General features: G+C 44.1%; 2 protein-coding genes across 4 annotated transcripts in view; one reads left to right on the top strand and one right to left on the bottom strand.

Annotated features, from left to right (window-relative positions):
• LOC308283817 (GTP-binding protein Di-Ras1-like) overlaps positions 1 to 7,048 on the top strand; it is a gene marked incomplete at both ends in the record, with an annotated part of 7,938 nt that extends 890 nt beyond the window's left edge. The window contains 3 exons of the mRNA XM_080724313.1: positions 3,791 to 3,961; positions 4,649 to 4,756; positions 6,863 to 7,048. Coding sequence (XP_080580439.1) covers positions 3,791 to 3,961; positions 4,649 to 4,756; positions 6,863 to 7,048 — 465 coding nt within the window. The remainder of the gene's footprint in view (positions 1 to 3,790; positions 3,962 to 4,648; positions 4,757 to 6,862) is intronic.
• A 25,627-nt stretch (positions 7,049 to 32,675) lies between these two features.
• Positions 32,676 to 92,654, bottom strand: stat1a (signal transducer and activator of transcription 1a). Of its 3 annotated transcripts, none has more exons than XM_080734355.1 (25): positions 92,512 to 92,654; positions 90,069 to 90,199; positions 77,339 to 77,483; positions 76,134 to 76,229; positions 74,899 to 74,985; positions 74,101 to 74,179; positions 72,879 to 72,970; positions 62,323 to 62,474; positions 59,887 to 60,045; positions 58,975 to 59,067; positions 58,242 to 58,301; positions 55,528 to 55,548; positions 55,077 to 55,167; positions 54,864 to 54,905; positions 54,625 to 54,714; positions 52,944 to 53,042; positions 52,612 to 52,747; positions 49,285 to 49,340; positions 48,074 to 48,165; positions 47,019 to 47,158; positions 45,672 to 45,757; positions 43,652 to 43,754; positions 39,049 to 39,124; positions 38,764 to 38,860; positions 32,676 to 35,488 (listed from the first exon to the last, which is right to left on the bottom strand). In XM_080734355.1, the coding sequence occupies exons 2-25, from the start codon at positions 90,194 to 90,196 to the stop codon at positions 35,465 to 35,467; spliced, it is 2,244 nt and encodes a 747-aa protein (XP_080590481.1). In that variant the 5' UTR covers positions 90,197 to 90,199; positions 92,512 to 92,654; the 3' UTR covers positions 32,676 to 35,464. The 3 variants fall into 3 exon arrangements, with proteins under 3 accessions (XP_080590481.1, XP_080590480.1, XP_080590482.1); XM_080734354.1 differs by having other exon boundaries at positions 90,069 to 90,196; XM_080734356.1 differs by lacking the exons at positions 32,676 to 35,488; positions 38,764 to 38,860; positions 39,049 to 39,124 and adding an exon at positions 43,397 to 43,468 and having other exon boundaries at positions 43,632 to 43,754; positions 90,069 to 90,196.
• Between the last annotated feature and the right edge of the window lie 9,846 nt (positions 92,655 to 102,500).

Below are 102,500 nucleotides of genomic sequence, written 5' to 3'. Positions count from 1 at the left end.
ATCAGAACAGCAGTGTGTTTACTGTTGTGTCAGTGATAGCTTTATTAATGTTAGTGATACAGATGGCATGTTGTTGGAGAGACGGCTGATAAGGTCTGGGCGCTGTGTTGTTAATAATACTAGAAGCTGGGCCGCCCGAGCGTCTAGTCGGCGACCTGGCCAACTCGGAACAATGTAAATAGGGAATGAATGCCCCGCCCTTTAATGCAAACCCCATTATACCTGTTTTCATAGGACCCGTTTTGACCATCTGTCTGCCTGTGTCCATTTATGCCCATATATGGAGATATCTGTATCTGTCTGTCTGTCGGCGTCCATTTTATGTCCATATATGGAGATCACTGCAGTTATAGTTCTGGGTCCATTTTATGCCCATATATGCCCATATATGGAGATATCTGTCTATCTGCGTCCATTTTATGCCCATATATGGAGATCTCTGTATCTGTCTGTCTGTGTCCCTTTTATGCCTGTATATGGAGATCTTTGTGATTCTGCGTCCATTGTATGCCCATATATGCCATATATGGAGATATCTGTTTATCTGCGTCCATTCTATGCCCATATATGAGATCTCTGTCGCTTTTTCAAACAGATGGTCAAAACGGGTCCTATGACAACAGGTATAATGGGGTTTGCATTAAAGGGGGAACCGGCACTGTGTCTGCAACACAGTCGGAGGCACAGACAGATACAGAGATCTCCATAATGGGCATAAAGGGACACAGACAAACAGATGGAGGAGGAGACAAACTTAATGCAAACCCCATTATACCTGTTGTCATAGGACCCGTTTTGACCATCTGTTTGCCTGTGTCCATTTATGCCCATATATGGAGATATCTGTATCTGTCTGTCTGCGTCCACTTTATGCCCATATATGGAGATCTTTGACCATCTGTTTGCCTGTGTCCATTTATGTCCATATATGGAGATATCTGTATCTGTCTGTCTGCATCCATTTTATGCCCATATATGCAGACACAGTGCCAGTTCCGAAAAATCCTGATGTCAGACATCAGAATCCGAACCTTTCGTGCTGGTTCCAGAAAATCGTGTGTCGGGTTGGGTCGAGGCCGAGCACTGCACTACCTGCTGCGGTGGGGAACGCGCGTGCCGAATTTGAAATAGGGAATGAATGCCCCACCCTTTAATGCAAACCCCATGAATGCCCCACCCTTTAATGCAAACCCCAATATACCTGTTGTCATAGGACCCGTTTTGACCATCTGTTTGCCTTTGTCCACTTATGCCCATATATGGAGATCTCTGCACACACAGTACCGGTTGTGGAAAACTCTGATGTCAGACATCAGCTCCGCACACGGGCATTCATTTTATGCCCATATATGGAGAACGCGTGTGCCGGTGGGACGAACGGTTCTCGAGATACGCGGATTACATACAGACATACACACTAACAGAGATTTTTTGTTGACTCATGTGGCGTACGTGATGTCAGAGCCTTTTATGAAGTGATGTCACAATGAGTCAGCGCTTGCGCCGATTTCCTCCGGAACAGCCTGATGTCAACAATCAGCCCGCATAAGGAGATTCCGAACGTTTCGCGCCGGTTAGGGAAAACCGCGCGTCGGGTCGGGTCGAGGCCCGGCACTGCATTCCGCGCCGCGGCGGGGAACGCGCGTGCCGAATCTGAAGCCGGTGGGACGAACGGTTCTCGAGATACGCGGATTACAGACACACAGACAGACAGAGACTTCTCGCATTTATAGATAGATTATTAATTATTAATTCATGTTAATAACGCACTCCATGAGCCTATAGTGAGAAGTGCTGAGTGGACGTTGTTTACATTCAATCAGCCTTCATCATGATCACAGGGTTAAAAACACAGGTTCCATTAAAAACAGTTAATTATTCTGCTGATTACTATAACCTTGACCCTGCAAGACCCGAATTAATTTCTACTGGCCAAAAAAATAAAATAAAAATCAGATGGTGTTGTAGCAGTCCTAATGACAGGAAAATGTAATGTAAAACAATTAATAATGTTTTTGTAAGGTTTTATAGCCATAAATCATAAATCATAAATCATGCTCTAATTTGCATTTTGGGGATATTTTTCACAATATTAACATATGCATGTGTTTTAGACATTCTAATGATCACGAAAAAAAATATCACAGACATTTTACTTGATATGTTTTAGTGAGGAATAGCTTCAGTTAAAAAGTGAGATGTTGTTCGTCTAGACGCTGGAATTTCAACTTCTCTGGGAGGTGTGAATGTCAGTCTCTGTGGGGGGTATTTATATGCAAATATCGTGGCCAATGGCATTGTAATACTAAACAATAGGATTTAATGGTGATGTTAATGTGAAAAAAGAACAGGAAAACTAATTATAACATTTAAAAAAAAAAATGATTTAAAAAATGTTGCCAAAAAGCAACGCTGGGCCTTGCAGGGTTAAAGTGGCCTTTTTCTTTTTGGGTGAACACACAAGTGGTTGAAGCCAAAAGAAATCCCAAGACATTTTCAGAACATGGTCTGAAAATGTCACATACACCAAATATATCACCAAAATGTGATTTTTCTATGCTAGTCTGGACAATTCAAATACTCCTCTAATCTTGAAATTATAACTGCTTTTTAGTTTGGAGATCACGTAGCATTTTGACGACTTTGTCATTCACGCCGTGGCCATCGCAACAACACTTCCCCCTTATGTGTGTGGATCTGCACTGATCTCAGAAATATCCCCCTATGGAATCCTCAAGACTGAAATCAGTCCCCAGTAATTGTGTAGGATGTTGCACATCCTACACCAGGGTTCCCCAATTAGTTTTCCCCAAGGGCCGAGGGTCACGACATTGCAGGGGGCGACGGTGGCGTTCCCGCTACTCCAGTGACAGTTCAGATATCGTCGTTGTCGGGTGAAAATCTTGCATGTCCAAAACCGTTTGTTTTGTATTTATCATTAAAAAAAATTATTTAAACTAGTGAAAACAGCAGATAGTGCTTGTACATCTGCTGTTTTCACTACTTTTGTGCAACGTCCTTGTTTGATGAAGCAGAGCTTTACTTTGCGAAAGAACGTACACATTTTGAGATACGGGTTTTCCACCCGACAACGACGACATACTAGTGTTGTTGCTGCTCTTATACCACCATTATTACTGGGGTTGGTGGGGGCCAGACAGTAGCACCCCGGGCCGCCTATCGGGGAACCTTGTCCTACACAATACAATATTATAACTTAATGGGCCCTGTTCTTCTATTGAGACACTTAGATCATGACAAAGGTCAAAGGTCATGTCTCAAGCCAAGACTAGACCATTTAGACCTGGAATTATTATGCAGATCTACAAGCTCTGTGAGCTTCTAGATCTGCAATTGTTTTCAATAGTTAAAGCATACAATAATGCGGTGAAAGTGACACAGATGAGTTCCAGGTCCACACACTCGCATGGCATGGCATGGAAATGATAGAATGGCGAGCCATGAAGTCAGTGAACTTGGACTAAAACTCTTTGCTGGCAAAGTCAAGACCAGGCATAGAGAGACTGTAAAAGGAATGGCCAGAGTCATGTCATTGGTTCCTACACACCGCAAATGAAGCCTAATTTTTAATCTTATAATCTGTCTATATTGTATGTGGCCCAGAAATTAACACGGAAATGAGTGAAATGAATGCTATTGGCTGCAACCGCAGCAGGGGAGGGTCTTCACTCTGTAGAACCAGTAGAAAACCTGTTTGTGTGTGTGTGTGCGTGCGTGCGTGCGTGCGTGCGTGCGTGCGTGCGTGTGTGTGTGTGCGCGCACCCTGCAGGTGATCAGCTGTGACAACAGCGTGTGCACGTTGCAGATCACCGACACCACAGGAAGTCACCAGTTTCCCGCCATGCAGCAGCTGTCAATCACCAGAGGCCACGCCTTCGTGCTGGTCTACTCCGTCACCAGCAGCCAATCGCTGGAGGAGCTGAAAGCCATCTACCAACAGGTCTGTCTGAAATCCAGGGACGTGCTGGCCATTGGGAAAAGCGGGACAACTACCTAACCGTCCATTCGTGGCCGGTCCAGGCCGGCCATTAAAAAAGAAAAAGGTCAATATTTGAGTAGCAGCAGCGCTAAAGAGGGATCTCTCTCTATAGTGCTGAGTAGCAGCAGCCCACAGAGCCATCACATTGGCCCCACTGGCTTGTCTATCATCTGAATACGGGCCCACTACTCCCTAGCTTCCTTGACTACTCCTAGTGGCCCAATCACAGGCTCCAGTGGGATGGCCCAGGAGTTCCACCCAATCATATTACAGTTAGTATTCATCGGTTAGTATTTGGGGCCTCGCGGCGTGTTCGCAAGGCAAAAATATGTGGCACGCGGACGATGGCCGCACGCAATGAGGGCTTCTCCAACATTTGAATAGTTTTTGTAACCGCCCCCTGAATACTTTTTTGGATGAGCACCAGACTATATCCACGCAGTGTGATGTTGTCTGGCTATGCCAGGCTAATAACCTCAAGCGACGCGGATATGGAAATGCTTGGCCGATAAGGATACCGATGTACAAATATCTGTATCAGTATCGGCTATCGGCTGTATTGATATATACAGCCGATGGCCGATACTGATACACATATCTGTTCATATATTCATAATGAACACATGCTTTTCTCCTTTCTGCCTGTAGGTGGCGACCATCAAAGGCGGCGTAGACAACATTCCCATCATGCTCGTGGGCAACAAGAGCGACGAGTCGTCTCACCGACAGGTCTCACTGAAGCAGGGAGAGACACAGGTACAACCGACAGGTCTCACTGAGGCAGGGAGAGACACAGGTACAACTGACAGGTCTCACTGAAACGGGGAGAGACACAGGTACAACTGACAGGTCTCACTGAAACGGGGAGAGACACAGGTACAACCGACAGGTCTCACTGGGGAGAGACACAGGTACAACTGACAGGTCTCACTGAAGCAGGGAGAGACACAGGTACAACCGACAGGTCTCACTGGGGAGAGACACAGGTACAACCGACAGGTCTCACTGAAACGGGGAGAGACACAGGTACAACCGACAGGTCTCACTGAAACGGGGAGAGACACAGGTACAACCGACAGGTCTCACTGAAGCAGGGAGAGACACAGGTACAACTGACAGGTCTCACTGAAACGGGGAGAGACACAGGTACAACTGACAGGTCTCACTGAAACGGGGAGAGACACAGGTACAACCGACAGGTCTCACTGGGGAGAGACACAGGTACAACTGACATGTCTCACTGAAGCAGGGAGAGACACAGGTACAACCGACAGGTCTCACTGAAGCAGGGAGAGACACAGGTACAACCGACATGTCTCACTGAAGCAGGGAGAGACACAGGTACAACCGACAGGTCTCACTGAAGCAGGGAGAGACACAGGTACAACTGACAGGTCTCACTGAAGCAGGGAGAGACACAGGTACAACTGACAGGTCTCACTGAAGCAGGGAGAGACACAGGTACAACCGACAGGTCTCACTGAAACAGGGAGAGACACAGGTACAACCGACAGGTCTCACTGAAACAGAGAGAGACACAGGTACAACCGACAGGTCTCACTGAAGCAGGGAGAGACACAGGTACAACCGACAGGTCTCTCTGAAGCAGGGAGAGACACATGTACAACCGACAGGTCTCATTGAAGCAGGGAGAGACACAGGTACAACCGACAGGTCTCGTTGAAGCAGAGAGAGACACAGGTACAACTGGCTGTCAAATACCTTGACTTCAACGCTATTAACTATAGTGACTTGAGACTTTAAGATCTTTTGATTCTCTCGTCAATCTCCTTTCAACAAGCTTATAGGACTTGTTTGGGACTCAAAACTAAAAGTTTAGGACTTGGACTTGACTTGGGACTTGCCTGTCTTTTTTTTAATTATTATTCTGCTCACCAATTTAGAGATTAAAGGTAGGGTAAGTCAGTTTCAGTTGTCATGTCGTGACAGGTGGGGGCCTTCCTCCAATCATGATCAAGCAGGGGCGGGCCTTGGTGCGTGTAAGGCCCACCCCCACTCGACCATGATTGGATGAAGGCCCCACTCTATCCTGATTGGAGGAAAACCCTGTCACCCAAAAGTTTGGGTGGATAAGGCTGAAGTCCAAATATGGACCTCGTAACTATTACTATCATTGCGCCCGTCAGGTCGCAGTTACTATCAAAACCTCCACCAGCTGTCAGTCAGTCAGTCCGTCCGTCCGTCCGTCCGTCCGTCCGTCCGTCCGTCCGTCAGTCAGTCTGTCAGTCACACGTCACACTTCTGCCCTTCTCATATCTCCGCAACCGTTGCCCCGATCCATGCCAAATTTTTCACACACACTCCTTGCCTGCCAAACCACAACCCATCAATTCTCACATGGCCCCCCTAGCGCCACCATGAGGCAGATTCTTGCAAAACACATTTTTGGACACTGCTCCTACAAATCTTGCCCTAAAATCATGCAAATCGGTGCACACTTGGTCTACACTCATGTCTTCAACATGGATCTGTCGCATATAGCGCCATCATCAGGACGATTTTTTCAAACACATTTTTGGACACTGCTGCTACACATTTTGCTCTAAAATCACTCTGCAAACCTGACGGTCACATATCTCCCAATTAGGGAGTCTTACTGGTAACAGACTCATTGTGTTGTTATTTGAATTAAATGAAAAACCCTACCTTTCATTTATTCCTGTCACTGCTGTTGTTTCCTCCTGGCTTCCTGCTCCCTAGGCGTCAGTGTGGCGCTGTCCCTTCATGGAGACCTCTGCTAAGAACAACACCAACCCTAACCCTAACCCTAACCCTAACCCAAACCCTAACCCTAACCCTAACACCAACCCTAACCCTGTCACTGCTGTTGTTTCCTCCTAGGCGTCGGTGTGGCGCTGTCCCTTCATGGAGACCTCGGCTAAGAACAACTCCAACGTGAAGGAGGTTTTCCAGCAGCTTCTGGCCCTGGACAAGAAGAGACACATGAGTCTGAACGTCGACGCCAAGCGCCAAGGGAAGCAGAAGAAACCAACGCACAAACTGAAGGGCAAATGTAGCCTCATGTAGGGGAGACTTCTGAAAGGTGGATTCAAAGGGACATTTCGCTCATAATCCTTCTGCATTGTGTTCTGTCAATTTAACACATTCACTGTCCGGTATTAATTACTTAATTCAGTAGCCTCTGACAGGGGTTTCCAGTGTTTTTACCATATGTGTGCCGGGAACCTGAACACACCATGTGTCAATTTATGTAAACAGCATCTCCCGTTCACAGCAGACTGTCATCATTTCTGTCACCCGGAAGTTATTAGTAGAAAAAAGGCTGGTTTTGACCAAAAACAAGATTTTTTTAGGAGAATCTGAGATATACTGTATTTTTTTTTCTGAATTTCAACAACATTGGTCTGGGCGTAATGACGGTATTTCCCGGTGCATCATGGGAATTGGAGTCGTTGCCTCGCTCCCAGGTGCAGGAGATTGCAGTCTAGGGTAAACCACTGAAAAGACCAATTGATGCATTTTGGCGTTAATGGCGGCCAATGTGTTGAAGGTACAATTCTTCTGCATTGTGTTCTGTCTATTTAAAGGCGAGTTTTTTTGTACAAAACGGCTATTTTACCACTAGAAGTATTTATTTTGTCCCCAAAATGATGGCCCAGGACAGGTGCCATTTCTTTCAAAAGATTCAATTTTATGTAGATTTTTTAAGACAGGAGCGAGTGGATGAATTGTTAATCACAGTATTTATCTCCCTCGAAAGTCCATTTTTCGCTTCATGCCTGTGGCAGATCATGCCTAGAGTCTTGTTTTCATCCAGCTCCGCCATTATTTCCGTAAAGCCGTGATTTTGAACTCCCGGTTCAAAATCCCGGTAGGCCTAACAGATGTTATTTCAATGGGCTGAACGGGGCTATAGTTACACGTAGGCCTAACAGATGTTATTTCAGTGCAGTAGTTTAGTAAAACAAATTGTGTTGTTGAGAACTCACTATTGTGGCCATCACTGCTGCTGAGTAAACTGTTTTCAGTTTAATGTTCCTTTCTATTCACATTGAAACAGTTGTTTGTACTTATGTTAATAAAGCATATTTTAATATTCATAAGAGGTATAGTATGTTTTTCATTAGAGCAATAACAAAGCAACATTAGTAATAGCTCCAGCCTTAAGCCTCTATCTATTCTTTTCTTAACGATCAACTAAGAAGTGTGTTTTTATTTAACGTGTACAAGCTCACAACAAATCGTGATGCATTGTTTTGCCTTTATTTTACAGTAGCCTATTTATAACTTAATTGGCCATATACACTTCTGTACTGTACTGTAAGAATTTTTAAATCTTTCAATCTTTTTAAGCCTCTGGATCTGCTATTTTAGCTGTAACATGTTTGGACCAACAAAGGATCAAACTCGTTTTTCTGCTATACCACCAAAATGTGGAAAGCCTTACCGAAGGCCATAAAGGAGTGTGGATCACTAGCATCCTTTAAAATTGCCCTGAAAAACCACTTACAGACAGCAGCCGTTCGCAACTGGTAAAACAAACTAACCTAGCCCAACCCTCCCCTCCCCTGCCCCTTTGTATATACTTACTGTTTGTTTAGACTTACTGTTTTCTTTTTCTTTTTTCTATCATTTTTTTTTTCTTTACATATCTACTGCATAGTACTGTCTTCTATTTGTCTGTCATTCAATGTTATATGAGATACTTCCAGTGGAAATAAGCTTAGTCTTTTCATGGATCTCCTTTTAGTAGACCTTGTACCAGTGAACTGTACCGTCATGAAACTGTACCTTTTCCTGTGCAAACTTCTAATAAAGTCTTCAATCAATCAATCAAAGACTTAGCTGAAAATCTTCACCTGACACATTTTCAAGGAAGGAAGGTCCCCATATTTTTTGGGGGGTCCCCAGATGACAGTGAAGTGATAATGTCCATCCATCCATCCATCCATCTTCAACCGCTTATCCGGAATCGGGTCGCGGGTGTAACAGTTCCAACTGAGAGTACTCCCAGGCCAGTCTGGAGATATAATCCTTCCATCTGGTCTTTGGTCTGCCACGGGGTCTCCTCCCAGTGGGACGTGCATCGAGGAACTTCCTAGGAAGGCGCTCGGGGGACATTCGTACTTGTATGCCCGAACCACCTAAGCTGACTCCTTTCCAAGTGAAGGAGCAGTGGTTCTACTCCAAGTCTCTCTCTAATTTAAGGACTTTAAATACCTTTTGAATACCAAAAAATAAAGATAATAATGAACCTACTGTAGGAGTAAGAATCATAGCACCTCAGATACTAGGGACAACAGCAAAACCGATCCTCTTGATCATTTATTTCGCTTTATTTCTCCTCATTGTATACAGTAGGTGTAGCAGAGTGACTCACTGCCTCAGCTGATGGCCTCACAAGTCTAGTATCTCCCAATTGGTCCAAAGGGATATCCCTTTGGACCAATGGTTAAAGGCCCACTTCACCTCTGGGACACCCCTATCTTATTTTATTCTTGTTTGGGACACGATCAACACAATCCTGAGTAATTTTTTGTGTTCAATCTGTGTTTTTAGATATTTTAGTATTTCAGCATGTACTAGTGATGCATTTTGCATCATCAGTGATGCGTTTTGCATCATATGATGATCACCACTGAAAAGACCAATTGATGCATTTTGGCGTTAATGGCGGCCAATGTGTTGAAGGTACAATTCTTCTGCATTGTGTTCTGTCTATTTAAAGGCGAATTTTAGCGAAAATAACTCAGGATTGTGTTGATCGTGTCCCAAACAACAATAAAATAAGATAGGGTTGTCCCAGAGGTGAAGTGGCCCTTTAAGATATTGGACTTCACCCGGGAGAGCCGGGTTCGAATCCTGGGTGTTACATTTTATTATTACTACTGATGCAGCAACAATGACGTGAGGAACATTAACTCTTACGTATACCTGTAGTGTACACAAGACGTCGCGATACAGATCACCACACCTTGAACTTTGAACCTTGAAATAAAACTTTGTATTAATTATTTATTGCATTACACTGAATTCAAAGGTTCACTCACTCAGGGACTCTCAGGAGAGCAGCCCTACAGTGGTTCTAGTGCTGCATTATGTACAAGTTCTACATACAGTAACTGAGGTAGCTTCTGTTTGAGTCATTTACCACTAGTCAACATTTACCATACATGCTCTGTGTATCAGCTGTTAGTGATTGGATTATGTGGGTCCGCTGAACATTATGAGCAGCTGATGCAGTGGCGTAGACAGAATCGAACCGGCGACTGGGCCTGAGCCCAACTGGGTGGGCCTGGGTGCGCGCGAAAAAAAATCCATGTTTTTCGGGTCGGATCGGGTCTTCTGGTGCGATTTGGGTCGGGTTTGCATGATTAAATAATCAATTCATGCGTGGTGTCCACTAGTGATGCGCGGGTCATTCCAGCCGTGCAAAAACAGAATGGCATATTAGAGAAGAAGCCGGTAACATGACGGCATGAGATGCTTATTTTAATTGACAACACTCCTGTTAGTATAAGACTATACACACGGAGCACAACGCTAATGTATCACAGAGAGATATTGCAGACTGACCCAGTAGCCTAGTCACTGGTGCAAGACAAAATAAACAACTATGAAGAGAAAAGACCGAAATGTTTAATTGCACCGTCAACTTTTTATCACGCTTCTCCCTCTCCCACAACAAAAACAGCCAAGCCAGCAGAACGTAATTAACCAGTCTCACTCACCTATTGCTGCTTTCAAACGCTGTGTATTGTTTTAAGTCCCAGGAGCATGGTTTCATATCATGAATATGAACTTTAGATTAGTCAAAAAGCTTGAGTCAGTATAATCCACGTGAATCCTGTATACATTGTGCAGGCTGCAACAACTCTTGACAAGTAGCCCAACACGCTTAAGCATTTCCTGTAACGGTGGATTTCAAAATAAGACCCTGCCGTAATATGATGATATATAAGCAATTGGTTTTATTTTTAAGTCGACTACTTACAGGAAGTAAATGGACTAAATTAGAATTACATGACACACTAGTCTAGACATGCTTGGCTGCGAGCAGGGAAGGACGCTTGTTGCACATTATAGCGTCCACATGATGATGTTATGTTATTTTAGTTGTTGTAAGGATGCGACTATCATCAAAATGACTATAAAAAATATAATATATGTAATAAAATAAAAAAAATAAAAAAAATATATAATTTTTTATTTTTTATTTTATTTTTTTGGGTGGGCACAAAAACGAAATGGGTGGGCCTAGGCCTAGTCAGGCCCACCCATGGCTACGCCTCTGAGCTGATGTCTTCTGACCTCAAGGTTACAGAAGGTGGAAATCAACCGTAACGTGGAAACGGTCCAGGTAGGTCTACTTTTTTTTGTTCTCTACAATTTAACACAGTTGGCTCTCAACCTGGTATTTGCTTCCTCAGTCTAGTGTTCTGCTGCTTCCATGTTTCAGAGATATTCTCACAGCAAAACCAAAGTGTAAACAAGAGTGGCATTGTTATGAATCAAACAGGCTGGAGAGCAGACGGGTGAACTTATAAAAAGATCATGATGCTATAAATCCATCCATCCATCCATCCATCTTCAACCGCTTATCCGGAATCGGGTCGCGGGGGTAACAGTTCCAACTGAGACCTCCAGATTTCCTTATCCCGAGCAACTTCCTCCACTCCCTCAGGGAGTATACCGAGGCGTTCCCAAGCCAGTTTGGAGATATAATCCTTCCATCTGGTCTTTGGTCTGCCACGGGGTCTCCTCCCAGTGGGACGTGCATCGAGGACCTTCCTAGGAAGGTGCTCTGGGGGCATCCGTACTAGATGCCCCAACCACCTAAGCTGACTCCTTTCCAAGTGAAGGAGCAGTGGTTCTACTCCAAGTCTCTCTCGGGTGATTGAACTTCTCACCCTATCTCTAAGGGAGATACCAGCCACCCTTCTGAGAAAACTCATTTCGGCCGCTTGTTTCATTAGAGCGTCAGTGGTGGCCAATGTGTTAAAACAAGATTGTGACTTACTAACTTGTAAAAAGTGAAATGATTTTAGAATGGAAGTGCATGCAATCAGAATCACCCTGTACTATAGCATTACACGCAATATGTTTTTATTTGAACATTTTCCCTTTGATATTTCCAGTACTTGTTGACACTGTAAAAAACACATCTGCTACCTGGGTTGCATCCTGGAGGCTAACCTATCCAGTGAAAAAATGACTACCAAGGTAATCAAAAAAGTCAACCAACAAATTTGTTTCTTGCAAAGGGTTGCCCCGCTGATCAATATTAAACCTCGAAAGACACTAGGAGGTGCTCTTATTGGGCCCCTCATTGATTACGGAGTCCTTGTCTGGTATCGCGACGCCCCAGCTGCCTTAAAGTTAAAGCTCCAAACAGCCCAGAACAAACTAATTAGGGTCGTGCTTGGTCTTCCATCTCAGACCCACCTTACCGATCATCACCACGAAAGCGTGGGGTGGCTCAATGTAGCTGACAGAGTACAGCATCTTGCAATGGGCCTGGTGTACAAGATTCACTACACCTCCAAGATACCCATGTACCTGGCAAACTACTTCTTAAAGGTCAAGGATGTTCACGATCACAACACCAGAGGCAGCTCCACTAATCATCATCAACGTAGATTTAACACTAAACAAGGCTCTAACTCGTTCTCCTGCTATACCATCAACATGTGGAACGCCCTTCCTCAAGCCCTAAAGGAGAGCAAATCCCTAGCCTCCTTCAAAATTGGTATGAAAAGTCACCTTCAGACAGCTGCTACCCGTGACTTGTAAATAGACTAAGCCCCCATGCTCCCCCCCCCCCCCCCCCCCACCTTTTTTTTTTCTTTTTTTCTGCCTTTGTATTTGATGTTATGCTTTTGAAACTGATATTATCCTAGATAAAGTACGGTATGTTCTATCCATCTGTCTTTCAATGTTATATGAGATACTTAAAGTGTGGTTCCTGTGGAAATAAGCCTCAGCTTTCAAGGATCTCCTTTTAGTTGACCTTGTACCAGTGATTTGTACTGTCACGAAACTCTACTTTTTTCTATTGCAAACTTCTAATAAATTCTTCAATCAATCAATCAATCAATTAGAATTAAGGAGAACATTTCCAAGACATTTTAAGTGTGCCTGCAGCTCGCTAAGTGTGTGCAGCCTTGTGTAGCGGTTGGTGTTAGCATTAGCGTTTGTTAGCATTATCCCTAACCCTACCCCTATCCCTATCCCTACCCCTAACTCTACCCCTACCCCTACCCCTACCCCTACCCCTGCCCCTACCCCTACCCCTAACCCTACCCCTACCCCTACCCCTATCCCTATCCCTATCCCTACCCCTAACCCTAACCCTAACCCTAGCCCTCAGGTCCAGTTACATGGTATTAGTAGTTATTAACCCTATCCCTATCCCTAGCCCTCAGGTCCAGTTACATGGTATTAGTAGTTATTAACCCTAGCCCTAACCCTAGCCCTATCCCTAGCCCTAGCCCTATCCCTAGCCCTCAGGTCCAGTTCCATGGTATTAGTAGTTATTAACCCTATCCCTAGCCCTAGCCCTCAGGTCCAGTTACATGGTATTAGTAGTTATTAACCCTAGCCCTAACCCTAGCCCTATCCCTAGCCCTAGCCCTAACCCTAGCCCTATCCCTAGCCCTCAGGTCCAGTTCCATGGTATTAGTAGTTATTAACCCTATCCCTAGCCCTAGCCCTCAGTTCCAGTTACATGGTATTAGTAGTTATTAACCCTAGCCCTAACCCTAGCCCTATCCCTAGCCCTAGCCCTATCCCTAGCCCTATCCCTAGCCCTCAGGTCCAGTTCCATGGTATTAGTAGTTATTAACCCTATCCCTAGCCCTAGTCCTCAGGTCCAGTTACATGGTATACCCTTGCCCTAACCCTAGCCCTATCCCTAGCCCTAGCCCTATCCCTAGCCCTATCCCTAGCCCTCAGGTCCAGTTCCATGGTATTAGTAGTTATTAACCCTATCCCTAGCCCTAGCCCTCAGGTCCAGTTACATGGTATTAGTAGTTATTAACCCTTGCCCTAACCCTAGCCCTATCCCTAGCCCTAGCCCTATCCCTAGCCCTAACCCTAGCCCTCAGGTCCAGTTCCATGGTATTAGTAGTTATTAACCCTATCCCTAGCCCTAGCCCTCAGGTCCAGTTACATGGTATTAGTAGTTATTATCCCTAGCCCTAACCCTAGCCCTATCCCTAGCCCTAGCCCTATCCCTATCCCTATCCCTAGCCCTCAGGTCCAGTTCCATGGTATTAGTAGTTATTAACCCTATCCCTAGCCCTCAGGTCCAGTTACATGGTATTAGTAGTTATTAACCCTAGCCCTAACCAAAGCCCTATCCCTAGCCCTAGCCCTATCCCTAGCCCTATCCCTAGCCCTCAGGTCCAGTTCCATGGTTTTAGTAGTTATTAACCCTATCCCTAGCCCTAGCCCTCAGGTCCAGTTACATGGTATTAGTAGTTATTAACCCTAGCCCTAACCCTAGCCCTATCCCTAGCCCTAGCCCTATCCCTAGCCCTATCCCTAGCCCTCAGGTCCAGTTACATGGTATTAGTAGTTATTAACCCTAGCCCTAACCCTAGCCCTATCCCTAGCCCTAGCCCTATCCCTAGCCCTATCCCTAGCCCTCAGGTCCAGTTCCATGGTATTAGTAGTTATTAACCCTATCCCTAGCCCTAGCCCTCAGGTCCAGTTACATGGTATTAGTAGTTATTAACCCTTGCCCTAACCCTAGCCCTATCCCTATCCCTAGCCCTATCCCTAGCCCTCAGGTCCAGTCCCATGGTATTAGTATTTATTAACCCTAGCCCTAACCCTAGCCCTATCCCTATCCCTAGCCCTCAGGTCCAGTTCCATGGTATTAGTAGTTATTAACCCTATCCCTAGCCCTAACCCTCAGGTCCAGTTACATGGTATTAGTAGTTATTAACCCTAGCCCTAACCCTAGCCCTATCCCTAGCCCTAGCCCTATCCCTAGCCCTATCCCTAGCCCTCAGGTCCAGTTCCATGGTATTAGTAGTTATTAACCCTATCCCTAGCCCTAGCCCTCAGTTCCAGTTACATGGTATTAGTAGTTATTAACCCTAGCCCTAACCCTAGCCCTATCCCTAGCCCTAGCCCTATCCCTAGCCCTATCCCTAGCCCTCAGGTCCAGTTCCATGGTATTAGTAGGTATTAACCCTATCCCTAGCCCTAGCCCTCAGGTCCAGTTACATGGTATTAGTAGTTATTAACCCTAGCCCTATCCCTAGCCCTAGCCCTATCCCTAGCCCTAGCCCTATCCCTAGCCCTAACCCTAGCCCTCAGGTCCAGTTCCATGGTATTAGTAGTTATTAACCCTATCCCTAGCCCTAGCCCTCAGGTCCAGTTACATGGTATTAGTAGTTATTATCCCTAGCCCTAACCCTAGCCCTATCCCTAGCCCTAGCCCTATCCCTATCCCTAGCCCTCAGGTCCAGTTCCATGGTATTAGTAGTTATTAACCCTATCCCTAGCCCTCAGGTCCAGTTACATGGTATTAGTAGTTATTAACCCTAGCCCTAACCCTAGCCCTATCCCTAGCCCTAGCCCTATCCCTAGCCCTATCCCTAGCCCTCAGGTCCAGTTCCATGGTTTTAGTAGTTATTAACCCTATCCCTAGCCCTAGCCCTCAGGTCCAGTTACATGGTATTAGTAGTTATTAACCCTAGCCCTAACCCTAGCCCTATCCCTAGCCCTAGCCCTATCCCTAGCCCTATCCCTAGCCCTCAGGTCCAGTTACATGGTATTAGTAGTTATTAACCCTAGCCCTAACCCTAGCCCTATCCCTAGCCCTAGCCCTATCCCTAGCCCTATCCCTAGCCCTCAGGTCCAGTTCCATGGTATTAGTAGTTATTAACCCTATCCCTAGCCCTAGCCCTCAGGTCCAGTTACATGGTATTAGTAGTTATTAACCCTAGCCCTAACCCTAGCCCTATCCCTAGCCCTAGCCCTATCCCTATCCCTATCCCTAGCCCTCAGGTCCAGTTCCATGGTATTAGTAGTTATTATCCCTAGCCCTAACCCTCAGGTCCAGTTACATGGTATTAGTAGTTATTAACCCTAGCCCTAACCCTAGCCCTATCCCTAGCCCTAGCCCTCAGGTCCAGTTCCATGGTATTAGTAGTTATTAACCCTATCCCTAGCCCTAGCCCTCAGTTCCAGTTACATGGTATTAGTAGTTATTAACCCTAGCCCTAACCCTAGCCCTATCCCTAGCCCTAGCCCTATCCCTAGCCCTATCCCTAGCCCTCAGGTCCAGTTCCATGGTATTAGTAGGTATTAACCCTATCCCTAGCCCTAGCCCTCAGGTCCAGTTACATGGTATTAGTAGTTATTAACCCTAGCCCTAACCCTAGCCCTATCCCTAGCCCTAGCCCTATCCCTAGCCCTATCCCTAGCCCTCAGGTCCAGTTCCATGGTATTAGTAGGTATTAACCCTATCCCTAGCCCTAGCCCTCAGGTCCAGTTACATGGTATTAGTAGTTATTAACCCTAGCCCTATCCCTAGCCCTAGCCCTATCCCTAGCCCTAGCCCTATCCCTAGCCCTAACCCTAGCCCTCAGGTCCAGTTCCATGGTATTAGTAGTTATTAACCCTATCCCTAGCCCTAGCCCTCAGGTCCAGTTACATGGTATTAGTAGTTATTATCCCTAGCCCTAACCCTAGCCCTATCCCTAGCCCTAGCCCTATCCCTATCCCTAGCCCTCAGGTCCAGTTCCATGGTATTAGTAGTTATTAACCCTATCCCTAGCCCTCAGGTCCAGTTACATGGTATTAGTAGTTATTAACCCTAGCCCTAACCCTAGCCCTATCCCTAGCCCTAGCCCTATCCCTAGCCCTATCCCTAGCCCTCAGGTCCAGTTCCATGGTTTTAGTAGTTATTAACCCTATCCCTAGCCCTAGCCCTCAGGTCCAGTTACATGGTATTAGTAGTTATTAACCCTAGCCCTAACCCTAGCCCTATCCCTAGCCCTAGCCCTATCCCTAGCCCTATCCCTAGCCCTCAGGTCCAGTTACATGGTATTAGTAGTTATTAACCCTAGCCCTAACCCTAGCCCTATCCCTAGCCCTAGCCCTATCCCTAGCCCTATCCCTAGCCCTCAGGTCCAGTTCCATGGTATTAGTAGTTATTAACCCTATCCCTAGCCCTAGCCCTCAGGTCCAGTTACATGGTATTAGTAGTTATTAACCCTTGCCCTAACCCTAGCCCTATCCCTATCCCTAGCCCTATCCCTAGCCCTCAGGTCCAGTCCCATGGTATTAGTATTTATTAACCCTAGCCCTAACCCTAGCCCTATCCCTATCCCTAGCCCTCAGGTCCAGTTCCATGGTATTAGTAGTTATTAACCCTATCCCTAGCCCTAGCCCTCAGGTCCAGTTACATGGTATTAGTAGTTATTAACCCTAGCCCTAACCCTAGCCCTATCCCTAGCCCTAGCCCTATCCCTATCCCTATCCCTAGCCCTCAGGTCCAGTTCCATGGTATTAGTAGTTATTAACCCTATCCCTAGCCCTAACCCTCAGGTCCAGTTACATGGTATTAGTAGTTATTAACCCTAGCCCTAACCCTAGCCCTATCCCTAGCCCTAGCCCTCAGGTCCAGTTCCATGGTATTAGTAGTTATTAACCCTATCCCTAGCCCTAGCCCTCAGTTCCAGTTACATGGTATTAGTAGTTATTAACCCTAGCCCTAACCCTAGCCCTATCCCTAGCCCTAGCCCTATCCCTAGCCCTATCCCTAGCCCTCAGGTCCAGTTCCATGGTATTAGTAGGTATTAACCCTATCCCTAGCCCTAGCCCTCAGGTCCAGTTACATGGTATTAGTAGTTATTAACCCTAGCCCTATCCCTAGCCCTAGCCCTATCCCTAGCCCTAGCCCTATCCCTAGCCCTAACCCTAGCCCTCAGGTCCAGTTCCATGGTATTAGTAGTTATTAACCCTATCCCTAGCCCTAGCCCTCAGGTCCAGTTACATGGTATTAGTAGTTATTATCCCTAGCCCTAACCCTAGCCCTATCCCTAGCCCTAGCCCTATCCCTATCCCTAGCCCTCAGGTCCAGTTCCATGGTATTAGTAGTTATTAACCCTATCCCTAGCCCTCAGGTCCAGTTACATGGTATTAGTAGTTATTAACCCTAGCCCTAACCCTAGCCCTATCCCTAGCCCTAGCCCTATCCCTAGCCCTATCCCTAGCCCTCAGGTCCAGTTCCATGGTTTTAGTAGTTATTAACCCTATCCCTAGCCCTAGCCCTCAGGTCCAGTTACATGGTATTAGTAGTTATTAACCCTAGCCCTAACCCTAGCCCTATCCCTAGCCCTAGCCCTATCCCTAGCCCTATCCCTAGCCCTCAGGTCCAGTTACATGGTATTAGTAGTTATTAACCCTAGCCCTAACCCTAGCCCTATCCCTAGCCCTAGCCCTATCCCTAGCCCTATCCCTAGCCCTCAGGTCCAGTTCCATGGTATTAGTAGTTATTAACCCTATCCCTAGCCCTAGCCCTCAGGTCCAGTTACATGGTATTAGTAGTTATTAACCCTTGCCCTAACCCTAGCCCTATCCCTATCCCTAGCCCTATCCCTAGCCCTCAGGTCCAGTCCCATGGTATTAGTATTTATTAACCCTAGCCCTAACCCTAGCCCTATCCCTATCCCTAGCCCTCAGGTCCAGTTCCATGGTATTAGTAGTTATTAACCCTATCCCTAGCCCTAGCCCTCAGGTCCAGTTACATGGTATTAGTAGTTATTAACCCTAGCCCTAACCCTAGCCCTATCCCTATCCCTAGCCCTCAGGTCCAGTTCCATGGTATTAGTAGTTATTAACCCTATCCCTAGCCCTAGCCCTCAGGTCCAGTTACATGGTATTAGTAGTTATTAACCCTAGCCCTAACCCTAGCCCTATCCCTAGCCCTAGCCCTATCCCTAGCCCTATCCCTAGCCCTCAGGTCCAGTTCCATGGTATTAGTAGTTATTAACCCTATCCCTAGCCCTAGCCCTCAGTTCCAGTTACATGGTATTAGTAGTTATTAACCCTAGCCCTAACCTTAGCCCTATCCCTAGCCCTATCCCTATCCCTAGCCCTATCCCTAGCCCTCAGGTCCAGTTCCATGGTATTAGTAGGTATTAACCCTATCCCTAGCCCTAGCCCTCAGGTCCAGTTACATGGTATTAGTAGTTATTAACCCTTGCCCTAACCCTAGCCCTATCCCTAGCCCTAGCCCTATCCCTAGCCCTATCCCTAGCCCTCAGGTCCAGTTCCATGGTATTAGTAGTTATTAACCCTATCCCTAGCCCTAGCCCTCAGGTCCAGTTACATGGTATTAGTAGTTATTAACCCTAGCCCTAACCCTAGCCCTATCCCTAGCCCTAGCCCTATCCCCAGCCCTATCCCTAGCCCTCAGGTCCAGTTCCATGGTATTAGTAGTTATTAACCCTATCCCTAGCCCTAGCCCTCAGGTCCAGTTACATGGTATTAGTAGTTATTAACCCTAGCCCTAACCCTAGCCCTATCCCTAGCCCTAGCCCTATCCCTAGCCCTCAGGTCCAGTTCCATGGTATTAGTATTTACCAGTAAGACTCCCTAATCGGGAGATAAGCGACCGTTGGTCGCTTATCTCCACAAATATCACAGCCTCCACCTCTCACGTCATACGGGCAGCCATAGTTACACCTGGAATGTTGAATCTCCATATATGGAGATAACCTACCCATCACACAAAGTCTGACCTCACCAGCCCATACCTGGGCATGGACGACTTATATCTCCATATACGGAGATGGCCATATATGGAGATACGATGACATCACAGAGTCCACAGCTGATGATGTGGCGTGATGTCATACAATACACAAACAAGCCCTATATAAAGGGGCAATTCTCACCAGGGAAGAGAGCATTCCCCACTAGCTGAGTATCTTAAGATGTTTGGATGTGATGATAAGCCACAAATAGGCCAAAAGTTTGTTTTACCAATTATCAAGACATACGGGCAGTTGACAGTTTGCCATTGTTACTCATTGAAGTTGAATCTCCATCTGAATCCCTTTTATGCCCATATATGGAGATCCCTGCTCTGAGTATCTGACATCACTAATCCCTTTTATGCCCATATATGGAGATCCCTGCTCTGAGTATCTGACATCACTAATCCCTTTTATGCCCATATACAGTAAGGAGATCCCTAACAGAATCCATTTTATGCCCATATATGGAGATACCTGCTCTGAGTATCTGACATCACTGTGATGTCACCTGTTTATGCCTAAATATGGAGATCCCTGCTCTGAGTATCTGACATCACTGCGATCTCACCTGTGATGTCACAGTGACACATCACCTCAGTATCTGTGATGTCACAGTGACACATCACCTCAGTATCAGGCGTTACACGTATACATTGAGCAGGGCAAAGGTGTGACGTGTGTGACGGACGGACGGACGGACGGACGGACGGACGGACGGACGGACGGACGGACAGCCGGTGGAGGTTTTCATACTAAACTGCGACCTTACGGTCGCAATTAACCCTATCCCTAGCCCTAGCCCTCAGGTCCAGTTACATGGTATTAGTAGTTATTAACCCTAGCCCTATCCCTAGCCCTAGCCCTATCCCTATCCCTAGCCCTCAGGTCCAGTTCCATGGTATTAGTAGTTATTAACCCTATCCCTAGCCCTCAGGTCCAGTTACATGGTATTAGTAGTTATTAACCCTAGCCCTAACCCTAGCCCTATCCCTAGCCCTAGCCCTATCCCTAGCCCTATCCCTAGCCCTCAGGTCCAGTTCCATGGTTTTAGTAGTTATTAACCCTAGCCCTATCCCTAGCCCTCAGGTCCCTAGCCCTAGCCCTAACCCTAACCCTAGCCCTATCCCTAGCCCTAGCCCTATCCCTAGCCCTATCCCTAGCCCTCAGGGTCAGTTCCATGGTATTAGTAGTTATTAACCCTATCCCTAGCCCTAGCCCTCAGGTCCAGTTACATGGTATTAGTAGTTATTAACCCTAGCCCTAACCCTAGCCCTATCCCTAGCCCTAGCCCTATCCCTAGCCCTATCCCTAGCCCTCAGGTCCAGTTCCATGGTATTAGTAGTTATTATCCCTATCCCTAGCCCTCAGGTCCAGTTCCATGGTATTAGTAGTTATTAACCCTATCCCTAGCCCTAGCCCTCAGGTCCAGTTACATGGTATTAGTAGTTATAAACCCTAGCCCTATCCCTATCCCTAGCCCTATCCCTAGCCCTATCCCTAGCCCTCAGGTCCAGTTCCATGGTATTAGTAGTTATTAACCCTATCCCTATCCCTAGCCCTCAGGTCCAGTTACATGGTATTAGTAGTTATTAACCCTAGCCCTAACCCTAGCCCTATCCCTAGCCCTAGCCCTAACCCTAGCCCTATCCCTAGCCCTCAGGTCCAGTTCCATGGTATTAGTAGTTATTAACCCTATCCCTAGCCCTAGCCCTCAGGTCCAGTTACATGGTATTAGTAGTTATTAACCCTAGCCCTAACCCTAGCCCTATCCCTAGCCCTATCCCTAGCCCTAGCCCTATCCCTAGCCCTCAGGTCCAGTTCCATGGTATTAGTAGTTATTAACCCTATCCCTAGCCCTAGCCCTCAGGTCCAGTTACATGGTATTAGTAGTTATTAACCCTAGCCCTAACCCTAGCCCTATCCCTAGCCCTAGCCCTATCCCTAGCCCTCAGGTCCAGTTCCATGGTATTAGTATTTACCAGTAAGACTCCCTAATCGGGAGATAAGCGACCGTTGATCGCTTATCTCCACAAATATCACAGCCTCCACCTCTCACGTCATACGGGCAGCCATAGTTACACCTGGAATGTTGAATCTCCATATATGGAGATAACCTACCCATCACACAAAGTCTGACCTCACCAGCCCATACCTGGGCATGGACGACTTATATCTCCATATACGGAGATGGCCATATATGGAGATACGATGACATCACAGAGTCCACAGCTGATGATGTGGCGTGATGTCATACAATACACAAACAAGCCCTATATAAAGGGGCAATTCTCACCAGGGAAGAGAGCATTCCCCACTAGCTGAGTATCTTAAGATGTTTGGATGTGATGATAAGCCACAAATAGGCCAAAAGTTTGTTTTACCAATTATCAAGACATACGGGCAGTTGACAGTTTGCCATTGTTACTCATTGAAGTTGAATCTCCATCTGAATCCCTTTTATGCCCATATATGGAGATCCCTGCTCTGAGTATTTGACATCACTAATCCCTTTTATGCCCATATATGGAGATCCCTGCTCTGAGTATCTGACATCACTAATCCCTTTTATGCCCATATACAGTATGGAGATCCCTAACAGAATCCATTTTATGCCCATATATGGAGATACCTGCTCTGAGTATCTGACATCACTGTGATGTCACCTGTTTATGCCTAAATATGGAGATCCCTGCTCTGAGTATCTGACATCACTGCGATCTCACCTGTGATGTCACAGTGACACATCACCTCAGTATCTGTGATGTCACAGTGACACATCACCTCAGTATCAGGCGTTACACGTATACATTGAGCAGGGCAAAGGTGTGACGTGTGTGACGGACGGACGGACGGACGGACGGACGGACGGACGGACGGACGGACGGACGGACGGACAGCCGGTGGAGGTTTTCATACTAAACTGCGACCTTACGGTCGCAATTAACCCTATCCCTAGCCCTAGCCCTCAGGTCCAGTTACATGGTATTAGTAGTTATTAACCCTAGCCCTAACCCTAGCCCTATCCCTAGCCCTAGCCCTATCCCTAACCCTAGCCCTCAGGTCCAGTTCCATGGTATTAGTAGTTATTAACCCTATCCCTAGCCCTCAGGTCCAGTTACATGGTATTAGTAGTTATTAACCCTAGCCCTAACCCTAGCCCTATCCCTAGCCCTAGCCCTATCCCTAGCCCTATCCCTAGCCCTCAGGTCCAGTTCCATGGTTTTAGTAGTTATTAACCCTAGCCCTATCCCTAGCCCTCAGGTCCCTAGCCCTAGCCCTAACCCTAACCCTAGCCCTATCCCTAGCCCTAGCCCTATCCCTAGCCCTATCCCTAGCCCTCAGGGTCAGTTCCATGGTATTAGTAGTTATTAACCCTATCCCTAGCCCTAGCCCTCAGGTCCAGTTACATGGTATTAGTAGTTATTAACCCTAGCCCTAACCCTAGCCCTATCCCTAGCCCTAGCCCTATCCCTAGCCCTATCCCTAGCCCTCAGGTCCAGTTCCATGGTATTAGTAGTTATTATCCCTATCCCTAGCCCTAGCCCTCAGGTCCAGTTCCATGGTATTAGTAGTTATTAACCCTATCCCTAGCCCTAGCCCTCAGGTCCAGTTACATGGTATTAGTAGTTATAAACCCTAGCCCTATCCCTAGCCCTAGCCCTATCCCTAGCCCTATCCCTAGCCCTCAGGTCCAGTTCCATGGTATTAGTAGTTATTAACCCTATCCCTAGCCCTAGCCCTCAGGTCCAGTTACATGGTATTAGTAGTTATTAACCCTAGCCCTAACCCTAGCCCTATCCCTAGCCCTAGCCCTAACCCTAGCCCTATCCCTAGCCCTCAGGTCCAGTTCCATGGTATTAGTAGTTATTAACCCTATCCCTAGCCCTAGCCCTCAGGTCCAGTTACATGGTATTAGTAGTTATTAACCCTAGCCCTAACCCTAGCCCTATCCCTAGCCCTATCCCTAGCCCTAGCCCTATCCCTAGCCCTCAGGTCCAGTTCCATGGTATTAGTAGTTATTAACCCTATCCCTAGCCCTAGCCCTCAGGTCCAGTTACATGGTATTAGTAGTTATTAACCCTAGCCCTAACCCTAGCCATATCCCTAGCCCTAGCCCTATCCCTAGCCCTCAGGTCCAGTTCCATGGTATTAGTATTTACCAGTAAGACTCCCTAATCGGGAGATAAGCGACCAACGAAATATCACAGCCTCCACCTCTCACGTCATACGGGCAGCCATAGTTACACCTGGAATGTTGAATCTCCATATATGGAGATAACCTACCCATCACACAAAGTCTGACCTCACCAGCCCATACCTGGGCATGGACGACTTATATCTCCATATACGGAGATGGCCATATATGGAGATACGATGACATCACAGAGTCCACAGCTGATGATGTGGCGTGATGTCATACAATACACAAACAAGCCCTATATAAAGGGGCAATTCTCACCAGGGAAGAGAGCATTCCCCACTAGCTGAGTATCTTAAGATGTTTGGATGTGATGATAAGCCACAAATAGGCCAAAAGTTTGTTTTACCAATTATCAAGACATACGGGCAGTTGACAGTTTGCCATTGTTACTCATTGAAGTTGAATCTCCATCTGAATCCCTTTTATGCCCATATATGGAGATCCCTGCTCTGAGTATTTGACATCACTAATCCCTTTTATGCCCATATATGGAGATCCCTGCTCTGAGTATCTGACATCACTAATCCCTTTTATGCCCATATACAGTATGGAGATCCCTAACAGAATCCATTTTATGCCCATATATGGAGATACCTGCTCTGAGTATCTGACATCACTGTGATGTCACCTGTTTATGCCTAAATATGGAGATCCCTGCTCTGAGTATCTGACATCACTGCGATCTCACCTGTGATGTCACAGTGACACATCACCTCAGTATCTGTGATGTCACAGTGACACATCACCTCAGTATCAGGCGTTACACGTATACATTGAGCAGGGCAAAGGTGTGACGTGTGTGACGGACGGACGGACAGCCGGTGGAGGTTTTCATACTAAACTGCGACCTTACGGTCGCAATTAACCCTATCCCTAGCCCTAGCCCTCAGGTCCAGTTACATGGTATTAGTAGTTATTAACCCTAGCCCTAACCCTAGCCCTATCCCTAGCCCTAGCCCTATCCCTAACCCTAGCCCTCAGGTCCAGTTCCATGGTATTAGTAGTTATTAACCCTATCCCTAGCCCTCAGGTCCAGTTACATGGTATTAGTAGTTATTAACCCTAGCCCTAACCCTAGCCCTATCCCTATCCCTAGCCCTATCCCTAGCCCTATCCCTAGCCCTCAGGTCCAGTTCCATGGTTTTAGTAGTTATTAACCCTAGCCCTATCCCTAGCCCTCAGGTCCCTAGCCCTAGCCCTAACCCTAACCCTAGCCCTATCCCTAGCCCTAGCCCTATCCCTAGCCCTATCCCTAGCCCTCAGGGTCAGTTCCATGGTATTAGTAGTTATTAACCCTATCCCTAGCCCTAGCCCTCAGGTCCAGTTACATGGTATTAGTAGTTATTAACCCTAGCCCTAACCCTAGCCCTATCCCTAGCCCTAGCCCTATCCCTAGCCCTATCCCTAGCCCTCAGGTCCAGTTCCATGGTATTAGTAGTTATTATCCCTATCCCTAGCCCTAGCCCTCAGGTCCAGTTACATGGTATTAGTAGTTATTAACCCTAGCCCTAACCCTAGCCCTATCCCTAGCCCTAGCCCTATCCCTAGCCCTATCCCTAGCCCTCAGGTCCAGTTCCATGGTATTAGTAGTTATTATCCCTATCCCTAGCCCTAGCCCTCAGGTCCAGTTCCATGGTATTAGTAGTTATTAACCCTATCCCTAGCCCTAGCCCTCAGGTCCAGTTACATGGTATTAGTAGTTATAAACCCTAGCCCTATCCCTAGCCCTAGCCCTATCCCTAGCCCTATCCCTAGCCCTCAGGTCCAGTTCCATGGTATTAGTAGTTATTAACCCTATCCCTAGCCCTAGCCCTCAGGTCCAGTTACATGGTATTAGTAGTTATTAACCCTAGCCCTAACCCTAGCCCTATCCCTAGCCCTAGCCCTAACCCTAGCCCTATCCCTAGCCCTCAGGTCCAGTTCCATGGTATTAGTAGTTATTAACCCTATCCCTAGCCCTAGCCCTCAGGTCCAGTTACATGGTATTAGTAGTTATTAACCCTAGCCCTAACCCTAGCCCTATCCCTAGCCCTATCCCTAGCCCTAGCCCTATCCCTAGCCCTCAGGTCCAGTTCCATGGTATTAGTAGTTATTAACCCTATCCCTAGCCCTAGCCCTCAGGTCCAGTTACATGGTATTAGTAGTTATTAACCCTAGCCCTAACCCTAGCCATATCCCTAGCCCTAGCCCTATCCCTAGCCCTCAGGTCCAGTTCCATGGTATTAGTATTTACCAGTAAGACTCCCTAATCGGGAGATAAGCGACCGTTGGTCGCTTATCTCCACAAATATCACAGCCTCCACCTCTCACGTCATACGGGCAGCCATAGTTACACCTGGAATGTTGAATCTCCATATATGGAGATAACCTACCCATCACACAAAGTCTGACCTCACCAGCCCATACCTGGGCATGGACGACTTATATCTCCATATACGGAGATGGCCATATATGGAGATACGATGACATCACAGAGTCCACAGCTGATGATGTGGCGTGATGTCATACAATACACAAACAAGCCCTATATAAAGGGGCAATTCTCACCAGGGAAGAGAGCATTCCCCACTAGCTGAGTATCTTAAGATGTTTGGATGTGATGATAAGCCACAAATAGGCCAAAAGTTTGTTTTACCAATTATCAAGACATACGGGCAGTTGACAGTTTGCCATTGTTACTCATTGAAGTTGAATCTCCATCTGAATCCCTTTTATGCCCATATATGGAGATCCCTGCTCTGAGTATTTGACATCACTAATCCCTTTTATGCCCATATATGGAGATCCCTGCTCTGAGTATCTGACATCACTAATCCCTTTTATGCCCATATACAGTATGGAGATCCCTAACAGAATCCATTTTATGCCCATATATGGAGATACCTGCTCTGAGTATCTGACATCACTGTGATGTCACCTGTTTATGCCTAAATATGGAGATCCCTGCTCTGAGTATCTGACATCACTGCGATCTCACCTGTGATGTCACAGTGACACATCACCTCAGTATCTGTGATGTCACAGTGACACATCACCTCAGTATCAGGCGTTACACGTATACATTGAGCAGGGCAAAGGTGTGACGTGTGTGACGGACGGACGGACAGCCGGTGGAGGTTTTCATACTAAACTGCGACCTTACGGTCGCAATTAACCCTATCCCTAGCCCTAGCCCTCAGGTCCAGTTACATGGTATTAGTAGTTATTAACCCTAGCCCTAACCCTAGCCCTATCCCTAGCCCTAGCCCTATCCCTAACCCTAGCCCTCAGGTCCAGTTCCATGGTATTAGTAGTTATTAACCCTATCCCTAGCCCTCAGGTCCAGTTACATGGTATTAGTAGTTATTAACCCTAGCCCTAACCCTAGCCCTATCCCTATCCCTAGCCCTATCCCTAGCCCTATCCCTAGCCCTCAGGTCCAGTTCCATGGTTTTAGTAGTTATTAACCCTAGCCCTATCCCTAGCCCTCAGGTCCCTAGCCCTAGCCCTAACCCTAACCCTAGCCCTATCCCTAGCCCTAGCCCTATCCCTAGCCCTATCCCTAGCCCTCAGGGTCAGTTCCATGGTATTAGTAGTTATTAACCCTATCCCTAGCCCTAGCCCTCAGGTCCAGTTACATGGTATTAGTAGTTATTAACCCTAGCCCTAACCCTATCCCTATCCCTAGCCCTAGCCCTATCCCTAGCCCTATCCCTAGCCCTCAGGTCCAGTTCCATGGTATTAGTAGTTATTATCCCTATCCCTATCCCTAGCCCTAGCCCTCAGGTCCAGTTCCATGGTATTAGTAGTTATTAACCCTATCCCTAGCCCTAGCCCTCAGGTCCAGTTACATGGTATTAGTAGTTATAAACCCTAGCCCTATCCCTAGCCCTAGCCCTATCCCTAGCCCTATCCCTAGCCCTCAGGTCCAGTTCCATGGTATTAGTAGTTATTAACCCTATCCCTAGCCCTAGCCCTCAGGTCCAGTTACATGGTATTAGTAGTTATTAACCCTAGCCCTAACCCTAGCCCTATCCCTAGCCCTAGCCCTAACCCTAGCCCTATCCCTAGCCCTCAGGTCCAGTTCCATGGTATTAGTAGTTATTAACCCTATCCCTAGCCCTAGCCCTCAGGTCCAGTTACATGGTATTAGTAGTTATTAACCCTAGCCCTAACCCTAGCCCTAACCCTAGCCCTATCCCTAGCCCTATCCCTAGCCCTAGCCCTATCCCTAGCCCTCAGGTCCAGTTCCATGGTATTAGTAGTTATTAACCCTATCCCTAGCCCTAGCCCTCAGGTCCAGTTACATGGTATTAGTAGTTATTAACCCTAGCCCTAACCCTAGCCCTATCCCTAGCCCTAGCCCTATCCCTAGCCCTCAGGTCCAGTTCCATGGTATTAGTATTTACCAGTAAGACTCCCTAATCGGGAGATAAGCGACCGTTGGTCGCTTATCTCCACAAATATCACAGCCTCCACCTCTCACGTCATACGGGCAGCCATAGTTACACCTGGAATGTTGAATCTCCATATATGGAGATAACCTACCCATCACACAAAGTCTGACCTCACCAGCCCATACCTGGGCATGGACGACTTATATCTCCATATACGGAGATGGCCATATATGGAGATACGATGACATCACAGAGTCCACAGCTGATGATGTGGCGTGATGTCATACAATACACAAACAAGCCCTATATAAAGGGGCAATTCTCACCAGGGAAGAGAGCATTCCCCACTAGCTGAGTATCTTAAGATGTTTGGATGTGATGATAAGCCACAAATAGGCCAAAAGTTTGTTTTACCAATTATCAAGACATACGGGCAGTTGACAGTTTGCCATTGTTACTCATTGAAGTTGAATCTCCATCTGAATCCCTTTTATGCCCATATATGGAGATCCCTGCTCTGAGTATTTGACATAACTAATCCCTTTTATGCCCATATATGGAGATCCCTGCTCTGAGTATCTGACATCACTAATCCCTTTTATGCCCATATACAGTATGGAGATCCCTAACAGAATCCATTTTATGCCCATATATGGAGATACCTGCTCTGAGTATCTGACATCACTGTGATGTCACCTGTTTATGCCTAAATATGGAGATCCCTGCTCTGAGTATCTGACATCACTGCGATCTCACCTGTGATGTCACAGTGACACATCACCTCAGTATCAGGCGTTACACGTATACATTGAGCAGGGCAAAGGTGTGACGTGTGTGACGGACGGACGGACGGACGGACGGACGGACGGACGGACGGACGGTGGAGGTTTTCATACTAAACTGCGACCTTACGGTCGCAATTAACCCTATCCCTAGCCCTCAGGTCCAGTTACATGGTATTAGTAGTTATTAACCCTAGCCCTAACCCTAGCCCTATCCCTAGCCCTAGCCCTATCCCTATCCCTAGCCCTCAGGTCCAGTTCCATGGTATTAGTAGTTATTAACCCTATCCCTAGCCCTCAGGTCCAGTTACATGGTATTAGTAGTTATTAACCCTAGCCCTAACCCTAGCCCTAACCCTAGCCCTAACCCTAACCCTAACCTACCCCTACCCCTAACCCTACCCCTATCCCTATCCATATTCCGACAAATATATAAACTACAATGATTCACACATTACATATTGCAATTATTTAAACATAAAACATATCACATTATCACATCATACACTAGAAATGACTTTACCTGTTATCTGTCATGTTACAGATCAGCCATTCTGTGCGACAAACTGGCGAAAGAGGAAATGCACGGGGGATTGGGAGGGGTTGGTATAGGTGAGGGGTGGGGCTGACAGTGGGGATGACAGGGGTTCCATCACAGCATATTTGACACATTTTACTTCAAAACAAAATATAAAGTTAAAGCCTGAATATAATAACACTAGCTCGGTAATTACTCATATTTAGAATTAAAACGTTTGTGAGATCGAAGCAGTTTCTTCACAATACATCTCAAATCTAAATGTGGCATCAGATTGCCCATGTAGAAAAAACATACAAAAGCATATTTGATCCAAGTTTGTACCTGTTGTTTACACATAGTTATACTTATAAATTGAGTTCAGCCTGGCGCCCTGGTGGCCATGTTGGATTTCTCAATTTTGAGGCATTTAGGGACATTTTTGAGCTTCATATACAGCAAATTTGGATTCAGCACCCCTTAACACATTCCCCGCCATTTTAACATACCTTCGTACTCTACGGTGCCTCTGGTCTCCATAGACTTCCATGTAATTCATAGTGCACGGATCATGCACACCCATGCCTAGATAATGCACCACGTGTGTCCACATTGCTCACAGCTTTCAAACAAAAAAATCCGAATGGAAATCCGTTCAGGCATTCATGAGATAGAAGCCATTATGTTTTCCTAAAATGTAAACAAAGATGGCTGCCATGCATGTTTGATAGATGGGGTTGCTATGGGGGTTAAACATGCAATTTCGCGATTTCTATCATGCCTACTACATTTTTTTTTTCAAAATGGCGGAAATTCTCGGGACTATCGGGCCAGGCAGGGAAAGACATTGAAATAATCTCGGGACTATCGGGCCTGGCATGCAATGAGTTAATACTCCCAGAACTGTTGTGTATAATAAATATTCTCAAAATGCCTTCGGGGTTCTGATTTTTTGAAAACTGATCCTGTCTATTGCTAGTCTTATGTGATTTTGGGGGTTTTGAAGACAATCTGAAAACAATGAATTAATTTCATATCCACGCGTTCGTCTCGAAGAGCTATACAACATACTAAGATACAGGCGCATGAAACCTATTGGTTTCCGAGTTATCGCACTTAGAAAAATCTAGGATTAGATTTAGAATTAAGGAGAACATTTCTAAGACATTTTAAGTGTGCCTGCAGCTCGCTAAGTGTGTGCAGCCTTGTGTAGCGGTTGGTGTTAGCATTAGCGTTTGTTAGCATTATCCCTAACCCTACCCCTATCCCTACCCCTACCCCTACCCCTAACCCTACCCCTAACCCTAAAGAGACATTCATAGATTTATATTTAAAAGTAACTTTTATTTCCCCCCTGGACCCAGGGTATGGCAGCTGCATACCCCTGTCATACCCAATAGACGCCTGCCTTATTGTCTGGCTTAAGTTTAACATGTCTGTCATGTATTTTGGTCCCCATTCATAGCAGTGGTTCTCACCTTTTCAGGCCGCAACCCCCAAAATAATCACATTTTAACTTTTCTTTTACATTTTTTAACTATTTTAACACCTTGAGGAGCACTAAGAATTGAGGCATTTGTATAGCATTGTTCTATTGTGAAAATAGCAGATCTACATGCTCACAACGCCTCACATGTAGATCGGCCATTGTCACACTTTCTGCCAACAATATTTGACAATTTGGCCAATGTTTCATTCATCATTTTGTCAAACTGGAGTTACGTAGACAGCCACTGTAGTTTTAAATTAATCATAGTGGCTGTCCTTCATGGCATGAAATGTGCATTAAAACTAAATACACACATGATTAAAAACCAAGACAGACTACAAAAAAACTATCTTTCAACAGCTTTTACATACTGGAAGGAGAAGGGTCTGATAACCTTTGCAGATCTACTGTATATAGTCTATAAATAACACATTTTGCAACATGTTCTGAGCTGAAAGAAGCATTTTCTCTTCCACAAATTAAAAAAGTTATACATTGTGTTCAAAATACCGTAATTAGTATAACTTTGAAAGCATGCCTCAGGAGCACTGTTGTTATGCTTTAATGAAACAGCATAAACAACTTGTATGCACATTTGTCTCACTAAAGCAGGGGTATTCAACGTTTTCAGGCCAAGGACCCCTTAGTTGAGAGCGATATGAAGCAGGGACCCCCACAACCTGTTAATAGATTCCATATAGTTTCATTGTTTGACAGCACAATCATCAGTGTATTTTGGATTCATGTCAATTTGTTTTCAGATATTTAACCACTTGAACCGTCAATAGTTTAATACACTTGACTTTTCACTCTGTACTTGGTCTGCTCTTTTTCCTCTCTAGACCAAACCTCTTTACCAAAAATAGCCGATCTATTTTTGGTAAAGTTCTCAGAGGATTGTTTCAAGTGGTTAATATAAAAAAGGAGAAAAAAAGTGTATCACACAAAGATTTGGAGGAACCTCTGTAGTAACTCTGAGGACCCCCTAGGGGTCACGGACCCCCTGTTGAAGACCCTTGCACTAAATCATCTGTTCCATCAACATACCTCATCAAGTCCTCATGGGAGGCTGATGGAAGTGTCTGATGAGATCTGCAGCGATGGGTTGAACAGAATCCACCCAGGATCAGTCAGATTGCAACGTGTCCAGTTCAAAGTAATCAATACAATGTATCCAACAGTTTACATACAACAACACATCTGTTTAGCCAGCTCCTTTTAGAACTAATAAATAATACTCATAATAATAAGAATGTAAAAATGTCTATAAAATATAGCAGCAATCACTCTTGACCTTTTAAACCAAATGTTTTAAAAAGACAGGCGACAAAACCAGAGTAATATTATGTAATAGCCCTATATACTATTATATATGTTATGTATACTATAGTATATGTAATATATACTATTATAACATGTAATATATCTACATTTTTATCTATTGTTTGTGCTAAATTCAAATTGACTATCTCAACTTAATATAGCATCAAATTGATGGCCGAAATGTAAAGAATAGAGACAATAATTAACGTTTTTGGGCAATTTTTTTAATTTATTTTTGGCTAAATATAATCACATACAACATGCCACACCACAATAAGCACAGACCACAAGCATCCCAAACATCCCACACTCAAAAAGAAAAAAAGGGTTACAACAAAACAAATAAAGGGTGCGTTCTGGCCAATGCAAACTAATACGTGAGTGCTCTCCCGGTGCACATTTCCTAACGCACCCAAACAAACAAACCAGAAGAAATGAACACAGGTTGCTAAGCAACCAGGACAACGACCACTCCCTGTTGGACAGGATCTGAACTCTTAAAGGTGCATTACGTTGTTTATTTATTCACTTCTATCGATGAAACAAGCGTTTGTGGATTTCATCTTTAACTGGATGGGCGATTTATCGGCCATCGTATCGGTTTTGAACCAATCTTTTATTTTATAATATCCGTTTCAACGAGTATGTGGTGGAAAAAGCCTTTAGGCCCTACTGCTGATTTAAGGCCACAGATTGAACACGCAAATAATGGCTAATCGGACAACATTTCAACATCCACATCTAAAGGCCATCTGTGAAACGTTTTTTTCCGATTAAACAAAAGGTTTTATTTTTCTTTTTGGTACTGGACTGTAATCTCTGCTGCTGGGCTCATGAACACAGCATGTTTGGCTAGAGGATATAATTATTGCACGTTTCAGCTTCATTGCAAACAGGCCCGTCGTACAGATTTTTGGGAGGGGGGTCAAGATCAAAGACCTGGGCCCGCCCTCCACGTGGGCCCCCCTCGGTGTTGCGAAAAATGCAGTTTTTTCAAAGAAAAAACTGTTAAAACACTTCTACACGGCGGCAGAACCGTTTAGGCTTAATATAACAGGGTTTATATAAAGCATGATGTCTAAATCTTACCGTGGGAGAAGTAAGTCTTTCACAGTCACTCAAATCCTTTATATAAAGCATGATGTCTAAATCTTACCTTGGGAGAAGTAAGTCTTTCACAGTCACTCAAATCCTTCCTACACAAACTAGACTGTACCTGTGTCCCGTTCAACAGGCCCCCCCTTTACGGGAGGGGGGACACCAGTACCCTTTGCCCCCCTTATTGGCGGCCCTGTTGCAAAGCCAATTGTCACACAGTGGTTTTCCTACCCGAGCACAGGATGCAGACCGACTGCAACCAGCACAGTTATATTTGTTAAATTGCATCAGCATAACATTTGATGGTAGACGCATTTGTAAATAAAATAATAACAATAAGAATAAAAAAGATAATTGCAGTAATCATTGCTGTCGGGTGGAAACCTTAGATCTACAAGCTCACAACACTTTTTACTATAGTGTGGGAACATTTTGGGTCTCAATCTGAAAAGTTTGGGAATCCCTGGCTTGTATACACGGCTATTTTCACTACTTTTGAGAGACTTCGATGAAGAAGAGAATACATTTTTATGTTTTAATTTGTATACATAAAAAATAAAACATAAGAGTTGAAACGTGGAAATACCAGGTTTCTGCCCAACAACTATTAAACTTTATTGTCCAAAGAATACTGAACATAGCGTGTAGATCTCTATAATCTACTGAACATAACCCATCACCCATTAGGAGCTTGTAGATCGGCTATCGTCGCCGGTTTTGAAAACGCTTTTACATGTGTGAGAATGGTTCAAAGTTTTCACTTTAATAGTGAACGAGCTCTACGGAATATAATATTTCAATAACGTTATTAATAACATTACAGTAAGGAACAAGGCTTACAGAATAGTGAACTGAATACAGTTTTTTGTTTAAGGAAATGCATCAACTTTTTTTGCTTGAAAATTTAGCAAGTTGTTTTTATTTTTAATGTTTTTGTCCGGACACAGGAAGTGTGGACAGCTTTTTCAAATAAAAGTTTATCAAACAATGTCTTTCTTTTAAAGTGAAGGTCTGATTTGGAGTAAAATAAGTAAACAAACGGACAGACAGACAGACAGAAAGACAGAGAGGCATACTAAGGCATTATATGCATTTAAAACCCCCCTATGACATCTCACCGACGTCTATGACATCACACAAACAGTCTATGATGTCATCAAGTAGCACTCTTTTGTCACATTTTTGCACAGTTCACATCATTTTGTGTAAAAAAAAAAAAGAATATAAAAACCCAGGTGGAAAAAAAGTATTTTATACTTAAGTATATCTTAAAGAATAACTTTGGAAAGTAAAGTATTATTTTATAAACATACTATAGGTTTTAATGTACTTAAATTATACTACTTTTTCACCTGGGTTCTAAAAATAACACACACATAAAGAACTCTCTTAAAGGAAAGAATGTAAATAACACTTAAACAACAAACCAAAAGTCTGAGAAGTCAGCGCTTCTCCCAGCGGTCCCTGAGCGGGCTCCCAGGGGTCCCCAGCAAGCATGATGAACAGCTTTAACCATTATGTTATACTTTAACAATAAAAAAAAAGAAAGCAGATATACAAGCCCATAGCGCGGCACAGGCATTTGTTACTCTAATCTTTGCTTCTGGGTGGTCCCTGGAACAACACATTTTGAGATTGGGGGTCCGTGGCCAAATACATGTGATTTTGGGGGTCCTTGACATGAAAATGTTTGAGAACCACTGATTTAGAAACATCATTGTAGATCTGGCTTTTTAGGTCTTAATGAGTCAAACACTATGCAATAGAACATATCAGATCTACAAGCTGGACTTGTAGATCTGCTGTCCATCTGAACATTGTTGACAAAATGCTCTCTTTATGAGAATCACTGATCTCCAAACCCGTCCAAACTCCCCGGAGAATAGAAGTGTTGATCTGACAATGATGAGGAGATCAGTCTTCCAGGTCTGCTGTCATCTGGAAACACACAACACACACACACACACACACACACACACACACACACACACACACACACACACACACACACACACACACACACACACACACACACACACACACACACACAGTACACAATCACTAAGCATTCTTTCCAAGTAGAAAAAACAAAACAAAAACCTTCAGACTATTTAACTCTTAAGCCCACAGACAGAGCTAGACTCGCCTGCGAGCCGCGGTTCCATTCCAGTCCCAGTCTGACCCACGTGACTGAAGAGAGCGGCTAGCCGCTACCAGTTGCTAGCCGCTACCAGCTGCTAGCCGCTACCAGCTGCTAGCCGCTACCAGCTAACGTCAAGCAGGTGCATGTGTCAAGTAGGGCATTAACGAAAAAGTCAACAAGTCGACTTCATTACACAAGTCGACTCCCACCAGAGAAAGTCGAAGTTGAAAAAAATGTAAAAACTATCTATTGTGAAAATAGCAGATCTACATACTCACAACGCCTCGCGTTGCGAGGCGTTGTGAGCATGTAGATCTGCTATTTTCACAATTTCTGCCTCTATATTTGACAATTTGGACAATGTTTAATTTGTCATTTTAGAGGTATTAAAAAGTCCTTAAATTGTCACTTTAGTAATGTGCAGATACCCTCTATACACTTAAACTTTATGTTGGTTTGTTTACAGTTGAGAGAGAAAACAATGTTTCACATTATGTTAATCATCTGGGGACCCCCCTAAATAATTGGGGGGTCGTGTGTGATGTGATGACGTCATCAAACGATAAAGTCGACTTCAACTCAACTTTTTACTGAGTCGAGTCGACTTGCAAAAATCACAAGTCGTTAATGCCCTATAGGTAGGACAAACGTCAACCCTTGACGGACTTCAAAATAAGAGCATTTTCCCCCGGTCAGCAGACTTCAAAATATATAATATTTGTTTTCATGCTCTCTGGTATCGGATTGGTATCGCTATCGGTTGCTAAGCAGATGTTGGTATTGGATATCGTATTGGTAAGGAAAACATAACATCCCTAGAACGCGATAAGAATTGCGGCGGTGCGACGCCGCAATTGCTCAAATGCGGGTGAGCGAAAAAAACGTCATATCCTATGACGCAACTCTGCCCCATCATCAAGGTAAATAGGAGGTAGGGACATCACGTGACAACGGGGATGTGCCATGTCCAGCCATGAAGCTCACCATGGGTGCTAGAACTTCATGTCCAGCCATGAAGCTCACCATGGGTGCTAGAACTTCATGTCCAGCTATGAAGCTCACCATGGGTGCTAGAACTTCATGTCCAGCCATGAAGCTCACCATGGGTGCTAGAACTTCATGTCCAGCCATGAAGCTCACCATGGGTGCTAGAACTTCATGTCCAGCCATGAAGCTCACCATGGGTGCTAGAACTTCATGTCCAGCTATGAAGCTCACCATGGGTGCTAGAACTTCATGTCCAGCCATGAAGCTCACCATGGGTGCTAGAACTTCATGTCCAGCCATGAAGCTCACCATGGGTGCTAGAACTTCATGTCCAGCCATGAAGCTCACCATGGGTGCTAGAACTTCATGTCCAGCTATGAAGCTCACCATGGGTGCTAGAACTTCATGTCCAGCCATGAAGCTCACCATGGGTGCTAGAACTTCATGTCCAGCCATGAAGCTCACCATGGGTGCTAGAACTTCATGTCCAGCCATGAAGCTCACCATGGGTGCTAGAACTTCATGTCCAGCCATGAAGCTCACCATGGGTGTCAGAACTCGCACCGGAAGTGCGATAAAATACATGTCAGTGAAGCGACCGCAGTTTTCCCAATGTCCCTGAGCGCAACGGTGGGGGCCGATGGGCAATAGGCGGCCCCACCGTTGCGCTCAGGGTCGTTGGGAAAACCGCGGTCGCATCAGTGAATGGAGCCGGCTTGATCAGCTCATGAAGAAACCTGGAACCAAAACTATTTATGAACCACTGAGACCTTTGTCAGGAATATAAAAGAAGCCACATCAAAGGTATTTATACAATCACTTGCTTTTCGATGTGCACAGTAAATAATTAAATGATAATAATAACAGTAAATAATAATCGTTTCTGTCTCCGAAGTATCGTGAGATTTGGTTCCCAGACAGGAAACGGTGGATATTCTCGCGATACTTGGCACGTTTAGAAACATACTTTTTGCTCTTTAGATACTGCTATAAAATGACACAGTGCACACACCAAAAATCCACACAGCAGAAACAAAATTGTGACATGCCTTCTTTTATTTTCCTGAGCTGAGTATGTTCTAAAGGTCTCACTTTTTCATAAATAGTGTTTGTTCATGAACTTCATGAGCTGCTGGGAGGCTGCTCTACAGTCTTCCACCCAACTTCCGGCTGCAGTTTGGCACCCATGGTGCGACCAATCTGCAGTTTGGCACCCATGGTGCGACCAATCTGCAGTTTGGCACCCATGGTGCGACCAATCTGCAGTTTGGCACCCATGGTGCGACCAATCTGCAGTTTGGCACCCATGGTGCGACCAATCTGCAGTTTGGCACCCATGGTGCGACCAATCTGCAGTTTGGCACCCATGGTGCGACCAATCTGCAGTTTGGCACCCATGGTGCGACCAATCTGCAGTTTGGCACCCATGGTGCGACCAATCTGCCGGTTGGAATTGCGAGATAGCGAAAGGGGCGCGGATGTCTTTACCTCCTATTTACCTTGCCCATCATCAGGAAGCGTGTAATATTCATAGGCTCCTAACTAGGGATGTCCCGATACCACTTTTTACGAGTACTTCATTTTGAGTACTCGCCGATACAGAGTACCGATACGAGTACAATTAATGATACAAAATGTCTTTAAATTACGTTTTTTTAATTTTTTTTATCAGATGTTCCTCACTTTCTGGCAACACATTAAATTGCATTGCTTTCCCAGAACATGGCACAACTGCCACACATTTCACTTTTTTTTCAGGTTTAGCCCATGGAAATTCCTGTACTGTGCATGATCTTCTAGATCTGCTATGCTCAAACATTTTGTATTTTTACTTTTGATACTTTGAGAGAGAGAGAGAGAGAAAGGCGAAGTGGCGGAACACACAGGGTACTCGGGCGCTTTTTGAGCAGTATCGGACGAGTACCGATACCGCAAAATAGGCAGGTATCGGGGCGAGTACCGATACCACGAGTACCGATACCGCATCCCTACTCCTAACAAAAACCCCTTTTCCCCCCGAGTAAGTTCCTTGGGAAACGTGTGGTGTGGTGATGAGTGTTGATTGATAGTGATGAGTTGTTACCATGGATTCAATGTCTTTAGGGCTGACAGCCTGCTCCAGAGCTCTGTAGACGTCTGGAGACATGAGGCCCATAGAGTTCTCCAGTCTGGAAGGATGTCTACACACACACACACACACACACACACACACACACACACACACACACACACACACACACACACACACACACACACACACACACACACACACATACATACATTAATATAACATCCTGGGGTCTGGAAGGATGTCTGTGTATGGTTATGACTTGTTTATGGTTACAACTAGTTTGTGGATAAAACTTACACTTGAGACACAGAGATGAGTTCAGTCTTCATGTAGCCTGTTTTCTCTGGATCCTCCACGTCCATGGGTTCTGGAGCTGAGAGACAACATATTACACAACATATATTATCCTCCACATCCATGTGTTCTGGAGCTGTTAAACATTATATTACACAACATATATTATCCTCCACATCCATGTGTTCTGGAGCTGTTAAACATTATATTACACAACATATATTATCCTCTACATCCATGTGTTCTGGAGCTGTTAAACATTATATTACTAGCCGGGGAGCCACTGGGCCAAAATGAGAGAGGACCTGTGATGTCATGACATACTCCAAATTTTTGTTTGTCCTATTAATTTGGTCAATAAGGTACACAGAATGAGAGGCCTGCTCTGCCGGAAATCCTGCGAAAAAAAGTTTCCCATTGACTTCACTATACTGGAAAAAAACACACCAAAAAAAGTAGCATGTGAGGGGTCAAACTAAGGGTTCTTCATGATTCTGAATCCATTGCAAGCATTTGTTTTGCATGAAAAACATTCCTTGGGCTAGATTTCAGCCTCTCAAACCTGTGAAAAGTGATGAGTCATCACTTTTCACCGTTATTTTGGTCCGTTTTCTAGCCCAAGGAATGTTTTTCATGCAAAACAAATGCTTGCAATGGATTCAGAATCATCAAGAATCCCTAGTTTGACCCCTAACATGCTACTTAAAGCATATTTTTTTTGGTGTGTTTCTTTCCTTTATATTGAAGTCGATGGAGTGAATATACAAATGGCCATAACTTTTTTTCGCAGGATTACCGGCAGAGCAGGCCTCTCATTCTGTGGACCTTGATGACCAAATTAATAGAAAAAACAAAAATTAAAAGTATGTCATGACATCACAGGTAACATCCTATTCTTTGAGCTTTTGGGCCTGTGGCTCCCCGGCTATACACAACATATATTATCCTCCACATCCATGTGTTCTGGAGCTGTTAAACATTATATTACACAACATATTATCCTCCACATCCATGTGTTCTGGAGCTGTTAAACATTATATTATCCTACACATCCATGTGTTCTGGAGCTGTTAAACATTATATTACACAACATATTATCCTCCACATCCATGTGTTCTGGAGCTGTTAAACATTATATTATCCTACACATCCATGTGTTCTGGAGCTGTTAAACATTATATTACACAACATATTATCCTCCACATCCATGTGTTCTGGAGCTGTTAAACATTATATTACACAACATATTATCCTCTACATCAATGGGTTCTGGAGCTGTTAAACATTATATTACACAACATATATTATCCTCCACATCCATGTGTTCTGGAGCTGTTAAACATTATATTACACAACATATTATCCTCCACATCCATGTGTTCTGGAGCTGTTAAACATTATATTACACAACATATTATCCTCTACATCAATGGGTTCTGGAGCTGTTAAACATTATATTACACAACATATTATCCTCTACATCAATGGGTTCTGGAGCTGTTAAACATTATATTACACAACATATTATCCTCTACATCAATGGGTTCTGGAGCTGTTAAACATTATATTACACAACATATTATCCTCTACATCAATGGGTTCTGGAGCTGTTAAACATTATATTACACAACATATTATCCTCCACATCCATGTGTTCTGGAGCTGTTAAACATTATATTACACAACATATTATCCTCCACATCCATGCGTTCTGGAGCTGTTAAACATTATATTACACAACATATTATCCTCCACATCCATGTGTTCTGGAGCTGTTAAACATTATATTACACAACATATTATCCTCCACATCCATGCGTTCTGGAGCTGTTAAACATTATATTACACAACATATTATCCTCCACATCCATGTGTTCTGGAGCTGTTAAACATTATATTACACAACATATTATCCTCCACATCCATGTGTTCTGGAGCTGTTAAACATTATATTACACAATATTATCCTCCACATCCATGTGTTCTGGAGCTGTTAAACATTATATTACACAATATTATCCTCCACATCCATGTGTTCTGGAGCTGTTAAACATTATATTACACAACATATTATCCTCCACATCCATGCGTTCTGGAGCTGTTAAACATTATATTACACAATATTATCCTCCACATCCATGTGTTCTGGAGCTGTTAAACATTATATTACACAATATTATCCTCCACATCCATGTGTTCTGGAGCTGTTAAACATTATATTACACAACATATTATCCTCCACATCCATGCGTTCTGGAGCTGTTAAACATTATATTACACAATATTATCCTCCACATCCATGTGTTCTGGAGCTGTTAAACATTATATTACACAACATATTATCCTCCACATCCATGTGTTCTGGAGCTGAGAGACAACATATTAAACAATATATTACACAACATATTATTTTCCACATCTGTCGTAGATTAGAGGTTATCATGATTGATTATGTGTGACGTTATAGAGTAGATCAGGGGTCCTCAATAGGCGGACCGCGGTCCATGTCCGGACCGCGGCGCACCTCCGACCGGACCGCGTCACATTTCTGAGAAGTCTCTGCATAGTTGTGTCGGACTGGCTGTGTGTGATGTGTGTTTGTGTGTGTGTGCGTGGGTGTGTGTATGTGCTCATTCGCTCAAACACATACACAGGCTCACAAGACACACCCCTCCGCCAATTTGCAAGCCCACAAAGCGTTGCGGATGCAACGTGCTGTGGGCTTGTAGATCAAAGGTTTTCCTTCCCTCCGACGCAGTCTGCTCTCCATGCTGCCCCCCCCCCCCCCCCCCCTCCCCTCCCCTCTCCACTCATGCCGCTCGCTGCCTGAAAAAAGTAGCTAAAACCTCTTGGAAACCATTGCTCCCACTGGATTAATAACTTAGAGATCTTCTACCTTTGACTGTTCAATTGGAGAGGACAACAGCAACACATTAAAATCCACGATGTAAGGCTCCAACTGCTTGCATTAGACGAGAAATGGTCGCGATGCGTGATCATGCGTCTTTAACAATGTGATGTGTCGTCGCATATTATTGCCAGCTATCCTAGGCTGTGTTAGGTTAATAACTATGACTCGTTGACCCTGACCGGTCATTTGACATAGTCAATCAGCACAGTCTGGCTTGTGCAGTACGTGTGTCAACTGAATGTCAAGTAATCCTCTCCCCCTCAGGCTAAGTTCCACTTTATTTTCCATTCTGAACGACAAGCCTAATATGTGTGTGCCTAATATAGGCGGCATAGCTCAGGGGTAGAGAAACCGTTATTAGAGCACGAAGGGTTCCCGAAGGGATCCCAGTTCGAATCCGGGCTCCCCCTGAGTTAATGTCGAAGGGTCCTTGGGCAAGACTCTGAACCCCACATTGCTCCCGGTGAGCAGGTTGGTGCCTTGCATGGTTTCCTCCGCCACTGGTGTATGAATGTGTGCGTGAATGGGTGAATGTAATGCACAATCTCTGTAAAGCGCTTTGGATCAAAAGTGCTATATAAATGCACCATTTATTGCATTTAGGCTCTTTAGTTTTCAATAATTAAACTATACGCCATTGTTTTATTGCTACACAATAAGTGGTAAATAATGTAGCCTACTCTACATGCATAAATAATTATCCATCCATCCATCCATCCATCTTCAACCGCTTATCCGGCATCGGGTAGCAGGGGTAACAGTTCCAACTGAGATTTCCAAAGTTCCTTAATAATAATAATAATAATAATACTAATAATAATTAAAATAAACAATTCTAATGATTATAATAAACATACATACATACAGTACAAATGTATGCCCCTTATTTCGCCTTCGCCTTTTTTTTCGGACCCGGACCTGTTTCAAAAAAATATTTCTGGACCTTCAAGATTTGTATTTGAGGACCCCTGGAGTAGATCATGTATTCACTGATTATATTAATATCTAGGTCTTTATGATGATACTAATACTTGATAGTTAGGAGTAGAGAGGCCTTCAGTAGGCATCAGTAACTGTTGTTTTGGTAAAGCCTATCTTGTTATGGTACAGCTTGTTCCAGAGGCCTTGAAGCCACACAGTATAATTCTAGTGTTTGACCATTCTTCTTGGCAGAACTACTTTACCACTGCCCAGAGTGATAATTGTACTTCTGTCCATGATATCATGTTTACATAAACCTGACCACCACCACCACCTAATATAATGTCTTGTCTCCTCATTGTCTCATGATTATTGATTGATCTGAATTCCACCACAGTTCCATGGGTTCTGGAGCTGATAGACAACATATTAAACAATATAAAAATGTCTCCAACCAACAACTCAAAGGTATATTAATGACAAATGTGTGGTTCTCCCCTTACACTTATTCATGTAGCTGCCAGGGCAGGTGGGCAACCTGTGGTGTCAACACCTTATTAACTGTTACTGCATTAATACTCACCATCAGTACTTTAAGTATTAATACTTACCATCAGTAATCTTAGGGTAGTATTTAAGTATTAATACTTACCATCTGTAATCTTAGGGTAGTAAGTATTAATACTCACCATCAGTAATCTTAGGATAGTACTTTAAGTATTAATACTCACCATCAGTAATCTTAGGGTAGTACTTTAGAGTATTAATACTCACCATCAGTAATCTTAGGGTAGTACTTCCCGAAGGCCTTGTCTTTAGGAACATCAGGATAAAGAAACATCAGGGGGTTTTCTGGGATGTTCTCTGCTGCCATCACCTGGTGAGCAATGATAATGCAGCATGATTTACGGTTATGTCTGTGTGTGTGTGTGTGCATGTGTATGTGTGTGCGTGCGCGCGCGTGCATGCGTGCGTGCGTGTGTGTGTGTGTGTGTCAGAATGGCAGTAGGTCCCCACATCTAAACCACAACCAAATAATGTGACCCAAATAATTGCGATTTACAAATATTATCAGGATAATCACACTGTTGCCAACATCCATTATTCCTGGGACAACATTTGCCAAACATTGCAGATCTTCTTCAGTAGACGGAGATTTGGTAGAGTAAAAATAAACACTGTAACAAAGTATGGCATTTCCAGGTCCAATTATAAAGGATTTAAATGGTACCGGATATGCAGCTCTGCAAATAAAAGGTGAATTGTGATTATTGTGCAGTGACGTCATTACGTGCGCGTCACACGTCTCTGACGCATTCATTGGTGTCCACGTTAAAATAATTTACCACGTCGCGAAAAAAATAAATATTTTAAAAAGTCCACAGACGCCACCATTGTTCATGGGTGAAGGCATGCTACTTTACCCAACGTTAACACAAATGACATCCGCGTAGAAAGTCTTAAAACAGACGATAAAACTAACGACAGTCTGTGTTTTGAATCCACGACGCCATTTTGTGCGCCACTGCATGGTCACAGAATTCAATGGGTGCCTGAGTTTTAGCGTAGCACCGGGCCGCTCTCTGACCATAGTGGCACAGCGTGTTAGGTGATACACCAAAAATGGTTCCCCCACAGAACGTGTATGGCAGGGCACGGCGCAGAAAAGTGACGTCACGTCTCTACACTGCAGCTCACTGCTCACTGCTCAGACAGCGACCCGCCTCCTCTCCCCCTGTCCTCTTCATTCAATAACAACTGGATACACGCGCTATTGTTTATAGATGTGGTGGACATTGGACAACGTGTTAGAAGCCACACAGGTCTTCATTGCGTCTTTACAACAATAGCGACGATTAACGTCGTGGTGAACATGGTCAAATAACCTTTATTGGCTCAACTACAACACGGAGGAAGCAAGCTAGCCTAGCATGTATGCTATCTGAGACAGTATGTATGTAGCCTAGGCTGCCTAACTGTTTGATTGATTATAGTGTTTTTGTGGCGGCGCCGTCCATTTGGTGGTCCGCCGGGGCAGCGGACTACCGCGGCCGCCTGTGCCTTGCCCTCCCGCATCCATAGAGGGGCGGCACGTCCCTCTATGATCAACCGTTCAAAACAAAAGTAGCCGATCTACAAGCAACCCCAATCCACTGTTTTTGACCCAGTCCACTGGTTCTCTGTACAGCAGAGCAAACACAAGCACGGCAGAGCATTTCCCCCATTCCATAGAAGCAGTAACAGTACAAACAGGAGACATCATCTCACTGAGAAGATCCATATATTATCGATGTATATAAAATAACAGGTGGCTGTTCATTATGAAGACTCGGTAAAAGCTTCTATCTGCGCCCCCAAGTGGTCAACATCCGATATTACCGGTTCGGTATTAAAAAAATCAAACCGTCACATGACTATTTGGAAGTATTAAAATTGTAAGATTTGGAATTGTGGTTCATTTCTTTCAGACACATTTCTACGTAAGATGAACATAACCATATAATAACCAATTCAAGTTAAATGCTGCACTTTGTCAAAAATGACATGACGCGTTGAATTTTTGTGGGACCCATAAAATATCCCTGGGACTCATCCGAAAGACCCCTCTTGGGTCCCGGGACTCATTACATTAAAAACCTATTAACATCACTGATTGTGAGTGTTTTTTTTTCCCCCTGCGATAAACGATAATAACGATTATCGTCCCGTCTCTAGTGTGTGTGTGTGTGTGTGCGCGTGCGTGCGTGCGTGCGTGCGCGCGCGCGCGTGTGTGTGTGTGTGTGTGTGTTCATACCTTATATGTCCTGATGATGTCAGGCAGTGACACAGCCGTCAGCTCACGCTTTGTGTAGGGCTCTACGGAGTGATACACTGGTTTACCTACACACACACACACACACACACACACACACACACACACACACACACACACACACACACACACACACACACACACACACACACACACACACACACACAGCAGTGAACACATAGTGGTGGCGACCCACATAACGAAACGGAGGACACACAAATAACAGCTGGAATGTAAACTTCTTGCTGAAACCAGTGAAGAGATGGAAATGAGAGCTGTAAATGATATGTAGGATATTAATAATACCATATATGTGTTGCTCCACCCAGGTGAAGGTGTAATCATACCATATATGTGGTGCTCCACCCAGGTGAAGGTGTAATCATACCATATATGTGTTGCTCCACCCAGGTGAAGGTGTAATCATACCATATATGTGGTGCTCCACCCAGGTGAAGGTGTAATCATACCATATATGTGGTGCTCCACCCAGGTGAAGGTGGTGTAATATTACCATATATGTCATGCTCCACCCAGGTGAAGGTGGTGTAATCATACCATATATGTGGTGCTCCACCCAGGTGAAGGTGTAATCATACCATATATGTCATGCTCCACCCAGGTGAAGGTGGTGTTATTACCATATATGTCGTGCTCCACCCAGGTGAAGGTGATGTCATAATAATATTACCATATATGTCGTGCTCCACCCAGGTGAAGGTGGTGTTATTACCATATATGTCATGCTCCACCCAGGTGAAGGTGTTATATTACCATATATGTCGTGCTCCACCCAGGTGAAGGTGGTGTTATTACCATATATGTCATGCTCCACCCAGGTGAAGGTGGTGTAATATTACCATATATGTGGTGCTCCACCCAGGTGAAGGTGGTGTTATTACCATATATGTCATGCTCCACCCAGGTGAAGGTGTTATTACCATATATGTCATGCTCCACCCAGGTGAAGGTGTTATTACCATATATGTCGTGCTCCACCCAGGTGAAGGTGTTATATTACCATATATGTCGTGCTCCACCCAGGTGAAGGTGATGTTATATTACCATATATGTCGTGCTCCACCCAGGTGAAGGTGATGTTATATTACCATATATGTCGTGCTCCACCCAGGTGAAGGTGATGTTATATTACCATATATGTCGTGCTCCACCCAGGTGAAGGTGATGTTATATTACCATATATGTCGTGCTCCACCCAGGTGAAGGTGATGTTATATTACCATATATGTCGTGCTCCACCCAGGTGAAGGTGATGTTATATTACCATATATGTCGTGCTCCACCCAGGTGAAGGTGATGTTATATTACCATATATATCGTGCTCCACCCAGGTGAAGGTGATGGCCCCCTCCTTGCTGCTCTCACTGAAGCGCAGCAGGAAGGTTCCTGGACATTTATCACTGAGCAGAGACTTCTCTCTCTCCTTACTGAGGAAACCCATGATGGAGCTGGACGAGAGACATAGAGACACACAGAGAGAGAGAGAGAGAGAGAGAGAGAGAGAGAGAGAGAGAGACATAGAGACACAGAGAGAGAGAGAGAGAGAGAGAGAGAGAGAGAGAGAGAGAGAGAGAGACATAGAGACACACAGAGAGAGAGAGAGAGAGAGAGAGAGAGAGAGAGAGAGACATAGAGACACAGAGAGAGAGAGAGAGAGAGAGAGAGAGAGAGAGAGAGACATAGAGACACAGAGAGAGAGAGAGAGAGAGAGAGAGAGAGAGAGAGAGAGAGAGACATAGAGACACAGAGAGAGAGAGAGAGAGAGAGAGAGAGAGAGAGAGAGAGAGAGACATAGAGACACAGAGAGAGAGAGAGAGAGAGAGAGAGAGAGAGAGAGAGAGAGACATAGAGACACAGAGAGAGAGAGAGAGAGAGAGAGAGAGAGAGAGAGAGACATAGAGACACAGAGAGAGAGAGAAAGAGAGAGAGAGAGAGAGAGAGAGAGACAGAGAGAGAGAGAGAGATCAAATAAGCAGTCAAATAATCGATGGAGAAAAATATGAGGTTAATTCACCCTTTGTCAAGTCCCGCCCGTTGTCCCGCCTCTCTTCGCACCCATTGGTTGCTGTGTCTTGGTGTGACAAAAGTCCTTTCTCTCCATCCACTACCATTGACATTCAGTTGCTTCTTATTGTTATTCTGTGTTCAATTCTCATTTTAAACTTGGTTTCAGTCAAAAGGAGCCTCTCAGGTGCAGCAGAGTGACTGGACATGTTTATAAATGTTTTTATTTGTTTTAGCAAACTCAACATAAAAAAGGCAGAACCAGGGCGGGACAAATCAGTCAGGGACCAATCAGAAAGGCTGGCAAAGGGTGAATTGATTGGTTGATCAATGGGTTAATTGATTGATTGATGACTGACCCATCGTTCCAGATGTGCAGCAGGTGACGTTTGATCAAATCCAGAATGCCTTCGATCCACAACCAGAACGGAAAGCTCTTCTCGTTCACTGTCTGTTGTACACACGCACGCACGCACGCACGCACGCACACACGCACACACACACACACACACACACACACACACACACACACACACACACACACACACACACACACACACACACGGAAGAACAAGAACTTTAATCGGACCTGAGAAAAAGCAACAAAAGCCTAACAAGTTGGCGAGTGTGGAGTGGAGTTTGCATGTTCTCCCCGTGTCTCCTAGGGTAGATACCCTCACAAACCCATGCAGTAATCCTGGTCTCTATACTGCCTCCCCCTGGCCAGCCGGGGCGCCTGATGGAGGGGAAAGGAACTGGTTGGAATAATGTGTTCCTTCCACGCGCTACGTCCAACCGGGGAAACTCCCCCCTGTCAGGTGATAAGAAGCGGCCTGCTCACTCCTCACGCACTGAAGGAAGCATGAGCTCTGTTCAGGGCTCTCCCCAGGTTGGTAGAGAGCAGAGCCCAGGATTACAGCTTGCCTTAGGCAATTGGCACTGGGTGAAAAACAGTTACAAAATTGTGGGATAAAAAAACAAAAAAAAAACAAGATACTTCTGGAAACTCTTCCAACCAATAAGGAGTAGGGGTGAATGTGCTTTTCAACCAATAAGGAGTAGCTTTTCGGCCGCTGGTCCAAGGCTCTGGAACATCTCTACTCTAACTCTGTCCCTCTGCGTTAGATCAGCCCAGTCCATTGGGGTTTTAAATCCTTCCTTAAAACTACTTCGTTCTCTATTGCTTTTAGTTGTATATAGATTTATAACTCTGCACATTTTTGTTCTGTGTCAATGCATATTATTTGTTCAAGTTTCTTTATCGATGCTCTGAATTAGCCCTTCACTAAGCCCCTCACAAAAAAGGCAATCCTTGGCAATCAAGAAGTTATTCTAAGCAAGCATTGGGAGAGGCTTAGTGAAGGGCTAATTGCTTTGTGTTTACCATGTTCAGCACTCTGGTCATCTTTGGGCTGTTGTAAATGGGCTGTACAAATAAAGTTTGATTTGATCTCTAGATCTGCTATTTTCAGAGCACAACATGTATTTTAATTCTACTGGATCTCTTCTCTCTCGTCTAGTTTAAACATTTGGACAAAATTTGAATATATCTAGTCTTTGTGCGTTGTACCTTACAGAACTTGGTCCATGGAATCTGTCCTTCTGGATTCCTCTGGGCCTTGTGACCTGGACGCACACGCACACGCGCACGCGCACACACACACGCACACACACACACACACACACACGCGCACACACATCCAACAGACAGACAGAATAAACAACAGTAAGACTCCCTTAGGGCAAAATTATTTGGGTCTCTAAAGAAAAGTGAAAACGCTGAAAATGGCTGGCACAGCAACAACAAAACGTGATTAAAACATGGCACTAACACTTGGGATGCCATTATTCTTGTAATTATTTGGCTACAGAGTGAGGCCATTCACTTGCACTTTATTTTGAAGATCCACGGAAGCTAAATGTTGTATGTTCCAAACGGAAATAAAAAATTATAACTGCGGCCGACCGTCGCGGCCCAATGTCTCTGTGAGAAAAAAAGGGGTTCTCTGCGATCAAAGCGTTTTTGGAAGTAGATTCCGAGATAAAGCCGTTTCTTTGCAGCGCAATAGGAACATTAAAGATTAAACGCTTGGGATATGACGTTCTTTCGCTCACCAGTGGCTACAGCAGCACCTGTTTACCTGGTAACCATGGTAACCAGCCAACGCGTCCCTGGACGTGATAACGGGGCCATGGCGCTGTACCGCCGGAATTCCTATCACGTTCCTGGATGTAATTGGCATTGGAAGTGTTGAAAGAGTTAAGGCCCATTCCCACTGGGCCAGATAACAGATAAAAAAATATCTTTCTCCAGATATATTTCCATTCAAGTGGATGGTAGATACTAGGGATGGCCAACGGTTAACCGTTACCGTTAAACCGATAAGAAATTGGTTACCGGTAAGCACTAACGGTCAATTTTGACCGATAAAAAAGAAAAGAAAAAGGAAATCAACCCATGTGTCACACCAAAAGCCCCGTACACCAATATCTACGCAACATCAAGTCATCAACCATGCAACTATACGCGCTGTGGTCACACATTTCTGGGACACCAATGTCTGTGTAACATCCATGCATTCACGCAACTGCGAGTCTGCGACGCTGCTTGATTTTGGAGTCGTACACGCTGACTTGTTCAACAAATGCTCCGTCGTCGATTGGATTTTACAAAACAGACCCCCGTCACATTGAATCCTGTTTAACTCTTTGAGTGCCACCTTTTCACCACTAGAGGGCGCCCAGTGGCCATAGAAAATCCCATTTCCCATGCTGGTATATGCTGAAGCCCTGCAGCCATGACATGCCTGAACACTTTCCTTTGTGCATGTACAGGAAGAGGATGAAGTTAGCTTGAAGTTAGCTATTGGCTACCAAGCATTTTAGAAGATCTATTTTCGGCAATTTAGCCACGATTAAACCTTGCACACCTCATGCATGGGAAAAAAACAGAGAAGAATGAGCTCTAAAAAATCCAATGCAATCCTGGATTGCATTGGAGTGGATTTGTGCAGTTTGTTCACAGCTTTCAAACAAAAAAATCCGATTGGAAATCCGTTCAGGCATTCTTGAGATAATAGCCATTATGTTTTACATGTTATGTAAACAAACATGGCTGCCCTGTATGTTAGATGGGGTTGTATGGGGGTGGAACATGCAAAATCGCGATTGAAATCATGTTCACTAGATTTGATGGGGTCCAAAAAAAAAAATTCAAAAAAAAATGTTTCAATTTTTTTTTTTTTTTTTTTTTTTTAATATCCCGAACTAGTTCGGGATAGGCACTCTGGGATGCGATAATATATCCCGAACTAATTCGGGATAGGCACTCAATGAGTTAAGAAGAGCTTAAAACACAACTTTCTAATGTTACATGTTGATGACGTGAGGAACGCTAAAGTCGTCTTGGTTACAGAGTAGGATATGCGAAAATAACACAGCTCAGAGTCGCAAATTCAATGATCGCTGCATCAGCACACACAAAACACGGGCGAGAGAGAAGAAAATTAATGAAATGGACATCACGTTTAGCTGATTCAACCATTCCAAAAGTCATACGATTGAAAGTTATTGCTCTACATGCGAGCATCTCGCTGCGTCTGTTTTGTTAGGCGATAGCCAGGGAGTGCACAGAATGTTAGAGAGGCATGGGCTGAAGGGCCTTTTGGTGGACAATTCTGTTGATAAAAGTTAAGGGCTCCAGCCCCCTTTGCTGTATGTGCGCACGTGCCTGGCGAAAGCGCATCACATTACAGACTGATCATTTCAATCCCACCGTTTCTTTGCAAAAACACATTTCTTTTAGAAAACATTTGTATTCTTGTTTCTCCTAGTTTTATTGTTTGTAATGTGTAAATATGGCACTTTATTATGGGGAAAAAACTGGTGTATTTTCCTTTTTTAAATCGCTAAAATAGCGCATTTTGAACACATTTCCTTAACGGTTAACGGTTAATTAACTGATAAGGCCTTTCGGTTATCGGTTAAGAAAAAATCTCCATTTGGCCATCCCTAGTAGATACAGAAAAAAAATAATATCTGTGGCAGATATTTTTTAATTTTTTAACTCATGCACTGCTTATGACTAGTTTGACGAGTTATATTTATGTGTCCACTCTGCTTATGACGAGTATGACGAGTTTGGGAAAAAAAAGATTTTTTTTTTAATTATTTTTGGACCCCATTAAATCTAGTAAACATGATTTCAATCGCGATTTTGCATGTTCCACCCCCATACAACCCCATCTTTCATACAGGGCAGCCATCTTTGCTTATATCCCACAACCTTAATTAGAATCGCCCCAAAAAATAGTGTGTATGTTTGTCCGTCTGTAACTCCACGTTCAGCAGTTGTTCAATTGTCTAAAAAACATAATACAAAAATCAATAACGCATGTACCTTGCCCAACATCAACTTTATCACCTTCAAATGTGTCTCTACTTCTCATAATCCCCAAATGTTTAAAATATTTTCCCAAATTTTGGCCTGTAGGCGGCTTTGTCCTGTGATGCGATTTACATCACAAATGGGCGTCACCAAGCAGCGCACTCCCAGTCCGGGGGCAATTCCAGAGAGAGCAACATCACAGTCTGTCTGCTTCACACCAAGGGGGGCTAACAGGCACACACACAAAGGGGCCAGGCCCCCGCAGGGGGCTGTAGGCTAGTAACATGTAACACATAATGGCTATTATCTCAAGAATGCCTGAACGAATTTTAAATCGGATTTTTTTGTTTGAAAGCTGTGAACAAACTACACAAACATGGTGCATGATCTGTGCATGGGCGTGCATGATCTGTGCACTATAAATTACATGTAAGTCTATGGAGACCTATGGCGGGATATCAGTATAAAATGGCATTAAAAATGTCAGTAGATGAGTTAATCATGACTAACCCAGCAGTTTATCAGCCAGCATGTTGAGTTGTTCGTAGCTCAGTCCTCTCTTGGTGACGGAGCTGAACTGCCAGCTCAGAATGTCTGACAGCTGAGACCAGGAAGCTGTGGGGGGGTTGACGAAGAAACGCAGGTTCTACCACACACACACACACACACACACACACACACACACACACACACTTCCTTATTCATCTTTATTGTCACTTCACAGGTTTGCAGGTGTAAACACAGTGGGTGAATTGTGTGTGTGTGTGTGTGTGTGTGTGTGTGTGTGTGTGTGTGTGTGTGTGCGTGTGTGTGTGTGTGTGCGTGTGTGTTTGTGCATGTACCTTGGCCTCGGTACACAGCATGTTGTACCAGAGGATGGAGGCCCAGCCACTGGGCAGCTGACTGACATTAGAGATCACCACCACTGGTAGGGACAAGGTCTGGAAGATACATAACATACTGTTATTATAACATACTGTTACTGTTATATACAGTAATATAGACGTTAGAGATCACCACCACTGGTAGGGACAAGGTCTGGAACATACAGTAACATACTGTTATTATATACGGTAACATACTGTTACTGACGTTAGAGATCACCACCACTGGTAGAGACAAGGTCTGGAAGATACAGTAACATACTGTTACTGTTATATACAGTAATATAGACATTAGAGATCACCACCACTGGTAGAGACAAGGTCTGGAAGATACAGTAACATACAGTTACTGTTATATACAGTAACATACAGTTACTGTTATATACAGTAACATACAGTAATATAGACGTTAGAGATCACCACCACTGGTAGAGACAAGGTCTGGAACATACAGTAACATACAGTTACAGTTAGTTTGGGTTCCCAAACTCAGGGCACCCATAAATATTGTTTTAATCCGAGGCACCCCTACATTATAATTTTCACTCCCAGCACCTTATATTTATGGCATATCGTCGTTGTCGGGTGGAAACCTTGTATGTCCAAAACCGTTTGTTTTGTATTTATCATCTATGAAATGTACTAAACTAGTGAAAACAGCGTTGTGTGCTTGTAGATCGGCTGTTTTCACTAGTTTTGTGCGACAGTCTTGTATGATGAAGCAGGGATTTGCTTTGCCAAAAGACGTACACATTTGAAACTTGGAGATACAAGGTTTCTGCCCGACAGTGACGATATTTTAGTGTATATGTTGCGAGCAAAACGTTGAGATAATAGCCATTTTGGTTAGAACTGACTGACAATAACTTTGTACTTTTAAAATTATACTAAATATTTTTTCAAGTGTCCAAATAAATTCCAAATATTATCAAATTACCTCGCGGCACCACAGGGTGCCCCGTCACCCACTTTGAAAACCCCTGATGTACAGTAACATACAGTTAAGGCCCATTCCCACTGGGCAAGATACAGATACAAAATACAGTATGTCTCTGTTGGATGAGATTGGACTATCATCCACTTCAATGGACACAGATATGTTGTATCTGTTGCAGATACAACATATGTGTGTCCAGTGAAGTGGATGGTAGTCCAGTCTCATTCACTTCAATGGAGACATGTATTTTATATCTGTTTCTGGCCCAGTGGGAATGGGCCTTAACTATTATATACTAGATTTATATCTGTTTCTGGCCCAGTGGGAATGGGCCTTAACTATTATATACTAGATTTATATCTGTTTCTGGCCCAGTGGGAATGGGCCTTAACTATTATATACTAGATTTATATCTGTATCTGGCCCCAGTGGGAATGGGCCTTAACTATTATATACTAGATTTATATCTGTTTCTGGCCCAGTGGGAATGGGCCTTAACTATTATATACTAGATTTATATCTGTATCTGGCCCCAGTGGGAATGGGCCTTAACTATTATATACTAGATTTTCAGCCTTCAAACATAGTTCTAAATTTATGTTGCGCTTATAAGATGTCACCAAAGTATGGCCATATCGAGTCTTAAACACTGCTATAACAATGATGTATGTCCATGTGAAGTGTTAGTAGCAGAGGCCACACCTCCAGCTTGATGTCGATCCCTGATTGGCTGAGCTGCAGCTGTGACTCAAAGCAGATGGAATGGAGTTCCTCTGTGACAATGAGAGGACCCTGAAATAGACACAGTCACACACACACGACGTGAAAAACATAGAACTACAAAAAAAACATAGAACTATAACACAACAATAGAACTACAACACAAAAATGGAACTACAACACAACAACATAACTACAACTCAGCTCCAGTAAAAGCTCACCTCATTGGTCCGGTTCCCCGTCACTTTCTGCTCCTTCAGTTGCTGTTATGATGAGAGGAAAAGTGGTCAGTGTTGTTACCAGGTGTTATTTTAACACACCGAGCCATTAAACAATTATTTAATCGCAGAGTGCCGTGCTATTTGTCCTTATTTCGGAAGCTCGGGTAAAAGTAAGCTGAGTAAAAGTAATCAGAGTATTTCCAGTGTTGTTACCAGGTGTCTGAACTCTGCTGCAAGGCTGCCATTGGATTCCTCCATGTTCATCACCTTGGTGTTGGTCCCCAGGATGTTGAACTTACGGAAACTACAATACAAAAGAAAAAAAAGTATATATATATAACGTTACGTAGCATAACATTAATATAACAACAATACTATAACCAACTAGGGAACCGCTCATGTTCTCAACTGCCTTCCCTGTGAATGTGTGTGTGTGTGTGTGTGTGTGTGTGTGTGTGTGTGTGTGTGTGTGTGTGTGTGTGTCAATCCTAGCTCTGGTCCAGATCGTCAGGGCGTTCTCACTGACGCTCTAACAGGCGGCTGACTAACTGACTAGGTGCTAATCGAAAAGAACATCACACAGAACAATACAGTAACTGTTAACTGACCACAATAAAACAACAAGACCATTGACACATTTAACAGGAACAAAAGAGGAACTTACCCTTTCTTTTCAGTGACATCCCTACAAACACACACACACACACACACACACACACACACACACACACACACACACACACACACACACACACACACACACACACACACACACACACACGTTTAGAATAAACATAACGAAAGCTAGCCTGGCGTTGCTCATACTAATTCCTCACTGCGTGTTCCGCCAGGGGGTGGTGTTGTGCAGTCTGGTTTATTAACCAGGCTAAACAAAAGCATGCTTATCAAACACATATTATACTAATAATTGCGACCGTACTATGAGAAACGTCACAGCTTGTCCACGTGTAGACGTGTACACATTTTTACGGTCTATGGTTTTGCCATGCTCTGATGTCACTGTGATGCCATGCCAGTAGGCCTGTCCTCTAAAAATCGACGAATCGACGCGTCGTTTTAAGCCCCCGGAATCGACGCCAATTGTTTGAGTCGAGCCGTCAAAAATATATAATTTTTTTTATCACACCAGTTACTGTGGTGCGGTATGAGAGCGCTGGACTGTGACTGTCATGTAATTCTTATTGAGTCCATACTTCCTACTACTAGACTTAAAAATAAAATCAGTTCACGTGACTTGAAAGTTGCCTTGATCATATGACAGGGAGCTCTTATTTTGAAGTTAACCGCTTGGAGAGGAAATGCGTCAACGTGTTGTTATTCTACTTGAGAGCTGGCCAAAGAAGCAGCAGAGCCAGCGCGATGCGCTTTCACTTTCACTGCCGTGGGTGTGTAGTGGTCTCAGACTCAGGCTGAGGAATAGCGACGGGCGAACTGTTTTCTTTTTATTATCTCGCACCAGATCGGCAACATAGCTCTTTTGATACAGCAGCGGTGCTCTGAGAAAATACAACTTGTGGAAATAATACACGACATGCTGTCAAAGAGATGCATTATTCTCTCCTCCGTTGTTCTACTCTGCTCCACAATTCACAATTACACACGGCTGGACGCAATCTTATCGTCATTAATGTCCAGTGTCCACCGCTATCATGTCTCAATATGCACGGTAGTTCATGGATCTAATTCACTTTAAAGGCTTAAAACATATTGCTGTTTTATTGTATTACGTTGATGTGGTTTAAAAGCTTAAAGCACCACTTTTTTTTCCTTTTTTTTCCCTTTTTTTTACATAAACGATTCGTCGACGCGTCGGATTAACCCCCGCGACTCGAATCGACTTGATAAATCCTGCGTCGAGGACAGCCCTAGATGCCAGGCGAACCACTCTAACAGAATGGGTTTTCCCCTCTGACATCACGCTCTGGCTTCACTGTGATGTCAGACTAATAGAATCCCTTTTATGCCCATATATGGGGTTTGCATTAGGGGGGAACCGGCACTGTGTCTGCAACACAGTCGGAGGCACAGACAGATACAGAAATCTCCATAATGGGCATAAAGGGATACAGACAAACAGGCAAACAGATGGTCAAAACGGGTCCTACACCGGCACTGTGTATGCAGACATTCAGATATCTCCATATATGGGCATGATATATCCATATATCAGCATAAAATGGACGCAGATAAACAGATATCTCCATATATGGGCATAAAATGGATGCAGAATCACAAAGATCTCCATATACAGGCATAAAAGGGACACAGACAGACAAATACAGAGATCTCCATATATGGGCATAACATGGACGCAGATAGACAGATATCTCCATATATGGGCATATATGGGCCTAAAATGGACCCAGAACTGTATCTGCAGTGATCTCCATATATGGACATAAAATGGACACAGACTGACAGACAGATCCAGATATCTCCATATATGGGCATAAATGGACACAGGCAAACAGATGGCAGTGATGTCATTCGTGCGCATCCTGCATCAAAAACTCATTCAAGTCGCCCAGGGACTCATTCATGTCATGGTCCTGGGGTCCCGGGGATGCGCCTCCATTGGAGTCCATGTTAAAATAATTTACCGGGTCGCGGTAAAAGAAAAACATTTTAAAATTCCACAGACACCACCATTGTTCATGGGTGAAAGCATCCTACTTTACCCTACGTTAACTCAAATAAAATCCACGTAGAAAGTCTTAAACAGGCGATAGAAACGTCAATGTTTTGATTCCACCGACGTCCGACGCCATTTTGCGCGCCCAAATTCATTAGGGGCACATGTTTTAGTAGTTTTAGTAGTTCTAAGTTCAAACATTAGCCAAATTGTAAAATAAATATAAGAAATAGGCAAACATTTTGAAAATAGCCGATCTACAAGCTCACAGCGCTCGAAAACATTGTATTGAGGACTCATAAAACTTTTCTGGGACCCATTTGAATGACCACCTGTGGGTCCCGGGACCCATTACATTGAAAACCTAGTAACATCACTGAGATGGTCAAAACGGGTCCTATGACAACAGGTATAATGGGGTTTGCATTAAAGGGCGGGGCATTCATTCCCTATTTACATTGTTCCCGAGTTGGCCAGGTCGCCGACTAGACGCTCAGCGTCTAGTATTAATAATGCCCTGTGATGCCAGGGGGAACAAATCTCTTTCATGCCCATAAATGGAGATCCCTGATGTCCACATCACTGTGGTGTGACCTCACCCTTTAGGGTGAGGTCGCTTGTCGCCCTGAGGTGTCTTATACTAGTAATAATAACAACAATACATTATTAGCATATTTTAACATATATTAGCATATATTAACATATATTAGCATATATTAACGTACTTGTCAAAAGAAACCTTCACTTTGAGTTGGTAGTTGAACTCCTGCAGCTTCACCAGAAACCTGGAGCAAAGAGAAATGAAGCACAGCGTTAGTTTATGAAGGACACATGAGTCCCAGCAGTCAGTCAGATCCTTTCCTATTCCTCCTAATCATTAAATCACACTGTCTAATCCAACCAGAGCTCTCGCTTAGTAAGGGAGGCTCCTTTAAATACTTGTGCTTGTATACTAATACTTGTATTCACTATAGCTCTGCTGGTCTTTGATCCAAAGCTTCGGATCTGCTGCTGCTGCTGCTTTGCTGCCTCCTCCTCCACCCCAGCCTCCACCTTTTGATCAGAGTACTTGGGATTTATGTCTGCTGATTCAAGCTAAAATATCAATGTACTTTTTTTTTGTGCATTCCCTGATTTAGCCTATCAGGCCGCTTGGACAAAATTCTGGGATCATCTCAGAACATGGAGCCCTTTAACAACCATTTGTTGCAATAAATGGTTCAATCTACTCTGACGTGAGGGTTCCTGACCTAACTGTCTTTATAAAAAACACTGTAGCTGTGTGCGTGCAAATGTGTGTGTATGTATGTGTGTGTGTGTGTGTGTGTGTGTGCATGTGTGCGTATGCGTGCGTGTGCGTGCGTGCGTGTGTGTGTGTGCATATGTGTGAGTGTGTGTGTGTGTGTGTGTGTGTGTGTGTGTATGTATGTGTGCATGTGTGTGTGCGTGCACACTGACCTCAGCTTCACAGTGAACTGCACTCCCGTCTTCAACACCAGAGGGCGCTGTGGGTGAGTTGGCATGCAGGGCTGTCTCTCTACCACCATGGAACTACACACACACACACAGGCACGCACGCACACACACACACACACACACACACACACACACACACACACACAGACACACACACACACACACACACACACACACACACACACACAAACATACACACACCAGTGGGGGAAGTTGCGCAGAATTAAGAATGTTCTTACCTTAATAAACATTGTCATACATACTGTATGGTTCCTGTCGCTAGTTTAAAGTCTTGTTTCAATGACCATGATATGCATTTTGTGAACATAATATGGTCCCATTTATTTTAGAATTGATGATAAAGCTGGGTATGCTGTAGGAGGTGTAATACCGTACTTAGCCAGTAGGGTGATATAGAGGTGTAATACTGTACTTGGCCAGTAGGGTGTTGTTAAATAAGTGTAATACCATACTTGGCCAGCAGGCTGTTGAACAGGGTGTTATAGAGGTGTAATACCGTACTTGGTCAGTAGGGTGGTATAGAGGTGTAATACTGTACTTGGCCAGCAGGGTGGTATAGAGGTGTAATACTGTACTTGGCCAGCAGGGTGGTATAGAGGTGTAATACCGTACTTGGCCAGCTGGGTGGAGTAGAGGTGTAATACCGTACTTGGCCAGCAGGGTGGTATAGAGGTGTAATACCGTACTTGGCCAGCAGGGTGGTATAGAGGTGTAATACCGTACTTGGCCAGCAGGGTGGTATAGAGGTGTAATACCGTACTTGGCCAGCAGGGTGGTATAGAGGTGTAATACCGTACTTGGCCAGTAGGGTGGTATATAGAGGTGTAATACCGTACTTGGCCAGCTGGGTGGTGTAGAGGTGTAATACCGTACTTGGCCAGCAGGCTGTTGAACAGCTCCAGGGCCTTGTCCTCAAGGAAGCTCTTCTGCAGGACGATGGGGTCCTGGTCGTACGTGAACTTCTGCTGCAGCTCCTGGAGCTTCTTGAGCTGCTGGCGGACCTGAGAGACGCTCTCTGCTACCTCGGTGAACCTGATGGACACATAGAAGAAACACCTGAGGAGATATAGAGGACAACATGTCTCTCTGCTACCTCTGTGTGGACCTGAGGAGATATAGAGGACAACCTGTCTCTCTGCTACCTCTGTGTGGACCTGAGGAGATATAGAGGACAACCTGTCTCTCTGCTACCTCTGTGTGGACCTGAGGAGATATAGAGGACAACCTGTCTCTCTGCTACCTCTGTGTGAACCTGAGGAGATATAGAGGACAACCTGTCTCTCTGAGGAGACATAGAGGACAACCTGTCTCTCTGCTACCTCTGTGAACATGAGGAGATATAGAGGACAACCTGTCTCTCTGCTACCTCTGTGTGAACCTGAGGAGATATAGAGGACAACCTGTCTCTCTGAGGAGACATAGAGGACAACCTGTCTCTCTGCTACCTCTGTGAACATGAGGAGATATAGAGGACAACCTGACTCTCTGCTACCTCTGTGTGAACCTGAGGAGACATAGAGGACAACCTGTCTCTCTGCTACCTCTGTGTGAACCTGATGGACACATAGAGGACAACCTGTCTCTCTGCTACCTCTGTGTGAACCTGAGGAGATATAGAGGACAACCTGTCTCTCTGCTACCTCTGTGTGGACCTGAGGAGATATAGAGGACAACCTGTCTCTCTGCTACCTCTGTGTGAACCTGAGGAGATATAGAGGACAACCTGTCTCTCTGCTACCTCTGTGTGAACCTGAGGAGATATAGAGGACAACCTGTCTCTCTGCTACCTCTGTGTGGACCTGAGGAGATATAGAGGACAACCTGTCTCTCTGCTACCTCTGTGTGAACCTGAGGAGATATAGAGGACAACCTGTCTCTCTGCTACCTCTGTGTGGACCTGAGGAGATATAGAGGACAACCTGTCTCTCTGCTACCTCTGTGTGAACCTGAGGAGATATAGAGGACAACCTGTCTCTCTGCTACCTCTGTGGACCTGAGGAGATATAGAGGACAACCTGTCTCTCTGCTACCTCTGTGTGGACCTGAGGAGATATAGAGGACAACCTGTCTCTCTGCTACCTCTGTGGACCTGAGGAGATATAGAGGACAACCTGTCTCTCTGCTACCTCTGTGTGGACCTGAGGAGATATAGAGGACAACCTGTCTCTCTGCTACCTCTGTGGACCTGAGGAGATATAGAGGACAACCTGTCTCTCTGCTACCTCTGTGGACCTGAGGAGATATAGAGGACAACATGTCTCTCTGCTACCTCTGTGGACCTGAGGAGATATAGAGGACAACATGTCTCTCTGCTACCTCTGTGTGAACCTGAGGAGATATAGAGGACAACCTGTCTCTCTGCTACCTCTGTGGACCTGAGGAGATATAGAGGACAACCTGTCTCTCTGCTACCTCTGTGTGAACCTGAGGAGATATAGAGGACAACCTGTCTCTCTGCTACCTCTGTGTGGACCTGAGGAGATATAGAGGACAACCTGTCTCTCTGCTAGCTCTGTGGACCTGAGGAGATATAGAGGACAACCTGTCTCTCTGCTACCTCTGTGTGAACCTGAGGAGATATAGAGGACAACCTGTCTCTCTGCTACCTCTGTGTGGACCTGAGGAGATATAGAGGACAACCTGTCTCTCTGCTACCTCTGTGGACCTGAGGAGATATAGAGGACAACCTGTCTCTCTGCTACCTCTGTGTGGACCTGAGGAGATATAGAGGACAACCTGTCTCTCTGCTACCTCTGTGTGGACCTGATGGACACATAGAGGACAACCTGTCTCTCTGCTACCTCTGTGTGAACCTGAGGAGATATAGAGGACACACTGAGGCCATGGCTACACAGAGCTGGATATTTCATATATCCCGGTTTTTCAGATATCCACATAGAAAAATATCTAGGTCCACACGACAAAGATATCTAGGTCTAACAAGCACACACACAGTAAAGTCTTCAGAGATATCCGGGTACTGTGTCTACACAGATCCAGTGAATCGGATATTTTTCAATCTCTCCACTTATTCATCCGGTTTAAAAAATATCCAGCTTCGCGGCCAAATATCATTCAAAGGTACAGTACCATTGGGAGGTCCTATCATTTAAAGGTACAGTACCATTGGGAGGTCCTATCATTTAAAGGGACAGTAGCAGTTCATTGGGAGGTCCTATCATTTAAAGGAACAGTACGAGCTCATTGGGAGGGCCTATCATTTAAAGGAACAGTACAAGCTCATTGGGAGGTCCTATCATTTAAAGGTATAGTACCATTGGGAGGTCCTATCATTTAAAGGGACAGTACCAGTTCTGCAGCTGGTCCACACAGGCGTTGGGGGGTCCTCCGATGCAGGCGATCTGCTGTCTCTGTTTCCACTCAGGTAGTTCCTCGTCCAGGAGGTCACATGACACAGACTGGACCAATGAGAGCACCTCCCCGAGATGGCACACCACCTCCTGCAATTCGTTAAATACAAATTTAATTTAATTTCATTTAATCCAACATTAACAATGTTGTTTATCTGCTCAGAAAGTAGCACATTCTGTTATGAGCGGGAAACAGCTCAAACCTGAAATGAGAAAAAAACAATGTATTTCCTGGTTTTCCCCATGCGCAACAACCCCCATCTATGGACACTGAGATGTGGGCGTGGCCTTGCAAAAATGGGTCTGGAATTACATGGGAAAACAGAAAACAATCGGATAAAAAGGATTCTTATTAACTCTTTTAGGCCTAACCTATAGTTAGGCCCGAATCCGAAATTAGCCTACAACAACAAATATGTTGATACATACTGTACATGTACTGTAAGCCCCTCCCATACACTAAAATGTGTACCCGGCCTGAATGGGTTAACTCATACCCTGCCAAAAAAGAAGTTTCTATGATAAAAACGTCTTTAAAACGTCTTTTTCACTATGGACCTCCCTGCCAGACGTCTTCTGAACGTCTTTTAAAAAAAAAAAAAAAAAAAAAAAATTGAAAAAATATTTTTTGAAAAAAAAAAATTTGGACCTCCAACAGTGTACTAGGCATGATCGCGATCGCGAAATTGCATGTTTAACCCCCATACCAACCCCATCTTTCAAACATGGCAGCCATGTTTGTTTACATTTGAAGAAAACATAAGGGCTCCTTTCTCCTGAATGCCTGAACGGATTTCCAAGCGGATTTTTTTGTTTGAAAGCTGTGAAAAGCATGCACATGCATAGTGCATGATCTGTGCACGAATGTGTGCACCAGCGTGCACACTATTTTTTTAACCCTTTGTTGGCGAACCGGCAATATAAGAGGTCATCCCACTTTAAATATGGCACCGACTGAGTTAAAGAACACGGAGGATACAGGTAATTATAGAACGCTGTACCGTATTTAGACAGGAGTGAGACTTTATTAAGCACTTTGCTTGTGAAATCTGAATGTTGGTGTAGTTGTCGGGGGTTAAATAAGTCGCTCTGCCCGAACCCATGTATACCCAGGAACATGATAGTCAGGGTCTCTACGACCAAGCACCCAGGAACATGATAGTCAGGGTCTCTACCACCAAGCACCCAGGAACATGATAGTCAGGGTCTCTACCACCAAGCACCCAGGAACATGATAGTCAGGGTCTCTACGACTAAGCACCCAGGAACATGATAGTCAGGGTCTCTACGACTAAGCACCCAGGAACATGATAGTCAGGGTCTCTACCACCAAGCACCCAGGAACATGATAGTCAGGGTCTCTACCACCAAGCACCCAGGAACATGATAGTCAGGGTCTCTACGACTAAGCACCCAGGAACATGATAGTCAGGGTCTCTACGACTAAGCACCCAGGAACATGATAGTCAGGGTCTCTACGACTAAGCACCCAGGAACATGATAGTCAGGGTCTCTACCACCAAGCACCCAGGAACATGATAGTCAGGGTCTCTACCACCAAGCACCCAGGAACATGATAGTCAGGGTCTCTACCACCAAGCACCCAGGAACATGATAGTCAGGGTCTCTACGACTAAGCACCCAGGAACATGATAGTCAGGGTCTCTACGACTAAGCACCCAGGAACATGATGGTCAGGGTCTCTACGACTAAGCACCCAGGAACATGATAGTCAGGGTCTCTACCACCAAGCACCCAGGAACATGATAGTCAGGGTCTCTACCACCAAGCACCCAGGAACATGATAGTCAGGGTCTCTACCACCAAGCACCCAGGAACATGATGGTCAGGGTCTCTACGACCAAGCACCCAGGAACATGATAGTCAGGGTCTCTACGACTAAGCACCCAGGAACATGATGGTCAGGGTCTCTACCACCAAGCACCCAGGAACATGATGGTCAGGGTCTCTACCACCAAGCACCCAGGAACATGATAGTCAGGGTCTCTACCACCAAGCACCCAGGAACATGATGGTCAGGGTCTCTACCACCAAGCACCCAGGAACATGATAGTCAGGGTCTCTACGACTAAGCACCCAGGAACATGATGGTCAGGGTCTCTACGACTAAGCACCCAGGAACATGATGGTCAGGGTCTCTACGACTAAGCACCCAGGAACATGATGGTCAGGGTCTCTACGACTAAGCACCCAGGAACATGATAGTCAGGGTCTCTACGACTAAGCACCCAGGAACATGATGGTCAGGGTCTCTACGACTAAGCACCCAGGAACATGATAGTCAGGGTCTCTACGACTAAGCACCCAGGAACATGATGGTCAGGGTCTCTACGACTAAGCACCCAGGAACATGATAGTCAGGGTCTCTACGACTAAGCACCCAGGAACATGATGGTCAGGGTCTCTACCACCAAGCACCCAGGAACATGATAGTCAGGGTCTCTACCACCAAGCACCCAGGAACATGATAGTCAGGGTCTCTACCACCAAGCACCCAGGAACATGATGGTCAGGGTCTCTACCACCAAGCACCCAGGAACATGATAGTCAGGGTCTCTACCACCAAGCACCCAGGAACATGATAGTCAGGGTCTCTACGACTAAGCACCCAGGAACATGATAGTCAGGGTCTCTACGACTAAGCACCCAGGAACATGATGGTCAGGGTCTCTACGACCAAGCACCCAGGAACATGATGGTCAGGGTCTCTACGACTAAGCACCCAGGAACATGATAGTCAGGGTCTCTACGACCAAGCACCCAGGAACATGATAGTCAGGGTCTCTACGACTAAGCACCCAGGAACATGATGGTCAGGGTCTCTACGACTAAGCACCCAGGAACATGATAGTCAGGGTCTCTACGACTAAGCACCCAGGAACATGATAGTCAGGGTCTCTACGACTAAGCACCCAGGAACATGATAGTCAGGGTCTCTACGACTAAGCACCCAGGAACATGATAGTCAGGGTCTCTATGACTAAGCACCCAGGAACATGATAGTCAGGGTCTCTACGACTAAGCACCCAGGAACATGATAGTCAGGGTCTCTACGACTAAGCACCCAGGAACATGATAGTCAGGGTCTCTACGACCAAGCACCCAGGAACATGATAGTCAGGGTCTCTACCACCAAGCACCCAGGAACATGATAGTCAGGGTCTCTACGACTAAGCACCCAGGAACATGATAGTCAGGGTCTCTACGACCAAGCACCCAGGAACATGATGGTCAGGGTCTCTACCACCAAGCACCCAGGAACATGATGGTCAGGGTCTCTACGACCAAGCACCCAGGAACATGATGGTCAGGGTCTCTACCACCAAGCACCCAGGAACATGATAGTCAGGGTCTCTACCACCAAGCACCCAGGAACATGATAGTCAGGGTCTCTACCACCAAGCACCCAGGAACATGATGGTCAGGGTCTCTACCACCAAGCACCCAGGAACATGATAGTCAGGGTCTCTACCACCAAGCACCCAGGAACATGATGGTCAGGGTCTCTACCACCAAGCACCCAGGAACATGATGGTCAGGGTCTCTACCACCAAGCACCCAGGAACATGATAGTCAGGGTCTCTACCACCAAGCACCCAGGAACATGATAGTCAGGGTCTCTACCACCAAGCACCCAGGAACATGATAGTCAGGGTCTCTACCACCAAGCACCCAGGAACATGATAGTCAGGGTCTCTACCACCAAGCACCCAGGAACATGATAGTCAGGGTCTCTACGACTAAGCACCCAGGAACATGATAGTCAGGGTCTCTACGACTAAGCACCCAGGAACATGATAGTCAGGGTCTCTACCACCAAGCACCCAGGAACATGATAGTCAGGGTCTCTACGACTAAGCACCCAGGAACATGATAGTCAGGGTCTCTACGACTAAGCACCCAGGAACATGATAGTCAGGGTCTCTACCACCAAGCACCCAGGAACATGATAGTCAGGGTCTCTACGACTAAGCACCCAGGAACATGATAGTCAGGGTCTCTACGACTAAGCACCCAGGAACATGATAGTCAGGGTCTCTACGACTAAGCACCCAGGAACATGATAGTCAGGGTCTCTACGACTAAGCACCCAGGAACATGATGGTCAGGGTCTCTACGACTAAGCACCCAGGAACATGATAGTCAGGGTCTCTACGACTAAGCACCCAGGAACATGATGGTCAGGGTCTCTACGACTAAGCACCCAGGAACATGATAGTCAGGGTCTCTACGACTAAGCACCCAGGAACATGATAGTCAGGGTCTCTACGACTAAGCACCCAGGAACATGATGGTCAGGGTCTCTACCACCAAGCACCCAGGAACATGATAGTCAGGGTCTCTACCACTAAGCACCCAGGAACATGATAGTCAGGGTCTCTACGACTAAGCACCCAGGAACATGATAGTCAGGGTCTCTACGACTAAGCACCCAGGAACATGATAGTCAGGGTCTCTACGACTAAGCACCCAGGAACATGATGGTCAGGGTCTCTACCACCAAGCACCCAGGAACATGATAGTCAGGGTCTCTACCACTAAGCACCCAGGAACATGATAGTCAGGGTCTCTACCACCAAGCACCCAGGAACATGATAGTCAGGGTCTCTACCACCAAGCACCCAGGAACATGATGGTCAGGGTCTCTACCACCAAGCACCCAGGAACATGATAGTCAGGGTCTCTACCACCAAGCACCCAGGAACATGATAGTCAGGGTCTCTACCACCAAGCACCCAGGAACATGATGGTCAGGGTCTCTACGACCAAGCACCCAGGAACATGATGGTCAGGGTCTCTACGACTAAGCACCCAGGAACATGATAGTCAGGGTCTCTACGACTAAGCACCCAGGAACATGATAGTCAGGGTCTCTACGACTAAGCACCCAGGAACATGATGGTCAGGGTCTCTACGACTAAGCACCCAGGAACATGATAGTCAGGGTCTCTACCACCAAGCACCCAGGAACATGATGGTCAGGGTCTCTACGACCAAGCACCCAGGAACATGATGGTCAGGGTCTCTACGACTAAGCACCCAGGAACATGATGGTCAGGGTCTCTACGACCAAGCACCCAGGAACATGATGGTCAGGGTCTCTACGACCAAGCACCCAGGAACATGATGGTCAGGGTCTCTACGACCAAGCACCCAGGAACATGATAGTCAGGGTCTCTACGACTAAGCACCCAGGAACATGATGGTCAGGGTCTCTACGACTAAGCACCCAGGAACATGATAGTCAGGGTCTCTACGACCAAGCACCCAGGAACATGATAGTCAGGGTCTCTACGACCAAGCACCCAGGAACATGATAGTCAGGGTCTCTACGACTAAGCACCCAGGAACATGATGGTCAGGGTCTCTACGACTAAGCACCCAGGAACATGATAGTCAGGGTCTCTACGACTAAGCACCCAGGAACATGATAGTCAGGGTCTCTACGACTAAGCACCCAGGAACATGATAGTCAGGGTCTCTACGACCAAGCACCCAGGAACATGATGGTCAGGGTCTCTACGACTAAGCACCCAGGAACATGATAGTCAGGGTCTCTACCACCAAGCACCCAGGAACATGATAGTCAGGGTCTCTACGACTAAGCACCCAGGAACATGATAGTCAGGGTCTCTACGACTAAGCACCCAGGAACATGATAGTCAGGGTCTCTACGACTAAGCACCCAGGAACATGATGGTCAGGGTCTCTACGACTAAGCACCCAGGAACATGATAGTCAGGGTCTCTACGACTAAGCACCCAGGAACATGATAGTCAGGGTCTCTACGACTAAGCACCCAGGAACATGATGGTCAGGGTCTCTACGACTAAGCACCCAGGAACATGATAGTCAGGGTCTCTACCACCAAGCACCCAGGAACATGATAGTCAGGGTCTCTACGACTAAGCACCCAGGAACATGATAGTCAGGGTCTCTACGACTAAGCACCCAGGAACATGATAGTCAGGGTCTCTACCACCAAGCACCCAGGAACATGATAGTCAGGGTCTCTACGACTAAGCACCCAGGAACATGATAGTCAGGGTCTCTACGACTAAGCACCCAGGAACATGATGGTCAGGGTCTCTACGACTAAGCACCCAGGAACATGATAGTCAGGGTCTCTACGACTAAGCACCCAGGAACATGATAGTCAGGGTCTCTACGACTAAGCACCCAGGAACATGATGGTCAGGGTCTCTACCACCAAGCACCCAGGAACATGATAGTCAGGGTCTCTACCACTAAGCACCCAGGAACATGATAGTCAGGGTCTCTACCACCAAGCACCCAGGAACATGATAGTCAGGGTCTCTACCACCAAGCACCCAGGAACATGATGGTCAGGGTCTCTACCACCAAGCACCCAGGAACATGATAGTCAGGGTCTCTACCACCAAGCACCCAGGAACATGATAGTCAGGGTCTCTACGACCAAGCACCCAGGAACATGATGGTCAGGGTCTCTACGACCAAGCACCCAGGAACATGATAGTCAGGGTCTCTACGACTAAGCACCCAGGAACATGATGGTCAGGGTCTCTACGACTAAGCACCCAGGAACATGATAGTCAGGGTCTCTACGACCAAGCACCCAGGAACATGATAGTCAGGGTCTCTACGACTAAGCACCCAGGAACATGATAGTCAGGGTCTCTACCACCAAGCACCCAGGAACATGATAGTCAGGGTCTCTACGACTAAGCACCCAGGAACATGATAGTCAGGGTCTCTATGACTAAGCACCCAGGAACATGATAGTCAGGGTCTCTACGACCAAGCACCCAGGAACATGATGGTCAGGGTCTCTACGACCAAGCACCCAGGAACATGATGGTCAGGGTCTCTACGACCAAGCACCCAGGAACATGATAGTCAGGGTCTCTACGACCAAGCACCCAGGAACATGATAGTCAGGGTCTCTACGACCAAGCACCCAGGAACATGATAGTCAGGGTCTCTACGACCAAGCACCCAGGAACATGATAGTCAGGGTCTCTACGACCAAGCACCCAGGAACATGATGGTCAGGGTCTCTACGACTAAGCACCCAGGAACATGATAGTCAGGGTCTCTACGACTAAGCACCCAGGAACATGATAGTCAGGGTCTCTACGACTAAGCACCCAGGAACATGATGGTCAGGGTCTCTACGACTAAGCACCCAGGAACATGATGGTCAGGGTCTCTACGACTAAGCACCCAGGAACATGATAGTCAGGGTCTCTACGACTAAGCACCCAGGAACATGATAGTCAGGGTCTCTACGACTAAGCACCCAGGAACATGATAGTCAGGGTCTCTACGACTAAGCACCCAGGAACATGATGGTCAGGGTCTCTACGACTAAGCACCCAGGAACATGATGGTCAGGGTCTCTACGACTAAGCACCCAGGAACATGATGGTCAGGGTCTCTACCACCAAGCACCCAGGAACATGATAGTCAGGGTCTCTACCACCAAGCACCCAGGAACATGATAGTCAGGGTCTCTACGACCAAGCACCCAGGAACATGATAGTCAGGGTCTCTACGACCAAGCACCCAGGAACATGATAGTCAGGGTCTCTACCACCAAGCACCCAGGAACATGATAGTCAGGGTCTCTACGACTAAGCACCCAGGAACATGATAGTCAGGGTCTCTACCACCAAGCACCCAGGAACATGATGGTCAGGGTCTCTACGACTAAGCACCCAGGAACATGATGGTCAGGGTCTCTACGACTAAGCACCCAGGAACATGATAGTCAGGGTCTCTACCACCAAGCACCCAGGAACATGATAGTCAGGGTCTCTACCACCAAGCACCCAGGAACATGATAGTCAGGGTCTCTACGACTAAGCGTGACCTAAAAAGGGCTAAAATTGCTTTGGAAAACCCGGCCAATGTCAATTACACATCACCTACGGTAGTTCTCTACAACACTACACACAATGTTCAGTTGTTGCACAAACATCTCACATAAAATCTCTTAACTCTCCTACTGCCAGATTATTTATTTATTTATTGGGTCTGGTGCCATCAAAAAGCGGCTTACCTTTCCGACGTTATAGTAGATAGACAGACATTTATTTATTTATTTTTGATTGTGCAATAGTGCACTTTGGTCTGCCAGGCAGCAGAGGGCGGCGTCATGCGAGAATGAATGTGAATTTGCCTGTTATGTGTTGCCGTACATTCAGACCAGTCACTGGCCACAGAGCCTTACAGCCAGAGGAAATCAACAAGGAAGTGAATTGGTCTCCGTTGATGTTAACGCATAATGGATTTTTTACACCATCACCGCGGAAAATGTGGCGGTGCGACCCCTCATCAGCTTCAACAAGGTAAACGAACGAACGAACAAACGCGAACGAGCGCCGTATTGGCGCGGAGGTCTCTTGAGAATTGGGGCGAACAGGAACGTCCAAAGCAGTAGGGGAGTTAAGCGTAAACCTACAACACAAAAATGTTCAAATATCTACAAACTCAGGTCTGATGTCAAATACACATCACCTTGTTGTCTAACACTACACACTCACACACAAGGGAGAACATTGCAGAGGCCCTCTGGCCAGACAGGAACCGGAGGCGTGATGCCTAAATCATGTACTGAAATAAAAATGTGAAACTATGAAAAAAGTAGGCCTAGTGCAGGGCTCGAGACTAAGGGACTCCCGAAGTCCCGGGGACGTAAAAATATATATTTGGGACGCAAATGAATCTCCCCTGGGACGCAGACGGGACGTAGAGGATTTTTTTGAGCCAATGGCGCATATCAATGTCACTGCTCAAACCATGGTGTGCAAACTCGCAGCATGAGACTCACAGAAAATGAATATGATGTAAACAGAATGTTTAAGAAGTTACCACAGGCAGTGCTGATCATCCTTTTAAGGTAGAACTTAGTTGCTAAAATGCTGCGCTATTTGAAGAGATTAACCAGCAAAATGAGGCAGAGAACAGACTGTCAATCTGGGTTACAACTAGTGGAAAATAGCCGATCTACAAGCTGTGGCTGAGAGATAAATCTTAGCATCCCCGCCCCGGCGCCCCCTGCTTCGCCACATAAAGAGTAACGTTATATGATTTGGATTGTGATTATTAATGAAAATGTAAAACGGAACGCGATGTCAACGCACCAAGCACAGACACATAGCCTACGTTTAGTGAGCAGCACGAGCAGTTTGAATATAGGAGTAGGACACATTGTAAGTAAATCAACGGTTTGTTTAACTTTTGTCATCTCTATAAACCTATAGCCTATATTCCCAAATACAAGACGTTACTTATGTTCGTCTAATCAACTTCATCGCAACCAGCCGTGCAAGCTGGCATTCATTTCACAGAGTTCCCGTGCTGTGTGGCGGCTTATTTTCTCCAGTAATCGTCTCTTATTTAACTCTCAAAAACAACAAGTCCGCTCATAATAAATAACTCCATTTCAGCTACAGTTCATCTGAACCGCTTGCTGTGAAGCACAACGGACCCAAAAAGCAGAATGCACACGTCTCCACTCGATCAAGCATGGCACTGGTTATACTTCTTTCAGTACGACGGTGTTGTGCGGTGCGGTGAGCATATAGACGATCTAAAAGCCCTCAAAGCCCCGAGGATGCGTCTAGTTGTAGGCTTGTAGATTAACGCGCAACACGTTCGTACGGACAAGGTTACGATTTCAAAATAAAACATGTGTTGAACTAGAAGTGCACTCTGTCGAGGTGCAAACTTGCACCATGTACAGTACGTATAGGCCATGTATGGCCTACTTATGTGCCAGCAGAGTGCATAAGAGTCAATAAGACACAACAGCAGTGACAACACAGCAATACATTTGGGGAGGAAGTCTTACATGTTATGCCCTAGTAGCCCTACCCTAGTAGCCCTACCCTAGTAGCCCTACCCGGCCCAAAATGTCACTATTAACTCCATATAAGGGCATTCCCAGTTGATGACCTGTTAGGGCAACCACACTATTGCAATCCCTTGTATGCCCATATATAGGGGTCCCTGATGTCATCAATATTAAGCCCATATCTGGGAGTGCCCATATATAGACATATTGTGTCAGTCTCATGTGGTCTATGATGTCAAACATCTATGATGTCAGATGTTAGTCATTTCCATATTTCATGTCAGTGTACCCTAAAAATTACAGGTATTTGGCTGCGGACCCCCATCTCAAAATATGTTGTTCCAGGGACCCCCAGAAGCAGACATTTGAGTTAGAAAAGTTTTCTTCAAAATATATTTTCACAATTAAAAAAAATAAAAAATAGCATATCTACAAGCTCACAGTGTGGCACTTGGTACCGCGCTGTGAGCTTTTATATCAACATAATCCTTACTAATTATAAAATTATTTCAGGTCTTAATGTTAATGTTAATAAATGAATTCGAGTGTTTAAATACATTAAAGTACTTTACCTGATGTTTATTATATTAAATAAAGTAATTAGAGTATTTAAATAAATTAAAGTACTTTACCTGCCGTTTCGTCTTCAGGTCGAAACACATAGCGTTCATCATCATCTTCTCTTTCTCCAGCTCTTTAGCAGTCATCCCATTCATCTCGTTTTCTACAGGGAACACAATTACACATAACACCCATTACACAGTTCTACAGGGAACACAATTACACATAACACCCATTCACTCTGACATTACAGCGTTCTACAGGGAACACAATTACACACCAGAAAGACTCCTTAATCGGGAGTTAAGCCATCAGGTCCCATACACAAACTTTAGAAGGCAATGGTAGCCAATCAGGAGGGAATATGGGACCGATCCATGTTGATGACTTTACAGATACTGTATATACGGTACATTTAAAGGACAACTTTGTTTTGTTTTTTACAACAAGGGTTCATATTTTTAGAGTAAAGATAATTTTATTTATTTTTCATTTACTTCTATCTATTGTTTTAGCAATTATAGAATTTAGATTTCAGTGGGTGGGGGCATGCGTACAAGTGGCTAAACATGTCTTTTTAGACACAATAAGCTGGCAATTTCTTTGTTACTATTTACACCAGCCCCCATAAGTCACATCTGCCCATGAAAGATTGTGGTGCATCTTGGGAACGGGATTATTGTGTCTTAAAAAAGACATATTTAGCCACATGTATGCATGCCCCAACCTGGGGGCATGCATACAAATCAAAATTGTTTCTAAAACGATAGAAGTAAATGAAAACATTTTAGCACTCATCTTTTATTTTCTCTAATGACTATCTAAAATATGAACCCACATTTTGTTTTAAAACAAATGTGTCCTTTAACATATTAAAGGTGTATTAAATGGTATAATTAATGTTATAATTAATGAAAGGTGTACTCAGTACCTCTGTTCTTCAGGGTGTTCATATTAAAGGTGTATTAAATGGTATAATTAGTACCTCTGTTCTTCAGGGTGTTCATATTAAAGGTGTATTAAATGGTATAATTAGTACCTCTGTTCTTCAGGGTGTTCATATTAAAGGTGTATTAAATGGTATAATTAGTACCTCAGTTCTTCAGGGTGTTCATATTAAAGGTGTATTAAATGGTATAATTAATACCTCAGTTCTTCAGGGTGTTCATATTAAAGGTGTATTAAATGGTATAATTAGTACCTCAGTTCTTCATGGTGTTCATATTAAAGGTGTATTAAATGGTATAATTAAGGGTGTTCATATTAAAGGTGTATTAATGGTATAATCAGTACCTCTGTTCTTCAGGGTGTTCAGTTTGAAGTCATATTCATCTTGTAGATCCTCCAGGTTCTTGATGCTCTGATCCGTCGCCTGAACGGAAGAAATGTTATTTATCATGTAGTCATGTTTAATGTGGGATTCATTATAATGAATATGTAGTCATGTTTAATGTGGGATTCATTATAATGAATATGTAGTCATGTTTAATCTGGGATTCATTATTATAAATATGTATTCATGTTTATTGTGTGATTATAATAATGAATATGTAATCATGTGTATTGTGTAATTAATTTGAATTATAATAATGAATATAAACTGACCTGTACTCTGTTTCTCATCTCGTTATGTTATTATAATGTGATTATAATGTGCATACTGTATATATATAATAATAAACTGATGTTATTATAATAATGTGCATACTGTATATATAATAATAAACTGATGTTATTATAATAATGTGCATACTGTATATATAATAATAAACTGATGTTATTATAATAATGTGCATACTGTCTATATAATAATAAACTGATGTTATTATAATAATGTGCATACTGTATATATAATAATAAACTGATGTTATTATAATAATGTGCATACTGTATATATAATAATAAACTGATGTTATTATAATAATGTGCATACTGTATATATAATAATAAACTGATGTTATTATAATAATGTGCATACTGTATATATAATAATAAACTGATGTTATTATAATAATGTGCATACTGTATATATAATAATAAACTGATGTTATTATAATAATGTGTATACTGTATATATAATAATAAACTGACCTGTACTCTGTTTCTCATCTCTTTCACTTTGTTGTCCAACTTCAGCTTCTCTATGACCATGGTGGAGACCGAGCCTTCTGCCCCACTCTGTAAAAACATAAATAAATAAATATCATAAATATTATAAATATAATGTATGATACATATGAACAGCATGGTGGAGACTGAAGGCCTGTCCATACTTTGACCGAAACCGCCGTTTTCGGTCAAAAGGTCCTTTTCAACTATAAAATTAAATTCCTCGAAAGTTCTGGAATGCTTTTTCTCTGAACAATAGTTCTGAAATTTGCACAACGAGATGTTGTGACTCGCCGAAATCTAGTTCGGTGAAACGGCAAACGTGATTGGTCTGTCGAAGTATGGAGAGGCCTTGAGCCTTCCGCACCACTCTGGAAATAAATATCTACCAGTAAGACTCCCTAATCAGGAGATAAGGGACTGTCAGGTCACATGTATACACCGCTTTGGGGCAAAATCTGTAGGAGAAGTGTCCAAAAAATGTGTTTTGCAAGAATCAGCCTCATGGTGCCGCTAGAAGAGGGCCATGTGAGAAAAGGTTGTGGTTTGGCAGCCAAGGAGTGTGTGTGCAAAGTTTGACATGGATAGGGGCAACGGTGGCGGAGATATGAGTAGGGCAAAACTGTGACGTGACGTGACGTGACAGACTGACTGACTGACTGACAGCCGGTGGAGCTTGTCATAGTAACTTGCGACCTGACAGTCGCAATAACACTGCCACCACATGAGTGTGATTTACCCGTGCGTTGCCATCGCCTGAAGGGATGTTTCCCATCGCCTGAGGGGACGGGCCCCTGAATCACATTTCTGATTGGTTCAGAAACATACAGGCTTCAGAGTGAACCTTCAAAATAAAATACCCGCAAAAGCCATTGTCCACTGGTTGACCAACACAGAGGGATCAACACGATCCACACAAATGACCTATTTGGATTCAAAATGGCAATTTCCGCCGAAAAGCTACAAGTTTGCATGCCTGAAGTAGGTAGGTAGGTGTGTGTGTGTTTAAGCCCGTAGCCCAATCAGGGGCCAGCATTTCTGTCAACGTCATCATTAACAGCCAATGAGGGACCAGCATTCCTGGTGATGCCAGTGGTGAGTGCACCTCATGGCGCGCTCTGCTGGTGCACAAGCAGGCCATAGGCACAAGTTGTCACCTGGACAGCGTGCAGTTGTTGTTACCTCAGTGTTCTTGGACAGAGTGTAGTTGTGGTTACCTCAGTGTTCTGGGCAGTTTCCAGGATTTTCAGTTCTTCTTTCAGGTTTCTGGAGATGATCATCGCCATGTGGACCGGATCCTCCTGGAACCTGTCCTGTACCGTGCACAGACACGCACGCACGCACGCACGCACACACACACACAGTCAGAGGAGTCATTGCACATGTACTGTTACTGTATACCTGGACACCAGGCCTGTCTAATTGCTACAGGGTTTAAAGCAAAAACAAATCCCAAGACTGAACATTATTTTCAGACCATGTCCCAATATGTGATTTTTGAAACATGGTGAGAACAGCGCACACCAATATTTGGGGTGTTTCCCTTAACACAACGGAAGCCAAGGTTTCTAACATTTCTGGCTGTTGCTGCTGCCACCATTGACTTACGCTTTGTTTTGACGTGCCTCGCAAGGAGGATAATCCATTTGTTTACAAACGCTCGCGAAACTAAAATCCAAAAATCGCGGTAAAATCGCGGTAAAGTGTCGCCGTGAAAACAATCAGCTCTCTGCTTCCCTGGGTCTGTTTTCACCTCATTCTTAGATAAAGCCGTTCTTATGTTTCAAAGTAGAATCTAAAGCAATGTTAAGTGCTTCCGTGATTTCTTCCCCAGAAGAGCTGCCTGCACTGACTGGGTGACGTAATGGACTCAGGTCATTCAAAGGGCAGCTGCAGGCTCGTAGAGTTAACTGTTTGTTGCCTCGTCTGTGAACGAGATTGGCAGGGGGACACCTAGTGGCCATAACTTGTCCCTGAACGAGTTTGGCTCCCAAGTTGTTAAAGGACAACTTTGTTTTTTTTACAACAAGGGTTCATATTTTAGATTGTAATTAGAGAAAAGAAAAAGTGAGAGTTAAAATGTTTTCATTTGCATTGTTCTATTGTTTTATGGCGTTTACCGTGCTAAAATGTGGGGCATGCGTACGCATGGGGGCATGCATACATAATAAATATGTCTTTTTAGGCACAATAAGCCTGCAGTTTCTTTATTGCTATTTATTTTATTTTCCTCAAAGTATCGCGATACTACTGCCCGAAGTATCAATACAGTATTGGCAAATAAACTATCGCGATGTATTGCCATATCGATTATATTGCCCACCCCTAGCGTGTGCGTGCGTGCGTGTGTGTGTGTGTGTGTGTGTGTGTGTGTGCGTGTGCGTGTGCGCGTGTGCGTGTGCGTGTGTGTGAGTGCGTGTACCTGGACGTTGCGTTTGATCTTGCGTATGTTGTGCTGCAGCAGGAAGTTGTTCTCCAGAGTAAAGCGGCTGTGCTGGTCGTCCAGCTGAGCCAGAAGGTCATAGAACCTCACTGTGGCCAGAGAGTCCTGCACTGCTACCACATCCCTGTAGAATAACAATATAAACCTTTAATAACACCAGAGTCCTGCACTGCTACCACATCCCTGTAGAACAACAATATAAACCTTTAATAACACCAGAGTCCTGCACTGCTACCACATCCCTGTAGAATAACAATATAAACCTTTAATAACACCAGAGTCCTGCACTGCTACCACATCCCTGTAGAATAACAATATAAACCTTTAATAACACCAGAGTCCTGCACTGCTACCACATCCCTGTAGAACAACAATATAAACCTTTAATAACACCAGAGTCCTGCACTGCTACCACATCCCTGTAGAATAACAATATAACAATCCCTGTCCCTGTTTCTCCTTGCTGAGCTGCGTTATCTGGGGCTTGTAGTTTGTCACTTTAAGTTGCACACATGCTTCGGAGTGGTCAAGAGTCAAACGACTGCGGGAGGGGCTGAGCACGTTCTTCATGTGTGAAAAGATTTGCTCACAGAGGTAGGTTGAAGCGAAGACTGACAACAGAGCCAGTGCAACGTTCTTGAGGCAGCAGAATTTATCTGGTACAGATGTCCAACACTTGAATATGCAAGTCCCGGGAATTTCACCCTTTTCACCCTTCTCTGCTGCAGTTTCCAAGTCTTTGCGTAGCTGTGCAAACTTTGTCATCCACAAAGCTGAACTTTTCAGTTCAATCAGCTGCATTTCCAGATCCTGTGTGTCCATCCAATCTATCAGAGATGAATCAAACTCGTCTCCATCAAAGCTGTCGGGCTTGATCAAAAAAGAAAACATGGGCCCATATTTCCTAAAGTCCCGAAACCGTGTCAAGAACCGTGTCAAGAACTCAGAACTCAGATTCTGATTATTTTTTTTTCGCAACGTCCAGGGACAATGAAAAGGAGGGATACTTTTTCTTCTTTTTTTCCTATTGTTCCTTGTATGGTTTGCCGACTCGTGGAACGCTCATAATTGTATATACGGAGAATTATATGCGGAATGGAGAGGAATCACGCAGTGTTTTTTTTCCTCCACGTTGGATCGGAGCCAACGTGCGGAATGGAGAGGAATCACGCAGTGTTTTTTTTCCTTCACGTTGGATCGGAGCCAAAACATCTCGGCTTCGGTAAACTGACGGTCCTTGGGTCGCTGCTGCTGACTAAGAAAAAACCCCAGATGGGCAGAATGGACAGGCGGTCCATCATTTACTTTATTCTGCTTCTTTCTGGTGATATTGAGGTTCATCCAGGGCCCGTAGTCACTCGGCAAGCCGCCCGTCTCACGAGGGAACAACAACTGCTTTCGGAGACAAAGAACCCCAGCGGTGGTAACATCGATACGGGTTCTACTGGTTACGAGTGCTATGGCTGCCCACGCGGCTCTCTACAGCAAAGCCCCAACATTGAGGCTACTTGTGACCAGCTCGCGGCCGTGGTTTTCGAGCCGCCGCCCGATAACAACAGCGCCGACGTGGACCTGGATGTCCCCCTGGATGTCCCCCTGCCGCCCCCCCTCGTCACCGAGGATGTCCCCCTGCCGCCCCCCCTCGTCACCGAGGATGCTGGTGCCCAGCTCGCAGCCGCTGGATCGCCGGAGATGTCCGTCGAGCCGGATGCCCCCCCGCTGGTCCCGCCACCCCCCAGGGATCGTGATCAGTCGTGGCTGGCGCAATATCTTGGCTTTGAAGCTGTCGGCGCCGCTACACCGACCCCCCGTGCGGTCGAAAAGGCATGGATCTCCTCCTGTTTGAGCTCACAGTCGACACAGGAACCTGAGCTCCCCACCCCCACCCCCGCTCCCCCACTTCAGCCTCAACTACAACCGGACTATGATGACCACCTCCCCCCCACGACAAACTTTCCTGTCTCGGTCGTAGACAAAGTGCCCCCCAGCTACGACGATGGCTCGATTACTACAGAGAACATGCACTCTGTTGTTTTTGCCAAACCAGGACTTCATCATGTCCATTTGAACATCAATAGCTTGAATCCCAAAAAACTGGAGTTAATTAAGGGAATGTTTCATGACGGTAAGGCAAAGATTTTATCCTTCTCTGAAACTAAACTTGATGACTCGTTTACGGATGCTAGCATTGAAATTGCCAACTATACTGTAATCAGGAATGATAGAAACAGGTATGGAGGCGGAGTTTGCATGTATGTACACAATGATGTCAATTTTGTCCCCCGTCCAGACTTACACCACAGTTCACTTGAAACTGTATGGATTGAGGTAATCTTTGAACATGCCAAAAACATACTAATATGCGCTGTCTATAGACCACCTGATCAGAATGATTTCTTTGAGCTGTTTGATGAGAGCTTAGCAAAGGTGGACGGTACCGAGTGTCACATTTTGGGCGACTGGAATGTGGACATTTTGCGTAAAGACGCACCCATGTTCAAGTCCTTTGATGGGTTATGCAAGCAATACAGCCTCACTCAGCTTGTCACAGTACCCACCAGGGTGACAGAGCACTCTCAAACCCTCATAGATCTCGTCGTAACCACTGACAAGTCCAAAGTCACCGCTAGCGGGGCTATTGTATGCGGTCTTAGTGATCATTATATGATCTACTCTACCCGAAAAATACACAAACCCAAAGCTAGTGGCCACAGAACTGTCGTTGCTAGAAGCCTGAAGAACTACTCCAGTGAGGCTTTTAATCTCAAACTAGCGGGTGTAGACTTTTCCCCAGAGCTGCAGTGTACAGATGTCGAGGAAGCATGGTGCGGTTTTAAAACCAAATTGACCGATGCTCTAGACGACGTGGCCCCCTTGAATACCACCAGGGTTAAAGCCCGCCAAGAGCCATGGTATAACTCAGATATTGCAGAATCAGCTAGACTCAGAGACAAAAAATACGATGAAAAACGAAAGTGCTGCAAAAAGCTCAAGAAAAAATTCAACCATGACCTCAAAAAACACATTGAGCATCTTACTGCTCAATGCAAGAGACTTAGAAACCAGACAACCGCCCTAGTTAGATCCGCCAAAAAAAACTACATCGACGACAAAATCGATGAATACAAAAACAACCCACGAGACCTATGGAAGTTGCTTAACAACCAATTAGGCTTAAAATCAAAAACCATATGCCACAACATAAACATCAAAACGGACGCCGCTCTCATTTCTGACAAAGGTGAAGTGGCTACCCATTTTAACAAAACCTTTACCACCACAGCCCGTTCACTGGTCAAAAGACTGGTCGCCCCATCTGGGCGGTATGGTGAAGAATTTGTTAATACATTCTACAAAAAACTGGGCGTCAGTAAAGACAGCTTTAAACTTTCCACAGTGACAACTGATGAAGTGTTTAAAAAATTGAGCGCCCTACCTCAACACAAGGCCACTGGCCTTGATAAAATCCCAGCTAGATTTCTCAGAGATTCAGCCGCCACCATTGCTCCAATCATTACCCACATAATTAACCTTTCCATCGAACAGGGTCATGTCCCCCAGGACTTCAAACTAGCAAAAGTAACCCCCCTGCATAAAAAAGGTAGCAAACTAGACCCTGGAAACTACCGCCCCGTTTCCATTCTTAGCTCCATATCCAAAGTCATGGAGAAAATAGTCTACGAACAGATTGCAAGATATCTCGATGAGAATAATCTGATTTACGAGTTCCAATCTGGATTCAGAAAATCCCATTCCACTGACACATGCCTTCTCTATTTGACTGACCAAATCAAACGCGAAGCGGATCAGGGCAAGTATAGTGGCATGGTCATGATGGACCTCCAGAAGGCATTTGACACCGTGGATCATGCTATTCTGATTGAGAAACTAAAAGCCATCGGTCTTGACAGCGCAGCAGTGAGCTGGATGCAATCTTACCTGGTGGGGAGGGAACAGGTGGTGGAGATTAACGGTACCCTGTCCCCCCCCCTCCCAGTAAGCTGTGGAGTTCCCCAAGGTAGCATACTGGGACCTCTGTTGTTCCTAATATACGTGAACGACATGGCATCTGCTTGCGACTGCAACCTGTTCCTGTTCGCGGATGACTCGGCTCTCCTAGTCTCGGGCAAGGACCACTTGCAGGTTGAAAAGACACTTAACTCTGAACTGAGTAAGATCTGCACATGGCTTAACGACAACAAATTATCAATTCACCTGGGCAAAACCGAGTCCATCCTCTTTGGATCAAATCATAACCTCAAAAAGGTAGAGAACTTCACAATCAAAGTGGGTGACAAGGTCATAACACGAAAAAACGAAATCTCCTACTTAGGATGTATCCTTGAAGCTAATCTTTCCAGCGAAAAGATGACTTCAAAAGTAATACAAAAAATCAACCAACGAACTCGTTTCCTACAGAGGATCGCCCCAATGGTCAACTTCAACACACTGAAGACCATAGCTGGTGCAATAATCCAGCCCCTCTTTGACTATGGAGTCCACGTATGGTATCGTGACGCCCCACAAGCCCTAAAAACTAAACTCCAAACAGCCCAAAATAAACTAATTAGGGTCCTGCTTAACCTTCCCAATCAGACTCACCTCACCGCTACTCACCAGTTAAGAGTGGGGTGGCTCAGAGTAGATGACAGAGTACAGCAACTTGCAATGGGCCTGGTGTACAAGATACACTACACCACTATGATACCCAAGTACCTGTCAAAATACTTTAAAAACGTTAAGGATGTCCATAATTACAACACCAGAGGCAGTGCCACAGATCACGTTCAACCCAGAGTCAACTCAAAGAAAGGGTCGAACTCGTTCTTCTGCTACACCACAAAAATGTGGAATGCCTTACCGAAGGCCATAAAGGAGTGTGGATCACTAGCATCCTTTAAAATTGCCCTAAAAAACCACTTACAGGCAGCAGCCGTTCACAACTGGTAAAAACCTAGCCCAACCCTACCCTCCCTGCCCCTTCCTTGTATATACTGTACATACTGATTGTTTAGACTTACTGTTACCTGCCCCTTCCTTGTATATATTGTATATACTGTACTTACTGATTGTATAGACCTACTGTTTTCTTTTTTTCTTTACATATCTACTGCATAGTACTGTGTTCTATTTGTCTGTCATTCAATGTTATATGAGATACTTTAATGGTTTCCTGTTGAAATAAGCTTAGTCTTTTCATGGATCTCCTTTTAGTAGACCTTGTACCAGTGAACTGTACCGTCATGAATCTGTACATTTTCCTATGCAAACTTCTAATAAAGCCTTCAATCAATCAATCAATCAATCAATCAATCAATCAATCAATCAATCAATCAATCAATCAATCAATCAATCAATCAATCAATCAATTCCAGATCAGTGATGTACTTGCAGATTTCAGCGACGTTGATCCTGTGCTGCGCTGAACGCTCCCGTAGGTGTGTGAAGTAGCGGAAAGTGGAGGAAGCGATGTCCCTTTTATAAACGGCTAGCTTGCCGACAAAACTCTCCCACATTTCATACATGTCCAACACTGTCTTCCCCGCACCTTGTAGCCCGCGATTGAGCACGTTGAAATGTCCCGTGATATCAGTGAGGAACATGAGCTTCACTATCCACTTCTCATCCTCCAGCTCTGGGTAGACTTGGCCCTTTTCAGTGAGGAACGTTTTGATCTCGTCAAAGCGGCCAACAAATCTGTCCAATACTTTCCCACAGCTTAGCCACCGAACAGCTGAATAGAGAGGGAGATCCTTATGTGTGCTTTCCACTTCCTCGAGCAGGGACTTGAACTGTCGGTGTGTTAGAGAAGATCGCTTAACTATAAAGTTAACAATCTTGGACACTGTCTCCATAACTGTATTAAGATCTGAATTTGACATTTTTGCACATAGGTTTTCTTGGTGTATTATGCAGTGCAGTTTCATGACGGGGTGACCGATTTTATCCTCAATTAATTTGACAGCTCCTTTGTGTCTCCCGACCATGGCAGGAGCGCCGTCTGTTGTGACTGCAAATATTTTCGTGATATCAACTCCCCGCTCCTCAAAATGGTCGATAAACACCTTGGCTACATCTTCGCCTTTTGTTGTGTCAGGCATTGGCTTTAAGCAGCAGAGTTCTTCTCTTACAGCAGTCGAATCACAGTATCTTGCCATTACTGCCAAACGTGGCATGTCATTTATATCCACGCTCTCATCAAGTCCAACACTAAATACAGTGGCATCTTTCAGCCCAGCCGTTTGCTGTGAGTTCACATTTTCTGCCAATTCTTCAACGCGTCGCTGGACCGTTCTGGCTGATGAGGGGATATCTTTTATTCTTGACAGGATTTTTTCTTTATTTGGAAAGTCCTCAAACAAAACACCTGCGCTTGCCTCGAACGCCTCTTTAATGTATTCACCGTCGGTGAATGGCTTTCCACGTTTTGCAATGCAATTGGCAATTTGATAACTTGCTTCAGTGCCATGGTTTCTAGCAGTGGTAAAACTTTTCAGGCTGTTCGTTTGCTTCTCATATTCACCCAAAGCCTTTTTTATCGTCTCTGCCTTGTCCGCGGCATCTTTGAATTTCTCTTCGTGTCTCGTTTGAAAGTGACGTTTAACGCTTGACGTCCGACACACAACATTCTCAAGACATAAAACACAGACGGCCCGGTCTTTCTGGAAAACAAATCCATATTCATCCGTCCAAGCAGGCTGGAATGTCCGGACATCCAGTTTGGCCTTTTTAGCCATTTTGCCTCTGTTTTACACTGACAGAGTGGAGCCAAAACAACGTGTGTCGCGCAAACACACACCGGCCGTCGTAGATGACGTAATGTACATCAAGCACTGCTGCTGCTCTGAGCGCAGCTTTGGGTATGGAGGTGTAAAAATAAAAACTAAATACCAGAATACATACAGAAGGTACATTACATGTACATTCATTTACACACACATTAAAGGGGACTTGCAATGGGTTTATATTGTATTCAATTGCATATAAAAGGGCTATTAAAAAAAAAAAAAAAAAGATCCCCCAATCTGCCGGCGTGCCAGTGATTACCACCTGGCGTGCCAATGTTGGCACGCGTGCCATAGGTTGCCGACCCCTGCTGTAGAATAACAATATAAACCCTTTAATAACACCAGAGTCCTGCACTGCTACCACATCCCTGTAGAATAACAATATAAACCTTTAATAACACCAGAGTCCTGCACTGCTACCACATCCCTGTAGAATAACAATATAAACCCTTTAATAACACCAGAGTCCTGCACTGCTACCACATCCCTGTAGAATAACAATATAAACCTTTAATAACACCAGAGTCCTGCACTGCTACCACATCCCTGTAGAATAAGAATATAAACCTTTAATAACACCAGAGTCCTGCACTGCTACAACATCCCTGTAGAATAACAATATAAACCTTTAATAACACCAGAGTCCTGCACTGCTACCACATCCCTGTAGAATAACAATATAAACCTTTAATAACACCAGAGTCCTGCACTGCTACAACATCCCTGTAGAATAACAATATAAACCTTTAATAACACCAGAGTCCTGCACTGCTACCACATCCCTGTAGAATAACAATATAAACCTTTAATAACACCAGAGTCCTGCACTGCTACCACATCCCTGTAGAACAACAATATAAACCTTTAATAACACCAGAGTCCTGCACTGCTACCACATCCCTGTAGAATAACAATATAAACCCTTTAATAACACCAGAGTCCTGCACTGCTACCACATCCCTGTAGAATAACAATATAAACCTTTAATAACACCAGAGTCCTGCACTGCTACCACATCCCTGTAGAATAACAATATAAACCTTTAATAACACCAGAGTCCTGCACTGCTACCACATCCCTGTAGAATAACAATATAAACCTTTAATAACACCAGAGTCCTGCACTGCTACCACATCCCTGTAGAATAACAATATAAACCTTTAATAACACCAGAGTCCTGCACTGCTACCACATCCCTGTAGAATAACAATATAAACCTTTAATAACACCAGAGTCCTGCACTGCTACCACATCCCTGTAGAATAACAATATAAACCTTTAATAACACCAGAGTCCTGCACTGCTACCACATCCCTGTAGAATAACAATATAAACCTTTAATAACACCAGAGTCCTGCACTGCTACCACATCCCTGTAGAATAACAATATAAACCTTTAATAACACCAGAGTCCTGCACTGCTACCACATCCCTGTAGAATAACAATATAAACCTTTAATAACACCAGAGTCCTGCACTGCTACAACATCCCTGTAGAATAACAATATAAACCTTTAATAACACCAGAGTCCTGCACTGCTACCACATCCCTGTAGAATAACAATATAAACCTTTAATAACACCAGAGTCCTGCACTGCTACCACATCCCTGTAGAATAACAATATAAACCTTTAATAACACCAGAGTCCTGCACTGCTACCACATCCCTGTAGAATAACAATATAAACCTTTAATAACACCAGAGTCCTGCACTGCTACCACATCCCTGTAGAATAACAATATAAACCTTTAATAACACCAGAGTCCTGCACTGCTACAACATCCCTGTAGAATAACAATATAAACCTTTAATAACACCAGAGTCCTGCACTGCTACCACATCCCTGTAGAATAACAATATAAACCTTTAATAACACCAGAGTCCTGCACTGCTACCACATCCCTGTAGAATAACAATATAAACCCTTTAATAACACCAGAGTCCTGCACTGCTACCACATCCCTGTAGAATAACAATATAAACCCTTTAATAAACCCTTTAATCCCTGTAGAATAACAATATAAACCTTTAATAACACCAGAGTCCTGCACTGCTACCACATCCCTGTAGAATAACAATATAAACCTTTAATAACACCAGAGTCCTGCACTGCTACCACATCCCTGTAGAATAACAATATAAACCCTTTAATAACACCAGAGTCCTGCACTGCTACCACATCCCTGTAGAATAACAATATAAACCTTTAATAACACCAGAGAGTCCTGCACTGCTACCACATCCCTGTAGAATAACAATATAAACCCTTTAATAACACCAGAGTCCTGCACTGCTACCACATCCCTGTAGAATAACAATATAAACCTTTAATAACACCAGAGTCCTGCACTGCTACCACATCCCTGTAGAATAACAATATAAACCTTTAATAACACCAGAGTCCTGCACTGCTACCACATCCCTGTAGAATAACAATATAAACCTTTAATAACACCAGAGAGTCCTGCACTGCTACCACATCCCTGTAGAATAACAATATAAACCTTTAATAACACCAGAGTCCTGCACTGCTACCACATCCCTGTAGAATAACAATATAAACCTTTAATAACACCAGAGTCCTGCACTGCTACAACATCCCTGTAGAATAACAATATAAACCCTTTAATAACACCAGAGTCCTGCACTGCTACCACATCCCTGTAGAATAACAATATAAACCTTTAATAACACCAGAGTCCTGCACTGCTACCACATCCCTGTAGAATAACAATATAAACCTTTAATAACACCAGAGTCCTGCACTGCTACCACATCCCTGTAGAATAACAATATAAACCTTTAATAACACCAGAGTCCTGCACTGCTACCACATCCCTGTAGAATAACAATATAAACCCTTTAATAACACCAGAGTCCTGCACTGCTACCACATCCCTGTAGAATAACAATATAAACCCTTTAATAAACCCTTTAATCCCTGTAGAATAACAATATAAACCTTTAATAACACCAGAGTCCTGCACTGCTACCACATCCCTGTAGAATAACAATATAAACCTTTAATAACACCAGAGTCCTGCACTGCTACCACATCCCTGTAGAATAACAATATAAACCTTTAATAACACCAGAGTCCTGCACTGCTACCACATCCCTGTAGAATAACAATATAAACCTTTAATAACACCAGAGTCCTGCACTGCTACCACATCCCTGTAGAATAACAATATAAACCTTTAATAACACCAGAGTCCTGCACTGCTACCACATCCCTGTAGAATAACAATATAAACCTTTAATAACACCAGAGAGTCCTGCACTGCTACCACACGTTGTCACGTAACTCACGTTAGTTTAGCCTCGGTAACCGGGGACAGGTCCTGACAAATAGTCAAATACGTCTTTGAAGATGAATATAATGTAATGCAATGAAGCCTTTTTTGAACGGATAGCACGTCTTTTGTTTTTACTGGTGCGCCTAGGAACCGATAAGCAGTACCGAAAGTAAATATTCTTTTTGGGTACCCAGGAACCGTCATGTCCTTATCGGTTCTGTCCCGGTACCGAATTTCGGTACCCAACCCTATATAAAACACAATACAAATTGATGTTATTAAATGTGAGATATAATGGACCGAAGACAAGTTTCCTTTCTTTTTGTGCTGAGTTTATATACATCAATATATACCAGTAAGACTCCCTAATCGGGAGATAAGCGACCGTCAGGTCGCAGCGTGATTTTAGGTCAAAATCTGTAGGAGCAGTGTCCAAAAATGTGTTTGAAAAAATATATGGGACAGATCCATGTTGATGACATGAGTGTAGACATACTGTGTACCGATTTGCGTAATTTTTGGGCAAAATCTGTAGGGGCAGTGTCCAAAAATGTGTTTGAAAAAGTCGGCCTGATTGTGGCGCTATATGGGACAGATCAATGTTGATGGCATGAGTGTAGACATACTGTGTACGGATTTGCGTGATTTTAGGGCAAAATCTGTAGGAGCAGTGTCCAAAAATGTGTTTAAAAAATCAAACCTCGGTTCGAAGTGAAGCGGTGAACCTTTATTCTATGTGTGTGATCTATACATCTATACAGTTATGGACTCTGTGATCTATTCATTCTTTATATATATTCTGAATGAATATATAAAGAATGGAGGGCCAAATTATCATGTGAAGCTTGACCAATCCTCAAAGTATCCATTCATCAGACCGGGAGGGACACTACACACATATTCTGGACGTACAGGACAGATAAAACCTGTTCATTCTGAACTGAAATGGCCATATATGGACAAGGGACTTTTTGAAAAAGCCGATTCATTCGGGACTGATATTCTGGACGTACGGGACAGAAAAAACCTATTCATTCTGGACTGGAGTGACCATATATGGACATGAGGTGACATACATTGTGTTTTTGAAAAACCCTGTTCATTCTGGACTGAGATCACCATATATGGTAATTAAACGGACATTCTGTTTTTGAAAAAGCCTGTTCATTCTGGACTGAAATGACCATATATGGGCGTGATACACACAAAGCCACTCATAGGAAGCGGTTTTCACCGCTTCAAAAATGGGCCTGATGGTGGCGCTATATGGGACGGATCCATGTTGATGACATGAGTGTAGACATACTGTGTACTGATTTGCGTGATTTTAGGGCCAAATCTGTAGGAGCAGTGTCCAAAAATGTGTTTGAAAAAATGGGCCTGATGGTGGCGCTATATGGGACAGATCCATGTTGATGATATGAGTGTAGACATACTGTGTACCAATTTGCGTGATTTTAGGGCAAAATCTGTAGGAGCAGTGTCCAAAAATGTGTTTGAAAAAGTCGGCCTGATGGTGGCGCTATATGGGACAGATTCATGTTGGCGGCTCTCTTGGCGCCGCCGAGGCGGGTGCGTGGGTACCGGCCCCGGCTCTCCCGGTCGCTCCTAGACCGAGTTACGGCATTTTATGTGCGCTGCAGTGGCGGGGGTCCTCAACTAGGGGTGCGACCACTTTTGCATCCATTCTGGAGCACCAGGAGTCGGTGGTCCCTGGGAATTCCCCGTGAACAGCCCCGTTGGGGTGGTCATTTGTCATTTTAGCACTTTTTGGCGGTGGCGACAGGGGGTCCCTGGAGCTCCGGGGGTCCCGGGAGGGGTGGAGGTTGTGGATTGGCAGGCAAGGAGTGTGTGTGCAAAGTTTGGCATGGATTGGGGCAACAGTGGCAGAGATATGAGTTGGGGAAAAGTGTGACGTGACGGGCAGACTGACAGACGGACAGACTGACAGACAGCCTGTCGAGGTTTTGGTAGTAACTGCGACCTGACGGTCGCAATTAAAGGTCTTATGACATCAAAATTGTATTTAACTTTCAACATTCATCAGTGGGTTTTCTGTAATCTGTAGTTTTTTGAATAAATAGGCTCAGAAAAGTACAGTTCATTGGGCTGCAGACGTACACGTCATCATCCAGAAATTGTGAAAATAGCCAATCTACATGCTCACAATGCCTTGCACTGCGAGGCATTGTGAGCATATAGATCTGCTATTTTCACAATAGAACCGTGTTATACAAAATGTAATGCCTCAACTATTAGTGCTTGTCAGGGTGGGGGGGTCCCCAGTTAAAATATGATTATTTTGGGGGTCGCGGCCTGAAAAGGTTGAGGACCATTGATTGGACTGGGTGAAACTGCATTCTGTCCCTCTCTACACCCTCTCTGCTCGGACACAGCAGGCTGGCAGAGAGCAGGAGACTTGAGGGTGAAATCCATACAGCTGGTATAATATAATTATAGGTTTACTGTCTCATTATAATATAATGAATATTAATGACATTAGTTACCAGTCTATGCTCTCTATCCATTTAGACAGGTACTGTCTGATTATAATATAATATAATATAATATAATATAATATAATATAATATATTATAATATAATATAATATAATAGTTACCAGTCTATGCTCTCTATCCATTTAGACAGGTATTGTCTGATATCCATGGGGAAGGAGTCATCGTACAGCTGGTCCACCTGTTCCAGGTACTTGGAGTCCAACATCTGGAGCTGGTACCACTGCGCCATCTGCTGGACACATGGAGAACAACATTAATGGGTTATTCACTGTTCATTTCCTTCCACTGAAACTATGTCCATTGACTAAAACAAAGACCAAATATGTTGACAATCTTGTCAACAAATAAAAGCTAGACTAGGGATGGTCCGATCAGGTTTTTTGGAACCGATCACCGATCACAAAAGTTTGATCACCCAATACCGATCAATCACCGATCCGATCAAGTTATTTATAATTTCTAAATGTTAATGTTTTAATTTTAATTCATTCATTCACTCATGAATTCATTTATATATTTGCCTTATAGTTATTTACCAGCATTACAATGTATTTATTATCATAGCAGTAACTAATTATTCCTTCAGCACTGTGGAAATCAATACCCAAAAATGGCCTCAAGTGGGCATACTGAACGGCTGGTTGATCGGATGCACCGAGCCGATCGGATCGGTGCATTTACCTTTTGATCTAAACCACCGATTATCGCCGATCACGCTTTGATCGGCCCGATCCAATCCATTGCCGATTGATCGGTAACATCTCTAAGCTAGACTAAAATGTTAGGGAGGGACTGGTGGAGAAGAGATCCAGTAGAACTAAAAGACAAGTTATTTTATGTTTGTTTGCCCTCTGAAAATAGCTGATCAACAATCCACATTTTCTTTTTAATCCCACGATTTGTATTTCATGCGCATACCCTCTATAGTCTAATGTGTTCCTGGGAGCTACACTCCCTTTGCCAACCTGGGGAGAGCAACGGACTCTAGAGTCCAAGTCGCTTCTTATCACCTGACAGAGGGGAGTTTCCCCGTTTGGTAGCCAACCAGGATGGAATAGAAGCAAATCTAAAAAGACCCATTTGGTTTATTGACTATTGACACTGTATACCGATTTGCGTGTTTTGGACACAATCTGTAGGAGTAATATCAGAATGTGTATTTTGTTCCAAAAATGTGTTTTGCAAATGTTGACCTTACTAGTGGCGCTATAACAGGCCAATGAGAAAAGGGTGCCATATGTTTGTCGACCTTGTGGGAATGTGCGTGCAAATAGCAAGCTGAGTTCATGATTTGATTCAAAACAGAATACTTCTGCAAACTCTGGAAGCCAATCTTAGACAATCAGGATGGAATAGGAGAAATCTGATTTTTGGACAAAATCTGTAGGACTACTGTCCGAAAAAGTATTTTGCATAAATCTGCCTCCTGGTGGCGCTAGAACAGGCCCATGTGAGACAATGTGGTCAGAGGTTCTGCTCTGACACCCAGGGAGGGTGCAGGCACAGGTTCACTGCTGGAGATTAGCTGTCCACACACAGACAGACGGACGGACAGACGGACGGACGGACGGACGGACGTACACACAGGGTGCAAAACAGTCTCTTTTTTACTATACACTATTATTCTTTTATTTCATTTTATTGAGTGAGGGTCCACTGCCAAATGTTGCGGTCCTTGAGATGAAAGTTTAACCAAATGGACCCTTACAGGTCTGTAACTCTGAGAGTGCACAAATAGGCCTAGAACCAAATGGTCCCTTACAGATCTGTAACTCTGAGTGTACAAATGGAACCAAATGGACCCTTTCAGGGTCTGTAACTCTGATATTTATAATTTGTTGCATTAGTATTATTTTTAATTAATTTATTATGCACTCTCTCCAGTCAGATTAAGCAAAACAGACTAAAAGTGTTTAAACATGTTCTGTTAATTAGCAGAAGAAACGTTTTGAATAAGTGACAGATTAAACAAAACCTCCACCGGCTGTCAGTCTGTCACGTCATGTCACGTCATGTCACACTTTTCCCCTTCTCATATCTCCGTCATCGTTGTCCCGATCCATGCCAAACTTTGCACACACACACTCCTTGGCTGCCAAACCACAACCTCCATCCCTCATTTCTCACATGGCCCTCTTCTAGCGCCGCCATGAGGCCGATTCTTGCAAAACACATTTTTTGACACTGCTCCTACAAATTTTGCCCTAAAATCACACAAATCAGTACACAGTATGTTTAAAGTCACGTACATCAACACGGATCTGTCACATATAGCGCCACCATCAGGCTTATTTTTTCAAACACATTGTTGGACACTGCTCCTACATATTTTGACCTAAAATCACTTAAAGCGGTATACAGTATGTCTACAGTCATGTCAGTCATCAACATGAATCTGTCACATTTAGCGCCACCATCAGGCCGATTTTTTGCGAACTGACGGTCGCTTATCTTCAGATTTAGGGAGTCTTACTGGTAGATTTAAAAGTGAAATAAACTAAGCAACTATAACTGTGTACTGTATTAAAAGAGTGAATAACTTACCTCTCGCTGAAGGTAAACAGACCAAAGATGAATGTTATGAAATTATATTATTAATATGAAGTTATATTCCTCTGGCAGAAAGAACGGAGTTGATTAAAAGAGAAATAAAAAGTGTTTTAATCACTTTCTATTCCTCTTCTCTCTCCCAGTGTGTTTTCCTGACTACACGGAAGTACCAGGGGGGTGGGGGCCCACGGGCCAATCAGCGTGCAGCCTCAGGGTGGAGAGCCCGCCCCCGCCACTCAAAGCAGCCAATGGGAGCGTCGTGACGTCACTGAGAGCAGAGGGAGGGAGGGGAGGGCGGCGGTCACGTGATTTCGGGGAAACGGAGAGTCTGCAGAGAAAGCAGCGCTGAGACATGACGGTGTCATGGAGGAGGTTCAACCTGGTGTTGAGCAATTAGGTAATTTACCATTTACGTCCACAAATACGTTCACATTTCAACAATAAAGTGTTTATTGAAGGCTCACCGATGTCCCAATATGGTCCGCTTAAGCAGAAATACCCGTATCTTCCGTATTGTTTATTAAGAAGCATTTTAATAGGATGAGCGACCATGTTCTAGAATTTCTCAACTCCGTGATCCCATCGGTTGAAGAGGTGTACTGCACTCTGATATATTCAAACACCTTTGGAAACATGGTGACCGATCGGATTAAAATGCTTCTAATTAAACAATCCAGAAAATACAGGTAATTCTGCTGTAGCGTACCATATTGTGACACCCGTAAGCCTTAAGAAAGAACTTTATTTTTGAGATATGAACGTTTTTGTAGACGTAAGTTGCAAATTGGCTCAAATGCTCCTCAGCAGTTTAAACCTCATTCATGACGGTCGTATCCCATGACCGTTTTCAGAATCAGGGCTATGACAGAGAGGATATTTTTACTCAAACTTAGTCTATTATTGCTACTCGAAACCGAAACCTGTAATAGACTAAGCCCATTCTTACCTCCCCTTTTCCATCCACTGTAAATATATTTTATTTGTTTATTTTTTTATTTTTTTTATAACTGCTTCTTTATTTACTTGTTTATTTTTTATTTTTGTTGTTATTGATGATATCCTATGCAGTAGCCTACTGTGTTCTATCCGTCTGTCGTTCAATGTTATATGAGCTACATGAAGTGGTTCCTGTGTAAATAAGCCAAAAAGCTTACTAGGATCTCCTTTTAGTTGACCTTGTACCAGTGAACTCTTCTGTCATTAAAATGTAGGCCTAATTGGTTAATTACATGTTAATTGCTCCTCCATGTGTGTGTGTGTGTGTGTGTGTGTGTGTGTGTGTGTGTGTGTGTGTGTGTGTGTGTGTGTGTGTGTGGGTGGGTGACGTGACGTAACGTTTTTGCTGTCCTCGGTGTCAAACATGTATAAATAAAAAATATATTTGTCAAAAACCTTCTGAATATTGTGCAGGACATTAAGCTTTATGTGAACTTACTCAAGATTAAAACATTTCATTCCTCATTTCTTCAGAATTTTCAACCAAACATGGCAAAACTCATATGGTGTGACTGTCCTGACCTTGTTTCTCAAAGTGGGAACTTGAATAAAACTAAGAAAAATAATTGCTAAAAATCATTTGAAAATGAATTTAGGCTAAAAAAATGTCTATTTGTGAGCCTATATCTTTTCAAAGTCAAAGCATAATGTTTTCAGTCATTTCTGATCAAAAACATTTTGTCCCCCAAACCAAAATCATTTGGTGTGACACTAGTTTGGACAAATTAAACAGGCAATTATTTGGACACCTATTGGCTAGAGAGGTCCTTCTTCTGTAAGGCTATTCAGCACTCCCAGCACAACTGCAAGACAGGTGTCTGAGGTGAGTTATGATTTTAACATTTTCATGAAATGCCATCTTGTTGAAACTTTGACAAACTCACCACTTTGGATGTCTGTTGGTGTGACACCTTTTCATTAAAAAAAGCTTAAGTTATTTGAAGTTTTGGTCATATTTCCATGTAGATCTAGGTTGCTTTGTTATAGCTAGCATGCTGTTAGCATGCTAATGTGTACATAGTAGCCTCAAGGTAAACCTAAATGCAGAAAACGTAATATGGTGTGACACTTAATCATAATGGTGTGACATGTCTACTTGTCACGCCATATGACTTGATTGTCACACCATATGATTTATACTGTATTTAACTACAGATATAACAATAAATAACAAAGTTCCATGTTTCTTTTGTACATTTAAACATTTGTTTTAAACATTTTTACATAAAATGTAATTTAGCTTCATTCAGTGATACTTCAAATTCATCAGACAGAGCAGAAACCCCTTCACAGAAACCTTAACATATTGTTTCAATCTAAACAATATTTTCTCTTTGTCTTAAACTATACATTCCATTTTCTTTGTGTGCTGAGAGAACGAGAAAGTACAGGGAGAAACTAAACAATGACCCAGCAAGGAGAGAGGAGCCAAAGGGGCGAGACTGCATTTTCTACGAAGAGCAGGAGATTGTCTGTGGCATAGCAGAACCGCAACAAGGCAGCCGGTTTGCTACCCTCACCAAATACGACTGGCTGATGTACAATACAGTCTAAATGTATAATCTAATCTGATCTAATACTTTTGTACTTTCACTCACTGGACTGGACAGTGGACAGTGTTAAGGTAGGACCCGAGACAAAACTAGCGAAAATAGCTGATCTACAAGCTCTCAACACGTTGTGCTGCGAGAGCTTGTAGATCAGCTATTTTCGGAGTTGCGCAACCCATCACTCTTTAGCTAGTGGAGATGTGGTGTAATGTCATGATTCCTAATTACATTTGTTCAACACAAAATGCTGTGTTCAAGTTCAGGAGACTTCGGAAAAAAGCAATTTACCTGAATGCTGAGTTCTGTTTCCACTAATTGGTGTTAATAAAATGTTGCCTTGGCTCCAAGTGTGGCTATGCGCCTTATTGTCTCTTTAGGATCCTTCTGCCGTGGGCCGGCACAAGACTTAGGTGTGCGTAGCATTCCTGTGCACATCCTCATCATCCATCTACTACTACAATTCTTTCTTATCCCATGTTAAAGCCCTACAATAATATCCTGTTCAGAAATATTAAGGCCATGTTATCCTGGGTAATTGTTTAATCAATCAGTAAAGTTCAGTACTCACTAATAGGTAGGTTAAAACACAGTTTGCTTTGACACATGAAGATATGATCATACGGTGTGACACTAAATCATTTGGTGTGACATTCCAAATAGTGAAAAATCATACCTTTATTAATGCTTAAACCAAAAAAAATGTTTATGGATTACATAGAGAATATTATCAGGAAGAGTCACAAATATTTGTGTAATTTTAGAGAAAGTTTTGACAGAATACATTTAAAATATGTTGTAAGATCATGAACATGGGCCTCACACAGAGTGTCGATTATGAAAAAAATATACAGATATAATTAATTTTCAAAAAACTATAGTGGATCACTGGTTAGTTATGATAAAGGACTTTGATAAAGTGAGTAACTTAAGAAAGATGTACTCCATTTTCATTTTATGAACAATTATTTTCATGTCACACCATATGACGATTTTAGGCACAAGTACAACAAACTGCTGAATAAAGTCTGATTCCAATAAAATATCTAAAAACAAAATGTATTTCCATAAGGTTGAGAGTGAGTAGAACAAAAGTAAATAACTTGTATGCCTGCAATTTAAAGTTTTTTAAAAAACACATTTTTTGGGGCGTCACGTCACTGACCCGTGTGTGTGTGTGTGTGTGTGTGTGTGTGTACTGTGTGTATACAGTACATTTATAGTACTTATTAAAGATAATCATCAGGTATTATGATTATATCTGGAGACAGTTTCTTTTCTCAAGTGTACAAAAAATGTTACAATTATGTTTTTATGTGGCCACAACCACCTGTTCATTAAGTATGCCTGATTGTCAGGTGGGTGGTGACCCAGCTGAGGTTAGCCACACGCACAGCTGTTGCTGGATTGTGAAAAGGGGATGGGATGATATTATGATGTCATTATATCAGTGTATTTCATATCAGCCTTTTGACTCAGAGGTCTTGACTCCTCCCTGCTGGAGGCTAAAAGAATCCAAGTTCTGTGGTGGAATGCATACGAAATTTGCATCGTGCTCGTTCTCTATAGTTATGAGCTGCTGGAACAGTGTGTCTCAAACATTCAAGGCAAACCAAGGAGCGGAGTAACAGCTATTTGCGTAAAAAAAAACTGCAGCGTGTCGCTGTTACTACATGTCATCTTTTCGACACCCGACTCTAACCCTAAATGGTAAATAGTGCATTTTATATAGCGCTTTCATCCAAGGCGCTTTACATAGATTGTGCATTACATTAACCATTTCACACACACATTCATACACCGGTGGCGGAGGAAACCATGCAAGGCACCAACCAGCTCATCAGGAGCAACTAGGGGTTCAGAGTCTTGCTCAAGGACCCTTCGACATTACATTAACTCAGGGGGAGCCCGGATTCGAACTGGGAACTCTTCATGCTCTAATAACGGTTTCTCTACCCCTGAGCTATGCTCACCCTATAACCCTAACCTCCGTGGAGTGAGTCGCTAACCCTCCAGTCGAAATGATGGTCATTCGAAAGAGCGCTATTTTGCCCCCAAAAAAACTCATGTGATAATCCGAAGCATGTAGTTACACACGCCAAACAATCTCCGCCTTCTCAGGAGCCATCTGACGTCTTCAACATCCACAGGGAAGCCACACCCTGCTATTCTTTTTAGGTTATTATTTTATTCTTTAGCGGGATGTCATATCTTGTCCTGCTGTTGGTACTCAGTGACTGCCTGCAGTTCCCACCTGATGTTGTGTGGGAGTCCAGACTGCTCCAGACCGTACTGAATAACTGCTAGCTTACATAACGTCTTCAGACTAGGACTCAGGTCTAAGACATACAGGTCAGTGGAGTTTCCCCGACCTCCAAATAAGAAGATACGATCTCCCAGCATGCAACAGCACATCTCACGCATTCCTGAGCCTGGTTGTTTCCCGTTGGGTTCAACCTCCTTCCAGCAGAAGGTCTCTGGATTGAATTTCCACAGTTCATTGACATCCAGGTTCCATTTGTAGCCACCAATGTACAGCTCTCCATTGTAGGTAAAGGCTGAATGATCCTTGTGTCCTACTGGACGAGGCTGTGCAGAAGGTGTGTCCAGCCAGCAGTTGGTCTCTGTGTCAAACACTCTGATGGTGTTCTTGCACCTCCAGCCCCCAAATACAAACATCTTTGTCCCGATGATGGTGGCAGAGTGATAGGATGTCATCTTAAGAGGTGCAGTTCCTCTGGTGTTAATTAAAGACCAGACCATAGTGGTGGTGTCCAACTTGTAGATGTCATTAGTGCGTCCATGAATTACTCCTCCATGAATAAACATGACCTTCCCCAAGACACAGGCTGAATGGCCGTACCTCCCCTCTGGAACAGTCCCAGAAACCTGTGGTTTGAACCATCTGTGGGCGTCAACATCAAATTCATAAAGCACATTGCAACAAGGAACCCCTCCCCAGAGGTAGACAGTATCTTCAATCAGCACAGCTGTGTGGCCCTCACGACTGGAGGGAACCTCAAGGTGACGTTCTCCTCTCCCAGGTGTCTCTGGGATCAACTTCTTCCAGAGCAAAGACACAGTGTTGAAGACAAACACACTGATCTGAGGATCCATCTGACCATCTTTGTGTCCTCTGCCCTTCATGTTGCTGTCCGGTCCAAAGGAGTACAGCTTGTTTCCCACGGCAACGGCAGCATGATGACAGCCTCTGTTTGGTACGTGGTTGAGATGAACGGTCCACTGGAACATTTCACAACACCAGCAGCTACTGTGGATTAAAGAGGATTCATTCAGACTGACTCCTTTAAATAATGATTTGTCTATTGTGTGACTACTTATATGGTTGTAGTCAGTGACATCATAGAACGATTGACCAATCCGTGAGGCCCCGACACGTATCGTTCTCCCATATATGGTCAAATGATCACCATAGCAACCTCAGCGCAAAGACAATCTCTCTATCAGTGTCACCTGTCGGTACTATGACATCACATTACCTGCTAAAACACTGCCATTAGCTCCAGATAATGAATGATGCAAAAAAATGCACCCCTGCATGTCCCAATGAAGCAGGTCGATTTGACCACTACATGTCCCAATGAAGCAGGTCCATTTGACCCCTGCATGTCCCAATGAAGCAGGTCGATTTGACCCCTGCATGTCCCAATGAAGCAGGTCGATTTGACCCCTGCACGTCCCAATGAAGCCGGTCGATTTGAGCCCTGCACGTCCCAATGAAGCCTGTCGATTTGACCCCTGCAACGGGGGCCCCTCAAGGAAATGTGCTCTCACCCTTCCTGTTCACTCTCTATACATCGGACTCCTGCTTCAATTCCAAGACCTGTCATCTGCAGAAGTTCTCAGATGATACCGTGGTGGTCAGCAAGATCTCGGGTGACAACACGGCTGAGCAAGATGGTGTGGTGAGGGACTTTGTGCAGTGGAGCGAGGCTAACCATCTCAGGCTCAACGCAAGCAAGACCAAGGAGATGGTGGTGGACTTCCGTACTTCCAAGAGAGTCCCCCCGGTGCCAAGCACCATTAACGGTGAGGTGGTTGAGCTCGTGGATAACTGCAAATTCCTCGGAGTACACCTGAATAGTTCACTGGACTGGTCGGACAACGCGCAGGCGATTCACAGCAATGGGAAAAGCAGGCTGTTCATACTGAGAAGACTGAGATCGTTTGGTGTGTGCAATAGGATGCTACAGATGTTCTACCAGTCTGTCATGGCAAGTGTCCTCTTTTTTGGTATAACATGTTGGGGTGGCAACAACAGAGCAGGTGACACGTTTAACCTGAACAGACTGGTGAGGAAAGCAGGCTCTGTTGTTGGGTCCTCTCTGCAGGGGGTGGAGGAAGTAACCAGGGTGAACAGCGAGGAAGCTAAATTCCATCTTGGAGAACTCCTCCCACCCCCTCCATCTAGAGATCACCAGTTACTGGAGTAAGAGAGGAAACGACCGATTTGCCTACCCAGGACGGAGATGTGAGAGAGTAGGAAAAGCTTTTGTACCGGCTGCCCTTAAGCTGTACAACGAGACACACAACGGACGATTGAAAAGGACTTCCTTCCTAACTTAGACTGACGGAACTATTGCTGTATTGACTTTGACCTCTAAGGAACTATTGCTGTATTGACTTTGACCTCTAAGGACCTTCCAGGGAGAGTGCTCATGTGTGTCTTGCGGTGACATGCTTCCTAGTTTCTTCTTCTCTGAGCTGTTTTTTTGGGGGATTTTTTTCACACTGATTGAGATACTCATACACTAACTAGCATTGACTGCTATGGTCCCTTTTTGTAAGACACTTTATGTATACTTATATATTATTCGCCCCATCTATTGATGCACCTTCTCTTTATTTGTAGCGTACTGCTCTTGTTTTTTTGTTTTTTTTTCTCTTATCTATCTTTTCCTACTTCTCTGTAACTGTGTGAATAGCTGTATACTGCTGTGCTACAACTGGACAACTGAATTTCCCCCTTGAGATAATAAAGGTATCCATCTATCTATGAGTAGCGCGGAAAAATGTTTAGAAGTTTATCTAGAAAGATGGAAATAAAGTCTGGCAACCACAATAATAATGTCCATGTAATGTCAGTCCTGGCGCCCATATATGGAGAACCCGGATGTCACCCATATCTTGGAATGCCCGTATATGGACTGGTTGAATGGGCATTTTCCCATTTGGCTTCCATGTCAGTCTCATGTGGTCTATGATGTCAGTCATCTATGATGTCAGTCATCTCCATATTAGGGAAAGTTATTAGGGTTATCAATTTTGTCTTAGGCATTAATTTAACTTGAACCTAAGAGTTCAAATGAAGTTAATTAGACAAATTAAAGTGTATATAGAGTTTATTAGGACCCCCATTTCCTCTGGGGCTCCAACATAAAAACATGGCATCAAAAACCCAGGAAATTACAAAACAATAACATTAAAATGTAACAAACTCAATATTCTTTCATCCAGACAATATATCATTAGAGTCCACACAGTTAAATTAGCAATGAGGTTTTCACTGCAATTTCTTTTTTTTTTTTTTTTTTTTACTTTTTCACTCATTCGATTCTAAACCAAAGACTGCTAGAGAAATTGTAATGACAAAATATGAAATATGTAAAGGGTTCTCGAGAAATAGCCTAACAATCCCAACAGTCATCATAACTCCCCGAGGCGAAGTGGAGTCAGTCTGAAGAGATGTTTAATCAATAAACTTAATAATTTGACTCAAAAATAAAAACAAAACAAAGTATTTCCTCACAGACTCCTGAAAGTGTCCCCTCCCCCCCCCCCCCCCCCCCCCAACACGACTCCTTGGAAAACAAGGAAGTGCTGATCAAATAGAACCCATTTTCTGATACTGCGTCGTCTATTTCAAGCTTCAAATATTTTTAAAAACATTCTTGAGAGCAACGTTTAGTTGTAAATGACGCCGTGTGTTTGGCTCTCATGTTGGATACGCCACTAAATGCATGCAGTGCAGCCTGACTAGAGCTGACTGTGTGTTTGGCTCTCACGTTGGATACGCCACTAAATGCATGCAGTGCAGCCTGACTAGAGCGGAGCGGTCTGTTATCAAGACATAACACACCGCTGACTTCAGCAATTGACCAATCAGAATCAAGCATTCAACCAAGCCGGGTAATAAGGAATGCGTAACATTTTGTCCAGAATGTGTGTCTTATGGCAGTTACACCTCATTAGGCTGGGATCAGTAGCATGTTCTGGTCTCTGATCCTTCATTAGGCTGGGATCAGTAGCATGTTCTGGTCTCTGATCCGGTCGGGAGAGGAAACAGCCTACGTCATTTTGTACTCATCAAAGGACTACACTTTGTCCAGGAAGATCAATGCAGAAACAGTATGAATCCAAAATAATTCCCCGCGCTCAAGGTCATAATTTTAGGGCCTACCCAATAAGGCATTCACGAATAGTGATTTTTAGTATTCGAATTATTCAACCTCAAAGTATTCGAATAGTCGAATATTCGACAGGACTGGCCAAACTGTCAAATATTAAGTAAGCAAGAGGCAAACATGCTCAGAGGCGCTGTCAGCATGTAGATCTGCTATTTTCACAACATTTATCTGCAGAACTGAGTCACATTAAATGTAATACCTACAATTCCAAGTGCTTGTCAGGGTGGGGGGTCCCCAGTTCAAATATGTTTATTTTGGGGGTCACGGCATAAAAAGGTTTGAGAACCCCTGGTATAGAGCATTAACAGATTGACAACTCATTCTTATGACTTCCTATCTAGCCAACTATATCTTTTTTTAAAGAGAAAACAATAAAAAAAATAAAAAAAAGCGAATATTCGACTTCGATGAACAACGTCGAATAGTGACTTTGATATTCGAATATTCAAATATTTGGTGAATGCCCTACTACCCAATAATACCCTGGCCTTGACAGCGACTGGCATGACAACACTCCTCTAGCATTAAACATGACTACACTCCTCTAGCATTAAACATGACTACACTCCTCTAGCATTAAACATGACTACACTCCTCTAGCATTAAACATGACTACACTCCTCTAGCATTAAACATGACTACACTCCTCTAGCATTAAACATGACTACACTCCTCTAGCATTAAACATGACAACACTCCTCTAGCATTAAACATGACTACACTCCTCTAGCATTAAACATGACTACACTCCTCTAGCATTAAACATGACAACACTCCTCTAGCATTAAACATGACTACACTCCTCTAGCATTAAACATGACTACACTCCTCTAGCATTAAACATGACTACACTCCTCTAGCATTAAACATGACTACACTCCTCTAGCATTAAACATGACAACACTCCTCTAGCATTAAACATGACTACACTCCTCTAGCATTAAACATGACTACACTCCTCTAGCATTAAACATGACTACACTCCTCTAGCATTAAACATGACTACACTCCT

Source organism: Nannobrachium achirus (assembly GCF_963921795.1).
Source record: "Nannobrachium achirus genome assembly, chromosome: 1".
In the NCBI taxonomy this organism is placed as follows: Eukaryota; Metazoa; Chordata; class Actinopteri; order Myctophiformes; family Myctophidae; genus Nannobrachium; species Nannobrachium achirus.
This window is presented reverse-complemented; position numbering and strand designations above follow the sequence as displayed.

Excerpts from the sequence above, each read along its gene's own strand:
- stat1a (XM_080734355.1), bottom strand. The coding sequence starts at position 90,196 with ATGGCGCAGTGGTACCAGCTCCAGATGTTGGACTCCAAGTACCTGGAA. Across the intron at positions 72,971-74,100 it reads GAACACCCTGAAGAACAGAG|AAAACGAGATGAATGGGATG; the intron begins GTACTGATTATA and ends TGTTCCCTGTAG. Across the intron at positions 45,758-47,018 it reads GGTGGAGCACGATATATATG|GTAAACCAGTGTATCACTCC; the intron begins GTAATATAACAT and ends GTGTGTGTGTAG.